The sequence below is a fragment of the Centruroides vittatus genome, unplaced genomic scaffold (genome assembly GCF_030686945.1).
Source record: "Centruroides vittatus isolate TY-2023 unplaced genomic scaffold, ASM3068694v2 contig_551, whole genome shotgun sequence".
Taxonomy (NCBI): Eukaryota; Metazoa; Arthropoda; class Arachnida; order Scorpiones; family Buthidae; genus Centruroides; species Centruroides vittatus.
The window spans coordinates 150,679-255,412 of record NW_027122328.1 but is presented as its reverse complement, the minus strand read 5'-3'; the positions used below and the strand labels follow the sequence as shown (position 1 = coordinate 255,412).

Below are 104,734 nucleotides of genomic sequence, written 5' to 3'. Positions count from 1 at the left end.
TAGTAACTTTTATAGTACACAGGTTATCATTTTTTTAAATCTTTTCATACTTAAAAAAGGAAAACGTGGATAAGTCTCTTATTATTAAAGTTAGTTAATTTACAAAGATTATACAATAACCAAAATAGTTTTGTTTTGTTAATCATTTATAAAGCAGCTAAAATAGAATTATGTTTCATTAAGAATTTTATTTTTGTTGAATTAAAAGTTGAACTAAAAACTCTAGTATAATAAAAATTGTAACAAAAAATGCTTTATTGGCAATCGGTAGATATAAATTGACAATAAGAAAGTATTTTTTATTACTAAAAGTTAAATAATTATTTATAACAGTGGCATGGTAAATGCATAGCCAATGTGACTCCATTCATAGGTGCCAGATGATTAAAGATAAAATAAAAAAATCTTGACACACACGCAAATACATAAAGGAGTATTTTACTTTTTTGCTATTTACCACTAATTTCTAATATACAATTATAATTTATTAAAAAGAAAATTAACAATCTCTATAAATATACATGCAAAATTTTAGATAAAAGTAAAATATACCTGAAAATGGCATCATCTTATCAAGTAACAAATCAAGAATGTTATTATCTTAATTACAGTATTAGTGTTGTTATTCTGTGGATGGAAGATAAAATTATACAAAAGATTAGTTATAAATAATAAATATTTCATAATATTAAAAAAATAATTTTAATAAAATCTTTAAAACGGAGAAGAAAGAGACGTAGCTTCGTTTCCACAATGAAAATGTAATTTTACTGTTTAAAACCCGTGTCAATTGATGAAACTTTTTAAACGAATGACAGTAACAACTATAGGTTACGTCTAGGTGACAAGCAGCCAAATAAGCAAGCCAATGACAAAGTTCGTTTCACATAAAACAAACTGTGTCATTGGCTTGCTTACTTAGCTGCTTGTCATCTAGATACATCCACAGTGTAGAATTAATTTTTAGAACTGAGATACGATTGTTATAAATCTAGAAAAACTACCAAACTTTTTTTCTGTAGCTTATTAATATATGGTGAAAATTACATATTAACATTTATATTCAGTACATTTCTATTAAAATAAATTATAACAAACTTTACGTTTCGAGCCTGTTCCAATGGAAACTCCCTTTAAAAATTATTTTGTATCTTAAAGTTAGCCCAAGCCATTCTTTTGTCAACGTTATTATACGTGAAGGGGTAAAGTCAATTGTCTCCAACGTCTCAATAGATAAAGGGCCTATATAAGAATAAATATTCTATTGCTTTTTCGGCTACGATCACAATATTTATATTTATTAAAATCCACTAATTGGATGCAGACTTCCATCAGTTTGATGTATTTAATAATAACTTATCTCTATATTGTATATTTTTCTATAAACTATTGTGGGTTCTATTTTTTTAAAATATATAAATATTTGTTATAATGAAATTAATTAGTTAGGTCTTAAGTACCGTACGTCTGTCCATAGAAACTATGGGGCAATACACAACAATTCAAAAGTGAAGCCAGTTTTACAGGGATTTGCTCATAGCAACTTTTTATGTTGTTCATAATAAAATTGGTTCGTTCATTCCTCCTAATTCTGTTATATTATATTTAAATGTGTAATTAAAATAAATTAAAAGCGAAATAAAATCGTTTATAATGCACATCCTCAAATAATTCTAAACATTTCTTAATTCTATTAAAAAAAATTCAGCAAAAAGTTGTGTAACTTTCGTGGCAACAATATTTAAAACTGTGTGTGGCACTGTTATGATATTTTATTTAAAAAACTTTTTATATTATTAATTATAAAACTAGCAGGTAAGCCTGACGTTGCCCGTAAAAAAAATAAGTACAAACACTAAGATTATTAGATTCTTTCGTACTTCTAACCCTTATATTATATTATGGTATTTGATGTATATAACTACAAAGGTTATCTTACGTAAAGGTTTAACACGCCGAATGACCAATCTAACACATTTTTAAAATTCTTTATTCCTCTATTGTACACAATTTAAAAAATTTTTAAAATGTGATAGAGTGGGCGCTCGGTGTGATAAACCTTTACGTAAGATAAGTAAAATAACCCTTCGTAGTTATATAAATCAAATATTATATAATATAACAAACATTAAACGAAAACCCTATAAAGAGTTTGGTTACTTCAGCCTACCATTTTCACGTTTATCGCGATACTCGAATAGAACGAAATGGCACAATTTCATTGGTCAAATAGACACCAATTAAAAATAACATATCTTAAATTTTTCTAATGTTAGCGCTAACAAACTGTTTCATTCACAGCCGAATATGAAATGGCGATCTGCCAATCAAATCTCGCAAAAAATGGACCAAATATTTAAATTCTGCACCCTGGAAAAACACTTAAATTATAATTTGTGCAGGCTGGTAAAGTCGGAAAGACTTCGTATAAATTGCTTAAATTTTAAAAAAATCTTGTAAAATTGCGAAAATAATTGGTCTTATGTGAGCCCGTAAAAAACTGTGAAGCCAGGTCGAGAAAAGTAAAGCTCAGCGAAAACATCCAAGTAAAGAAAACTTTTGAAACTTGTGGCATAAGAATAGAGGAAGCAGATTTGATAGTAAAACTCAACGTGTGAATAAAGTGCACATTACACAGACTACAACTACAGGAAATTTTGAATGAAACAATGTCGCCACGATCGTAAATATAAAAAAATAAACATCGGCACAGCAAAAGACTTCGAGCTGTACTTTGTGACTTAATTTTACTAAAATGCGTTTCGTGTACATCTGAGATAAAACGGTCATAATTTGAAAAATATTGATCTACGCGTGCTTGAGGACAGTTTCTGTACCTGTAAGGCTTACAGGTATGTCTTCTGGGAATATCATCGGTTTTATGAAAAGTTACAACATTGTATTTTAAGTTTATGTAAAGGAATACGGCTATTAACTTCTAGTAAGAACACAGAACGCGGTGATTTTGCTAGGACGTTGTCAAAATGGAAGAAAAAATGCAATCTTATATATTAGTTTCCTTATCTTAATTAGCAGTTGGCATACAGAGATGATTTGAGATTAGTTTGTCTCTAACGGCAGATGGAATACGCGGTGTTTTATATGTTTTAAACGTAGACACTCTGTAAGAGTTTAACCTATCATTCAAAGCGAGTGTCAAAGGTTAAATTATTCCAACATCACCTTTAAATGGTATCTGAGGAAAATTTTCTAATTTATACGAATTAAATATTTTCGATAAATGACAGCGCATTTGTCCGCGGTCATATCGAATCGTATTGTGTTTGATACCAAATGTTAACGAGACGGCAAATGCAATTACATATATACCGCATGTCGTCGTTGTTGTACTCTCGGAAAGCTCAAAGATCTGTCAATATTAATATCGGGATACAACGTCTGTTAAAATATTGTGTTCCGTAGATATTTCGTCATAATTCACAATACACGAATGTCTTTTGTGTGGTAATATGCATGAACAAATCCAATAATCATTGCTACACAAAATTTGTATATGATGAATATCGGGGCTTACAGGAAAAATAAGTGGTAACGTCGAATAGTAAGTGAACTTTTAGGGCGAAACAAGTCATGCGCGGATCCTCTAGTTTTCCGTTACCACCTGTGGTGTAATTGCCCTTTAAATATAAACACGTTGTGATTCTTCGTATGAAGAAATCAGTTATAGAACAATAGCTTTAGTCATTTTTCTATATATATATATATATTATTTAAAATACATTAATTAATATCTTACAGCATTAAGTGGATGCAAAATTTAAAGAAATAATTTCCCAATTCGTCTGTAAATACACACGCAATTTTTAACGTTATATATTAAAGTTTCTTAAAAACCTTTTAGACGCTTATTTGAGAAGATCTTAAAATAGCCGAAGAAATGTTTAATGTAGGATGAATATCATTTTGTCATTATTCTCGACTAGAGATAGAATGAAATTTTTGTGAGAAAAATCCAAAAACACATACAAAGTGTGGCGGCCGAATAATTGTAACCTGGCGCTGCATACGAAATCCAGGCGGCGCTTTCAGGAGAATATAAAAACTCGTGCTGGCCGCCCGCAGCAGGCTTTTCCCGCTCTTTTCTGGCTTGTTCACTTCTCCGCGGATGACTTGTACTGTTCTATCCTAAATCTTGTAGCCAAATCTCTTTACTCGACAAGTGTAGCGAGTATTGTAGATTACCGAAAATAAATCCATTTGGAAAAATACCTAGCTTCGGACGAGTATAAATACCACGATTGATTTGATACCACGAAAAATGGTGGTTAGAAAAATTGAAGAAAAAGTTGTGCATAGCTTCAGAAATGATATTGTTTACTACAAAAGATATGTTGACGATATCTTTATACTATGGAAAAGTAATCGAGGAATCAGTAATTATATAGAAAGAATTAATGATAACGAAGACGGCCTACATCTGAAGCTAGAGCAGAAAAGTTCCGTAGTGATACATTTCTTAGACATCAAATATCACCTTAAGAAAGGGCATCTATCCACTACAGTGTATACCAAACCAACGCATAGCCCACTCTACATTCCTCCATAGTTTAATGATTCATTTCGTTATAAATTGGCAGCGTTTCGTGCCTTAGTCAGAAGGGCTTTTCTTTATTGCGACAATGTTATGAACAGAGTTAAATCCACAGGATTATGCAAATAGCGGAAACCTTATGTTACAGGAGAAACATAATTGATGGTATCGTTAGAAAATTTGAGATAAGAGATAGAAAGGCCTCTAAACAAGGACCTAGTAAATACACAAAGTTTACATTTAACAAAAATGTAAGAGGCGTCATGCAGGAGATTGCGGACATTAAAAAATCAACGTTGATCTTAAAACGAGCTCCGAATCTTTACAAAATTCTAAGAAATGATAAAGGGGATATTAAGAAAGAAGATAAAGCATGAGTTTATAGGATCCCGTATGAGAACCAACAGTTAGGATTTAAAAAGGAGTACATAGGAGTTACAACGAGAAACCTGGGAGTAAGGGTCAGAAAACATAAAAATGATGTTAGGAAAAGTTCAAACGCAACTGTACTGGCCCAGATGGCTCAAGCCCAAGGATCCGTCGTTGGATGGAAAGAGGCGGAAATCGTCAGACAAGTGCAATCTCCAACTTTAGCGAAGACTGCCGAAAAAATGGAAATATACAAGAGTAAACTTGACGGTAGATGCATTAACGCCAGAGATGCAGAGGGCTTACCCTCAGCATGGAAGTTTGCCATCAAAAGACTTATAAATAGCTCATGATTTGTGCCATGTTCAACAATCACGTTATGAGAACCTTAGTAGTTTTTATTATCTGTTAACTGATGGTAACTTGTACTAATAATTTTGAAATATTTGTATTTATTTTATTTTTACATTTATGTATTTTTTACGCTTTAATTCTTATTTTAATTAGTTACCCCGTTGTCGGTATTTCTTGTATTTTTGAATTTGAATTTTGGTGTTCTATTCTATGGAAATTATTCCATATTCGTCGGTTTCAACCTGAAGATGATCTCTGGAGTAGATCGAAAACGTTCGTTTTCTTAATAAACTCCTTCGGCAACGAATTAAGGTGTTAGTTACTTGATTAATTAATTTGCTGAGTACGTTTTTGTTCTATGATATTTTATTTTAAAACTTTTTATATTTTTAACTACTATAAAACGGCAAAAAGCTTAATTTTCAGGGTATGGATTGGTTTTATAAAAAACTTATAAATGCTAATAACGAGTAAAATCGTCATTAAGTCCGACTCTATTGGAGATACACACGACCCTCTTTATCTCTCCATTCCTTCGATCTTTAATTAATCGCCAAAATTTAACTGCATCGATCCCCTTAATAAACAAACTGATTTATCGATAGAGAAATATTTATTGTCACTTTAAATTAAATGCATTTTGATTGGAAGTTAATCATTTGATGCAGCATTATATATTTACATTACACATTGATGTCATCCCCATCCTTGAACTTATCCATTAATAAGTTAAATGCAAAAATATTATAAACATGTAAAATTGAACAGAGATTTTTTTACTTTTAATATTAATCTCTTTATTAAAATATTTCTCGATAGTTATATTTTTGACTTTGAATAAGAAAGTGCCTCATTGAATAAGAATCATTCGCCTCATTAACGTGTATTTCTCGGCTATTGTTCATATCGAAAGTATGAACACCCACGTTCTCCATTCAGAATTTAAAAACTCTCCTCCCGCTATTATCTATTTACTGTCAAACACACTCGTAATATCAGTTAAGAACCTAATACCGTAAATGTTAATTAAATTACTTGTTAGATTTAATGAGAATCTATATATTTTATTATTTGCTTACGAAACTTTATTTTAATGCTAAAATATGTTTTACAGATATTTATATTAAAAATTTTATTTAATATATATTTAAAATGAAGAAAAATTTTAATCGGCTGTATTCAGATCTGACGTTTTTTAATACAAAACGGTTAATCCAAATTTCGCAAAAGTCCCGATCTGAAATAGAAAAATTTGTAAGCAATACAGTATTTAGCACACTAAAAACTAAAGTATAAATCTTAGAAAAAGATAGATATATTATTATTATTTTTTTCCTTGTGTGAGCCAAAAATTTCATTTCCTCTACGATATGTGTCGTAAGTAAACTCACTTAAAGGCACATATCCTAAATAAGTGCAAAGATCTTAAAACTAACCAACAGTCGTGCCATGTTAATGTGGCTATTCAATAGAACGTTTAGTGCATATTCTAATAAGTTGTTCTGGACCAGCGCCGGATAACGGGGCGGGCAAGCCGGGCGACTGCCCGGGGCGCCAAATTTTGAGGGGCGCCAATATAAAAATAAAATATTTTTTTACATTCATTATTTTTTAGATTTTATAAATTAAAATTGATCATTTTTCATGAGACATCGATTTTTTTAGCAAGCAATAAATTGTTTTTTCTTTAATAATACCAAATAAAGGTCACAACGCTAATTATTTTATTATTGTCAACAGATATAAATAATATTACAATTATTCAGAGAAAACTATTTGTATAGTCAGAATTCATAATAACTCAAAAAAAAGATTATTAGACAAAAACAAAAATTTACTAATTAAAATAATGAAACCAAAGAATTTTTATGGCTTTTATCACATAACATTGATGCAGATAAATGCTTTTTAATCTCTAAAAAGTTTATTTTTATTTATTTTGTAAAGATAATTTGTAATCAGTATCACGTATCACAACAATCTACTCAAAAAATGGACGAGATCAAATTTATAAATTACAAATATCAACATAATTATGAATAGTCAAAGTGATACTGGCGCCTGTCATACGCCTTAATGGTTAAATAAATTTGTCTTTCTGTAAACTTTGCATTAACAATACTTGCCGTGCTTTAAATAAATAAATTTTTTACACAGTTCTTTATTGTGTAATTTTGATTTTTTGCCCTTTTTTACTATTTTTTTTAAATTTGCAGTAAATTTGTATATTCTTGTATGAAAGGGAGCCAAATTTTGTTTTGCCCGGGGCGCTCAAAACCCTAGAACCGGCCCTGTTCTGGACGATCCGTTTATCTAAAATGTAATAGAATTCGACTTCGATCGAAAACCCCACTCTCGCAGTCTGGCTTGATGGAAGAAGGCAACGCAACACATGCGATTTGCCAAAGGGAGAGAAGTGTCTCCCAGGAGGATTTTCTATGGTATACTGGCACGTGAAGAAAACCAGAAAAACTTCACGTGGCTAGTCCGTTGGTGACACCCGAATCGGCGACATATTATCCGTGTTGACTGGTTTTATCCACTTGGCCACTGGTGGGCTTCCCTCTTGCAGAGCAATAGAGCTTTTGGACCACTAAATGTCCTGTACTTACAGGAAACTAGATAACTGATTTCATGATTGATATTTTTAGGAACGAGTTAGATAATAAATATCTATAGAGACTCTACGTATTACGTTATCAAAATTTGCTTTTTTTAGTTTCTTCCTCCTCTCCTAATTATATCATCAGATCAGAAGTTTAAACCCTTCGCAAATACGCAGGAATTATTTTCCAACAATGATTTTATAATTATTGAAAAAATGCAGTGAACAATCTGTTGGAAAAATGGCCACTCATCTCAACCAAGCTAGAAAGCGTCCTCGCGGGATGCCCAGGAAACGCTGGATGGACAGGATAAGGGAAGATATGCGGTAGTGAGTGTCACCCCGGGGAACGCCTTAGATCGAAAGACGTGGACCCTGCACCATAGCGGGACTAACGCTAAGAGAGAGAGAGAATGATTTTATAATGAGATAAAAATAATCGGCGGGTGCAATCCGAAGTCATCAAAGACTCAATCTCTTTTCGCCTATCGTCACATACAAACGAATACCCTTCCCATAAACTAGTGACGTAATACTTGAATAGACACACATACGATATTCGTAATTAATTAAAATATTCTACCATTTTGTTTATTCCATTGGTCCAATTGTTATCTTGTCCAAGCATTTCACCACGTTCTCGGTACTGACGGCCTTCAATAAAAATTGTAATTAATTCACTTTCATATAAAATCAACACATCAGCGCATCATCTGTACTTACATGTTTTGTAAACATCTCTTCATTGTAACATTTGTTTAAATTTTTTAAAACGTCAGAATATTTCTAAAATTAAAGAATTATTTTATTAATTAAATTGGTAAATTTTGATTATATTGAAAGGAAAATTCATTTATTCTTTACTTCTTCTCCGTTAGAAATCGAACAAACTCCTTCTAAAAAGTCCAGTGACGAAGTAAAACCCATACAGTCCAAAAACTCATCTGCCTACAAATAATTTAAACTTATTGATGTATATTTAATTATAATTAAAATTACATTTAACTTACAGCATCGATGGCTTCTTCACTCATGAAACCTTCCATGCAGTTTAAATATTCGATTTTCATTTCCGTATCCAATTCTGTTAATAATTAATTAATTAAAGTCAAACCTCGATATAGCGTCACCCTCGTAGATCGCTAGTGAGTACTCGTGAACGTATCTCATAACATTAAATAACAGTATCCTTTGTTACCAGAGTTCTAGTGCCAATTTTGGGGGCTAACAAAATGGTAGCTCTATATCGAGGTTTTACTGTATATTTTGTTTATATTTTTATTATAAATAATTAAAAATAATATATTTCTGTGCTTTTAGACTAACAATCTTTATAAAATTATCTATATAATAATTATGTGTATGAATTTAAATTCAGGTTGTTGTTGATAGATTGAGTGAGATTATCTTCGTAATTAGTTCATCAGTGTTTAATGTTGATGCTGAGAAAAATTACGCCTGCAATCGAATGTTTATTATTATATAATATTTATATAATTTAAATTCTTTGTAATAAACAAATCACAATACTTCCTTCCTCTTTCTATATAATGTTGATTAGTTAAGTGATGAAAGTAAGCATAGATCTATTCTAAATAACAATGTATACAGCATTTACTACAGTGGAAGTTCGTTAATTCGTCATCTACTGGACCGAAATGCTGCCGGATTAACGATAATTTTTTTGTACTTTCTTAAAATTCCGTTTTTTGTATAAAGCTTCCACTTTGTTTTACACACGCAAACACACACGTACAATACGAGATAATGTATCGTGTATAATGCGTTATACAACAACATACCTGTCTAAATTGGCGAATTATTAGCGTGAATTTATAGGAATATATGATATAATTTTTTCCCAATAAAATTCAAAATAATTTTGATTTCACAAGATACGAATAGGCTAGTCACGTGAATTTTAAATTTTTTACTCTCCAAGTTACAAAATTGAGAAAAAGTTGTTCTTACCGCAAATTCTTTCGTTTAATTTCGCTCTTTTTTCCAAGGAATTAACCGAAAAGCAAGTAATATAAATAAAAATGAAGATGGAAATTACTGTCTTCATGTTCACTCAGTAGTCAAAGAAACTAACTTTTCTTAATGATGAAAAGTAAATGTAATCACATATAAAATTCCACTAAATTTCTTTAATGAATTAAGGAAATTGATAAGCGAATAACGTGTTTCCTCTCATTAATTTGCTTTGCAGGAAATTTAAAAACTGCTGTTTTTATAGAAAATTTACAATACACGTCATAAAAATATTTTTAAATTTTAAGTTAATTCTGTTAATCCGATAAAAATTTATATTCTCGTTTTACGACCTAACCGGTCGTTAAACGAGCCGCAATTTTCCCTAAGCCGAGTGTCATAAATTAAAAATGCGTTCTTGTTTTAAAGCAGGTTTTCCTCTAAAAGGGCATCTACAATTTTACTAAATCAATTAATAAATTTCAATTTACAATGTAGTTATGTCTAATTTCAAGTTTTAAAATATTAACTTCCTGAAAGATAAATACCTTCCTGTAAATACCGTTAATTAATTTAATACTTTCCTTCAGAAATTACGGCGAATGAAGTGATTGTAAAAGAGATAAATTCAATTTTTTTATAAACACAAAAATATATTAGAGCCATACTTTTATATTCGGCATAATGTACTTTGAAGTCATTCTTGAATTAATTATGATACGTACACGAAAAATGCTAAATATAAAGTATACATATTGATATTTTAATTAATTAATTATAACCGCAATTATCTGTCGAAATGCATCAAATTATTACGAACAATCAAATGAAAACCAATCGCCAGGCATAGGAGGCGGAGCACTCAAAAGTTGACAACAATGCTGTATACGAATAATAATACCATCTGTTTGAAAGGAGGGCGATATAATACGTAAACGACAGTGTTGCCAACTTTTGCAGCTCTTCAATTTGCGTGGTAACCCATTTTCATTTGACTGCCTGCAATATGCAGGGATTCGTTTTTATCTGACGATGGAGGGCGGGTCCTTGAAGACGTGAGTTTGCACCCGTCGACGCAAAATAATTGAAAACAACTACTGTGTTTTTGCGAACAGTTTAGACTTCTGGCCTGGTGGCGTAATTACGGGAAGGGGGTACTTTGATTTATGACCAGTGGAAATGACGGTGGAGGTGAAAAGAAAGGGAAATTTTCGGTTAGAAAGTATCTGTAGTAGAATTTAATGGTCTGATGTATTAGTCATATTGAACATTATAACTTTTGACGTGAAAACACCTGACTTCCGGTCTAAAACGGAAGTTCGTATATATAGTAGTTAGTCCGGGTGTCTGGTCCCTAAGAGTTCCAAATCTAATCTCGATTTTCATCTATCTAATTCCGTTCTCGACATTCACGAAGAACGGACAGACGAAATGCAATGGGAATGTGCAGGTTTGTAATGTCCAAATTGCAGTCCAATGAACGTTTATCAAGCGCAAAGAAAATCTGTATACGTTTTAACTAACGACGAAAAGATGAGACGAACATTAAAATGAGGTATAGGATGCGAATAACGATCATATTGCTAACTCGTTGTCAATATAAAAAATTACGGAAAACTTAGGCCTCGGGACGAATCGTTGCAAATGAGGATGCAATTCCCAAAAAATGTTTATTTTTAACGTTACATTTTATTCATGAAACTATTTTCGATAAATAAAGTCCATTAATTGCATCCGGATTCGATCATTTAAGTGATTAAGATAAAAACTTCCTTTGCTCGTTATCGATATTAATACACTCGTGTATATATATATAATTGCTTTAGTCTTTTTTCCGTAAAGAAAGGAGTTTTCATCGCTTCGAATTCGTCTTCACTTATTAAAATAGTTTTTCTGTGTTATTACGTGAAAAATCATGAGGAAAATCGCAATATCCATTCTTCTTATGACGTATGTTAGTTGCACTTTGGCTAATTCCTTTGTGAAAAGATCATTTCGTGACGTTTGCGGTAAGTATAATTTATACTTTTCTACTTTTTTCTCTTAACTCTTTGTTAGTATTAATTACCAGGGCTTGTTTGTTTAGTCATACTCATCGCGTGCTCGTGCACATCTACGATGGGTGGCGACCGGGTGGTGAAGGAGAGGGCTTGACCACTCCTGAAAATTTCCTGGAGATTTTCGATCGCCCGGATTTCCACAGCGGTAGGAATTAAATCAGAATTTCGAAAATGGGGTCGACAAGCAAAAACGACTAGGAACACGTAATTTATTAAAACCCCTTACGCAAAAATCATTCATACGACTTATAAAAATGGTTCGACCTATCTTTTTGCTTAAATATTTAGGTCATGCCACACATCGATGATCAGGATTTTAAATTATTAAAGATAATAGAATAAAACTTCAAAATATAGCATTAAGAAGCAAATTAAATAGACGAAATAAAATTAAAATATATAAATATAAAAATAGTACGGAACGAGCAAATAAGTTCTCGAATGATAATCAATTAAAAATTAATTAAAGCTGATAAAACTAAATAATAGCGATAAAGATTGAAAATATAATTCGAAAATACACACATATCGCAAATAAATTGAACTAACTCATTTTCCACATCTGTACAGCCACACGAGCCCACAGTTCACATTTGAGGCACATAATCCACTTTTCCTGGGTAGTTCTATATTGTTTATTGCAATATATGCAATAAGTATTTTAATCGTTATTTTCCGGTTCTTTAGGACTTTTCTGCCTCTTTTCTTTACTGAACTTCCAATCCGATTTCTCCAAATCCCTTCTGCAAGTTCCAGATTTTTTAACTTTAGCAATGGCTTCTAGTGTGGCTTTGAATGGGGATCCAGTTATTTCTTCCGCTTGTCGTTTGCGGCCAAAATAAACCGTAGCAAAACACAATCAGAAACAAGATCGGCAACACTGCCGAAGATGCCCCAATGTCATGATTTAGAAACTTTAAGTGGAACCCTGAGAATAGGGCACCAAGCCATGATCTGGTCACGGGAATAAGTTAATGTTTTATCCTTCTAACAGGAAAAATAACTTATAACAAAACATGCCAATTCTATATAAATGGAAGCAAAATATTATAAGAAATTGAATGAAACAGACAACTTATTTGATATTTCAACTACGCTTGTCGGAGAACAACACAGACACCACACTCAACAAGCCGTCATTAAAACTCAACTGTCTAGCCTCTAAAGAGAGTCTCCTTTTATTTTGTTTCGAAGAGAATTTAATTGACGAACTTGCCCGTCCTCCCCTAATAACATTGCAATTTAAAAGCCTTATCATTAGTGTATGATGAGTCCTAAATATTTAAGCGAGGTGAGCTAAAAGAATTGTTATAAAAGAACAAAAAGCTTAAAGGGAGGGAAAATACGAGCGATCCAATGTCCGAAATAAGGCCGAAGCTCTTTCCAATTGTTTTCTTTTTTTTTTTTTTTTTAATGTTTACTGTCGATCGTCTTTTTCCACTTTTTTCGAAAAATTGGCTCTATATACCTTAACCTGTATAAATTAGTGTTTTATATTATACACAACGTTTATTACGGAAGATTTCGAAGGTAAGAATTAACTGCTTATGCAGTAACGAGTCACTTTAATTTAGCACCTCTAACGACGTTGCAAGCCGTTCTAGGGTGCAGTTCTAGGTTTATTATGGCGTAAACGATAAGAAATAATATTTATAGAATTTTGATTAATTTATAATTTATTGAATAACTTAATCTTTTAAATGTGAATACTGCAGCATTATCTAGAGATCAGTTGTCCGTGTTCGCCGATTGCCTGGACGATTCCATGAGTGACGAAAGCAGAGATGTGGTGAGTTGTCTCTCATTAAATCATGTAAAACTATTTCATGTAAATCTTGTATCATGTATCACATAATCACGTAAATTTAATTATAATAATTATCGTAATTTCGTTCGTCCGATGGCTATTTTATGTTTAATAATTTGAAGACAGTTCGCTCAAACAGAGATCACCATTTTTAATTCCGTGTTTAAGACAATACAGTTTCGGCGACCGACCTTTCCTTAGAGGCTACTAGCCGCCGTAATCGCTAAAAAAGTCTTTTTTAAAACACAAATTTTCCAATTAAAAATATAAATTTTTAAAAAATAGGAATTGGTGACATACGAACATCTTGTTTAATCCATCTAACCTCCTTGGGAAGTTTTCAGCTTTATATCCACTAAGTAGTAAGCGCTGGAAAATGTAGATGCTGGAAAACCTCCCTCTGGTGACGATATTTTACATTTTCTTTCGTAATTTCGTTCGTCCGATGGCTATTTTATGTTTAATAATTTGAAGACAGTTCGCTCAAACAGAGATCACCATTTTTAATTCCGTGTTTAAGACAATACAGTTTCGGCGACCGACCTTTCCTTAGAGGCTACTAGCCGCCGTAATCGCTAAAAAAATCTTTTTTAAAACACAAATTTTCCAATTAAAAATATAAATTTTTAAAAAATAGGAATTGGTGACATACGAACATCTTGTTTAATCCATCTAACCTTCTTGGGAAGTTTTCAGCTTTATATCCACTAAGTAGTAAGCGCTGGAAAATGTAGATGCTGGAAAACCTCCCTCTGGTGACGATATTTTACATTTTCTTTCGTAATTTCGTTCGTCCGATGGCTATTTTATGTTTAATAATTTGAAGACAGTTCGCTCAAACAGAGATCACCATTTTTAATTCCGTGTTTAAGACAATACAGTTTCGGCGACCGACCTTTCCTTAGAGGCTACTAGCCGCCGTAATCGCTAAAAAAATCTTTTTTAAAACACAAATTTTCCAATTAAAAATATAAATTTTTAAAAAATAGGAATTGGTGACATACGAACATCTTGTTTAATCCATCTAACCTCCTTGGGAAGTTTTCAGCTTTATATCCACTAAGTAGTAAGCGCTGGAAAATGTAGATGCTGGAAAACCTCCCTCTGGTGACGATATTTTACATTTTCTTTCGTAATTTCGTTCGTCCGATGGCTATTTTATGTTTAATAATTTGAAGACAGTTCGCTCAAACAGAGATCACCATTTTTAATTCCGTGTTTAAGACAATACAGTTTCGGCGACCGACCTTTCCTTAGAGGCTACTAGCCGCCGTAATCGCTAAAAAAATCTTTTTTAAAACACAAATTTTCCAATTAAAAATATAAATTTTTAAAAAATAGGAATTGGTGACATACGAACATCTTGTTTAATCCATCTAACCTCCTTGGGAAGTTTTCAGCTTTATATCCACTAAGTAGTAAGCGCTGGAAAATGTAGATGCTGGAAAACCCCCTCTGGTGACGATATTTTACATTTTCTTTCGTAATTTCGTTCGTCCGATGGCTATTTTATGTTTAATAATTTGAAGACAGTTCGCTCAAACAGAGATCACCATTTTTAATTCCGTGTTTAAGACAATACAGTTTCGGCGACCGACCTTTCCTTAGAGGCTACTAGCCGCCGTAATCGCTAAAAAAATCTTTTTTAAAACACAAATTTTCCAATTAAAAATATAAATTTTTAAAAAATAGGAATTGGTGACATACGAACATCTTGTTTAATCCATCTAACCTCCTTGGGAAGTTTTCAGCTTTATATCCACTAAGTAGTAAGCGCTGGAAAATGTAGATGCTGGAAAACCCCCTCTGGTGACGATATTTTACATTTTCTTTCGTAATTTCGTTCGTCCGATGGCTATTTTATGTTTAATAATTTGAAGACAGTTCGCTCAAACAGAGATCACCATTTTTAATTCCGTGTTTAAGACAATACAGTTTCGGCGACCGACCTTTCCTTAGAGGCTACTAGCCGCCGTAATCGCTAAAAAAATCTTTTTTAAAACACAAATTTTCCAATTAAAAATATAAATTTTTAAAAAATAGGAATTGGTGACATACGAACATCTTGTTTAATCCATCTAACCTTCTTGGGAAGTTTTCAGCTTTATATCCACTAAGTAGTAAGCGCTGGAAAATGTAGATGCTGGAAAACCCCCTCTGGTGACGATATTTTACATTTTCTTTCGTAATTTCGTTCGTCCGATGGCTATTTTATGTTTAATAATTTGAAGACAGTTCGCTCAAACAGAGATCACCATTTTTAATTCCGTGTTTAAGACAATACAGTTTCGGCGACCGACCTTTCCTTAGAGGCTACTAGCCGCCGTAATCGCTAAAAAAATCTTTTTTAAAACACAAATTTTCCAATTAAAAATATAAATTTTTAAAAAATAGGAATTGGTGACATACGAACATCTTGTTTAATCCATCTAACCTCCTTGGGAAGTTTTCAGCTTTATATCCACTAAGTAGTAAGCGCTGGAAAATGTAGATGCTGGAAAACCCCCTCTGGTGACGATATTTTACATTTTCTTTCGTAATTTCGTTCGTCCGATGGCTATTTTATGTTTAATAATTTGAAGACAGTTCGCTCAAACAGAGATCACCATTTTTAATTCCGTGTTTAAGACAATACAGTTTCGGCGACCGACCTTTCCTTAGAGGCTTAAACACGGAATTAAAAATGGTGATCTCTGTTTGAGCGAACTGTCTTCAAATTATTAAACATAAAATAGCCATCGGACGAACGAAATTACGAAAGAAAATGTAAAATATCGTCACCAGAGGGGGTTTTCCAGCATCTACATTTTCCAGCGCTTACTACTTAGTGGATATAAAGCTGAAAACTTCCCAAGAAGGTTAGATGGATTAAACAAGATGTTCGTATGTCACCAATTCCTATTTTTTAAAAATTTATATTTTTAATTGGAAAATTTGTGTTTTAAAAAAGATTTTTTTAGCGATTACGGCGGCTAGTAGCCTCTAAGGAAAGGTCGGTCGCCGAAACTGTATTGTCTTAAACACGGAATTAAAAATGGTGATCTCTGTTTGAGCGAACTGTCTTCAAATTATTAAACATAAAAATAGCCATCGGACGAACGAAATTACGAAAGAAAATGTAAAATATCGTCACCAGAGGGAGGTTTTCCAGCATCTACATTTTCCAGCGCTTACTACTTAGTGGATATAAAGCTGAAAACTTCCCAAGGAGGTTAGATGGATTAAACAAGATGTTCGTATGTCACCAATTCCTATTTTTTAAAAATTTATATTTTTAATTGGAAAATTTGTGTTTTAAAAAAGATTTTTTTAGCGATTACGGCGGCTAGTAGCCTCTAAGGAAAGGTCGGTCGCCGAAACTGTATTGTCTTAAACACGGAATTAAAAATGGTGATCTCTGTTTGAGCGAACTGTCTTCAAATTATTAAACATAAAATAGCCATCGGACGAACGAAATTACGAAAGAAAATGTAAAATATCGTCACCAGAGGGGGTTTTCCAGCATCTACATTTTCCAGCGCTTACTACTTAGTGGATATAAAGCTGAAAACTTCCCAAGGAGGTTAGATGGATTAAACAAGATGTTCGTATGTCACCAATTCCTATTTTTTAAAAATTTATATTTTTAATTGGAAAATTTGTGTTTTAAAAAAGATTTTTTTAGCGATTACGGCGGCTAGTAGCCTCTAAGGAAAGGTCGGTCGCCGAAACTGTATTGTCTTAAACACGGAATTAAAAATGGTGATCTCTGTTTGAGCGAACTGTCTTCAAATTATTAAACATAAAAATAGCCATCGGACGAACGAAATTACGAAAGAAAATGTAAAATATCGTCACCAGAGGGAGGTTTTCCAGCATCTACATTTTCCAGCGCTTACTACTTAGTGGATATAAAGCTGAAAACTTCCCAAGAAGGTTAGATGGATTAAACAAGATGTTCGTATGTCACCAATTCCTATTTTTTAAAAATTTATATTTTTAATTGGAAAATTTGTGTTTTAAAAAAGACTTTTTTAGCGATTACGGCGGCTAGTAGCCTCTAAGGAAAGGTCGGTCGCCGAAACTGTATTGTCTTAAACACGGAATTAAAAATGGTGATCTCTGTTTGAGCGAACTGTCTTCAAATTATTAAACATAAAAATAGCCATCGGACGAACGAAATTACGAAAGAAAATGTAAAATATCGTCACCAGAGGGAGGTTTTCCAGCATCTACATTTTCCAGCGCTTACTACTTAGTGGATATAAAGCTGAAAACTTCCCAAGAAGGTTAGATGGATTAAACAAGATGTTCGTATGTCACCAATTCCTATTTTTTAAAAATTTATATTTTTAATTGGAAAATTTGTGTTTTAAAAAAGACTTTTTTAGCGATTACGGCGGCTAGTAGCCTCTAAGGAAAGGTCGGTCGCCGAAACTGTATTGTCTTAAACACGGAATTAAAAATGGTGATCTCTGTTTGAGCGAACTGTCTTCAAATTATTAAACATAAAAATAGCCATCGGACGAACGAAATTAGTAGGTACATGGTTATATGGAATGCCTCGGTTTCTCTTCCATCTTCGATTATCTTGAAGGCACGTGCGCGTTTGAAAACCTGGATCCTGTAAAGAAGTTTTTAAAAAGGCTATATATATATATACTTTTAATTTATTAAATTTTTATATTTTTTTTTTTTTAATCTTAGGTAGTTGAAACCCTCGAAAAAGTCTTTTCTTGTCATAAGCAATACGCAGAACGTTTAAAAACTGTAAGTATTAACGATGTATAATGCAGTAATATAGTAAGATATACATAAATAATACAAGAAATACGTAATTTTACATTTCTTAAAGGTTACAAAGAAAGAAGACGAAGGCAGATGTTTGGAGGACGCAACAGCCGGAATAGTGCAATAATCAAGGACTTTCACAACCTCTACAAGTAAATATAATTGTTTTCATTATATTTACGGCACAATATTTAATGTAATCTTTTATGTTTACAGGCCCAAGGTTTTTCGACATTAGAATGTTACACGGAATCGAACGGAAAATCGATTGGTCTGAATATTTTAAACTACATTTATGAAAAATTAATGAATTTTTTACAATCTCTTGTAATTGGCTTTTTGAATTAAAATTGTTTCTGCATTAATTTCACTATGAATTTCTTTATAATTGATAAAAACGACACAAGATAATTTAGTTTGTTCTGAGATTGATTTCTAGTTCTGTGCTGTACTGTACATTATGTGTACATTATGTGTATGTGTACGTATGTCCGATCGGGATCGGAGGTAGCTGACAATGGAAACTTTACAACCTTAACTACATCACACGTTAATTGTTTTTCGCAATTTTTAATAAATTCTATTTTAACTTTTTGTTTTAAAATTACTCTAGAAACATTTCACAACAAAAACTTCGTTCTCTCTTGCTTTTATTCTTCTCAGAGGTAGAAAATGTGGTAACGGTAGCCAACTACAGCTTTCCGCACTCAATGCCCTATTAACCTCAATCTGGTTTGGATGCCATTCTAAGACCATTTGGATGTCTATCACAAGAAAGAGTTTCAAAGTTCGGAGGAATACTATCCGACCGGGTTGAGCGTCGATGGCGACGTCTCTCGCGCTCCGAAAAGTTCCGAATTGTTGCCTGAAGACAAGGGTAGACCAATCGGTATTTAGTATTTTATGTCGTTTCTTCTTGTGTTTCTTGTGTGAGGTGTTCGTAATCCGATCATGTATTCGTTGTCCGAACATAAAAATCTTTTGCGAAAGTGTTCGTTATCCGATTTGTTCGTTAACCGATCACTCACTGTACTATGAAATTGTTGGAATTATTTTTGTTAATAAAATAATTAATAACATTACAATTTAAAAGCCGTGTATGAAACCGTCGAAAAAAATCTTTTCTCGTTATATGCAATATGCAGAATATTTAAAAACTGTAAGTGTTAACGATGTATAATGCAGTAATATAGTAAGATATACATAAATAATACAGGAAATATGGTATTACATTTCTTAAAGGTTATAAAGAAAGAAGGTGAAAATCATTGTCTGGAGAAAACAACAGCCGGTATTGTGAAATAACCTCAAGAGAATAACTTTCAAGACTTCCACAAGCAAATATAATTCTGTTTTCATTATATTTACGTGATTATACCGGCTTCAAAGTGATTAGATCACAAGCCGGTGTCATACGTCGATGTCGTCCGCTCAAAAAAAGTGTCCAACCAGATAGTATGACGTTGTAAGTACCGTCCGGGATTTCTCCAAGATGTTCGGGCAAGAATAAGTTTAAAGAAAGACATTTTCTATATTATTTCGATTACATTCGTTCGATTTTCTTATACAGCTGGTTCTTCTAGATGTGGACAAAGGAAAATAATTGCAAATTAATATTAAAGGGTCATTTAGAAATTTCGAAACACAGAAACCAATTTAATTGTATGAATGAAATTGATTGTTTACAGTTAAATACTAATTGGTCGTCTTTCATGTGCATTAGGGGCGAAACTAATTCTGAATTTCCATCGTTTAGATGTTCAGATGTTCACTTCTGTACACCATTCGTTGATATTTATTCTATGCCATATTGTGCGTAAACTCTTGCGTTTTTAAGAAATACATTTTATCCCTGTTATAATATAAAATAGTAGAAACATTTTCCTTGTGATAGCATTTTATTCTAACTGAAGACCAACTTTAAGTCCAAAGTGTACATTTTGAAGGGGGAAAAGTAGAATGAAGAATATCGCTGTGTCAATCTATCACGTGTGATGTCCTTTAAACATAAACACGTTGCTATTGTTCATAAGAAGAAATCAATTGTAAAACAAAAACTTTACTATGTCATTTTTCTAGATGATACATATTAAATAAAATACTTAACGTACGCGAGGGGAGATAGAACGCCTTCCGGGAGGACTTTTATAGAGAGCTGGCCCCTATTTAGGCGTTATCTACTAGGAGAAAACCCGGAAAACTCCTAGCTGTCAGCCTGTCCGACCGGGGCGCGAACCCACGCACTTCCAGTGTTTAGGGTCTGGTTACCGCCGCTATGAGCGGCAATTGAGTCCACTCGGCCACTGGTGGGCATCTTGCCTTCTCGGGCGTGTTTCGTCCTTTTATCCACAGAGGGGAGAACGCTGGAAAATGTAGATTGAAAAGGTTTCCCTGGCGATGATACTTTACAGTCATAATTTGTTATTTTTTCGTCCGACGGTTCTTTTTTTAATTTTTAATATTTAATTAGAAAAAAATTGTAAAAATACTAGAATATATGCTTTTATGTGATAATAAATTTTTAAAAATTTTGGAAACAGATTGTATAAACTATGCGGGAAGTGTGTTCTCGTAAATACTGCGTTTATAGAAAAATTATTGGGCTGCAATTTGAAAACATTGTAGACCCGCTGTCGTCACCTATCTACCTGTCCTTCCTTAATCGCGAGAAAGCAGTTAGATGGATGAAAGTCGATACCAGAAGTGAAAAGCTTAGGGCAGAAGACTTAGATATACGAATATCCAGTTTAGAACGGAAGTAACGTTACTTTTCTCCCGAACGGAGTTAGATGGATGACCGACACGACTTTATTGCTAACAGGAAAAGTATGATGTACAGTACAGGGGCAAGACCACCACTAAAAGAATTGACGAAAAGTTGCAGCTCGGCATTATGACCATTTCAAAATAAGTAATGACTTGTTACAATTAGTTTGGTTTATCTGGTTAAGGCAACGCAACACGTGAGCGATCTGCTGAGGGGATGCATCTAGGGAAGACTTTTATGAGAAGTTGGACCCTATTTAGGTGTTACTAAATCGGAAAACTGCTCTTGGCTGGCCCGTTGGCCATGCCCGAATTCACGACAAACTACAAACTAACTACCGGTATTCAGTGGTTTTGTCTACTCGGCTACACTTATTAAGAAAATATCGTTCGAAAAGCAAAAATACGTGTGGAAAGTGCTATGTGCTACCTGTCACAGTAATTGAGCGAATGTAATATATATTTTTGTTTTGTTTGGTAAGAATTATATTTAGTTTATGATTTTGTTAAATTTTTTACCAATATATGGCGCTACGTGTAAATCAGAAAATTGAATGTAGATAGAAATTAATTGATTTACAGAAATTCAATAGATATTTTGGGGTGGGATGTACGACATGATCTAAGTTAGAAGTATTTAAGCGGAACCACCGAGTTTCGTAGCAATTGCTCAAACGGCCTAGGAGTGTATAGCGAAACAAAAAAACAAACAAACAAACATCCTCATATTTATATATAAATTACATGATTCCTTTATACTTATGAAACAGTTTAAACACAGCATCCGTGCTCTTCAATGAAAATATCTTTAGAAAGTTTTAGCATTTTGCAAATATCCCTTACATCTGTGTTGACAGTTTCACAGAGAAGATTAATTAAGACAACTGTAGTGTTTGTACCAGAGCCCCTTTAGCCGCCACTCGAAAACATCGAGTGACGTTTCCACTTCCCAGGACGAGGACCTAGGGGTTGGATTTCGGGAAGCAGTGTTGGTGTTATGTGACGGTGTCGTTTACTGTAACGAAGCGTGATATGTAAATGATTGGATGCGACGAAAAACTAAATAATGGTTCAATTGTGAATGTTACGGCGAGGGGTGTTTGTAAGGATGTGTTGTAATGAAACCGTCGAAATCGTTTAAATAACGAAATTCACGCTTCTTCATCCTCCGCATAGTGCAGTCGTGCACCGAAGACCTCGATGTCTTTCTATCTTTTTTCCGCTCCTCTGCCAACACCAGCGTTACGTCGTCGGTCCTTTTTCTTAGGTCGTCGTCTAGCTTGTCCATCAATTTGTTTCCGGATTCTAAAATTCGTTCCGATTGATAAACTAATACCCACCTGGCGCCGAGGACAGCTTATCGCGGTCCAAACTGGGTCAGATGGAGCGTGTAATTTGTGGTATACCTGGCGTTATCTTGTAATAAAAAATATCGTAACTATATTACGATATTTTTTATTACAGGATTTTTAATTAACTATATTAATTAAAAATCCTCACATTCGAGCTCCCGGGTTGCACGTCAAACGAAAGCGTGCTCGCTTCCGTTTAACGTGCAACCCGGGCACTCGAAATTCTAAACAATAAATGGCGAAATAAACGGTTTTACAATACAATGATTGTTTCTGTAATAATAGCATCGAAACAATTATTACATTTTCAAGTCAACTATATGATTTATTAATTCTGTTTTTCTATTTAGTATTTGAATATTAGTTTGTCTTCCTACAGTTTCAAATACCTGTCGGCAACTTATATAACATAATGTTTGGTGTGGAAAGCCAGATGAAAGGTGAAAGGAGAGAAAAGAAAGACCGCCGATATGGTTGAGTCTGAGGAGGGTATTAATAATAAGGATGGGTAAAATAAAGCATAAGTGTGCACTCTTGTATTATTTCAAATTTCAGAAAGAAACTTTTACCGCATTTACATATTTATTTATATTGTGTTATCATTATTTTTACATATAAGAAATATGAATTTGAAATCTTAATAAATAAATATAAAATGTACTCTAAAGCGTATCGAATCACTTTTTGATATTTTAAAATACGACACCGACAAAGGCGATTTTGAAAGTCATCGATGAACTTTTCATTTCATTTTCGGTATCTGGAAATTAGGTTCCAGTCTAAAAAGTCTTGTAATTTATACTTATTAATTTAACGTTTTACTACTTTAGTAGGCGTTCAAGTAAATACTGTATTTTCTATTTGTTATCTAATAAAATTTTACCCCTGTCAACAAAGGAACCTACTGTGCAAACTGCTTTTTATTCCGATAATTTTTCTATTTGAAATAGATTTTTCTATTTTCTATTAAAAAGATTTTACAAACTTTTTGTTCTTCCCGTACTGCACTTTTCTTTGATGATTAAACCCCCAGTTAAAAAGCAAGGGAAAGAGCAATGTAAAAGCAAACCAGTGGCTGAGTGGGTAAAGCATTACCGCTAAACAGATGCCTAATACATCCCTGGACCTCATGCCATGTGGTATTTCTTTCTGTCGGGGTATGTAAAGGACACGGTTTATGGTCGCACTGTCTTCGGAAGAGCGCCGGAATTGCATTAACGCTTCAATTTTGACAACCCAGAAAATCATCCTTAAAATGCATGAAGTTAATTAAACAAATGTTGTGAATTAAAAACGTATTATTATGTATTATACTGTATCTTAAGCTCAGCTGTGCTCAGCGATGCTGGCATTGTACAGTACATTGTACAGACTGAATAAAAGTATTGACAGTGGTGATCTTCGAAATATTTAACAAAGGGTTCGCTAGCAGAAAATTTTTCCCTAACAATCACCGACAAACAAAATGGAAGTTTTGGCTAGAAATAAATACAATACCTTTTCTTGCGATATATCTAATAATCAGTGGCGTATTTGGAACGTAACGAACCCTGGGCGAGGATCAGGTAACAATAGTATATTAGTGCTGTCGACCTTTTTTTTTATTTTTTTTTTAGGCAGAGAAATTTTTCACCCCGAATGGCACTGCTGATAATAGACAGATGTCATCATCTCTCGAAATACAATATCCTTTTTATTTCGCTGTCCATAGCCCGACACGTGTCACACAGCCATCTTGTATTATCTCGCGCGCGTGAGATTGTGGGATCTCTCTTATGACTGGATCTAGTTTCAAGAACTCTCTTCAATCGATGGCGATTAAACCTCGTTTCGGTCGAGATTGAAACGGTCGAGAAAGATCGTACCAAGACATAGTCCCCGACCTTGCTCACAATCTAGATTGAAATGCTCGGTGCGAACGGGGTATAAGGCTCTAGTTTAGTAGTGTTACAGAGTATAATACGTATATTTTAATATATTTTTTAAAAGAAACAAAACTACTGAGAAATATTACGTGTGTTTAACAAGGTTCGGGAAAGTGAAAATTTTACCAACGGGTTCGGCCGAACCTGTGGGAACCCGCTGAATATCACCACTGAGTATTGAGAATTGTATAAAAATGAATTTGAAAAAGCTGAATCTAAAAAGATGAATTTGTCAATTTCTCGAAATGTCTTCGAGTGTTGATTCGTTTATTCGAATCTTTTAGTATCAACCGCGTTAGTTTGGCGGTTTTTAGCAAGGAACGACTAAAAGTGGCAATCGGCAAAGAAACTTCAGCAAACTCTGCCAACAAGTTCGTCTTTCCTAGAAAAAGTAAAAGTATTTTTATCAACGAAAAATAATATTTTTAAATTTATGTGATCAAATATTACACAGAATATTAACATAATTTCAATTTTAAAACAATAATCAAATTAGTAAAAGGTGTTCAATGTAAGTTTTTTAATTGGGATGCAATTTGAAAAACTTGTAGAACTATAAATAGCCACTGTCGTCCGTCGACGTGTCTGACTGTCCTTCCTTGATCTCGAGAACGCGTCAGATAGATAAAAGCCGAGACCAGGTATGCAACGTTTGCGGAAAGCTGGCCGGATTAACTATAAACAAGGCTTACGGTCAAAAATGAGAGTAACGTGCTTTCAATTCGAAATTTTTCCCACAATGGAGTTACATAGATGACCGGGATGATTACCTCATTACAAGGAAAAGTATAAGGTACAGGGGCAAGACACTACTAATTTGAAGATCGAGAAAATAATTTTTAAATCAAATAAATTCTAATAAGATCAAAAGCAGATGGCAACACTGTGAATAAGTCGCGATAATTTTTGCTCGTTTTGAAAAAGATTTCTTCCAGAATAAAGACGTATGAATGACGACAAATAATAAATGACATGAATCAAGGAAATATTAATTTAATATATTTACGAATCGCACGAGTAGAAATGGTGTATTTAAACGAAAATTTAAAAATTTTCGATTAAAAAGAAATTAAACTGTCATCTTCAATTGCCTTTAACACGTTCACCTCTCACAATAAATTCACAGTTAATTTAATAAAATGAATAAGCAATATTAAAACATTTGCAACTTTACAAATAAAATTAAAATATTTACAACCCGATCAACTGTATTATTAATGCTTACATTAAAACTAGAAATTCGTTTTGCTAATTTGAAACATTATTTTCGTCCATAGTATAGAAAGTGTAAATATTGGCGTCAGAATATAATTGCGAGTGAAAGTTTAGGACGAAATATCAATTATAAATCTAAACTAAGGAAAAAATATAAAATATTTTCTAACCTCTTTTTCATATTCTGAGGTGATTTCGTCTGCAGATGAACATTCGTAATCACCGTTTTTCCTATCTTCCGATTCGGTCAATTCAATTATGAATTCTATTTTCTCGGTTTTCTTGTTGTTTTCTAAAAATAATAATTTCATAATTTAAGTTCTACTTTTCTAACTAAAAATATAATAAATACGCCATTAACTACAAGTAAAAACTAAAAATATAGCGGGTTGTAAATATTCAATTATATTTCCTCTCACAAATTAATACAATAACAAATAATTGATGTATTTCAAACAGTAATTAGATCAATAAAGATTAAAACTGCGATGGGTTATTCAATTTAAACTATACAATTATCATTTTATGCAATTATATCAAAACTAAACCTGTAAAGAATATCACAGAGCAGTACAGATGTGTAAAGAGTAAGAAATTATAACATAACCGCTACAAAACTACTTAGAACACTGATTCCTGTCCACAGCGACCGGATTAAAGAGTCACAAGTATAATTCACTTGCTATTAATATAAAAATGAATACTAATTTCCTGATATATTTCACGGATTGTCTGCTTTCAACCATAGTTTGAATTTCGATGCAGAAAATCCGTTCTATTAATACTTTGCGAATCATGTACCAGACATTAGTAATACACTGTTGAGCAAATGTTAAACCGAAAGATCGAGTTCGCCATTTAGTATTTTATATATTACGTTTACTACAAACCGATTCGAGTTGGATAGTTTGTTCTCTGTATTTCTGTAAGTTTCATACTAGACAATGTGTATTTATTTATTTCGGACTTGTATTTTTGGATTTTCTATCTTTGAAACCTTCTACGGATGGATGACAAACCAAAAATGCATTTCGGAAATACAAAAACATTCTTCCTATCGAATACTGACCAATGTAATCAACTTTATTATATACATATTTTTAACTCAATTATCTTTAACAAAATTTTTATAAATTAAAAAATATAATAGATGTACTAATATAAGTGATGACAAGTTTCAAAAATGTTCTAAAAGCATTATGAAAATTAATAAGGTTTTTGTTTTGATTTAGTTTTGAAATTATTTTTCTTCCTAATTTGTTTGTAATTTTTATTATTCTAATTTACTATTCTAATCTAACAGTTATTTATAAGTGCTACTAAACAATCTGCTGAATTATTATTGGGCTGTTACGACTACTTAATGATTAGAAACAAAGTGTGGGTACCGATGAGGTACGACTGAGTCGGACCTCCGTCTAATTTCGGTTAACAAGTCAGAGGAACTTGCCCACGAGTCAGGGGTGGATTATTTATCTATAGGGTTTCCCGCAGGGACGGGACTACTTTTTCATCCGGTCGAGTGTAGGAGGGAAGGTGGAGTCGTGGTAAGGCGATAGGTGAATATCCGAGCAAGCAAGACACCATTTAACAAGATAACAACGACAACTTGAACACAAACTATATGGTGTATTTTCTCGGACACATGGCAAATTTCATCACTAAGTTTTCTTCAGTTGATACGTGTATTAAGTTTTGTACACGTTTCGGGCTGTTGACGCCCCTCTTCAGCCAACTTTAATTCACAGACGGCGGATGCCGAGCGTAAAGGTGGCAGCCTACCGCTCTGGGGACCCGGGATCGAATCCGAACGGGTCGAATAATCCCAGGAATTTTTCGGGGGGTGGTCCGTCGGATATGTCGGCCCCGTCCCTCACCACCCGGTCGCCCCATTGTGGGCCTGGCCGAACCCATAATGGGCCTACTAAAAGAGGCCCTCTTAGTGCCCACAGGGCGGAAAGAGTTAAAAAAAAAAAAAAAAAAAAAAAAAAAAAAAAAAAAAAAAAAAAAAAAAAAAAAGAACTTTAATTCACAGATTTTGCAAACATAAAATTGTTTTAAAACCTCTCTGTACATTAATTAATTTTTATCATCTAGTCGATCTTTTCTCATCGAGGCCAGAGATTCTGTTGTACAAACGAATTCTTATTGGTTTTGTTGCGTATGACTATTCATTTACATAGTGATGTGGTAGATGGGCCACCTCGTGGCAATCTTCTGTTTATAGGCATTAATTTTTATTTTATTATTTTACATAAAAATAATAATTTACTTTTTAGTTTATATAGAAATAATTTACTTAGTTCCAATTTATAATATGCTGAGCCAATTTTCGTTTATTTTTATACTAAAGTTTTTATTTATACATTCCTTGCTTTTTATAATTTCAATGCTTTCTTTAAACTTTCTTTTATATGTTTCTTTTTCTTTATGAAGGATTTCTACATTATCTTTATCTATTTTGCAACCGTTTAGAGTACAATGGTCATGAAAAACGGAATTTATTCTATGATATTTTAAGTCGGCTATATGTTCTTTTAATCTGACTCCCAGTTTTCTTTTTGTTTCTCCTATATAGTGCTTATTATTATTACAAGTACAAGGGATCTTATATACTACGTTTTTAGCTTCAGTTATTGCTTGTTGGTTTTTTAATGGGTTGAGGTGTTTTAATCTGTTAGACAGTTTTTGGTATGACGGTGCAAGTTTAAAGTCTAGTTTTTTGATTTTTTTGTTAATTTCTTCGTATAGGCCTTTGATATATGGGAAAGCAGTATACTTCGTATTATTTGCTTGTTCATTGTTATGTGGTATTTTTGGAGTATTTAATTTAATTTCCCATTTATTTAATAGTCGTTGCGGGTAGCCCGCTAAAAGAAATTTCTTTTTTAATTCAGCTATGTCCTTATGTATATATAACTTTTGACTTGTTCTATGTTTAATCTTAGAGTATTCCATTTTAAATATATTATATTTGATATGCAGTGGTATATTAGATTGATATCTGATTGTTATGTTTCCCGAACTTGGCTTCTTGAATGTTCGAAATTCTAAACTCTGTTTTAATCTTTTTATTGTGATATCCAAATAGTTAATTTCTTGACTGGTTTCTTCTTCTACTTCTAAGTAGAAGTAGAAGAAGAAACCAGTCAAGAAATTAACTATTTGGATATCACAATAAAAAGATTAAAACAGAGTTTAGAATTTCGAACATTCAAGAAGCCAAGTTCGGGAAACATAACAATCAGATATCAATCTAATATACCACTGCATATCAAATATAATATATTTAAAATGGAATACTCTAAGATTAAACATAGAACAAGTCAAAAGTTATATATACATAAGGACATAGCTGAATTAAAAAAGAAATTTCTTTTAGCGGGCTACCCGCAACGACTATTAAATAAATGGGAAATTAAATTAAATACTCCAAAAATACCACATAACAATGAACAAGCAAATAATACGAAGTATACTGCTTTCCCATATATCAAAGGCCTATACGAAGAAATTAACAAAAAAATCAAAAAACTAGACTTTAAACTTGCACCGTCATACCAAAAACTGTCTAACAGATTAAAACACCTCAACCCATTAAAAAACCAACAAGCAATAACTGAAGCTAAAAACGTAGTATATAAGATCCCTTGTACTTGTAATAATAATAAGCACTATATAGGAGAAACAAAAAGAAAACTGGGAGTCAGATTAAAAGAACATATAGCCGACTTAAAATATCATAGAATAAATTCCGTTTTTCATGACCATTGTACTCTAAACGGTTGCAAAATAGATAAAGATAATGTAGAAATCCTTCATAAAGAAAAAGAAACATATAAAAGAAAGTTTAAAGAAAGCATTGAAATTATAAAAAGCAAGGAATGTATAAATAAAAACTTTAGTATAAAAATAAACGAAAATTGGCTCAGCATATTATAAATTGGAACTAAGTAAATTATTTCTATATAAACTAAAAAGTAAATTATTATTTTTATGTAAAATAATAAAATAAAAATTAATGCCTATAAACAGAAGATTGCCACGAGGTGGCCCATCTACCACATCACTATGTAAATGAATAGAGTCATACGCAACAAAACCAATAAGAATTCGTTTGTACAACAGAATCTCTGGCCTCGATGAGAAAAGATCGACTAGATGATAAAAATTAATTAATGTACAGAGAGGTTTTAAAACAATTTTATGTTTGCAAAATCTGTGAATTAAAGTTGGCTGAAGAGGGGCGTCAACAGCCCGAAACGTGTACAAAACTTAATACACGTATCAACTGAAGAAAACTTAGTGATGAAATTTGCCATGTGTCCGAGAAAATACACCATATAGTTTGTGTTCAAGTTGCAGAATAAGCACCGGCACGGTTTCATAAACACTAAGATAACAACGATTTATTGGAATCAAAAACGTTACAAACGTCTAATAAAAAAAGGGGTAACCTATTCACACAAAATACACAACGGTCCGTAGGAAATTATTCCTGCTTATTCGCGACCCGAACTGGTCTCGGTTTTCATCCAGACACAATGAAAGAACCAATTAGGAAGCGAGAGAAGGAACCGAGGACCAATCGGAATTGATAATTTGTCGCGAAAAAGTATAAGGAACTGTAATTTCAAGGTCGGAAGACTCAACTGTGAAACTGTTACCTGGGCGCTACTCTTGGACGCCGTCCCCCCCGCTTCGCTCCAACTCTCTGTGAACACTAAGTACCGTTTGACGCCACCCACTTTAGTTTGTGGGATTGCAACTTTCTCACACCTGCCTCGGGGCTAAGGATCTTCTACATCGACAGCATCCGGAACCCAGCGACGATCCTTCGGACTACATCCGTTACGGACTTAACTTCTTGGATTACTTGTATCTGTAACTCCAAAATATAACTGCATTCTTACAGTACAAAGAATCAAGACGGCCGGATGGCCGAGCGGTAAAGGTGGCAGCCTACCGCTCTGGGGACCCGGGATCGAATCCGAACGGGTCGATTAATCCCCAGGAATTTTTCGGGGGGTGGTCCGTTCGGATATGTCGGGCCCCGTCCCTCACCACCCGGTCGCCCCATTGTGGGCCTGGCCGAACCCATAATGGGCCTACTAAAAGAGGCCCTCTTAGTGCCCACAGGGCGAAAAGAGTTAAAAAAAAAAAAAAGTACAAAGAATCAAACGATTAGAACAACAAAGAGAGGTTCAAAGTAAAGACCTTGCGGACTTATTACATACTTGACAACTATTAATTAATAATAACAGACGAAATTTCATCCAATAAACGAGTGTCTTATATCAGGAGTCACGGTAGTGACTCCTCGGGAAGTAAAAATGACACTGACTAACTATGACTACATATACAGGAATCGAAGTTTCCAATTTTCGGGGATCGATTTCTCCGTCTCCCAAATACCTGTAGTAACTTTCAATATCTCGTCTCGTTCGAAGGAAAATTGTATTCTTAGTGTGCAAAATTTCAAGATTTTGTATAAAGCGGTTGCCGAAACACAAGCAATCGAAAAGCGCTAAGATCGGCAAAAAAGCTTATTTTCTTCTCATTTTTCTTCATCCGGCACGCAGAGAAAAACTACTGGGTCTAGAAAGCTCAGATTTTAAACTTAATCCTTTCCCGTTATCGGTGAGGTACTGGCGAAACTTCTGGGTCGATAGGTCAAAGTTCCCATAGAGCTAATGATAATTATTTAGATAAATATATACGACTTATTTGGGCGTTCCTTAAAATCGAAAGTGCTAATTAAATGTCTTTTCCTGAATGTAAATAGGATTTTAAAAATAATATGCGAAGATGTTTATTGATCAAAGAAATTACTCATAGAAACTTTTCGGTTTCTTTTTAAATTTTAATTCATAATTATGCGGTTATATCAGGATATTAATTAATTAAACATATATAGTATACTCAGTATACGTCTAATATATACTTTATACAATGTATATATATATAGTACATTTATCTCACCGGTGGTAGGAAATGTATAGGAAATTTAATTTAAAAAACACGAAATGGTACAGTCGAAAGACGATGACAAATGTATTAGAAAAATCAAAAATTTCCACAACTCACAGAACAAAACTCTACGCCAACAGTCGAATTAAAGTAGTATTTACCTATTTTGAAATGTTTATTATTATTAATTTTTTCTACATTATTTTAAATGACAACTTTTTCTTCTGTCTTACTATCGATTACTTCTTACTACACGTCACAGTTAACAACTGTTTTATTAATAAATAAGTTTATAAAACAGAATTATAGATTACAATTAAAATTCGTATAAAACGACAGATTTAACTATAAACTAGAAGGAGGAAAGGAAACGTATTATTAAGATAAAAACTTCCTCTACTCGTTATCGGCTTTAATATTCTCGTATATATTTAATTGCTTTACTTTTTTTCTGTAAAGAGGTGAGTTTTCATCGCTTTGAATTCGTCTCCAATTATTAAAATAGTTTTCTGTGTTATTACGTCGAAAAATCATGTGGAAAATCGCAATATTCATCCTTCTTATGACGTATGTTAGTTGCACTTTGGCTCATTCCTTTGATGAAATTTGCGGTAAGTATAATTTACACTTTTCTACCTTTTTCTCTTTCCTCCCTTGGAGTATTAACAGGACATGTTTGCGTAGTCATACTCATGCAGAAGTATAATGGGTGGTGACCGGGTGGTGAGGAGAGGACTTGATTATCCCTGAAATTTTCTTGGAATTTTCGATCTACCGGATCCCGACATCGATAGAAATTAAATGCGAATTTAATTCCTACCGCTGACGGTCGATAAGCAAGACCGACTGAAAACACGTAATTTATTGAACACCTTACATACAAATCATTCATGATTTTATAAAAATGGTTCGACTTCGTGTAAAATATTTTAAAAATAATAATTGGTGTTAGATATATGTATAGAGTTATAAGAGACGAGGACATTTGTCGTTCTTTTTTCTACTTTCATTAGACTGAACCAAAACGAGTAAAGAATTATTGTCGAAGGCGACGACTTAAATTTTCAAATCGCCGAAACAAGGTGGCGAAGTAACGACTCGATCGATTTGAGCGAAATTTTGCACATTGATAATATTAATAAAATGGCGTGTGGTGGCGAAAAGCCGAATTTAAAAATTCCACCTGGAACGAGAGATATCGGGGAGTAAAAGGTTTACCGCACGTTAAGTCAATGAGAACATTTTGATTTATAATCTTATCTTTTTGCTTAAATATTTAGGTCATGCCACACATCAATAATTAGTATTTTAAATTGTTAAAGATAATAGAATAAAACTTCAAAATATAGCATTAAGAAGCAAATTAAATAGACGAAATAAAATTAAAATATATAAATATAAAAATAGTACGGAACGAGCAAATAAGTTATCGAATGATAATCAATTAAAAATTAATTAAAGCTAATGAAACTAAATAATAGCGATGAAGATTGAAAATATAATTCGATAGTAGACGAGAGGTTGAATAATAATACGCATAAAAAACTTAATAATAACTCGTTACAAAAGTTAAAAATTAAGGTAAAGTAATAGAAAAAATTTATTACAACTTTTCTAAACCAGATCCTAATTTTACATGGTGGGCTAAAACATAAAAAAACCCATTAAATATAGACCCTTAATCGACATAAAATATTGTCTTCTGTAACTTAGAATTATTTGTTAAAAATACATTGAATTTCTATGACAATTCTAAGTATAATATCGACAGAACAGATATATTGTGTCAGAGATTGAAGGCAATGAAAATATTAGCACGACGTCATTAGACACGAAAATACGAACCTATAATAAAATTAACGATTCCTCGGTACTTTATTCTCGCAGTACTGATGATTCCCGCAATACTATGAAATTGTTGGAATTATTTTTGTTAATAAAATAATTAATAACATTACAATTTAAAAGCCTTATCATTAGTGTATGATGAGTCCTAAATATTTAAGCGAGGTGGGCTAAAAGAATTGTCATAAAAGAACAAAAAGCTTAAAGGGAGGGAAAATACGAGCGATCCAACATTCGAAATAAGTCCGAAGCTCTTTCCAATTGTTTTTTTCTTTTTCTTTTTCTTTTTTATGTTTACTACCGATCTTCTTTTTCCACTTTCCTGGAAAAATTGAAAGTATATAACTTAACCTATATAATTTAACGTATTATATTATGCACGTTTAGTTACGTAAGATTTTCAAGGTAAGAATTAACAGCTTATGCTGTAACGAGTCACTTTCATTTAGCACCCCTAAACATGTTGCAAGCCGTTCTAGGGAGCAGTTCTACGTTTATTATGGCGTAAACGATAAGAAATAGCATTTATAGAACTTTGATTAATTTATAATTTATTGAATAACTTAATCTTTAAAATGTGAATACTCCAGCATTATCTAGAGATCAGTTGTCCCAGTTCACTGATTGCCTGGACGATTTCTTGAGTGACGAAAGCAGAGATGTTGTGAGTTGTCTCTCATTAAATCATATAAATTTATTTCTAAATTTAATTATAATAATGATCTTTAACATTTATTTGTAGGTACGTGGTTTTCTAGAATGCCTTGGTTTCTCTTCCATCTTCGATTATTTAGAAAACGAGTGCGCATTTCAAGGCCAAGGCCTCGATCCTGTAAAGAAGTTTTTAAAAAGCCTATAAATATATATATATATATATTTAATTTATTAAACTTTTTTTAAATATTAGACAGATGACATGGTCAAAAAATTCTTTTCTTGTTATATGCAATATGCAGAAAATTTAAATACTGTAAGTGTTAACGATGTATAATGCAGTAATATAGTAAGATATACATAAATAATACAAATGAACGTAATTACATTTCTTAAAGGTTCTAACGAAAGAAAATGAAAATTATTGTCTGGAGAAAGCAACAGCCGAAATTGTGGAATAATCTAGAGAGGGACTTTCACGACTTCTATAAGTAAATATAATTTTTGTTTTCATTATATTTACGTGATTATACCGGCTTCAAAGTGATTCGATCACAAAACGGTGTCATATATCAGTGTTGTCCCCTCAAAAAAGTTACCAACCAAATACTATGAGGTTGCACACTGTACACCTATGTCCTGTCCGTCCGGGATTACTTCAAGATGTCCGGGGCAAGAATCAGTTTAAAGAAAGACATTCTCCATATTATTTTGACTATATTCGTTCGATTTTCTTATGCAGCTGGTTTTTCTAACTGTTTGATACATTTGTAAACATTAAAGTTTTCGGAAATGACAGAAATTGGTGCTGAGCGGGTCTTTTGGAAACAAGTATTTAGACAAATCTAATATTTCCTGTCTTCTATTTATTTCAATCGAATCTTTTTCGGCAAAACATCTTCCCAGAATCTTACGCAAAACATCTTACACAAAAGAAAAACTAAAAATAATTATTTACTTCTTTACATAAATTATAAATTTCTCCGTGTTGCAAGCATCATAATAGAGTTATAAGTTATTTAATGTAATTTTTTATGTTTACAGACTCAAGATTTTTGGAAGTTCGAATGTTACGTCGCACGGAAAATCGATCCATCTAAATATTTTAAAGCACATTTATGAAAAATTAATGACTTGTTTTAAAATCTCTTGTAAAAGACTTTTTGAATTAGAATTTTTTTGCATTCATTTCATTATGAATTTTTTATAACTGATTAAAATGATACGAGACTATTTAGTTTGTTCTACGAGATTGATTACGTACTGTACATTATGTGTATGCATGGGGAAATATTTATGCCCTTTACAGGTAGTTTAGATCCACAATGGGACCGAGCAGCGTGAGTGGAAAATGAAAAACCATGCTTCGATCCGAACTGCTAGCCAAAACTTATGTGGGAGGGCTGGATGAGGTTCGAATTCCAACCCGACCTTAATGATATTTACTCCACAGAAAATACGTTAGTTATCATTAACCGTGACTGTAATATATTTCGAACGTCGTCTTCGTTTACGAATTCTGCACGTTTTTGATGTCTTCTATTCAAATTTTAAGAAACTAGCACTCTCTTTCTCTCTCTCTACCGTTAACTCTCCGTCATAATAAAGATTTTTCGTGTTTTTGAATTATTTAATTTGTAAAACAATCGAAAAGAAAATTAATTTGCTACTAGAACACAGAGCCAGAAATTTTGGTCTCTTTACAATTTGTACTTTACGTACCACAGAAACGCAAGACTACACCAAAGAACTAGACTTTGTTCAACGGGATTCCGGCTGTATTTTAATCCTGGAAATTCTCATCCATTTTGACACGAGTTGATAGTTGCGTCCAGTGGTGATATTCGAAATATTTAACAAAGGGTTCGCTAGCAAAAAAATTTTTCCCTGACAATCACTGACAAACAAAATGGAAGTTTTGGGTAGAAATAAATACAATACCTTTTCTTGCGATCTTGCGATATATCTAATAATCAGTGGCGTATTTGGAACGTAACGAGCCTGTCGCCCCATTGTGGGGCCTGGCCGAACCCATAATGGGCCTACTAAAAGAGGCCCTCTTAGTGCCCACAGGGCTGAAAGAGTTAAAAAAAAAAAAAGCTTTACACGTCTTCCACAGCCATCTTGTATTATCTCGCGCGCGTGAGATTGTGGGATCTCTCTTATGACTGGATCTAGTTTCAAGAACTCTCTTCAATCGATCGCGATTAAACCCCATTTCGGTCGAGATTGAAACGGTCGAGAAAGATCGCACCAAGACATAGTCCCCGACCTTGCTCACAATCTAGATTGAAATGCTCGGTGCGAACGGGGTATAAGGCTCTAGTTTAGTAGTATTACAGAGTATAATACGTATATTTTAATATATTTAAAAAAAAAAACAAAACCACTGAGAAATGTTCCGTGTGTTTAACAAGGCTCGGAAAACTGAAAATTTTAACAACGGGTTCGGCCGAACCTGTGCGAACCCGCTGAATATCAAGAAAGAAAAAGTCAAAGATAACCGAGAATCATGTTTAGCTTGAAATGGCGGTTGCCGGAATGAATGTAGATGTAGAGCTGCTGACACTCTAGATGGCGAAAAGTTTGTTATTTTTGTATTTCGTTTTTTCCCTCTTTCTTTCATGATTTTTCACGTGCAAAACACGTAAATCGGATCATGCTTTAACAGTACAATTATAATAGAAAACATAACATTTTTAGTAAAAATTAAATTCAGTTTGTATCAATGTGGGAATAATAATTTAAAATGAATAAAAGTTTTAAATCTTTCGCGGACCATATTTTAGCTCTTGCGGACCACTGGTGATCCGCGGACCACTGGTTGGGAACCGCTGCTTTAAATGAACCAATAGAAATCAAATATATTGTTGAGAACGAATGATTCTTTGTTTCTTTTTTCCCTCATAATCTAGAAAATAGAGGTGCGAGCAGCTTCGTTACAACTACACGCTGATACAGCGTTACTTAACTAGTTTAATTAATGTCGTATAAAACTGACTGCTGGTACAAGTTTGTTTTAAACATGCGACTCAAAAAGTCCCGAAATGGCGGCTCCAGTTCGCGTGTCCTGACCTTATATAGACGGGAGCGGTCTGTGGTAAACGAGGGGGGGGGAGAATTGGCAGTTCAAGGTCTGGATGGTCTGTGGTAAGACTCGAAGATTGTAAAATGTTCGAGGTTCGGATTTAGCCGGAAGTTCTAGTACCATCTGTTTTCTATTTGCCCGCTGCAATCAATGCGAGTGAGTCAGTTCAGTGAGTTGAGTCATTTGAGTTTGTTCAGAACATACCGCGAGCGAGGTTTATTTGAAGCGTTGTTGCGTCCATTTGCAATACTGGATATCTTACATCGTTTTAAATTAATAAGTGCTGTATTTACTTCTATTGTATGTTGTAAGTGTTTTAATAAATCCGTTAACTATCAACAGACGGTAACAATGCAACAAGAGAAACTGCTTTTCAAATGCATTGAGCTGCTACAAAATCAGAATTCGTTGTTAGTGTTTGTCTCATAGCAAAATATTCAGCGCTCCTGCAACCGGTGGGAAATGCTCTTCTGTCAAAAAGTGTGGACTTACTGCAATGTGCAAATCACATAAAATCATAGACACCGTGGAAATGCGGTTGTTGAAAGTCAAAAGTGTTATAGCAGAAGGTGAAACAATCACCTGGCATCTTGGAACCTAGTATTTGATTGTTATTTGGTGTATTTTGCCTTAAAATCTCTCTAAGGCCGCGACTCCACTAGCCGTAAAAGGGCCGTAAAACCCCTCACCGTAAAAGCTTTTAATCACGTGACCATGATATTTTACGCCTGAGCAGGTCGTAAAACCAACGTAAAAGCGAGTTGAACACTGCTCAACTCGCTTTTACGTTGGTTTTACGACCTGCTCAGGCGTAAAATATCATGGTCACGTGATTAAAAGCTTTTACGGTGAGGGGTTTTACGGCTTTTTTACGGCTAGTGGAGTCGCGGCCTAAATCGGATAGAACAAGTATTATATTACTTACTAATTTTTCTAAAGATATTTTATTTTTAGATTTGCATTACGAGATTAAATGAATTGAAACCGGGTCTGCACTGTAATATAGATTCACAAGAAGGTCCACCTCATAATCCTACATTCATTGTTTCTGTTGAAATTAGTGGCCAAAAATTTACAGGATGAGGCCATTCAAAACAGATGGCAAAATGCGCAGCAGCTGAATTGGCTTTAGCTACTTTTGATCAGTTTCAGAATACTCAAAAAGCTGCTGTACCTGTTGGAAAAAATAGTTGTGATTTTACTACTGATGATGTTGAAAATGAAACCAGTGGCGTAGCGTAGTGGGGGCGGCAGGGGCGGCCCGCCCCGGGAGGCACTTTTAGGGGGCGGCAACATTTCACAATAAATAATAATATCTTGTAAAAATACCTAAATAAGGGGGCGGCGAAATTTTCCTCCGCCCCGGGCGGCTGACACCCACGCTACGCTACTGAATGAAAAATTAAATTTTAATCAGTTTGGAGGAGAAAAGCAAAATCTTATTTCTCCAACAGAAGATACGAAAATAACAGAAAAACAGAATCAAACACGGAAAATATTGGAAAAAGAAGAAAAGAATACTTAATGAATTATCAAACACCTGATGCTGAGAAATGTTTATTTAATAAACATTTCTCAGCATCAGGTGTTTGATGATTCAAAGTATTTGAAAGAGCTGATTATGATATTTATTTAGTTAGAAAAGAATCCTGTTATGTTATTAAATGAAGTGCATCGTAAAAGTGAATTTAATTGAATTAGAGAGAATGCATCAGTGCCATCAGAAAGATTTACTATGAGTGTTTGTATTAATGGTATAACATTTAAAGGTTCTGGTCAAGCGGCCGGATGACCGAGTGGTCAAGGTTAGCAGCCTACCGCCCTGGAGGACCCGGGATCGAATCCGGACGGGTCGAGAAATCCCCAGGAATTTTTCGGGGGGTGGTCCGTCCGGATATGTCGATCCCCGTCCCTCACCACCCGGCCGCCCCATTGTGGGCCTGGCCGAACCCATAATGGACTTGCTATAAGAGGCCCTCTTAGTGCCCACTGGGCGGAAAGAGTTACAAAAAAAAAAAAAAAAAAAAAAGGTTCTGGTCAAAATAAAAAGTTAGCAAAGGCTGCAGGTGCAAGATCTGCTTTGAGCAGTTTATATGGAATCACCTCTTCAGAAACACCTACAAATAAAGCATCTATTCCAGAAGCATATGTGTTTCCTGAAGCAAATAGCAGATAAAATATCTGATATCAGTATCGTGTAAAATGATTATATCACGTAAATATCCCTATGTTTAGCTTCGTACTAAAATAATTTATATTTATGTTAGTTCTTGGCCAAAGTTTATAATAAATTATTTTTTATTGAATATCTAATATTATTATTATTAACTAAATACTACAAAGAAAAAGAAATAATAAAATAAAGGAGGTAAAATTTTTTTTATTTGTCTGGCAACACTATTTTTATTTCTTTGTTTGCGCACGTGTAGAAGATTTTGGCGGTCGCTGTCAACATTTCGCAAATATAGGTTACAAATTGGTGTATACGGTAAACAAATATCTCAATCGAGAATACAGGAGTCAGAATAGTCGCTTTTGAACCGGTCTGTCAATCAGGTAAAATTTACACAAGTTTTATTATAATCAAAATGAGTTGGTAATGTCTCCTGTTTATATTTTCAAAGTTTTTAGGCTTAGCAACATAATAACATAAATATACTTATTAAGCGGATAATTGGGAGAATGGCGATACTGGTGCATACGTTGGAAGATTAAAATGCAATTGTCAGTTATAAAAATGATTCGAGATGTTTATACTCTTGGAATTAAAGGGGTGGGAGAAGCAATAAGCCGGCGCCATTTTCCTAATGCAGAATTAATGCTTACGGATAAAACTTAAATGTTCGCTCTTGTATGTGATTCTAATCTGTTTTATTCGTTAATTACGTTAGTAAATAGGGTGGTAATTGCTTACGCGTGCAAATATTTTTTAAATTATTGCCATCGAATTCGTAATTTCTTACAACTACAAATACCAACTTTGTTTTTATTTCTATGATTGTCAAATGTAGTATAAATTGTAGTAATATGATTAACGTTTGTCTAAAATGTCTTAAGAGAGCTAAACGGAGATTTTTGATTTTCGGTTGTAAATACGTTTAAACTAAAAATTTTATTACAATTTTAAAAATGGGAATTGGTTAATTTAATTGGATTTTTGAGATATATATATATATCTCAAAAATCCAGTAGTTTGCTAATGTCTTTTGCCTCTTCATGTGACACATGATTTTTCTTTCCTGGAGGAATTGCGTGGGAAAATGGAAGAAACTTTTTCATTTTATACAGGACTAACACTTGTGTACTATCCCAGTTGTATGAAGAACTGACATAAATCTGCTTTTTCTGCATGCTTTACAAATTGTGATTGTCTGTTTGGTGAATTTGAGTTTAAATTCACTAAAAATGAAATTTTCAACAACTGAAGCACCCACGACTCTTTCTAACTATCTTTGCAGTATATTTATACTTCGTTCGTCCCGGCAAGAAATAGAAGTTCAACTTTAAATCTTGCTCGTTTCACAATCACGATGCATGCATGAGGACTAAATGAGTTTTGAGAATCTCCTCACATGTGGGTCACGAGTTTGTGATATACATGCATGATGTGTGGTCTGACTGGCTTTTCACAATACACTGCAGATCAATGGCACCAAACAATATTTCAAATGCACCATTCATACCCATGGAGAAGCTCCTCATGGGGAGGAAACTGCAACAATTTTCTTGTTAGTGGTTGGAAATGGATTGAACCACTTTGGGAATACAACCATTCAATTAGATTTCTTGGGTCCATGCACCAGTTAAATAATCAGTATTTTACTAAAAACTTTAATCTTGCTAAATAAATGAATTTTAAGTTGTAGTGAAATATCTTGAACTTTAATTACTTTCCTGGCTGTTATATATAACATGGAAAGTATGGTGATCTGTCAAAAAATGACTTCCTCCAATATTTTTACATTTTTGGACCCAGGACACCTTGAAATGTCAAGAAATCAAGAAAAAAAATTTGGGAGTTTTTCTTCTTGTCGAAAATTTCTAAAATTTTGCAGGGAGGTTTGTTTGTTAGGGGAATTCATGCCATTAAATTTTGGTGGTTAAAGGTTGAAGGGGTATGAGATAAAGGGGGTCATGTGTATCTCCAGTTGGGTCAGACTTAATAATAATTTTTACTTGTTAATAGTACTTATAATTTTTACTTGTTAATAGTACTTATAATTTTTTATTAAACCCATCACTAACCTGAAAAGTAAACTTTTCGCCATTTTATAATAGTTAAAAATATAAAAAGTTTTTAAAATAAAACATGATAACAACAGATGGTGCTGAGAAAGCTAAGCAACTCATTGCTGGAATTTTTTTTGTTGTTGTTAATTAGTATTTCAGTGAAGTTTTTTATATATTACTTTTATTTTTTTAATATCAAATTAGGAATCATCTTTTATAGGTAAAGTAAATGATAAGAAAAATAATTATATAATAATATATATATATATAGCACATCAGCAAGAAACGTGACACAACTCAAAAATGCAATATTCGAGAAAAATCTACTTAAAGAATACTATAAAACTTATAGTATAAGCTGCTTTTAAATTTCAGGTAAGTATTTATGGTGGTAAATTCTATTATATTCTATAGTATAGTAATTATGGATCTGTAGCTCTGCTCTCGTCGAATATGAGGTGTTATCAGTTAAATATAGGTGAGATCTTTGAGTTATGTCACATTTCTAAAAACTTTGTTATTTTGCAACATAGAGATGTGACGCTTGTTGTGAATGTTGGGGACTTCATACATATTTTTCAATAACACAGTCTTAAATTGCCATATTTTGAGTTGTGTCACTTTTCTTGCTGGGTGCAATATATATATATATATATATACTAAAATATATTTATCTTCAGTCTTGAAATAATATAAGATTTGAATTTGTTATTTGCATTCTGTTTTTATATTAAATATATTTTATCTAGCTGCATTTTAAAATATTTTAGTTTTTTACTTCTTGGAAAAGTTTGGATTAGGTAACAAAGCAAAGTAATTTTTATTTAATTCAAATTAATTTCTCAAATTTGCATTTAGGATAAAAATAAGCAATATAATAGTTGGGTTTTTGTATTTAACATCAACTTTCTCCCTTCTTGTTTTTGGCCGTGTGCCAGTGTTGAGGGAGGGCATATATACTGGTTCAGTCAGTCCTGATCCTGTGCAAGCAACCACTTCCTCTCAGCATTGACAACATCTTCATCTGACAAACTTTATCCCAAGTGCATTTTTCAAAGGACCAAAAAAAGGTAAATTACGACTGTACAGTGGATATGGCAATATTGTAAAACTCAGTTTTGTGATTGCCTTAGACTTGTGTGTGGCCTCACATTATCATGCTGAAAGAACACAGGTCCTTCTCATGTCTGACACATTGGTAATGCATCTTTATCCTTTTCAGCATGGCAACATACGCCTCTGATTTAATAATGGATTCTTTATTCATGACATCCATCAAAATGATACCATGAACATCCCAAAACACAATGATCATAAACTTTCTTGTTGATGGAATGACTGTTTTCCCCTCCCTTCTGTAGTGAATGTGAGTGGTGTCATTCCAGCAATTGTCGCTTTGTTTCAGTTTGAAGTGGTGTACTCGTGTATCATCTCCAATGTTGACGTGAGCCAAGAACTCATTGCCATCATACTCGTAGCGTTCCAAGAGTTTGATGTGGTGGTTTTCCTTGCTGCTTTGGGACCCATCAAGAACACACTTTGGCATACCTAAGTTCACAAATGATTTGGTGAATGCTCCTGGCTAATGCAAAAGCATTCTTTCAGCTATTAGACTGTAATGTGTCATTCCTCCAAAATTGTTTTCATCAAATCTCTGCGTTGCGGCTGCTGTGACATCTGTGGCTGGACGACCTCTTCACACAAAACTGCAGAAATCTGTCATTCCTCTTCTTGTTGACTTCACGTGTTCCACCCAATGACTGACAGTGCTTTGGTTGACAGCTGCAGTACCATAAACATCACACAATTGCTTATGAATGTTTCCAACAGCTTCTCTTTCAGTAATGAGGAATTCTATCACTGCACACTGCTTGGAACATGCATCACTGACATTTGCCATTTTTCAACAAAGCTGCAGTGGTCCTGCCTGGTGTGGACCAGGTGGGACCACTGCAGCTTTGTTGAAATTGTTGTTGGCAGGACTTGGAAATTTTCCATGCTAGCAAATGCTTCCAGGTACAACTCCTCAAAAACAGAGCCATGTTGCAATCTTCATTTTCCAGATATAAATTATGATGCATTAATTTTTGAAAAACCCTTGTAACAAGGCTCATTTGTATATTGTATTTGAATAGTGTCGATTTTGCTTTTATATTGTTGATATGTAATTCAAATTTTACAAAATATTAGTTTTTTTATAACAAATTTCTCTGAAATTAATTATTGAAAAATTATATTCTGTGTTTAATTAATTTATATTAGTTTTACAATAAATGCTAACAGAACTCCTAATATTTAAACTGTGTGAGTCATATTTTGCATTTAAACCATGCAATACAAGGTTTGTCCAATAAGTATCCGGACTGAAATCAAAAAAAAAAAATTATTGAAGATATATGTACAGTGAGCTAATAATCTTCAAAATATATCCTGCATCATAACACTGCTGCCAATGCTTTTTCCAGTCTTTATTCCCTTCCTGGAGGGCAGCAACCGCAAGGCTGTTCAGGAACCCCGTCAAAGCTGCTTGGATCACCTCAATCATCCCAAAACAATGTCCTTTTGTTACGAAAGAACAAAAAGAAGTCAGAGGAAGCCACACTGGACTGTAGGGTGCCAATCATCCTACAGTCCAGACAGCTTTGACACGTTGTGTTTCCCTCACAGTTAGTGACGTGTGACTGGGCACATTTTTGTGATGGAGCATCCAGCTTTCAGTGATCTCCTTTTGGACACGGTGGGCCCTAATCCTGAAAAGTTCTTGCACTTTGGCTGCATTTTCATTGGTTCGGGTCACTGTCAGACATCCAACATGTTATTCGTCTTCAACGTCTGCTGGCCATCTTTGAATTTTTTATGCCACTCAAAAACACACATTTTGGGCATGGCTTTGTCCTTGTAAGCCTTGCGGATCATATCCAAAGTCTCAGTAGCAGATTTGTTCAATTAAGCGCAAAATTTGATGGCAAAATGCTACTCGATGGTTTGCTGCATTTTGACTCTCAACATGAGCACTAAACACACTTTCACTTCTGGCACGATCTACACACTCCAAAGGCTCAGAAACAACTGAGTTGGGTCTCGTAGCTTAAGTGACATCCCCACCACCGATCCTGCCCATAAAACCATCCTCCACCCTTTCCCATTAACAGGAAACAATCGGTCTGGATACTTATTGGACAAACCTTGTATATTCAATAATTCTATGAGACGTATGAATAAGAATAATTTATTTATTTATTAATATAGAGAAAATACTTTACTTATTCATTGTTTTTTAATTCATAAAAAATGCTTGGTTAATATTTTATCATTATAAATTAGTTAAAATAGGAAAATGAATTATCAGTTTATTTCAATAAGTTATGTATATATTCTTAGATTCTTTTTTATAAAGAGCATTCATTATTCTATCTTTTTTACTTGCTGACTTTTAAGATCTCTAGGTACTTATAATTTTGTGATAATGATTGAGAGAAATAAATTCCTGATTGGTAAGTTGGTATGAAATTTTTTAAGCTTTGATTATTTTGATGTGTTATTTTCAGAGAATAATCAATGCTGATTTGATTTGTGTAAATGAAGAATAAACATTTTTATCAGATAGTTTTTTAAATAAGATGAAACTGTTATAATGTTTTAACAAGAGATAACCGTGTTCTTGCTATTTTTAAGTGAATATATATCTATCAAAGGATTATTATATATTTAATGGTTTTGTAGAAATCATTTATAGATAGTTATTTGATTAACGATGTTGCTTGACTGTATAAATTTGTATTATATTTTAAACATTTTTTCAATTTAATGTGTATATGTAAGTTAATCTAAACCAGAGCTTCCTAGTGGAGTTGATGAAAATTTGAAAGGTATATGCAATTATTTAGTAAGTGCAATCATTTAAAAATACTTAAATGTATTTTCAAAACTTTCCAAATATAAATGTCTTAAAACTCATGTAAAGTAAAACTTATAATTTTGAATCCCTCCTTAGCTTGAACTAGTGAACAGACTGTATAATACTACTGGTTTTGTACTCCTTAAGTCAAACCAGTTAAACTCAGTTGATGCCAACTAATATAACTGAATAAAGTTTCACAAATCTTTCTGGTGCATTGTTTGGTAAAGTAGCTTTAATACAGCTGGATAAGCAAGCCAATGACGTCAGAGTTTCCAGTTTAGTGGAAAATTTGTTAAAATGTAGCTTTCCTGTAGCATTGTCCTATTAAGTCATATTATTACTGAACATTTTCACTTTTTCTAGCAAATTTTTAAATTAAATGAACTAATGTTTTCAACTATCTTAAATAGCCTCTTATTTAAGATAAATTAAACAAACTAACATTTTAAGCTAATTTAAAAATTTGCTAGAAAAAGTGAAATACGTGTTTGGTAATAATATATAGAAGTTCTAGCTTACTGTGCCTAGAATTATTAAGTCTTATTTCCACCGGACAGGAATATTAGCAGGATTTTTTTTGTTTGTTTGTTTTTTTTCTTCAATGGATGGAGAAGGTATTAATGTTTGTGTTTTAATTTCTGTTAAAGAATACTGATTTTCTCATAATTCATATTTCTGTTTGGAAAATAATTCATCAGAAGTCAATATATGAAAAGAGTTTAGAACCCCTGATCTAGATTTTCAAAAATTAGCTGGATAGTGGATTTTTTTTTTTTTTTTTTTTTTGTGGTTTTAGGCCCTTTTCCGCTCAAAAGAGAGCATAAAAAGGCCCCTATGGATAGTGGATTGTTAAAAGTTTCTCAGTAAATTCAAACATCAATCAATATATTTAGTTATGAATTAATCTAGTTAAGAAGTGTTCTAATAAAATAATTTTGTATTAAATTGAATTAAAATTACTTCTACATATTGTATTTATGAATTTTTATTATATTGATCATCTAAAGTTTTATTACAAATACAAATAATCTAATTTTGAAAGTAATTTTGCTTGAAAAGAATTGGGAAACATTATATTCTTGAGTCACTATACAGGTATACCTCGAGGTATGTCGTTTGTCAAAAAAGTATATGGAAAAAATAAAAATCAAGTTTAAGTCATTTTATTCGACTTTACATCTGTCCACCACAAATATTGAAGTCGTAATATCACTAGAAAAGCATTAAAAGCACATAAAACCATATTAAAATATGTACATTTACAGTAAATGTTAATATAATCATCATAAATCCTATAGAACGAAACATGAAAACATCTGTGTTTGTGTTGTCGTATTATTTAGCGGTCTCTAAGTACTCATTATTGGCATTTTCCACGGTAGTTCCAAATATCTACCATTTGGCATCGTTGTTAGCGCTACTCGATATTGGTAAATTTAACATAAATTAGTTTATTTTTCTACTATCGCAAAATAATTTTAATAACTGTATTTGTTATTTAACTTTAAAAAATCATCTTATTTTATAATGTCTTAGAGAAACCACATTCACAAATAAAGAGTCCATGATGTACTGTAAACATCACCAAATTGTAAACATGTACATTTACAAGCATGTACTGTACATGTATTCGTAAATTTAGATTACTTTTTTTCTGTACTATATTAAAAACTGAAATTTATTTGTTTGCAAGCTTAAAATAGATTCTTATTAACCATATATTATTAAAAATGCATTTATAAATAAAATACAGAAGTGGGGATGGTAATTTGTGGTTTAGCTTAGTGACAAGTAAATTCGACTTACTTCATTTTTTGACTTACATTGCCTCTCCTGGAACCAATTACCGACGTAAGGTGAGGTATACCTGTATTCACTGAGAAAGATAATTTGACTTTGTGTAATTTTTACTATGATTATATTAATATATCACTATTTTCAAATAAAACAATTGATATTTATTATTAATAAATAATATATTATACAAAATATATAATTTTAGATAAAAATTCCATTCCATTATTTTGAAAAACTGTACAATATTTACTGCATACTTTTATTAGCAAAGGCCATGTAGTAGACTTAATAATTATTATTGGGCTGCAATTTGAAAAAATTGTAGACATAAATTCCCACTGTTGTCTGTCCACTGTTTCTTAATCTCGAGTGGTGTTAGATGAAAGTTGAGATCAGGTATGGAAAGCTTAGAGGGAGGAGTACCCAATTAACTTTATACAAACTTTGGTCTACACCAAGGGTTGGAAAGTGCGGCTCTTTGCATAGACGTTTATGGCTCTTCGGACATAAACTCCAATTTTACCTCATCTCAAGCAGCCTTATAACTCCAGTTTATGAGATAGAGCTGCTGAACAAACTTCGACTCGTACGACATACTCTCTACCACTCTTTAGCCCATCCGCACATGATGACACTCACGTTGATCAATATGAATCACATGCGAGTGGTAGTATTTGAAGCATTTCTATATATACTGTAAAGTACTACATCAACACCGAATAACTAAATCACGTAGTTCAAGACCCAACGGGTACTTTACGCGGGTTCGCATACGAAGTTGAAGCCAGGCCTGGACTTCGCGGATACGGAACTTATATCTAAAATTTATTAGTCAAACCAAGTAATATAAAGTCAAGTTTTAATCTGAACAAATACTATACAACTAATTAAATTCCAAAACAATTTTATTCTATAAAGGACATTCCATTGAACCGACAAGCAAAAGAAAACTTATCAATTATTACTTAGGACTAGTCCCCCGAGACTTCCGACAACAAAAGATCAAAATTTAAACTATTTACAATGAAAAACTAGAACCAAAATCTATCCGTCACCTCCACTATCCGAATCCTTTCTTCAATTTCTTTTATTAGAAACTTTCTTATCCTTTCCACTCTGGAATCAGCTGTTCGATCCTCTCTCGATAGTACACCTCTCGTAGTCAGGGAAAGCTCACCTCGCTGTTTTTTCCGGAATTCGTTGGCTTTATAGTGGTACGGTGACGTTACACTTTGTTGCTGGAACCACCCCCTCATTTACATACTTACTGTCTAACAAATGCTTTTTTTTTTTTTTCTGGGCAGCGGGTGTTACAATTTACTAAAGACTTTTACAAAATATTTAATAGTAAGTAGGTAGTTCCATACTTGAGATGTCTGTTAAGTCGTTTAGTATTCTTACTTTCTATGTGTATGTGGGGACTCCCCCTTTTCCAATCGGATCGTCCGTCAGACTTCCGATGTCGGGCGCGCAATGGCGCGTTCGTTTTGCTTTACGGCGCTTCGTCGGGGACTGCAAGTTGGTTCTTTTAATTTTGTTTATCCGTTCCAGAGGGTGAGTGGGGAACTTTTGCCCTAACTAAACATAAGCCCCAAAACAAAATACACATAACGAAAACAAAATAAAAATAAAATTACAGCTCGGAATCAGTTCCTTACAATACAACCCATTGAACATGTGTCTGTCCGTCCGACGTCTGTCCATGTAACATGCCAAAAAGGCCACTAGAGGTGCCTCTGTCGTGTGTCATATTTCGCACATTTAAATTAACAATATAAATTATTATTTACATTAACAGTATAAATTATTATTATTCATTTGGTCAATAGCCAATAACAGTATAAATAATTCAATATATTTGTAATACGAATTTATTATTGTCACGGAATACCTGTAACGCTCAGTCTTTCAACACAGTTGGTCGGCAATTGGTCAAGCATTTAAGCCTCGATGCGGCTCTCTGGTACTTTTGTTATCCTGTTTCCATGCCAAATTGGGTCTTCTCACTTGACAAACTGCCGACCCTTGGTCTACACCAAAAGTCATGTGATTTCAGTTCAAAAATTTTCTCCAGAACAGAGTTACATAGATGACTGGCAGGACTCTGTTGTTATCAGGAAAAGTATGAAATACAGGGGCAAAACACTACTAATTTGAGATCAAGAGCATCAAAGTTGCTGTCTGGCATTGTAATGTCACAAAAAATTTTTTCTTGTTTATTATAAATTATTATTATTATGTGATTCATTCAAAATGTTCTAAGAATGAAATAGAAGAATGATTTATATGATTTTGAAATAATTTTTATTTTTTAATATAGCCTCTCCTAATATCAGTATGTTTTGTCTAATATCACTCCAAAGCCATTATGCCATCCCTGAGGTCTGATTCCAGGAGCTCTTCAAAATAAACAACTACTGCTGTTATCACTTTTTCATTTGAAAAAAATTTCTTTCCAGAAATAAATTTTTTCAGGTTTGGAAATAGAAATTGGACAGAACTAAATCAGATGAATAAGGCAATGTGGCAGCAAATTGTACTTCAGTTTGTTGATTTTCCCAATTGAGAGAAAACTTCTATGAGCAGGGGCATTGTTCTAGTGAAAGATGACCTTTTTCTTTTCTTGGATATTTTTGTTTAATTGGTACAAAAGGTTAGCATAGTACTCTCCCATTACTGTTTTAGTCTTTGGAAGATAATTTATTAGTATAATTACTTTTGCATCCCAAAAAATTGATGCCAAGGCCTCTCCTTCAGAGGGAACTGCCTTTGTCTTCTTCTTTGACACTAAGCATCCAGATTCTTCCATTGTTTTGACTGCCCTTTGTTTCTGATGTTTAGTGGTGGACTTAAATCTCATCTGTGGAACAAATTGCACACAAAATTGATTGTATTTTTCTTGAAATGGTCCAGACACTATTAAGAAATTTGAACAAGGATACATTTTTTGTTTACTTATTAACAAACATGACACTTGCCTTGTGGCTAATTCTCTCATATTTAATTCTTCAGTCAAAAATATGAAAAGCCAATGTGTCTGAGATGAATACAACTTTAACAATATTTGATATCTTTAATTATCAAACTTGCTGCAAAATCATATTATGAATGTTGTTAGTGATTTCTGGTGTTGTTGAACTCTTTTGATGCCCACCTCATGAATTGTCACCTAGGCTTTCATAACTGCATTTAAATTCATTAGTCCAGTTGGGTTACTCTTGAAAATGGAGCAGAGATCCCTATAGAATTATTCATATTGTAAAGTACTATTTTAATTTTCGACTATTATCGACTCTACCGTGTACCGGAAACAATCGTTAACCTACCGGGTACTTTACTCGGATTCGCGTTAGCGTGCCAGGCCTGGACTTTAAGCGTGCACCGAATTAAATAATGACAAGATTTGTCAATAGAAAAAAATCAAAGATTTAATTAGTCGTTTGGCAATAACTATGTACAATATTTAGTAAAAAAAGCAAACAATAATTTATTCAATGAAATTCAACAAAATCAACCCGACAATACTCAATTCAAATCTATGTCTAACTTAACTCTATTCCCCTTGGGAATCCGACAAAACCAAAAGTTTAACTTATAACAATCATTCTTATAAACTAGAGATCCTAATCGTCACCTCAATATACTCAGAACCTATTTTCTCAAACTCTCAAGACTTTCTCTGACTGTCGATCCACAATTCGAATCACTTCTAAATCACCTTGGAACTATTCGAGATCCTATCGGACACCTCTCTCGTTTACTGCTACGAAGCTCACCAAGCTCGTTGCTATCCAGAATTCACCTCTCCGTCTTCACTTGAGATTCGGGATTTATAGTGTGAGGTGACGTCACAAGTCTGAATGCGATCACTCTTCTCATTTACATACTTAATGCTAACAATACTTGTTTCGTCGTCTGGCAGCTTCTTTTTCCGACAATTACTCACTAACCTTTTACATTATTTGTTTGTACAATTTTTCCGGGACGTTTTTATCACTTAAGGTCTAGCGAGTCTTTTTCGTACTTGTGGGGTCTCCCCCCCCCTCTTTCTCGGTGCGGACTTATACTTTTTGCCGCTCGGGAAGCGCAAATGTGCGCGAGTCCTATGGCGCTTTTCTTTCGTTGGTGAGTTGGGTTTTATTTCTTCTCTTTTTAAATACTTAAGGTGATTGGTGAGGAAACCTTCGTCCTAACAAAACATAAGCCCCAAACAAAAATAGAATAATAAGCAAAATAAAAGTAAAATAAAAATAACGCTCGGACTTGGTTTCTTACAATATGTGCACGAATTTCTGTTCTTGATAAACCTTATGTAAAATATTTAATAATTGTATGACATTCACTTTTTCCATTTTGTAAACAACATGAAAGAAACATGTCTTATTTAAATAGATGTCAACAATAAAGTAATTGCAAGAATGACTTCAAATTTAGTAGGCCTACATGTTCATATGACAGATTAAACATTCCACTACACGAAGCTTCACATCTCTAGTTTATTCTAAGAATGTTTTAAATGACCCTTGTATAATAATTAAAATTATTATATTAAGAGTTTAAGCTTCTTAAATTTCAAATTATTTGTTTACATTCAACTGTTCAAGAATTTTCATTGGAAAAAATTTCTTTACAGGTAGTGACAATAAAATCAAATGAAAATTGCTGTATTTATAAATAAGTTCTGGCATATAAACAGTTATGATTTGTGGAAGATGTAGTACTTAAATAAACTTATGATAAAAGCTGATTTTGTAAAGAGTCGATATTTACCTGTTCTATTTTGTTTTGGGATTATTTTTAGTTTGTTGTTCTATTTATTTTGGGGCATTTTATTTTATTAAAGATAGACTACTGTACCTCACCTGGGGCAAAATTCAAAAGTTACTTATTATGACAACTGCTGGCAGCAACTTATGACATCATCAAATCCAGAAATGACAAGAAGTTAAAAGAATGATCTCCGCCCCAAATTGTCATCGGAAATGCAATAAAAAATTATAAAATCACTTGTAAGAGAGATGACATGAATTAACAAGACTGATAACTAGAATGAATGAAATTTTAACAATTAAGTGTGTAAATGGGATCAAGTGTGCATATGCTTATAACATCACTCCAACCATGTTATAGGAAGGAGTTCAGTTAAGGATCAAGTGCGATTGACAAAAGGCTTTCCAGTTTCAGTGATGACAGTTTTTGGTGATGAATTAGTAAGATTTGTTGTGATTTTTCAATATCTTTTCATATTTTGATTGTCAGTTTTGTAGAGATAGTTCTAAGATAGTTATAGTTTAATTTGTATGTCTCCAATTGTCAAGACAGTTTTGTATATATTTGTTTTTTGGATTTTTGATAAATTATCTTTATTATATTTTACAACTTTTTCTCTAATGTTATTTCTTGACTGTACATATTTGGGCTTTTACTAATAAATAGACTTTTTCTTGCATTATATATAGCAGGGGTGGCCAACAAGTCGATCGTGATCGACCGGTCGATCGCCAAGCCAATTTTGATCGATCGCTAGCGATGTCTTGACTTAATGCATTATATTTGTAACCGAACGCAACTGTGTGCATGCAGTTATGACTCGACTCACAAGCAGTGAGTGCACTTCGTACTGAAACAGTGTATAAACATAGTATGTATTTCACACTTCCCCCTCCCCACTTAGACTATGCCTATGACAACAAGTCGATCGCGACACATTTTTACGATAAAAGGTAGATCTTATGTGCACAAAAGTTGGCCACCCCTGATATATAGTAATTATTTTAGATTTTTGATTTAATAATGATTTTTATTTATATTTATTACCCGTGAAAAGTCCAGGCCTGGCACTTTCAAATCCTTCGTTTATGTAATGTATCCTTTGATTATTATTCAGGCTTTTGGTTAGATCAAATAAGATGTTACAGTTTAGTATATGTTAAGTTTTACCAATTTTTTGGCAAAAAGCTTTTACATTAAACATTTGTATATCTGAGACATGTTTGTAAAGATTATTATACATGGATATAATTATATTTAAAGCTTACAGATTGTATATATATGCAAACTATATTTACTAATTAACATTGCAAATTTTTATTTTTTGTTTAAAGCAGGCTACTTCACTAAATCATTTATTTGAATTATCCTACACATGCTTTAGTAGAATTTAAAACAAGGAGTACTTGAAGACATGGAAAATGTTCAACTTTATCAATGAAATGAAAATGAACTCGTCTGTTTCTTATGGTGAAGAGTTTTATTTATTAGAACTTGCAGCAGATATATTCAGTTCATAGTTTGTTCTGTATAAATTGAGAAGAATGTAAATGCACATGAAATTATAATTTGGTTATATTGAAAAGCTTTGTGACATTAAAATTTATTAAACCTTCTGAGAACATTTGTATTTAAATTTTCTTAAATAAGAATATATTAATTCATAAAAATTTTCTGGTTTAATCATGTTGTAGTTTAGAAAAATTTAGCAAACTTTATATATATTTATTTTATAGGTGATACTGAAGTGAAAATGAAAGAAGAAAATGGTTTAAAAGCTAATGCAAATGAGTCATTGAAAAGGAAAAGTGAAGATGCAGATATTTTACCATCAAAACAGAAGAAAAAGATACCAAAATATACTCAACCAAAGAATGCATTAATGAGATTAAATGAATTGAAACCAGGTCTACACTATAATATAGATTCACAGGAAGGTCCACCTCATAATCCTACATTCATTGTTTCTGTTGAAGTTAATGGCCAAAAATTTACAGGACGAGGCCATTCAAAACAGATGGCAAAATGCGCAGCAGCTGAATTGGCTTTAGCTACTTTTGATCAGTTTCAGAATACTCAAAAAGCTGCTGTACCTGTTGGAAAAAATAGTTGTGATTTTACTACTGATGATGTTGAAAATGAAACATCAAATTTTAATCAGTTTGGAGGAGAAAAGCAAAATCTTATTTCTCCAACAGAAGATACAAACATAACAGAAGAACAGAATCAGACACAGAAAATATTGGAAAAAGAAGAAAAGAATCCTGTTATGTTATTAAATGAAGTACATCCTGGAAGTGAATTTAATTTAATTAGAGAGAATGCATTAGTACCATCAGAAAGATTTACTATGAGTGTTTGTATTAATGGTATAACATTTGAAGGTTCTGGTCAAAATAAAAAGTTAGCAAAGGCTGCAGCTGCAAGATCTGCTTTGAGCAGTTTATATGGAATCACGTCTTCAGAAACTCCTACAAATAAAGTATCTATTCCAGAAGCATATGTGTTTCCTCAAGCAATAGCAGATAAAATATCTGATGTTATTCATAAAACATTTCAAGAAATCATGGTTGGTAATACTGATTATGCAAAATGGAAAGTATTAGCAGGAATTGTAATGACATCTGATCCTGAAATGAATAAAATAAAAATTGTAGGCATTAGTACTGGTACCAAAGGTATTAATGGGAAAAATATCAGTATGAATGGTGCTTGTTTGAATGACTGTCATGCAGAAATACTTGCAAGACGATGCTTAAAGAACTTTTTATATTATAATTTAGAATTGATTGCTGTTGGACAAAAAGAGGATTCAATTTTAATTGCTGAAAAAACAGGGGGTTATCGTTTGAAGCCAAATATAAAGTTTCATCTTTATATTAGTACATCTCCCTGTGGTGATGCAAGAATAATTTTGCCAGACGAAGCGCGATTGGCTGCTGCCAAAGAACGCCAACCACGTCGCCCATTTCGTAGAGCTAGGGGCGTTTTAAGAATGAAGCTTGAAAACAGAGAAGGAACCATGCCTATTAAGATTGAAGATGAGGTTCAAACATGGGATGCAATTAGTCTAGGACATCAAAAATTAACAACAATGTCCTGTTCTGATAAAATTGCTTCTTGGAATGTATTAGGAATTCAGGGAGCACTGCTCAGTTGTTTTGTCGAGCCAATATATCTCGAAAGTATTATTTTTGGAAGTATAGTTCATCCTGGACATGTATTTCGAGCCATGTGGGGTCGATTTGAAAATTCACTTGAAGGATTGCCAAAACATTATTATTTGAAAAAGCCTAAAATGTGCTGTGTATCAAATCCTGAAAAACCACAGTTTGCCAAAGCTCCAAATTTTAGTGTTAATTGGACTGTTGGATTTGGAAGACCAGAAATTATTAATGCAACAACAGGAAAATTAGAAAGTGGAGAAGTTTCAAGATTAAGTAAAAGATCATTCTTTGATCACTTTATTAAATTATATGGTAAAATTTCATCTGTTACAAATCAAAAAATTAATGTAAAGCCAAATTTATATTCAGAAGCAAAAAATTCTGTGGTTAGTTATCAAGCTGCAAAAGAAAAATTAAGAAATGCATTTAAGAAAGCAGGTTTAGGAACCTGGGTGAGAAAACCAGTGGAACAAGATGATTTTGAATTAGTATTTTAAAATTTTTACATTTATTCCATATATAAATAGTGTATTGTGAATTCATGTTTAAAGCTTTCTCCCAAACATTGAGATGATTGACACTGTGAAAATATGTCATTAGAAAGTTTCTAGAAACTATCTCATTTGTGTAAAGCACTGCATATTATTTTTATTAGTTTGATAATTTAAGACGTAGTATTTTTTGTTTGTTAATTTACAATAGCAATTTTGATGCAGCCAGTTACATTTATGGGACAATTTAAGTTTATGATACTTTTAATTGTTTTCTAGTAGTCATAACTACAGATAATGATTTGAATAAAGACATATTCATCAGACTGTATTACAAAAAATAAATGTTTACATATTCAATTATGGCCAGAATTTAATTAAAATTTTAAAAACCACAGACTTGTAAACATTTTCTGTTGAGATTTTGTAATTATTTCAACTTTATTTCTATATTTTAATCAAATATCTTTTTCAATATAATGAATGTTATGCTGTTGTTTCAACATTTTAATATTGTCTTTTTCTTTAAATCTTATTTTTTTTTAATTCAGTTAGGATAAGGACCTGATACATTGTACATGATGCAGCAATTAGCTGTAATTGTCAAATGTTTCATATGATATCATCATAGATAACTGTTTACGTAGAAGTTGCATTTCATAGTATGGAATAGAATGATAAAAGTGTATAAGTTCTAAGTTTGCAAAATAAAATTGTTCAAGTGATTTTTTTCCCCAACTGTTCATTTAGTAAAATTAATATTTCTCAGATGAATACATTAAATTAATTATATACATATAAGATCATTTAATTCTGACAGACATTTGACTAAAAGTGTGTGTTTAGTTTTAAGGTGAATAGATTTTTAGGAATTATTTGGCTTAAAAGATGCAAATTCTTGTTTTTTAAATCTTATATACAAATAGTTTTTATTAAATCATGGCTATTTTCCATTATTCTGCCAATTCTAAAATTAAATTTATATCTATGCAGTTAAATGTCTCCCATTATTAAATGAGCTATATAATATACTAATAAAATCAGTAAGAAAAAGAATGAAATTTGTAATAATTTCTAAAATATTTTATTCTCACTGTTTATAGGTTTTTCAAATTAAAAACTATAAATGTTTCTAATATTAGCATGCCATTTAAGAGAATAATAAATTAATAACAGATTAAAAATAACTTATTTTTTATAGTAGATATAATTTTTTCATTGTGTTGGTGATATTCAGAATTTATGTTCGTTTAATAAAATTAAATAAGTAATTTGAATTCATTTAACATAACATTTTAAAATGAGCATTTCTGAAAATAGTTTCAGTATTCAAAATATATTATATTAATTTGATGAATAGACTTATCAAATTATACTTTTGAAAGTATTTTTCAAATAAGATGTAGACATTTATTTAAAGGACATTTAAATTGTAATTGAAAGAATTATAGTGGTAAAATTAACAATAAAAACTTACTGGAAAATTATCTTAACTAATTATTTTAGTTAGTTAATTCTTGAATCATATCTTTATTACATTAATAATAATATATTATGTCATAAGCATAATGGATGAGCAAATTGAAAAGTAACATGATTGGTAAAGTATATTATAGACTATATTAATTTGATTTAGTATATTTGGCATTCACACAAAGATTTTAACTAATTAGTGTAAATGTTATACGTGTTTAAATTTAATTTAAAAAATTATTCTAATTTTACTTATAGCTCAAGTTTAATGATTCTTTTTATAATAATTAATTACATATGATTGACATATTTTTCAGCTCATGTTAAATTTACAAAGACAACTATGCAAAAAATCAATTTTTTAGATACTGATTGTATTTCAAAACTTTATGGAAATATGTAAAAATTTAATTCTTCTTTTTTCTAATAGAATTTAATTAATTGTATTTGAAGAATTATGTAATTTTATTGTATTACATAATTTTTCATAATGTATAATCATAAGTATAAAATTACTTTGCTCTGTATCATTTAATATCTATTTTTGTTGAATTCATACTATTTATTTAACAAAAGTAAATTTAAGAGTAAACTGACTGATAATAAAAATTTACTTCATATTTGAAATATATTTATTAAAATTAATAGAGTTTTGATAAGTATCTGAATCATGATTACTCTAATTATGAAATAAATTTTATTAATGCAATTTATACAAATATTTTTCATAAGATTTTAATCAGTCCATTATTAGACCTTTCATATGATTGTTAAATTGCTACATATTAATTTTATTTAAAAGTGAAGAAAATTATAGTTTCATTATCTATTATAAGATTCAATGTATGATGCATTTTTAGTATGTAATTAATAAAACTGTTTCTCCTGCAGCAAATATAAAATACTGATAACATGCTGATGATTTCAGGTTGGAATAAACTCTGACATCTATAAGCGACATTACTGAATGTTATATTTTACAAAGTAGTAATTTTAAATAAAATAGTACAATTAAATATAGATTAATTTATTATGCTTTCGGATTTAAAAAGAATGCTAAGACAAATTGAAACTATAGATGATTTTATCATTTTTTCAGCAATAAACGTTTTGGTACATTTTACTAGTGATTTACTAAATTGACGCGTGCTTAACCCTTGTCTCTCTTGGTTTGTGTATTAATAATTTGCATAGGAAATGCGGTACATCGCAAAAGTCCTTTGCATTTAAACAAACCACCGGGGGACACGAGCTAAATACGATTCAAAGGAACGGTAGATCATCAGTAAGATGTATTTATTTGGACCACTACTGACTACTGCCAAAAAATTGTCTGCTATCATCTCAGTGGAAATACCCTTTCAAGATGAAGAGATTGGAACTATTGCAGCTTTGCTCTTGTGAGTCAAAAATTTTCCTTGAACCATAATCTGCATGAAAAACAATTCTGGTTTGTTTTAGTTATAAATCTATTCCTATTTATTCATATTTAGTTCGTTAATATAATTAATTACTGATGACATACTTTAACAAATTTCATTTAAGTAAACTTAAAAGAATTATTTCAATATTTACTAAAGTATTATAATTGTTTGGAATGGAAATATTAAAAAACATTAGTATTACATAATTGGAGCCAACAAGAGATGATATAATTTTTAAAAAATGTACAACTTGTTCATAAATCATTTTAATAGATACATTCATATAGTTTACTTAACCTATTGCTATGTTTGAATTAACATATTTGAGTTTCTTTGAAATTATGATTAATTCTTTGTCCATATTTGGTTAATTTTTAATAGTAGTGAATTGTGAAAAAATAGAAAATTATGATGAAAAGAATTACAATCAAAATTTTTTAATTGATACCATTAGATGTTAGATTCAGTCAGAATTTCTATTTATATGGTAATGATAATGATATTTCAAGTATTTTAGATTCATCTAAGAATAAGCATATGTTATATATATATATACATATACAGTGGTTTCTCGTTAGCATTAATCCGTTAGACTGCCTGAAGGATTGACATTTAATCTATAGTTAGTTGATCTTGTTAAAATTTCAGTATAATCGTTATCAAAGTTATAGCTTACTGTTTACACATGCTAATGTTTTACTATACATAACATTGTAAGACTGCAGTTTCTGTTTTCAGAGTTTTTTTTTATTTAAAGAATCAAGGGAAAAATCCAAAGATATATGTATCTTTCTAGCTCGAGAGTCTTCTTATATTTATATATTATAATTATTTTTCAACTCTCATGACACTCTTGCTTGATCATACAACTAGGGACTTAGCTGAGTTAAAAAAATTATATAAAGCAAAGCAAAATAAGTGACTATTTTCAAAATAAATGCTGTAACAATTAATTTTTACATGAGTATTATACTTTATTTGATATTCATTTTAATATTATGTAAATTTTACTCTGAATTCAGTTTCATCAGTATGTTGAGATTGCAATGAAAGTTAATGCTTATTTTTAATAACAATTTTTTTGTTATCTCTTATCGTTTATATGTATTAAATTTCTCTGCTTTAACTTTGACTGTTGTACTAGATAAATACATAACATTAATATTTTTACTTTATTTAATGAAATCTTTTAATTCTTTCTCTAGCAAGTGTTATCAGTTGTCTAAAATTGTCCTGCTCCTGATTATTTTAGATATTGATGCTGTATTGCACTTCGGACTAAAAGAAAGAATCACCTTAATCATAAACTTTGCTTAAGGTAACCCCATTAAGCATAAACTATAGGATGGGTTAGTAACCTTTTTAGGTATGTGTACTAAAACTAACAAATACAGTCAAACCTGTTTTTATGCGGTAGATAGGAACCGCATTAAAAAAACGCATTAAAAAAATCACACGAAACTTCACGAATGGCTGTAAAAAATAGTTTTCGCAACACAATTAAAAAAATATTTTTTTATGCGGTCAATAGGGACCGCATAAAAAAAGTCTCACATAGAAAATAACTCAAAACTGTACGAAATAGAATTTATTGACAACAGATGTCAGCACTTGACTGCATCGTCTGGTCTATCGTCTGTTTTACATATTTTTGTCCAGGTGGTGTTTTGTTGACTTAAAAAGTAAATTATTTCATTTTTCGCATATTCATGCAATAATATTACTATAATAAGTGCATTTATGCTATAATAAGTCAACGTGAGACATGACGAATCGCACGAGAATAGTCGCCAACTATACCGCACAAATAAAAAATTGCACAAAAAAAACCGCATAAATAAAAATCGCACAAATAAAAATCGCACATAAAAAGAGCGCATAAAAACAGGTTTGACTGTATATAATGCAAAATTTTTCACGTGCCAACCAAAATTTTTAGGACTATATTATTATTTGATCTTGCAGCTTGACCAGTGGTTCTTAATCAGGGGTTTGTGGGAATGGGCTTGAAGAGTAAAAATCAACTTTAACTTTCGTATATTTTAAATGTATTTTATTGATAATTATTCTTACAAAAGAAACATGTATAAGGTATATTACTTTATTGTATTTTTTTATTTAATAAATGTATTTGTATATTAATTCCTTTTACCTATATCCTTACTCTCAAATTTCTGTGTATATTCTGTCTACTAGGTCCTTGTTTATTAATAGGACTTATTATACTGGTGTAGTTTCTGATTAGCAAATAGGGGAGATCTTAGTCAAAAGTCAAAACAAAATAGCTTTATTTTCACCAGTACACTCTGTTTCTGTGTTTCAAACCCAAAGGCCCTGACAGTCTCAAAGTATTTGTATATAACTGGTTTCTTTTGTAATTTTATTTTATGTATTTAAAAACATTATTCTGAGGAGTCTGTGACCTTCACCTGACTGGAAAAGAGATCCATGAAACAAAAATCATTAAGAACCCCAGTCTAGACTATGCTATGAGAATGCTAGATATAACAGAAAATCCACTCAATTTACAACCCTGCTTGTAAGTCAGTGTATAGCAGAGATAGATGCATGGAAATGGGTTGTTTCATTTTATTATTATTTATTATTGCTAAAGCAGTTGATGGTGGTTTCTTTTTTCTTTATTGCATTTTTTTATTTAATATTGCTTTACTCAGTAAAATTTTATTATATTAAATTAAAATATACAAGTCAGCAAAGACAACGATCAACTACTGCCAAATTATCGGGCTAGCAAATGGCTATAGTAATATTAATAATTATTAATATTACTATAGCCATTTGCTAGCCCGATAATTCGGCAGTAGTTGATCGTTATCTATAACGGGCTAGTAGTTGTTTATTTGTCAGCAAAGACATTGGATATTCATTTTTTAAGGTTAGCCTTGGGTTGCATTCTGGTAAAAAGTTGCTGGCGTGTGCTATGTTTGGTATGTTTGCCAAGGGTTGCCCACCTCTGATATATGGTTTCTTCCAGGACATCAAAATTTCATATTAATGGTTAGTTAAAGCTAACGAGAGTCCACTGTGTCTTGATGATGATACAGTACAGATGCAATTTTCATGATTTTGACATAATATTTCCAATTCTTTTTTATAAATAACAGGATATGTCATTGACAAAATCATACTCATAAAAATTAAAATAATGCTTTGTATGATCATACAGGATATTAAAAAGTTTTACAAAATTATAACTTAAAAGAGGGAAAAGATTATTGGAAGAAGAGGAAAAGTGTGAATTATTTTGGTTTTTCTTCAAATTACAATTATCACACACACTTTTTTCTTCAAACTCTATTGTACAGGTAACTGTTAAATCTAAATAATATGTTCTGAAAGTTTTTATAATATACTGTACAATAAGATAAAATTTGTAACTGGTTATAAATTGTATTTTAGTTCTACATTAATTTTAAAAAGTTTTGTTTATATTAAAAATCTCTTATATATAAAAAAATGAACTGGGAGGAGTTGTTAACAAATTGATGTATTCAGGAAACTGCATTCTTTTGAATTGCGATTTGTTTCTATTGGATAATTGTCATAATTTCACACTTCAAGAATGCAACTCCCATGTAAACTGTGATAGCAATGTATTTGATTTGCCAATACATATTACTTACTGTGTATTAAAAATTAAAGTTTGAAATAATTAATATTAAACAAAAGAAAAATATAATAAGATGATTTTAAACAATTTGAAAAAAACTAAGAAATCTCAATAACTAAAATTCTTTTTGTAAAATCAAAAAGAATTTTAATTATTTAATTTCAAAAAAATATAAATACATAATCTATTAAAACAGATATAGATTTAATTTAATAAGATAAAATAAATAAATGAAAATGTTAATTATAAATAAAATTAAATGTATTAATTTTACTACATAATGTCAATTTTATTAAAAAATTATAATTAAATAACAGATTTTTAATAATAATAATTATTGTTGACAAAACTGCGTCAAACAGCTGGTTAGCTCGGGGATGCCTCTTTGGGGAGACAGAAGGATTCATGATCGCCATACAGGATCAGGTCATAAATACTAAAAACTACAGAAAACACATACTCAAAGATGCAACACTCACAAATGACACATGCAGAAAATGTCACATCATGCCAGAAACTATACAACACATCACCTCTGGTTGCAAGCTCTTGGCACAGACAGATTATTTACACAGACATAATCAAGTAGCAAATATAATACACCAAGAGCTTGCAAAAAAACACAAATTAGTAGACATGCACGAACCATACTACAAATACATTCCACAGACAGTATTGGAAAACAACACACACAAAATGTACTACGACAGAGCCATAATCACAGATAAAACAATTTACCACAACAGACCAGACATCACACTCATTGACAAACACAATAAAATTACATACATTATAGACATATCCATTTCAAACACTCACAATATACAAAACACATGCACTGAAAAAATTAGCAAGTACACAGAACTCACCCAGGAAATAAGGCATCAATGGAGGATGGATAAGGTGCTTATTGTACCTGTTGTTCTCTCCTCTACAGGTGTCATACTACACACGCTACACAAAAGCCTGGGCACATTACAATTGAATAGAAACACATACATCACACTACAGAAGGCCACTATAATGAATACATGTCATATTGTGAGAAAATTCCTGAATACAGACACACACACTGATACACTTCTTTAATTTCTGTTTTGGTTACTATGCCTTGACTTTGGTTTGGCATAATACACAGCCACCGGTGTTAACCGAGTATATCTCACTTAACCCAACACAATAATAATAACAACACTTATTAAGCATAAACAGCATCATCTTAAATCTCCCATAGAAAGAATAACCCTTCCACGTAAAGATGGCAGATATGGTCTGATTGACATAGTAAACCTTCACTACAAATACAGACACTGAGAGTGTTTTTCTACAAAAAAAAAAAACAAGAAACATCACAGTTACATAAAGCAGTAACTCTAGCAGATTCTCACCATTAAATTTACACTCACAACATATAAATAGCATAGACACCATTAAGCAGTCGTGGATTCAAAAGGCACTTCATGGCTAGCAGGCATCCCTATGACCTGGCCCAGGATTTTGCTGACTCAAACAGCTGATTAGATCAGGAATGTTTCTTTGGGGAGACAGAAGGATTCATGATTGCCATACAGGATCAGGTCATAAATACTACAGAAAACACATACTCAAAGATACAACACTCACAAATGACACATGCAGAAAATGTCACATCATGCCAGAAAGTATATAACACATCACTTCTGGTTGTAAGCTCCTGGCACAGACAGATTATTTACATAGACACAATCAAGTAGCAAATATAATACACTAAGAGCTTGCAAAGAAACACAAATTATTAGACATCCATGAACCATACTACAAATACGTCCCACAGACAGTATTGGAAAAACAACATGCACAAAATGTATGACAACAGAGCCATAATCACAGATAAAACAATTTACCATAACAGACCAGACATCAAACTCATTGACAAACACAGTAAAATCAAATATATTATAGACATAGCCATTTCAAACACTCACAATGTACAAAACACATTCACTGGAAAAATCAGCAAGTACACAGAACTTGCCCAGGAAAGAAGACATCTGTGGAGGATGATAGGGTGCTTATTGTATCTGTTGTTCTCTCCTCTACAGGCATCATACCATACACTACACAAAAGCCTGGAAACATTACAATTGAACAGAAACACATACATCACACTACAGAAGGCCACTATATTGAATACATTTCATATTGTTAGGAAATTCCTGAATACAGACACACTTATTTTTGTCTTGTTTTGGTTACTATACCTTGACTCTGGTCTGGCATAGTAAACACCCACCGGTGTCAATCAAGTATAATTCACAAAATCCATAATAATAATAATAATAATAATAATGGTTTCAGGAAAGTTCAGTGTTAATTATTAATGTAAAAAAAAGATGTTTGCTTATGATGAAAATTTTCAAGATACTATTGTGTTATTGTATTAATCTAGAGAATGTAAATTTTGTATTATGTGTAATGTGATGCCTTATATTCACTCATTGTGATATTTTTAAAATGTTTATTTTATATTTCTGGTAGTTTGCGGCATCACACATACTATTTACCTTTTTGTATAAGTTATTGAATAAAGAATGAATAAATGCTATGTATTCTAGTTATTCGTTTTAAAATCAAAATAAATTGATTAAACATAAAATCAGCTTGATAACTATTTTTTAAACATCATTATGAATGCAGTTAGAACCATACAAAAGTAAATTAAAATCATTTTAAATACATAAAAGAATTATGCACGACAAAAACATAAAATAGTCGACAGTAAAAACGAACTTGTATCATTTAAAATAATTCTGGTATACTTACTGCTGTTAATGGTTGAATTATTATTAAAATAATAAATAAATATATTTTACTTTGTTCAAAAATTTTTCTCGTTCTGTTAATATAAATATTTATTCAACCAATAAATTCATATATAAACTTATTTGTTGAACAATTTTTGACTATCCTTTTCAACCCAATTAAAATGTTTTAGTTCTGTGGGAATTGAACATCAATATGAGAAATATTTTTATAATTTGAATAAGATATTTTGACATATTACAGCGCAATTAAGTCCTTTCCACAAAATATTTGAAATGCGCTAGTTTTTGAATGAAAGAGGAAATTTATATATAAATATTTTATTTTAAGAAATTTTTAGTAATAGAAAGTTGAACGAAAACGAGTTTTACATATATTGTTATATAATATGTATGCCTTATAGGACATTTCATAACATGCTTTGTGTACGTGGTCCGAATCCACTTCATTTTTCATTGTAATCGCAGGAAATAAACTAGGACTAGGAAAATTGATTCCTGTGTTCTTTTACTAAGGAACTGCCATAATTTTTATATTAATTTGAATTTTATCATATATGCAAAATAGCGTCAAAGTACAGAATTAACCATAATGGTAAAATATAATTGCTATGTCATAGGCCATGCTGTAACGTGTCTTCCATTATGCAGGTTCGAGATACGAATCCGGTCTGAATTTGTTCTTAATCCTTCAATTATACAACATGTCAGCTAATTGTAAGTTCGAAAAGACGAAAATGAGTTTGGCCATATTTAGTGTCGGGTGTCAAATTAACAGTAGTCAGATCACGGAAAACTTCGAATTTTGCGGAAAAACTTACAATAACTCCACCGTGGAGATAGCCTGTTTAATAAATCAATCCCATTAAGGATTCGGTATGATGGTGGAGACTGCTCGAAATATCTGGAACAGACTACTACCCGAAAAATTCCTGGAGTTTTTCGATTTCGGGTCTCCCATAGTGGTAGGTTGTCATCTTTTCCGCTCAGTTATCCTGCCGTCTTTGCGGAAGTACTGAAATTCTGGTAATTTGATATCACTGGTCCCATAGATACCGGAAACAAACTAATACTATATATATTTTTCAATTCAAAAGAATTTTATTGAGTTTAATAAGATGTATCAACTAGATATTTAACTGTAGTTTTTTATTTTCGGTTAAGAGAGTATTAGTGCCTGATTTTAGTTTTTGATATAACTCTACCGATTCCATTGAAGAAATTAAATTTAGAAGTTTTCAAATAACTTACTTAGCAATTGTAATACAAAATAATCATTATGTGATATTTACTACATAAACTATTAATTACTACGTTTCATATTTAATAAAGTAACGGAAATTGTCTGAGGCCCGGAAATAGCGCTAAAAAGAGAAAAATGTAAAATTTGTTAAGGTCGACCGTAAAAGGAAACACGTTATATAAGTGTCGAGTCGACGACACCGGACTCGACACTTATATAACGTCAACGCTCATAAAGATTAGCGGGGAAAAGAAAATTTTAGATGATGAAGATTAAAAAAGGTTAATATTTAAAACTTAAGACGCAGTTTAGAAAGTAAAAAGAAACTAGAAAAATAATAGAATGCACGTAGGTGTCAGTCATCGATTAAACGCGGTCAGAGTAAAAGATGGTGTCGGGTAGACCCAGGGCCAGATTTAAATAAGGGAATTTGGGGCCGGTGCCCAGGGCTCCCACGAAATTATGGTTAAACATAATTTTTTTTTTATATTACCGCAACTGCCTAGTGTGGCCTAATCACGAGGGCCGCAGGCAGAGAAAACCAAACCGGGGGAAAAACTTGTGTAACATCGGAAAATTTCGGGAAAAAAATTTTACATAGGTATTTTTCAATTAAATTAAAATAATTAGTTTTACACAATAAAATATAAGTATATTTACAATAACCTTATTTTTAAATGAAATTTACAACTTACTAGTTGAAAGTACAGTATTTTGTGTACATTTTCTAAATCATCAAATTTGCCTACTCTTAAAGGGTATTTGTGCTCACGGGCCTCTGATTGTTAAATCCGGCCCTGGGTAGACCATCTCTAGCGACCTTCTCCGCGCCCTAAACGGAGCTCCATTTACACCTGGAGACCAATTGGGAAGCGAGGAGCAAAAGGGTTAGCCAATTAGCGATGAACCGTGTCATAAGAACTTGGTCGTCGAAGACAGGAGAGCTTCATCCTCTCCAGTCCATCGAGTGCGCACATCGTCCTCAGTCCCTTGTGACATCCGTGTGTATCTTGTGCTGCGACGTCTAATATCAACGAAGGCCGACTCGCCAACGCTCCGGGACATCCAACCGCCGACACAAAGAAAAAGGAAAGAACTCCTGAAGATTTGTGAACCCAACTTCGGACTTCCGGACATCAACTTAATTGTGTAAGCATTGTCACCTAAATAAACAGTTTTTTTGTGAAACGCTTGTCTTTTTCTGCCTCCTCAAAACTGCCACCCACATACGCATTGACCTTAGTCCATCTCGACGGTAGGGAAAAATCCCTCCCCCTTTCGGCGAGTTTACAATTGGAAAATGTGATGAAACTACAAAACATTGAGAGCGGTACAGTTTTCTAGTGGATTCGTGTGAGTTGCGGCATAACTATTTGTTTAGCAATACATATTTTGATGAAAATTTTTATGTAAAAATAAACCACCTATTTAATGTAAACATGATATGATTAAGATAAATTGGAATGGTTACGTTTAAGATATTTTTCGTGCAAATAATTTTGCCCACAGTGTGATGTAAGTAGTAGCAGCGAATTTTGAATAGCTTTTGATTCTGCAGGAACGTATGGGCAGAAAATTTTCCAGAGGACAATGCTCATTCATCAAACTTTATTTTTTAACTGTCGATGGCCGTAACCAGTCAATCTGTAATAAAATCTCAAGACACAAAAGTCGCTTGGTCGAGGGTGTAAGGTTACATATTTCATTCACTTAAGATTTAATTTGTATAATTTTTGTTGAGATTAGAAAATCTTTATCATAGATTTTGGATGTTGTATGATGACGTCGCGACATTTGTCCATCTTATTGATGGTATAACGAGAAAATACGAAAAATTTAAACATCTTGTACAGCTTTTTTGTTTCATTCTTTCACCTCGTCTTGTGTAAGATGTACTGATTTTATGTTAAATTGTATTAAAGCTCTTCTTTGTCCGTTAATTTTCGTATGTCCATTCTTGAAAAAACTCAAGAAAGATACCAACTCAACAATTTACGCGATTCCGAGGAGGGAGTAAATGCCCCATTTTCTCCCCCTGAGGATGATATCAAAAGTATTTTTGTTTTCCCATGATATCAAAAGTATTTTTGTTTTCTAGCTACACATCAGAAGAGGCTTTTTTTTTTTTTTTTTTTTTTTTGTAGAAGTTACGTCGTTCATAAAGTCAAAGTGCGAACGGAAGTGGCCAAGCGGTCTTCGTTCCCTGAACACTGGGAGTTCGGTTGTGAGTTCGCGCCTCGCTGGGACGGGCTGGCCACGTGGCGTTTTTCGGATTTTCCCCACGTCTGTAATGCCTAAATAGGGGCCAGTTTCCCTTAAAAAGACCTCCCAGAAGGCGATCGCCCAAGTGTCGTGTTGTCACAACTTAACTAAGCGAACATAAGTTGAAAAGTGTTGGAATTTCAGGTCCTCTTCCCGTTCTTAAGACACTTCTAATTTCTTTTAATAGATCAAAGTTTGTTTCAATACGCAGTATCGTCACATGCTTTGGGATTGTGTAGAAATCGCTCTCATAAAGTACAGTATATCCAATGTCGTTTCATCGACGGCCGGATGGCCGAGCGGTCAAGGTGGCAGCCTACCGCTCTGGGGGACCCGGGATCGAATCCGAACTGGTCGAATAATCCTTAGGAATTTTTCGGGGGTAGTCCGTTCGAATATGTCGGGCCCCGTCCCTCACCACCCGGTCGCCCCATTGTGGTCCTGGCCGAACCCATAATGGGCCTTCTATAAGAGGCCCTCTTAGTGTCCACAGGGCGGAAAGAGTTAAAAACAAAAATAAAAATGTCGTTTATAACGTTCGACTCTATTGACAGTACTGTATCATTATGTATTTCGAGTACAGTGGATTCTCGAGCTATCGTTTTCCCGCATCTATCGGTTGTTTTCTCAGTCCAAATAAGGCAGTGGCGTGCGTCATTGGAAGCGGTGGAAGCGCCGATTCCACCTTCCAATGACCTTCCCTTGTATTTTATAAAATATAAATTTTCATATTTTAACGTGTACTTTGAATTAATTAAAATTAATATTTTATTATAACTGCATTATGTATCTTATTTAAAAAATTCTATACTATATGTGAAAAAAAACGATAAGATGCTATTGTATATTCGAATGTCAGTGGCGGAATGAAAGCGCTTCCGTAACAGCTTTCACGGAGAGAATAACTGAATGGTGTAAAGCAGCCAGAGGGCATTGGCGCATGCGCTTTACAGAGCACCAACCTCAGCCGGTTTAGCTGGTGGAAACTACACACGTGTAACGCTTCCAACGATTCTATCCCTTAGCCACTGGTAGGGAGCTGTCTGACTAAGTGAATTGTTTAAGATTTAAAAAGTAAAGAGTATTCAATGTTATTTTTATGTACGTTTTTTTTTGCAAAGTTATATTTAATTACAGTATAATTAAAAGAAAATTATAATTATATTGACAGATTTTCAGACATAAAATCTTTAGAATTTTTATCACTTTTAGATGGTTTTTTTCCAAGCGTGTTTTAATTCTTTAAATTAAGTAAATTTTATGGGAAATTTTTTTATTTATCTAAATTACGTAGTGAATCGCAATATTTATATTCGTATCCGGACTATATTGACAAGTAACTCTTAGACATAAAACATATTATAACTAATGTCGATCCGAACAAAGACGTACTAAAAGAATTATATGATTTAATATCATTAATTTTTACGGTACCATCTACCGGTGGGTCTGCTGAGCGCAGTTTTTCGACCACGGAGCGAATTCATACATTGGCCAGGAACACTCGGTCGGAGGAAAGATTGTCGTCGCTAGCGTTGCTTTCGATATAAAAAGTGCTTTTAAATACGTTGATGGAGTCGACGACCAGCGACTTTTATGATAAAGTAATTAACGACTTTGCGGAAAAAATCGAAGAATAGAATTAGTTTATAAAAAATTTAAATAACAAGTTTTTCTATCATTGTTTGTATCGTATCAATTTGTATTATGTATGTATTATTCGTATTTTAGAACTAAAATACATAAATTGTTTATTTTTGTCATTTCCAGTATTTGTTTAAAACTTTTATGGAAATGTGAGGTTCCAGACAGGTCTGACCCGTCACGAAAGACGCGAAAAAACGGTTAATTTAGAGAAAAATTTATTAGTTAAAAAAACACAGGTAAAAGTCGTTTGTAATCGGACACCCATTGTTTATATCAAACTGCCAGGCAGAAACCATAAATCGCGGAAGGAAGTCGTCCTATGATCGGTGGAAGATCGAATTCATCTTCGATTTTGACTTTTCTCCCGCTCCAGGTAAGAGTCTCGTTACGTTTAATAACCAGGGACCAACCACTCGGGAAGCGTGATTGAGGGAGAACGACCAATTAAAATGGATGAAAGAAAGAACGGAGATTGATATAATCTCTCCGACAATCGAGGACACCTGGCACTCGGTTGACTTAGACCGTGTTCCCGACTTCAACGGACGAAGTCTCCCCGTGCCTTACAGACTCGTCAACGCCACTGTCCCGGGGCCACCTTCGATCGACCATCGAAGAACCACATTGACGCTCAGGACGTCCGAACGGCTGATTGTTCTAAAGCAAACTATTTTGTACATAGTATATGTTTATTTTATGTTAAAATAAACGGCTTTTGTCAGATACTTGTCGTCTTTGTCTCTACAGCCACCACCCATGTACGAATGGACCTTAGACCATTACTGACGCGCAATTAACTGATTGCCCCTGGAAGTCGGCTTCTTACAGAAACACAGCTTCCCTATTATCAAATGTCACGGCACGCCACTGAAATAAGGACTCATATAAATAATGTTAATTTTTTCTTTTATTCTTCATTCTCAAAATTTTGTTCTGTATTTTAACTGAAAGAAAAATGTTATCCCGCATCAATCGTTTTACTCGAGTGAGTCGGCCAAAGTTAAATGAAATTTTATTTTTATATTTAATTAATTTAAATTTTATTGAGTACAATTACAAAATATAACACACTCTAAAATAACAATTATCAACCAAATCCCAAAAAAATAGATATCCATACCTAAAATAATTCAAACCAATAACTTTTATTAAGGCATTGCTCTCAGTTTACATTCTATAACAAAATTAGCATAAATATTCTTACAGTTCTAAAAATTACATATATATTTAATTAAAGATTATTTAATTTATATCTGTTGTTTATTAATATGAATAAGGAACGAATTGAGTTTTATTTTAAATAAAGTAGAATGAACTTGCTTCAAGTTTAATGATTACAGATTAAATAAATTTCACCCAAAAATAAAATGAAAAACAATTACATTATAATATTTGAAAAACTGAACAAATTCAAAGATATTTATACAAGTTTATAAATACTTACTTATTCTTTACTGATTAAAATTTAATATGAGGTTAATTTTTAATCTTAATTCAGTACAATTCATTGATATAAAAATGATTAAAGTAAGAAATTCATGGGTATTGGTATTATTATTTAATCAGATAGTTTTTAATGCATATATGTGTCTCCCCATAGAATCATACATTTTCATAACCTCAGAACAGTGTTTTATTTTGCTACAAAGAGAAACTCTTTTTCATATAATTTATATGATGTATGTATATACAGTACAGTATTAAGCTTTGTTTCTATCAATATTCTATTAATCTAATTCTGAATAGTATTGCATAAATATTAATATTAAAGTATTGTAAAGATTTTCTCATTAATATTGTCTTAATTTTCTTTATATTTAATTTCACAATGTATAATTTGTTTTGTATTCATAAGAATATTGTCTCCACACTAAAATTAATGTATTTGTGAATTACAACCTAAAATTTAAACAAAATTTTAAAAATAAAATAAATAATTTTTTCTTTTAAATATAACTAATACTTGGTATCCATATTATCATTTCTAAACAAACATGATTATTTTTCATAAAAGATTACAAAAATTATTTATAAATCTTAAAAAGGAATAGAGAAAATAATAATGGAAATATCCTTCTTTCTCAAAGCATTTAGCACAGTATTTTTCAACCTTTTTCATTGAGTGGCACCCCTGATTCAAAAATAAAAAATCGCGGCACCCTTGACCGGCTGCGGATCTAGAATCTGAAAAAGGGGGCTTTAATGGGGGGAGGTGAATCTTTTGCGAAAACGAATATTATGCACAGTGCTGGGGTGGGGTCCGGGGAGAGGACTACCTCCCCGGGAAGAAAAATTTTAAAAATTGAGTTTTAACTAGCATTTTAATGCAAAAGTAGTGTTTCTACGTGTTCAAAATCAAAATTTAAGTCCATTGAATTTTGTCGAAATACTGACAATGAGTTATCTTAAACTACACTTAAGTAAATTTCCAAGAAAATCCCTAAAGGTTTTAAACTTTGCGACACTCCAATCGTGGCGCCGTAGCACCCTAAGGTGCCGCGGCACCCCAATTGAAAAACACTGATTTAGCATCTCATGAACTTTAATAAAATTTATTATTTATTACTATTCTAAAATATAAAAATATACTAAAACTTTTAAGTCTAATATAGAATTTAATATATAATTTTCATATAATATAATAATAATTTAATAAATAATTACGTTTATATAGAAAACATGACCTAAACTGTATTTAGACATTAATATATATCTTTTAATTTGAATTTGTATAGACTTAGTTTCAAATATACAATATACAGTATATATTTATCTATTTATTTATTTAAAGAATTTGTTTAAATCCACAGTTTATTTACATTCCATATTAATTTTTTAATAGTACAATAGTCTTGTTTATAAATTATAAACAGATAATTATTCATAATGTATCCAAATTCATTCTTTTTCAAATATTCAGTATAAAAAATTATAAATGCATAAATATTAGATATTAAATACATTAATAAATAGTTTTTTTTAAATAAAAATGACTGATATATTTTAATTTATAATATATATTATATGTTATGTGTAACATATTCATAATTGTTAGTTAATTAGAAAATCAATCTTTGTAGCTATAATAATTTTGTTTTAATTAATTTAAAATAAATTTACAAGACAAAAATTTAATTAAAGCCAATTATTAATTAAGCTAATTGACAATTTAATTTTCACATGTGTACAATAATTAATTAACATTTAAAGAAGTTAATTTAAATTTTAAATAATAAATATTAATAGAAGTAACAAGCTTTATTTCGTATAATAATTTTTAAATGTAATTTTTAAAATACAGTTTAAAATATTTAAAAAATAAAAATCTGTAAACAATTTAAATTATTTTATTTTCAAATACTGTATTATGATTATTGTATATTTCGACCGTAAGAGGGCGCTGATAGTGATGTATCGATCATCGTTTTAACGTAGGATATTTAAAAGGTTTGTTTCTTTCAATAACTTTTTAATATTTTCATTAAATTATATATTCAAAATACGTCACGCATGTACTAAACTGCAGTTAAAAATTTATCCGTTTCGGCCATGTAAAAGTTAATCAAATTTATTATTTTGATTTATGTATCTGCCATTTGTTACCTGCGTACGTTCGAAAAAGCAGTTTAAAGAAAAAAGAAGAAAATTTTATTAATTTTTCGCTTAATTTTCTCGTATAAAATGCCTAAATTGAACGGCATTGATTTTATTATCGATTTTGCTTTCGTATTGTTAAAATGTCAATAGTTTGATTGGAAGCACGTGACTTTTCGGTTCCGTCCTGGTATGACGTCATAACTTGATCGATGATCGAGTGTTTCACGCTTATTTTTGGATTAAACCGTTCTTATTTTAGCTTTAGAAATGAAGATGAAAACGTCTATAAATGCATAATGCGATAATTAAAAATTGATATAAGCATATGAATTTTTTATTGAGGGGAAGAAGTATGGAAACGGCGTGTTACCATGTTTTAAAGGCTCCACAAAGATGTATTGTCGTCGTATTAATGCTAAAATTCAAAAATCTTTCCTCTGAAATTAGTAATAAGTGTTATAGATTGTTCTCATTCCGTAAATGGAATTAATCGTAGTATAATTTGCGTCAAATGAATATTTTTCAACGAATCTCTTGCTTTCTAACTAAAAACCGTTTTAAAGAATATATTTTTTCATTTTACATAATGGGGATATGTATTTAGGTATATTTAATTATAATAATTAAATATACGGGAGCCAGTTTGGCCAACATGGCTCTATACAATTATTCTAAGTGTTGAAAATATATTCTATATAATATATTACTATAAAGTATAAATTTAAATGTATCAAATGCCAATTTACTATATATTTTTCGGCGAATCTTTTAGATTTTAAAATTCATAGTAACATCGTTTCCAGCCACATGCCTTTCATATAATAAAGTGAGCCTTTATTTTTTATAAATTTTTTACTTGATATCTTACGAGAAAACAGAGTAGACTCTTCTCATAAAAAAAGCACGTAAGAACTTTCACAATTGCACATCTTATTTTAATTGAATTTTTGCGTGTTCTTTTATATTTAAAAACGAATTAAGAAATTGGGAATAATGATAAATGATTTTCCTATTGATTTTCTTTGTCGTATTTTATTCATACGTTATATTCGATCGTTAGCATATGGAAATTCATAACTGTTATTATATTCGATTTTTAATTTAACGTCGAACTTTTTAATAGTTGATTCAGCTTGCATTTTACAGTTATTACATGCATTATGCGATTAAATATATAGAAAAGAGTATAATTAAATAAATTACCCTCTAAATTATTAATTTATCAGTTTAAATTAGTTTCTACTTTTAATATAAATTACATTTTGTACATTTTATTACAACTATATCATAAATAACAATTTTATTGTGTATTTTCCTCGATACATATACAGTGATATCTCAGTTTTCGTCGATAATTCGTCAGAAAACAATCGACGAAATCCGAAACCGACAAAAACCGAGGCAATTATTTCCATATGAATTAATGTAAATCTAATTAATTCGTTCTAGACAGTCCAAAATACATACCAAAAACACATTTTATAGATAATTAATATAGCGTTAAATACTAAAAGCAATAAGAAATTAATATAAAAATACTAATCTAAAAGAAAGCAATGGAATTACTTGGCTAGACGCGGGGGGTAATGTTGTAGAAGTTAGTTGGACTTGAGCTTCTAGCCTATATCGCCCCGTGGTAAAGTATGACGTAATTGTCATGTAACAGTATTTGTATGCGTTTACGATGGTCGTATCGAGGGGAATAATGTCTTCCGGGAAGTCCGTTTAAGGGTAACTGGCCCCTATTCAGGCCTTACAGACGTGGAGAAAACCCGGAAAAATCCACGTGACCAGCCCGTCCTGGCGAAGCGCGAAACCACGACCGAACTCCCAGTGTTCAGGGAACGGAAACGTTGGCCAATGGTGGACCGTCGCCGGGTAATGCTCACAGAACGAGAAATAACGCCTCACTGAGTCGGAAAACGCGTGGGTCGCCCTTTGTTTTCGCAAAATTAACAGCGATGTTATTTGGGCACGCCGACGAAATCCGAGGTATTACTGTATATTACGTTTGCATTCGTGTTTCAGTTTAACGTTGATACATTTAATTAATATTCAGGAAGATCGTGTCGCTAATATGATCAATTAAACGAATTAGCGGATATTTTTTCCCTTTCGTTCCTTTTTTAATTTAAACGTTTTGCATTTAAATTGAGTATAAATTGATTAGCCTAATGAATACGGCTATAATAAGTTGAAGAGCTTATCATATCAGGAAATGACTGGAACAAAATTACTAAGTTTCGTGTTTAAATAAAAACATTATTAAACAAATTCGTTTCGTTCTTATTTCATTGTAGATCGACTTCCGAATATTTTATCTCGTACAAGACTTGCCAGTATTCGTGTTGTCATATGTATGAAATTCCAGTTTTGTAGAGTCTTCCCATAAGTATACTTCCATAAATATATTCACCTAAATTCCATATCTAAATACGAAAAGGCGGACATAAAGATGATAGTGTTCAAAAAGTCACTACAGGCTACACTACGTTGTATCGTTTGTTTGGGATAGTTGTATTTTTACATCAGAGTGACGCCTTTTCTGTACTTAAACATTAAAAATTTTTTAAAGAATGTGCTTATTTTCACGTAAATTTGACGTCAGTCTTAACGAATCGATTCCTGTTGATGCACAGTGAACGTTTGATCATTCTGCAACTACACTTTATAAGATTGATTCTATCCACTTAGCATCTGACTTTTGTGGGGAAGACAGAATGATTTTATATAATTTGTAATATAAGATAATATTTTTTACTATTATCACAAAATGTTTTACTTTTTTAACAATATTTTACAAACATTTTACTTTTATTTCAAAGGAAATAGCCTATATACTTTTGTGTAGCGCTATTACGTGAATTTCCAACAGGATTTTCATTGCATCTTAGTTCGTGATTAATAAGAATGGTTTTTTTTACAGTACCAGACAAGTTTTACAACAGCAAATTCTTGTAATAAAATGCCTATAAAATTTAATAATACATGATGAATTATCCTGAATGAAATTATGAGGAATTATTATTGCAATAAATCAATGGCAGCTCACGTAAAATTAGAATTTAAAAAAGAAAACCGAAATATAGGAGTTGAATTGAAAGGTAGACAAATTATAATATTAGAAAAATTACAAAATTGAAAGCTAAATACAAAAAAAAACAAGAAATATTGTGAAGTCTTCTGACGTTCATTCGCAACCGTCGGAACAACACAAAGGAAACTTTTAATTTTATTCTCATCTTTTTACTGGTCAAGTTTTCCTCGTCGCGAAGCATATTAATTACATCTTAATTAAAATTGCATAATGGCACGAGGCAGAAAACGGGAAAATAAAATAAAAGTGCCACAGCCTCGAGGCGCGCATATGACTGCTTTAGGGGCCCTTCTCCACCTACACTTAAACTGTTAAACTTGGCATATCAATAGTGTATATTGTTATGGAGTTGTAGTCTTACAGAGTTGCAGGCTTTATCTACAACTTCGTAACAGAAAGATGTTTGCGGTTGGCATCTTGAAAACGTTGTTCATCACTGCTCTAAAGATAGATCGACTCTGCTATTATTAATTGTGTTCTGACAGTTGTAGAAGACTTGAAATGTCTTCAATTTTGTAATTTTTCTAATATATTTCGTCCTGGATTTTCTGATATTTTTATTTTTACAAATTATCAGATGTCCACTTTATTGGTCATAACAACAGTTTTGTTTATTTGTTACTCCTTTTTGACACTTTCATTAAGATTAGTTCACTATAAGTATATTATTAAAACCAGAATAATGTAAATATAATGTGAATAATTCTAGATTAACTGATTCTGGATTGGTATAAAACATATTATTAGATCTCTGATCAATAGTAGGGCTATATATTTAATTAATAAATGTTCAGAAAATTAAGTATTCTTTCATTTTTCTCCCTCCTTTTATTATAGAAAATTGTTATTCATAATTTCATTTAGAAATTACGAACAAAACAACACTAATATATTTCTGAATATATAACAATAATAGAAAATAAATAAGTTTACATTAAAAATCAAACTTTTATACTCTCATTAGCTAATATACTATGCAATGCTCAAGTTATCTTAAAGTATCGAATGGATTCAAAAAACTGCTCGTAATGTTGCTAGACGTGGCCAGTCACGGATCCAGAAGTGCCCAAATGGAGGGGGCTAACTCAAAAATTTTAAATATTTGGATAATTAAAGACTTTATTAATACGTAACCTACACGACGAGTGTATTGTGAATAATCTGATAACAACATGATTGCCATCAAAAATGTTTTTAAAAACAACGCTTTGAACTTCAAACAAATAAATTTTAATTTATTTTAATGGGGAGACTCCTGTAGTCCTCTCCTTATATCCGCCATCCTGTAGTCCTCCAATTTAAAATGATATGTATTAACTATATTAATGATAGATATTAATTATATTTTAGAAACATTGAACGTAGATTGGGAAATCATATTAATAAGGTTTAAGTAAATACTTTTAAAATATTCACGCATCGTTAGGTTTTAGGTGGAAGCGATAGCGCTGATGTCACGGATTCGTTTGATAAAATGAACTTTTATGGTCATTCTAAATAAATTTGTGGGCTTTCGCGAATTTTACTATTAAATACGATGAAACGGCTTCGTAGGAAAGCACTGCGTATAAATAAAAAGAAAGATAAATTTCCAGAAAAGTTGAGGAAAAAAGACGAAATACAAAGGTACCGCCATCCAAGCACAAACGGTGTCTACAAAGGCATAGCATCGGGCGAATGCTACCACAAACATACATACATACATATGTATAGGACCGTCGAGAGCGGGTTCCTTTAGCCTTTTGTTTTTTGAACAAATAAAATATGTAGAATGTTTATTAAATTAATAAAAACCAGTTAAAGATTTTATTTTCTGTTCATAAAAGTAACATTAAGGTTATAGATTTAGGGATTACTACGGGTCTCTAAGTTCTCTCTGGTCCAGGAGAAAACTCCCCTCCTCTTGACAGCCCTGCACACATATTTACAAAAAATTTTATCTATTTATTTAACTAACAAATTTATTAAATTGAAAGAATTATTTATTCTATTTTAATCTATTTTTTGTAACAAAAACAATATCTAATTTAAAAATATATATATTTATTTTTTCGGGTTATTGAGATATATTTATGATAAAAATATTATTATTTAATGTTCAAATGCTATATTCAATTGCAAACGCATAGCGAAGTAACCTCTAGCTAAATTTAATGTTTCAAAATGTACAAAACGTATATAACTCTATAAACTGGAATTTTTTATTTATATGCGAATTTATATACCAACAGGTTATTTTAAAGGACTAGTAGCTCTGCCCGGCGCTGTCTGGCTGAAAAGTAATAAACATTAAAATGAAAACCATATTAAAAGTTTGGTTGATGGGCTACCATTGTTATGTTTATCGCGAAACAACAAGGGAATAAAATCAGAGGGAATGGTATATACAAGTTTCGTGGTAACATCTATTTTCCGGAAGGCCTTGAGAATAACTATGAAAAATTTGGTTCAGATCGGTCAAACGGTTTAGAAGTGTATGGAGAACAGATAGACGGGCAACAGACATTATATTTCATATTATAATGTATATACAGGTATACCTCGAGTTACGTCGTTCCCGATTATACGTCGTTTGTCAAAAAAGTATATGGAAAAATAAAAATCAAGTTTAAGTCAGTTTATTTGACTTTAAATCCGTCCGCCACAAACATTGAAGTCGTAATATCACTAGAAAAGCGTTGAAAGCACATAAAATCATATTAAAATATGTACATTTACAGTAAATGTTAATATAATCATCATAAATCCTAGAGAACGAAACATGAAAACATGTGTTTCTGTGTTGTCGTCTTATTTAGCGGTTTTTAAGTGCTCATTATTGGCGTTTAGTTACGACGTAAGTCGAAACTACGACTTACGTCGTAACTACACAAGTAAATCCCACTTACGTCGTTTTTCGACTTACGTCGCCTCTCCTGGAACCAATTACCAACGTAAGACGAGGTATACCTGTATACATAACATATATCATATTTTATAGCATAAACATAACCTGGATTTGAGGTTATAAAGTTGGATTTTCTTTAAATTTTATGAAATTTAGAATAATTTTAAAGAAGTTTTTATGAATATAATTTATGAAAAACGGAAGGTGTGAAGAAAGCTGCTGAGTGGATGAGTTGTAGGGGATTTAGTATCCTTTTCCTTTTGCCTGCTGCCTACTTTTTCTGAATCACGGGCTTGAAGACCATGCTTATCTGTATATTTGTGAATAGATGTAACCCTCGTATAACGCGGTAGTTACGTTCCAAAAAAGTGCTCCGTTATAAAAATCGCATTATACGAGATTCACATTACACAAAAAGTGGGTTTATGTTCCAAAATGAGTTTTTTTAAATATAAATTTTATCTTTGGTGTAAAAAGCAGTTTTATTTAATTTGGAAAATTTCTTTTTACAAAACATGAATTTTTACAAACAAACCAAAATAAAAAACTTATTAAAATTCGTAAAATAAAGAACTGTATTATATATTTTCATTGTATACAAAAAAATAAATTTTAATCGTCTACTGCTATCTTCCAAAACAACATTTCGCCGATAATATTTTATTTGCCAATGATCGGAGCCCACCATTTGCCGACTGCATAAAACCATTGAACGAACCACTGTTAATTGGTCGTGGGTTTGTGCCCCACCAACGGACTGGCTAGGCCGGATGGCCGAGCGGTCAAGGTGGCAGCCTACGGCTCTGAGGGGCCCGGAATCGTATCCGAACGGGTCGAGAAATCCCTAGAAATTTTTCGGGGTGGTCCGTTCGGATACGTCGGACCCCGTCCCTCACCACCCAGTCGCTCCATTCTGGGCCTGGCCAAACCCATAATTGGCCTAGTAAAAGAGGCCTCTTAGTGCCCACAGGGCGGAAAGAGTTTTAAAAAAAATACCAACGGACTGGCCACGTGGAGTTTTCGGGTTTTCCTAATGTTAGTAACCAAACACGAACGAAATCCGAAATAGGGTCAGTTTCACATAAAAGACCTTCCGGAAGACATTCTCGACAGATCGCCCATGTGTATACGAATAAAACGAAACCAATCAATGACCGGATGTCTTCATCGTTTGAAACCTTTTGGACATTGCAATGACTTTCGATTTCTTCGGATTCTTCTGCTGGTTTAATTTTCAAGAAGTCGGTTATGAAAGTCTGCCGAACTTCAGAAATAATTGAAACATAAACTGTTTTGTTTCAATTATTTTTGAAGTTCGTTGTATGGTGCTAAACAAATTTCCAATTGTCTTTGAAATTTACTGGAGCGCTGGATAGAAAATCAATATCCGCAGAAATATTTTCTAACTTACTTTTCAAGTCTAATTCTCTTAATTTTTTTTTTTTTTTAAATTGAATTCCTTAATAGATTTACCAAAATTTTCGGCTTAACTGTTTCCATTGGTATTATCTACATATTTTGGTCCATGTCATCTCTTAACTGTACAAATTCATTATCATTTAAATCTTCCACCTCAGTATTAACTGAATGAACTTTAGCTAAAAATAGAAGAATATAAACATGATTTCGTACGAATTGTTGTATCGAAACCACGTTGTGTAAGTACCGTTTACAAAGTTAGCTACAATTTGTGGATCCTGTAACATAAAAGTACTGCGTTAGTACTTTTATGTTACACGATCGTATAACGTAAGTACATGTTACTATAATTCATTCTAAAATACACGTTCAATATTTAAAATCAAATGAATTAAATTTAATTTTAAGAACCCTACAAATATAATTAGCAATGTGATTACAAATTTTGAGAATTTATTTATAATTTATATAATTACTATTATTATTTTTTAATTAAATTATACAAAATTCTTTAATTATAATATTGAAAATAATTTCTTTATACTTAAAATACGTCTTCAGATATATGTATTAATTGATATAAATTAAATAAATTAACGAAAATTAGCGGCGAAATTTTAGGAATCGGCTTACTGCTCTGGGGGGGCCGAGATTTAATCCGTGAGAGCGACTCTTCGAGAATTTTTCGTAGATAATCCGTCCCGGATATGTGCCCTTCTCTCATTCGTTATCCTCTTTGTGGACCTAGCAAAACCCGTGATAAGTGTGGATAAAAGACCGTTTTAATGCCCACAGGATGGAAAGATAAAAAATAAAAACAAATATATTAAATTATAGTTCAAATGCTATATTATTTATCATCGACAACGTTACAAAAGCAAAAATGATTTAGAAATCATTGTAGATTTTCGTCCGATGGCGATAATTATCCTTCCCAAAAAAGTTACAAGAATACACCCAATTAAAAATACAAACATTTTTAAAACAGGAACTGTTGATATACGGACGTCTTCTTTTTTTAGAGTATCGTCACCAGGGGGCAGCTTTTCTAATTTACATTAGAGTACCTATAGTATCTAGGTGCTCGAATTTACATTTTACCAGCGCTTATTTCGTTGTAGATAGAAGCCGAAACAACCCCCAGAAGGTATGATAGGGAACAGAAGACGTCCGTGTATTGCCAGTTCCTGTTTTAAAAATGTTTGTATTTTTAATTGGATGTATTCCTGTGTTTTTAAAGGACTTTTTGGCGGCCAGTAGCCGAGAAAGAAAGGTCAGTCGCCAAGAATGTATTGTCTGGAACACAGAGTTTTCTACTCTGTGTTCCAGACAGAGCTTATCATTTATTAGCCAATGATCGGAGCCCATCATTTGCCGAGTGCGTAATGGTTCCTTAATGCCGAGTCCATAATAATTAGTTCCTTTTTTGGGAAGGACTATGTCTTCAAATAATTAATTAGAAATTATAATAATGATATACATTACACTTACATTAATTGATATGTAAATAAATAAATAAAATTAAATCCAACGGTCGACAACCGGTGGTCTGTGGAGAAATTTTGACATTGATCAACTGAAGGTTACGCGAAGGATTACGAAAGAAATGCAAAATGCTTAGTTGCTTTTTTCACTCATTGAGGGTTTTTTCGAATCTAAAACCAAATACGAAGTGATTGTTATCAATAAATAATGAACAATAAACAATGTTGTGAGTGCAATTGTCGTCCTTCGTGGAAATGCGCTAAGAATCCATTTCAAACAAGCAGCAATAAACTTTAGTCTTGCATTAATCTATCTTCTATATCTATATATATAATCGAGACGAGTTGATGATAATAATAATAATAATAATAATAATCAGCGCAGAGCCCAAACGGTTAAGAGTAAAAAGTTGAAATTTGGTACATAGTTACGGTACGTCACAAAAACGCACACTAAGAAGGGATTTTTCGAAATTTCTCCCCACGGGGAGAGGGACAGGATTAAGGCTTAACACTTCCATCAACAATGGAAGTTTTAAGTATCAATAGAAGTGTTAACTAACAATGGAGAACAAGAGAAGGCGACGTTCAAGATTTACGGGCGCTGGAGGGGGGGAAAAAAAAAGTAATATGTTAGAACATATTCGATTTTCAAATTTAAACAGATTAATTCGGTTTTTCTCGACTTTTCTTCTTTAGAACATTCGATGAAAATCGAACGATATAATCAGAACACGTCGTGAAAATCGAACAATATTACAATATTCGATTTTCAAATTCGACCTTTCTTTAGAAGTACTTTGTTGATGAAATTACTCTTTTTCTTTTGTGACTATAAAGTAATAATTTTAATCTTCGCTATCGTCACTTTTGCCCGAGCAACGCCGGGCCTACCTGCTAGTTTGTTATAATTAAACATCCGAATTTCACATTAATATAGTAAAATTGAACTTTTATGATCATTATTCTACAGATTTTGTATGGTTTAAAAAAATTTATGGTAGTGGGCCGCGGAATTCAAAATTGTGAGTTGAGTGGTCCATGAGGTGAGAGAGGTTACCGACCGCTGCTTTAGATCACTCGCTCTCATAGTTGTTCGTTTTAATTATCTATATTATATATCTGTTTTCTTTTTATATTTAATTATCTGTATTATATATTTTATATTTATGTGTATAGCATTATATATGAATTTATTTTAATGTTAGGGTTATATTGACATTACGTAATTTTTTTCATATTTATTAAACATTAAAATAGTAATGTCCATGTTCATTATAAAAAGTTTATAAACATCGAATTGTCCTATAATGTTGTTACTATTATCATTATATTATCGGATTTTATTTATTTTGTTTCATTTGTTTTTAATGAATTTGCACAAAATAAAAACACATCAATAAAGTTCTCTTTGTTTTAATCCATAAAAATGAATTTGATTTTGGGTCTTTCAGATCTCGAGACAGTTTCGTCACTTGCGCTCCGTTATATCATATCTGTCTGGGAGAAGTGTTTTCTTTTTGTTTTGTTTTTTAAAACTCCACTCTGGTCATTTAAGAGGGATTTTCCTAGCAAACCCATTATGGGTTCTACCAAGCCCACAATGGAGCAACCAGATAGTAAGAAACCGGGCCCGACATATTCAGATGGACAAACTCTTCCCCGAAAAAAGCTTGGAGTTTTTTCGATCCGTTCGGATTTGATTGGATTCCGGATCCCCAGAGCCGTAGACTATCGCCTTAACTATTCGACCATCCGGAAGTCCTTTCTTCCCTTTTTTATTATATTCTTCGTCTTCGTGCTCCGATATAGAAAGGAATGACAAGAAAACGTATAAAAGTGCTTTAAATGGCCGTTCAAGCGTTGAAGCGTACCATAATGCTCACATTTCTCACGCATACTATACAATAACATAAAAACTCCGAAAGTTGCTAGAACAACGCGGAAGACGATGAAAACGCGACATTAACAGACTAATAATTTTAGTTTTATTTTTCAATTTTGGACTTATATGCGGCTCCATTATCTTCCCTGTCGGCTAGCAAAATTGCTTTCTGTTACCGGCGGTTAATTCAAAAACATCGGAGTAACATTTCTGGATATTTAACAATTATGTATGGGAAGATCATGTAAGAATTGACAACCGAAACTTCCATCGAAAGTTAAAAGGGAAGTTCGAAAATCCGATATCTAAACACGTTTTCTTGCAAGAAAAATTTGGACTTAAATATTTTCAACAAGATTGTAACCTGGGAAACCACTATACAAAAACACTGTATATTACGATAAATGATTATTTCCGATTTCATTATACGTATATATATTGTACCGATAATCGAGAAATGATATTTTAATGCAAATTAGTATTTAAAAATATCACGAAAGTAATAATTTATTATTTTATATAGGAGATTTCCGTTTAAAATTTGATTCTTCACCATGTTCATCATAAAATAAAAATAAAACGTTACGAACTGGCAACACTTCCGCTTTTGCTTCTTTGTGCGAAGGTGAAGAATTTTGGCGGTTCCCGTAAACATTTCCATAAGGTCGAGAGGTTTCTACAGGAAAAAACGTGAAGTAGCGTGGAAATAATAAGGTAAAAATAGTTTAAATCAATTTTATTTGTTAGATTTTTAATACGAGCGTGATATAAGTACACGTCCGCTAGCCAGCTTAACACTGACGTATAGGATGTTTGTTTATGCGATTAACGCGTAGCGATTGCATAATGTAATGAATATAACAGCTTATTTCTGTTAGACAAGTAATAATTGCTTATAAAAGAGTTAAATTAGAATTTATGAGTCCTGCTTCAAGTGGTGAATCACATTGATGTGGCGCCATGTTAGTTTCAACGTTGGGAAAATCCGATTCGAAACCTTTGATTATAGGGCGATCGAGATGTTATTTAAATTGAATTTTATTACGCTAGTTTTATTCATTTGGATCTATTCTAAGCTGATAAAGCGTATATTTCTTGATTTAATTTATATAAATTCATTAGAAGAGTAAAATGGCGTCGATTTGTAGCAGAAAACGATCTGTAGATGGCGCTTTAATATAATCATGTTTTCATATGACAACAACTGTATACAGTATAGGTTTTTATTGATTTTGATGCTTTGCAAATCATTTTTAATTGGTTTTTTTTATACACAAATGATGTAATATATCCATTCTATAACTCTAATTAAAATAAACAAATATTTACTATTTTTAATTCTTTTTATCTATTATTTCAATCTACAGAAAAAAAGGGAAATATTCAAAGCTTGAATTATGTTTCTTAAAAATTTTTAATTAATTAGTCTTAATGTAGTCCAAAAGAATCTGGCTGCTCATTTGATTAGTAAAATGTATTGAGTTGTATGTGTAATTTTATTATGGATATTATCACTCATCAGAATTAGCATGTTCCAAAGCATATAAGTTAAGGTGACCAGACATCCCCGATTGTGCGGGACTGTCCCAGATTTGGGTTGTTAGTCCCGCATTGAACACCATCCCGGAAAGTGTCCCACATTTGGTCGTGTAACATTTTCAACATGTTCGCAAGTCGTCAAGAGCACAAAGTTGTCGTTTCTTTTTACTATTAGTAGCCCGGCATGCCCCCTAGTGGGCGTTCTAGCAGCAACAGTGTCATTCTGTAGTATAAATAATAAACTCATATCAATAATTCAATAATAAATTCCTATTGCAATAATAATATACTGAATTTATTGTTAATTTAAATAATATCTAGGGTTGCCCCTAATGGCTGTTCTAGGCATACCGTGACAGACCATCAATGCAAACAGCACCATCAATGGCTTATATATAGAGAGGTTTCATGTCAACATCACGAGTGACGTCATGAGCATGCGCAATTGTCCAGAGCCATCTTTGTGACTTGTTTACGTTTTGTGTGTGTTCACGTGCTCTTTAACTGGAGTTCTTGTGTTGTTTTTTTCGTCGCGAATATCACTATTGGTGATTTGTTGTGTAATTGGGTGTAATGCTAGTTCACTCAAGAACAAAGGAACATCATTTTTTAAAATTCCCGGCATTATTTGTCATCAAGGATCCCAAACTGAGGAGCTTTCACGGCGAAGGCAAACTGCATGGCACTCGAAAATTAACGGGAAAAATTTCGTTACGAATAAAGTGAATATCAATACAAGAGTTTGTCAGAAACATTTCATTTCAATATTTACGTTAATAAACACTAAGTTATATTTTAAAACCTAAAAGAGTTTACTGATTTGCTTATATTAATTTAGTTAGGTATAGTGCATTTATAAACGAATAACTAATGTAATTTCAGGCTTTAGCTAGTGCAAACTTATAAACATTACACGTTAAAACTAAAAGCAAGTAGGCTTATTATATGCTAGTTTCAACTAGAAAATAAAGGTAGTGAACAATTTGAATTAAAAAATTTCCACAGCTGTGTTTAATTAGATTTTTACTTTCAGACAAAAATTCTTAGTTAAGAAATACGTAAAAACACGAGTTTAAACAAACAAAAGAAAACATTTTTCCAAGCAATATTACTTCGCTGTTATTCATTGCTTTTACTTTTATATCAGGAGAAACCCAGCCACTTGTTAAATAGTTATGGGCCTCTAAAGATTTATAAGCTTTCATTTGTGACAGGGTGTAGAAATTTGTTGTCAAAACCAAATAGTTTATAATGTCACCAAATTCTACTTTCGGCCACAACTCTTGATCTACGACGAAGTCTGATAAACTGGCTTCGTATGGATCGCCTTGACATAACGAAATTTTCTCTTCGTGCAGAGCTGCATCTCGTCCTGTTAGACTGCTAGAATAGCTCGCAAGAAAAGAATCTTTTTTAACTTAATCCAAGATAATAGAACTGCAGTATTTTTGTACGTTTAAACTAAAAAAAGACGTCGAATAACAGACCATGTGCAAGCTAAGCAAGCGAAAACTACCACAAAAATGGCGAATGGGCGGAGCAAACGTGTGTTTTATCACGTGACATGCGACCTTGAAACCTCTCTATATAGATAATATGCATGACAAGTTTAGCACAAACTTGTCATGTCATGGTTTTAGCTCTCACAACATAGAAGTGTCCGGCATTTCAACTTAACATACTGGTCACTTTAATATAAGTTGAAATGCACTCATGAAATTTAGCTTATTATAGAGTTTAATTATTGTTATTGTTTGGTGTTTGAGCAAATAGGCATTTTTAAGTTCTGATGTTTTTAGCCTGAACATGTGGTTGAAAACATTAATTATTGTTATTAATGCTTTTAAACATTAAATGTGAATTGTTTTAATCTTTATTTGTTCTCAGCACATGTGTTTAAATTGCTAGAATTTCTTTTAGTTATATGTTAGTTGCTATTAAAGGCACAATAATGGATGAACTGTTATTAATTAATAATAATTAATGAATTTTCAAGTAATAGAATTTTTAATTGTTTTAACATGTCCTTTAATATCAAAGCAAATGCAACTAGAATTTTCACTAATTTTAGATTTGTTTATTTACCTTTTTTAATAGTATGAGTCAGTTACCATTGTAATATCTCAAAGTGATAAGCAGATTCTGTTGTAACTATCAATAATTGTGATTTTTTTGAGTATTATATGATTACACCATCAATATTTATTTACTGTTTCATAAGGCTGTTGTAACTGATTATAAAAATTATTAGATTAAAAAAATAATTTAATGATGGCTAACAAGTGTTTTTGAACTAATGTATAGCTACTTTTATGGTCTAACTTTTTCTGGAAAAATGTTTTTAAACAAGTTGTAAATCAAACCAATTTTTTCATAAATGTCAGTTTAATGTAAATAGATACTGCATCCCTGAAAATACTACTGTATAATATCAGATAAAACAGCTAATAAAAATAAATTCATAAAATATAAATAGAAAATTTATATCTGTGATAAAAGTGTGAAGTCATAACAGTCTACTTTATATTCTCTTTTGATTGTTTTATGCTTTATTTATGTCGACATGAATATGGAAATTTAGTCACAGAAGCATTGAAAATATTAATTCCTTTTGCCACGTCTTATCTCTGTGAAAAGAGTTTTTCTTCTATGGTTGTGCTAAAAACTAAATATGGGAATCATCTTTTATCACTCAAAAACAGTTTGCCTTTGTTTCTAATGTAGATCCGCGTATGGAGAAAATTTTAAATGAAAAACAAATGCAACCATCACATTAATTTCTTTTCTTTACATGTGTACTTATTGTAAGTAAAATGTTTATAAGTTTATAATAAATGATTTTTTCTCATAAAATGATTTCTTTATTATTTTACAACCCCCTCCCCTTTAATATCACCGCGACCCCCAGGTTGAGAAACACTGCTCTTCTGTATTTATCATTTTTCATTTTAATAATTTTGATTGAGTAACAAAACAATTTCTGATTTTTTCCCAGTTTATTAATATTTTATGAAGTTCAGGAAACATATTAAGAGAGAAATTAAATAAATATATACTTTTGTACATGAATTATATAGAATTTGTTAATGAATACTAAAAAATAATCGTTTTTTCAAAGCCCATGTAGATTTATGGTTGATTAATAACAGAATTTTAATAAAACATTTTATTTTTAATTTTAATAATTTGGCAATTATAAAAAAATATATAACTGTTAATTAGAAAAAATAAGTAATTGTAGAAGCAAAACATATGTGCATAGGAAGTCAAATGCTGTTTCATTTTGTCAATATGCCATACTGTGAGGGACGTGAGGGTCAGGGAGTCATGGAAATTAAACAAAAATTTGAGTAGGAACTCTGTATATATAAATTTCTTTCATATTAGTACTTGCAAGTGAGAGCCAATTTGGTCTGGCAGGGGACTTCCCTTGGACACAAATCTCTTTGTCCCTTCTGTCTCACATCTGCAGTTTTGTGTCACACCCTCATGTGGGACCTGTCTGTTGAATTTGCATTATTCTTGTTTTAGTTTTTAGAATAAAAGTTGTCTCAGTTACAGATGTTCATCAACATTAAAATATAACAGAATCTACAATAAAATCTGTATAAAAACAGAAACCTGCCTAAATGGAAAAACTTCTTTGGAACAGAGCACTTTTCCATGTTAAATTTTACTATTTACATTTTTCATCAGATGATTGGCTCTAGTGTTTAAAAGCAAAACTATTTTATCTGGGTCGTTTGAATCATTCTTCTGCTATTCGTCTTTACTGCTGATAATATCAGCAAAGCTTTCTGTTGTGTTCCAAATTGCAATTTCAAAGCCATACGGGAGCTCAATATAAGTTTTTGTCTATTCCCACATGAAAAACAAATAATATTTTGGAAATCAGAATTTGGAGAAGTTCATAAATATAATGGATGGAAAGAGTGGATTAGACTATTAAGAATTTGCAAAAGTTTCCCAATTATTCAGCTTTACGTGAACAAGTTATGCTGTCAATTTTAAAGGATTTTTCCTTCAAGTTTAAAATTCCAGTAATTTTGTCTGGGACACAGGGCCAAATTTAAGCATTTCAAAGCCATAAGCTGAACTTTGTAAAGTCCCTTACCAATCCTTCACAATTTTAGAAGTCAATCATAAAAAGAAAAGAATTAAATCAGAAACTATGTCTCTGATTTAATACGGATATTGGAAGAAAAAGACACAAGGTTTCAACTAGTCTTATGTTTTATAATTGAATTTAATTAAATTTTTATATCCATTTCATTAAAAACAAATTTTTTAATTGGTTTTACCAATTTTTTTAAAAAAGAGTTTATGTTAATTCTTTAAAAAAAACATATTAATGAAATACAACACAAAAGAAAATGTAAAGTATATTTTGTTGGTTAGTAAAAAAAAATTTATTACAAAATTTGACTTCACCTTTCTTTTTTGTAGAAATTTTTGAGGCCCCTTGGAACTCAAAGACCTAAGCAACAGCTTACATAGCTTACTTGTAAATCCGGCTCTGATGGAACATATGTCAAAGCTGATATTTTTTTAACACAGGACACAAACATATATATATATATAATGATCTCGCTTGTTTGTTTCGATACCACATAATGACGTGCCCCGCTAGCAAGAATTGTTGTTGTCCTATAAAATTTCTTGATAAACAGCAACAAGCAGTATATATCATTATATCGGACAGTAATATATAATTAATTTTACATTACTAGTTACAAGCACAGGGCAGCAGCAGTAGCCTACTTTCCCTTACAGTAGGGCTGTCTGACCTAATAAGGCCTGTAGGTCTGTAGGCCCAATAAATATGTAAACAAAACCGACAATTTTTTTTATTTTTATTTATTTATTTCAACAGCATAAACTCAAAAAAGAAGTTTCACAAAGCCGTAAACTTTTATACATATTTTATTTTTGAGTGGAAAGGAAATATTTTTAAATACTTGGAAATGTCTGAATGAAGAAGGAATACTAAATATAGCTGGAATTGTGACTAGAGGATTGATCCCGGGATCCCAACCATTTTTTAGTCCCAAAATTTTCGGGATTAAGTTTTCCTGATCCCGAGATTTTCGAATTGACATCAATTCCAAGTCAAATCAGATATTTCTGTATGATAAAAGTCAGCATGCTGATTAAAGTGTGAGGTTATACATCCATCTCAAGAGGGCACATTAAAAACAAAACGAACAAATTTTTATTTTAAAACAACTGAAACTGTCAGCCTTACAACAAATACTATGATTATATGTTTAATTTCTTTATTTTGTCTTGCTTCTAACAATGTAAAATACTTGTGGAATTCCAAAAGTGCTTTTTTTTTTATATGTATTTTATTGTTATTTGATTCAAAATCCAAAAATAAACTTATTAAATTTAAGAAACTCACTGTAAATTATCTCAGCTTACACCATTAACATGGGTTTTGTGTGAAATTTGAGAGGGTGTTATATTTAAGCTCAGGGTAGATGGTTAGTGTAGCCCACACTGACTACAACTACTAATGTCAATAAGTCGTTAATTGCTTTGTCGTCTTGGACTTGAATGACTTAAAATCAGGAAGTGAGTTTTCCTTCCTGATTTTAAGTCCGTCAAATTACAATGTTGTTATTTTATTGTACTCAGAAGAACATTTAATTAACAACTAGTTTTATTAGATCTGATTAATTTTATAGTTTAGTCGCAGTTTAACCGGCATACTAGTCTCCCCCATTTTTACGCAGCATGCCAGTCATTCTGCAAAAGTACGGTACTATTCTTTGTTGAGTAAATTAACCAGGGACCAGATAAATAACTTCCAATAATTAAATGAGTTTATGAGAAAAGCAATGAATTCCTTGAAAGCAAGAATAAATTAACATACTGCAGCCAATTTGCCTTGTACCTAATAGTTAGTAATTAACTACAGGATGAGAAATAATATGTCAAAAAGTAAACATTAACTTTTTAATGAACAAATGGATTTTAATCAGACCAAAAGCACATTATACAGTATTAAATTCATTTTAATGGTAGACATTTTCAAAGTGCCCCCATCTGATTCAGTAAAAAATTCAACCCTTTTTTCAAACCCTTAGAAAACTGTTTCTAGCATGTCACTTTTGATAGTCTTAACAACCGTTTTAATTGCAGTCTTTAATTGTTCTGCTTTGACACTTATAACAATTAACTTTGATATAACCCGAGAAAAAATTCACAAGGATTTAAGTCAAGGCTGTAAGGAAGCCACTCAACCCCACTACTCACAAATTTTTGATAACCTAATCCAATATTATGATGCTGATAGGTGTTGAAAATACTTTCAAATGCATCTTGGGTGTGGTGGGGAGTAGCACCATCTAGCATAAAGTGATATTTCTGGACAAAATTTTTCCTTGCCAAAGGGAAAAATTTGGTCTCCAAGAAACTTTTATGTCAGGTGGGCAAGCAAGAGTTCAGTGGGAGCCGAAATGTAGGTTTTGCAAAATGCATGGGAGCCGCAGTTCTGTACTGTCTTGGTGGATAGTATGGTAAGGCGTGCAATTTTATTATATAATATAAATATAATATAAAACAAATATTGAATTTTTTTAATAAACATATTTTCACAAAATTATAAATATAAAATTGTAAAAATAATAATAAAAAAACAGAAATTAACACTTTCAGCAAGAGTCGCATGTAACTCAAAAAGATCCGCATTTGCCCGTGTCTGTTTTACATAATGAACATTTGAACTTTTCAACTCAAAAATGGTTGGAAAATTTCAATTTAGTTTGAACAGTGACTAGTATTTGTTAGGACAACTTCAGCTTTCTGACAAATACCAGTTATTGTTCAAAACTGAAGCTGTCCTAATACAGGATGAAAACATTTCTTCATTGCAAATTTAAATAGTTGGCTATCTGAAATAAGCATTTAATATAGATAATAAAATGGAGCCAGAATCCATGAAGTAATATGGAATTTATAGGTTTGCAATTTGAAAATTGCAGCCCAATAATGCAAATATTTATATATATAAACATCTCAAAGCCTGATAATTATATTAAAGCCAAGTGATTACCAGATTAAATCAGGCTACATTACTGCTAATAATTATTAAATACTGAGTAATTTGGCATTAGAAGCTAGAGGTAAGCATTAGGCCGCGACTCCACTAGCCGTAAAACCCCTCGCCGTAAAAGCTTTTAATCCTGTGACCTATTTGCGTTTGCGCTCGGATTGCGGTGGAGGTCCGGCTAGTGAAGCTTTTTACGGCGACAGTACTATTACGGTGTATACATGATATATCGATATAAAGACAATAATTATATTCTACGAGTTTTTTCTGTACTATAATTACAAATGTAGTAAAAGTAATATCTTTACTTTCATATATTGACTTTTATTATTATATTATTAAGATAATATACAGCACTTATAAGCTTAGCTTTTTTATTATATACTCCTCTAAATTGAAGGATTTTCCTTTGGCCATTCATATCGCGTGTTTTAGGCATCCATTATTATAATCAGGATACCTCTTGTTGTAGATACATGAATACTTTCGGATGTTTTCGATAAATCTTTTCAGATCTTCTAGAGTAGCCACGAGAGAACGTACACAAAAGCTCGTTTTCCGCCATTTTCACACCGTGTCATGATGACCTAGATTTCACTGACTTCTGATTGGTGGATGGTACCGGTTTACGGTTATATTCACTTCGAAAGTTGAACACTGCTCAACTCGCTTTTATGTTGGTTTTACGACCTGCTGAGGCGTAAAATATCATGGTCACGTGATTAAAAGCTTTTACGGCGAGGGGTTTTACGGCCCTTTTATGGCTAGTGGAGTCGCGGCCTTAGGCACCATCTCTTATTAAATTAAATAATTTAGAAATTTCTTGAATAAAAGAATTGCATTTGCCTCATGTGACACTTGCAGGTTTGAGTCTCACTCCAGGTCAATTCTTATATTCCAGAATTTTTAAAATTATTTAATAAATATTAATTCATTTTTAATTATTAAATCTAATAAGAGATGGTACCTAACACCTACCTCCAGTGGTGAATTATTCAGTATTCAATAATTGTTAGTAGTGGTAATGTAGTCCAATTTAATCTTGTAATCATTTGGCAAATATTTACTTATTAAATCATGAAATTTATTCAATGTTCATAACTTGTTATCAATATTGATTGTATTAATAGAATGTACTGATTATTCAACAATTAAATAGCATTTCAAACTTCCACTTTTTGATTATTGAGTAGTTATAGTTAGTTACGGATAATGTGCAGGATTATAAAAATTCATGTACATAAAATACAAAACCTTGTTATAATTATCTGTTCATGTTCCATTCTCCATCAGTCTGCTTTACCAGAATGATATGCTTCTTCCAGCTGGTTGGTATCACCTATTAATTTTGTGACTTAGTGTGGTCTGATAAAATATAATGCACTTGTGTTTCTCACTTGGTGGGAATTTTGCTGTTAGAACTCAATTTCTTTTTTTCTTTAATTTGTAATTTATACATTTTTAATGTGAGGAAGACCTCTGTACAGAGTCAAAAATATTTGTTTTAATTAAAATACAGGTAGGCCTCCTACAACGCGGTACCTTTACAACACGTTTTTGCTCCAATGCGATTGGAAAAATGCGGAAATTTTCTTACAATGCGGTTTAGGGTATTTAGAAACGAATTATCTTTCACATAACTGCAGTGGAACTTGATGAAACAAGCTCAGATCTTGAAATAAGGCCAGTCAAACGTTCTCGAACAACTATAATAAGTGACGATGAGGGCTGAATTTGTGAGCATAACATTTTGTTTCTATTTGCTTTTGACTTGAAATCATAATCTTAGATTTTATATGATGTTGAATTTTATTTAAGCTTTTTATGTACATAAATTTAAAAAATGATGAAAATGTTACACCATAAAAGGCAGTTTTTCTCTTCTTAGAACTGAATCCCAGTTTTTGTATTAAGTTGGTGTCTCCTGTAACGCAATTTCCCACAACACGGTATTTTCAAGGAATGTATCTACCGCGTTGTAGGAGGCCTACCTCTTTTGTAATTAAAGTATGTAAGCTGTAGTGTTATTGGTATAATGGTTGTATAAGAATATGCTAGTCATAATCACACATATTTTTATCACTTGCTAATTATGATGTAAAAAAGTTTTATAAGAGTTTTGTTTATCATTTTCTTTAGATAAATGAGGCATTTTTAAGCTACCTTTTTGTGCTATCAGTTTCAACACGTGGCTTATAATTCACAGTCATTATTAGTCTTAACCAGTAGTTTAAATGTTAAATAATAATAATTTTAATAATTGCTTTCACAAGAAGAGCTTACAATGTAATCCTTAGGGATTTCTATCATACTGTTTGTGTGGATATGCCTTTCTTCATTAAAATTTTATTGGTGGGCCTGTTGTTGTAGTTGACTGTGGCCTTGGTATGAACCTTTATCATTCAAAGGGAGAAAGTGTGTTGCTTAACTGTTTTGAAGAAAATTGAATGTAAAAAATTTGAGAATAAGATGTGTAGAACCTTTCAGCAAAGGTCTTACTGCTGGTTCAGCAGCAGTGTGTGCCTTACTCATATTTGCAAACTCACTGATTTGTCTCAATGAGTGAATTTTTCAAATCAATGCAATTTTTACAAAAAGTAATTGTGAATTTTGTGGATTTATACATTTTGTCTATTTATTTTCTATTTAATAAGTGCATTTTTGACTTCTTTGAAAATTTATTTTCAGAATTGCTGTCTATTAAAAATAAAGTTTTTACATTTGGAATGTAAGATTATGAATAATTTAACATTTTGAGTAGTTAAATAAATTCAAAAAATTGTTATTGGGCTGCAATTTGAAAAAATAGTAGACCTATAAATTCCCACTGTTGTCCATCTGTGTTTCCTTAATCTCAAGAACGGAGTTAGATAGATATTGTTCTCGGATTTTATCTATAGGGGCTGTAAGGTACAACCTTAGGAGCTGGAGGCCCCAACTAGCTATATATGAACTTCCAATACAAATTGGAAGTTCATATATAGCTAGTTGGGGCCTCCAGCTCCTAAGTTCATATATAGCTATGTTATTTCAATTCAAAAATTTTTTTCCTGAAAAGTGTTAGATAGATGACCAGCACTATTGTTAAAGGAAAAGTATGGGGTACTGTACAGGGGCAAGTCACTACTAATTTGAGGTTGAGGGGAATATATTTTAAATAAAATAAATTTAAAATATGAATGTCACAATAAATAATTTCTTGTTTATAACTAATTTCCCAAAATCAGATTGTGTGTGACAGTAAACACTCATTTTTGAATGTCATTTCTCTGGTTTCTTATTGTTTATATTGTAAGTACTTTTTCCTTTTCATAGCTAATAAAGCAAGCAGACAATAAAAATATATTAAAGTTATAAAGTAAGAATAATAAAATTTTAAACTATAAATAATTAATTATTTTGAGTTTTAAAAACAAACTTTGACAGATAACAATTCTGAAAACAAATTTTCAAAGAGAAATTGCACACTTTTTAATAAAAAAATAAATAAAAGACAAAATGTATTTTTTACAACAAATTAGTCAAATTGCTAAAGAATGGCAGTGGGTAACTGAATGGAATTGATTATTATCAGTATAGATCAGCGGTTCCCAACCAGTGGTCCATAAGAGCTAAAATATGGTCCATGAAAGATTTAAAACTTTTATTCATTTTAAATTATTATTCCCACATTGATACAAACTGAATTTAATTTTTACTAAAATGTTTTCTATTATAATAGTACTGTTAAAGCGTGTTACTCTTGAGTTTAACGATTATGTATGTTAAAAGTTTTGATTAAAGTTTATTTTTAGATTGACACAGTTTATTTTTCTTAAACCTTGTGGTCCCTGCTAACAACAATGAAATCAAAGTGGTCCCTGGTCAAAAAAAGGTTGGGAACCGCTAGTATAGATGAATCTCAAAGTGATGGAAATAGGCGGATTCTGCTGTGATTTGAAATACTATTGTGAGCATGCAAGAGAATGCTGTCATCATTTTTTTGCCATTTGGTATGACTTAAAACAACATCTAGCAGCAATCCATGTGTCATCATCTGCTTTCATTTGCAAATAGACACTTGTTTTGTGTGTAAAACACTTTTGTGCTGGCAATTTTTCAAGTGTAATTGAGCAAAGAATGTTCATTAAATTTTGTTTTTGTAATGAAATACTGCCACAAGAATATTGGAAATGTTGCAAAAAAAATCAGTTATCAAAATCAAGAGTTTTCGAGTGGTACAAGATGTTCAAGAAAGGCAGAGAATATGTTGAAGATGAACAACACATCACTCAAGTCAGAGATTTGGTACTCAGTGATTGTTGTTTAACAGTTAGGGACATTATTGAACATGTACCAGTGGCACATTGCTTCTAGAATCATCCCAAAAATGCTAAATTTTTCTAAAAAATGTGTTCAAGTGGCCAAGGAAATGCTCTCTTGGGGTGAATTGTTTTTAAATGCATCATTATGAGTGATGAAACATGGATCTATGCTTTTGACACTGAAGCAGCTCAACAACTGAGTGAATGGCATTTGAAAGGTAAAGCAAGACTGAAAAGACCACATCAAAGTAAGTCAAAAATCAAGGACATGTTGACCATTTTCTTTGATTGTCATGGTATTATTCATTATGAATTCCTTTGACTGACCAAACTGTTAACAATGAATATTATTTGAGCATTTTCCATAGTTTGTGTGAAGAAATTCATAGAAAATGGTCTAATTTGTGGGGAGAAAACTCACGGATTTTGCACCACAATAATGAACCTGCTCAAAATCTTCTTGTTCCTGAATTTTTTGGCCAAAAATTCAACAAATATGGTTCTACAAGCTTTGTATTTGCCTTATAAGGCACTGTGTGACTTTTTCCTGTTTCTTCAACGAAAATTTCTGCTTTGTGGTCACTATTTTGAGTCAATTGTGATGCCATAAAACAAAATTCACTGAGAGTCCCAAAGGGGATTTCACAAAAATTACTTTTAAAGCATGTTTCGAGAATTGGGGAAAAATGTTGGCGTAAGTGCATTACAGTGGGGAGATTAATTTGAAGGGAACAAAACAAATTTTGAAGAATAAATTCAAATCTTGCATTTTATTGGACCATTTCCAATACTTTTTGATCACAGGGGTATATTTAATTTATTATTAATTTTTCTATAACTATAACTTTGGTTTTAAACATTTTTGTATTTAAAATGATGCAAATGAAACTCTGTTAGAATTTATTAACTTCAAAAATGTTAAGTACACTTGGAAAAATTTGAGTTTAATAAATGTAATTTAATTTTCTTTTCTTTTTTTTAATAGGTAATTTCACAAAGATGAAGGAAGAAAATGGACTAGATTCTACTCCAAATGTATCCATTAAAAGAAAAGCTGAGGATGAACAAGAGTCTCCTCCAAAACGTCAGAAGAGGAAGAAACAAAAAACTACAAGACCAAAAAATGCTTTAATGAGGTTAAATGAATTGAAACCAGGTTTGCAGTATATTATAGAATCACGAGAAGGTCCGCCTCATAATCCTACATTTGTTGTTTCAGTGGAAGTTTGTGGACAAAAGTTTACAGGTCGAGGCCAATCCAAGCAATTAGCCAAATGTGCAGCTGCTCAATGTGCTTTGGATGATGTTTGTGGAAGTGATTTAACAGGTGATAATATAGAAAATGAAACTGGTGCTTTTAATCAGTCTGAAGGAGGAAAAAAAATTAAAATGGATTTAAGTAAAGAAGAAGCAGAAAAAAGATTAGAAAAAATTAAAACAGAAGCCGAGGATAAGAATCCAGTTATGGTATTAAATGAATTACATCCAGGAATTGAATTTATCTTAGTAAAAGAGAATGTAGCTCTACCCGCACAAAGATTCACAATGAGTGTTGAAATTAATGGAACAACATTTGAAGGGTCTGGTCCAAATAAAAAATTAGCGAAAGCTGCAGTATCAAGAGTTGCTTTAAGCAGTTTATATAATATTAATTATAATGTAACTTCAACAACAAGCCAAGGAATTTTACCAGAAGAATTTATTTTCCCACAGTCAATAGCAGATAAAATATCTGATGTAATTCACAAAACATTTCAAGAAGTGATGGTCGACAATGTTGAGTATGCAAAATGGAAAGTGTTGGCAGGAATTGCCATGACTTCAGACCCTGAAATGAATAAAATAAAAATCATTGGTATCAGTACTGGCACAAAATGTATTAATGGTGAACATATCAGCATGAATGGTGTTTGTTTAAATGATTGTCATGCAGAAATCATTTCACGGAGATGTTTGAAAAATTTCTTGTATTATAATCTAGAAATGATTTCAGCTGGCTTGAAAGAAGATTCCATATTTATGCCAAATGAAAATGGTGCCGGTTATTGTCTTAAACCAAATATAAAATTTCATCTTTATATCAGTACTTCACCTTGTGGTGATGCCAGAATATTTTCACCACACGAGGAGGCAACTTCTAAGAATCCTGTTGATCATCATCCAAATCGCAAAACTAGGGGTCTTTTGAGAACAAAAATAGAGTCTGGAGAGGGAACCATTCCTGTCAAAAGTGGGGATGCTATCCAAACTTGGGATGGCATTATTCAAGGTCAGCAACGATTGTTAACTATGTCATGTTCAGACAAAGTTGCTGCTTGGAATGTTGTTGGCATTCAAGGAGCATTACTAAGTTATTTTATTGAGCCTATTTATCTGGAAAGTATTATTCTGGGAAGCTTATTCCATCCTGGTCATATGCTTCGTGCCATGTGGGGCAGATTTGAAAATTCTCTGGGTGAGTTGTCCAAACCTTTTAGTTTAAACAAACCTAAGATGTGTTGCATAACAAATCCCGAAACACGTCAGCTTTCAAAATCACCAAATTTTAGTGTTAATTGGATTGTTGGATTTGGAAAACCCGAAGTTATCAATGCGACTACAGGAAAATTAGAAAATGGCGAATTTTCAAGATTAAGTAAAAGATCCTTCTTTGAACGTTACAGTGTGTTATTTAGTAAAATTTCATCCGTCACAAAGAAAAAGACTAAGAAACCACCACAGTTATATTCTGAAGCCAAAAACTCTGCTCCCCATTATCAAGCGGCAAAAACAGAACTGCGAAAAGCATTTATGAAAGCAGGTTTAGGAACTTGGGTACAGAAACCAGAAGAACAAGATGATTTTGATTTAAGTTAAACTTCTCCATACATTTCAAGATATATAAATATATATATATATATATATATATAAATACATAATATTGTATATTTTAAATCAGTCATCTTTGAGTCTCAGTTGTTAAACTTTGTGAAAGTCATCACAAGAAATAGTTTTATGGTATTACTTCTTCACTTAAATTGCTTTTTATATGCTGTAACACTTAATTTTATCAACAACACATCACATTAACCCGATAAATATAAATTAATACACAACCAACCATCGACCATAATAATCTTATTGTATTAACTTACTTTGATCATTACAAAGATTGATTTTAATGTACTTCGTTACAGTTAACTGTTGTAGCTGCAAAGATACGAAGACACGATCACGACAACTGAAAGTTAAATGATATTTGTAAGAACTTTTAAATGAACTTTTCACTGCACATAAAAATTTAAGAAATATCTTTTAGTGGCTGCATAAAAAATTATTGTTGAAAAAACAATATCAATCAATGTTAAGAGATTTCACGTAATAAACGGTTGATTTTTATTAAGATAAATATTTGTATTATTGTATTCCATATTGTGATTATTTCATCATTGATCTTTAAGTACATTTTTCAGTGTAGAGGATTCAATGTGTTATCCTTGCTGTTGTGTAATATTTCAAAAATGTGCCTTTCTGTCATTCCATTTGAAATCATTTAGAATGTGGAAACTATAGTGATTACAGTGATTTAGAATTGTAGAAAAATATAAAATGAATATCATTGTAATAATTAAGAAAAATCATTTTATAATAATTCATTTAATTCTTCCTAAATCCTTCAATGATCATCTGAATATTTCCATTTTATAGAATGGAATAGAAAGAAGAATTTAAGTTTTCAGAATAAAATTGTTGAAATCATTTGTGCATTTAATTTTGTAATATTCTATCCTGTTTAACATTAATTCTATGAAAATTTTGATTTCTATTCTTAAGAAATTTTTGCATATAAGATCTCATTTTTAACTAGATTTGGAGAGGGAAAATGTTTATTAATTTGTACTTACAAATTAACAAAATTGTTTAGTAGTATAAGAAAGCCATGACAAATTTATTAAAAATTCTACTGTTGTCACAAAAAATACATAAAAAGTTGCAAATATGTATTTGCAGTGTAAAATGAAAGAATTGAGTGAGATGATGCAGATACTAATGAGCAATGAAACATTGTATAGAAGAAAAACATTTTATTGACTCTAAGAAATAAGATACTGAAAATTAGCACCATTCACTTCAATATATAGACTAGTTTCAAATTCAGTTATAACAAGAATTAACATACTGCTGTTTGCTACCAATGTTAATGAAATGAATGGTACTCAGTTGAGCATCTTATTTAATCTGTAATAACTTAGTAGTCAATAAAACTTTTCTTATTTGCCATATTTTGTTGCTTTTTGGCATTTTGTCTTGTGTTCTTTGTGAATATTAAAATAATCTCTCAAAGGTTTATTTCTTATTCTTAAGTAGAAAAATTTTAAGTAAGTATATGACCATATTTTGTGAAAAATATTGGTTATTTAGAACATTATTGCTGTAATTTCACACACACACGCACACACTTTGGGTTTCAATTCTATAATATTTCACTGTACTCATTTAAGATTATCATTTTTAATGAGTTACTTGAATTATAAATATATTTTTATTATATAATCTAAGAAAAACAGTCTGAAGAATAAAGTAATTTAAATATTTCTGAGAATTATTGCAAAATAATAATTTAGCACAAAGTGATGAGTGAATATTATATCACAGAAATATATTTCTGTGTAATATAAAAAGTGACAATTCCACTAATACAAAAAAAATTAGACACTTATTTCAGTTGTTTTATTCTGAAGTTTTTAAACTATTATTAATATTTCATTTATTTTTTTAAGAAAAGATATTAGAAAATAATTAACAGTTGAAGTTTTCAGTTGTCAATAAATTGAATAGCAGCAGTATCTCTGAATCCTTCAAAACACTTGGTAGTAGAATTGAAATCAAAATATGGAAGATTCGAGAAATTTATATACCATTGGTAAATTCGGGAGACCAATTAAAAGATATTTTTAAATATTGTTATTTTTGATTGTTCTTATAAAAATCAAATCAAGAAAACAAAAAAAAACTAGCTACAATTAAAGTAAGATTATTGCTAATTGCTGGTTAGATTTTTTCTCATAGGGATTTGATCAGGTGTATGTGCCACCCTTGCCTGCAAACGTGGCCAAACTCCAAACTTAACTTACCACTGCAGTTCAAGGTGCAGTGGCAAGTTGCTACATTGCATTTAGGAAAAAATTGACTCCAGTGGGATATCTGCTGCATAACATGGAAGTCATATTGAACCATAAAAATCCAATGGGTATAAAACTTGGACTATATTTCAATGTTCTAAAATTGTTTCTTCTATCAGTTCACCCTCCAATTGTAAAGGTACTGTACCCTGTATTAATTGAAAGCGATAGATACAAGAATGTTAGTTGAAATGGGTAAAATTATCAATTTTGAATGCTAAAAATAGAGATCCAAGTGTAGGAAATTAATACTGGTGAATTACCTAATTGGGTGATTACACTAAGAAGTTTTTATATATCATTACAGGAAAAACATTTCAAAAACCTTTATGAAAGCAAGAGAGAAATATATACAAAACAAGGAAAATAGTAGATGCAATTGAAGAATATTTGTAATGCTACATAGATATTCTCAAAGAAGGAATAAAGGAAATGTTTTATTTTTATAAGGCTTCTAAAATTATAAAAATAACTAGTAGTCGATCATCCGAAAGAGTACAGATAATACTTTTTTATGAAGTAAACTTTTAAATTCTGTTAGAATAAACACTTAGGGCACGTTGTCTAATAAAATGGCTTTAATTAATACAGCTATCAAAAGCCCCGCCATCATCATCGACAACAATAGTACAGATATGATGATTAATTAAAGTTGAAAGTTGAGGTGCTTTCCCTTTTTGTTACTAGTACAGTGGACAGTTTCAAAATATCACAGGATTTATTAGACTACAATTTCCAAATTGCAGACACGCATTCCTACTATCGTCCGTCCTTTGTTAATTGAGCCGTTTATTTTCAAAGTGGCGTAAGTCCATTTATGTTAAAATCGAGATATTTAAGGGTTTGCATTTTAATAAATTTAAAAATATTGATAACTAATAAAGTGGTAATATAATGTTTTTGTGTTTCTAAGGGTGTATAATTTATCAACCCAATTAGCATTATTAACATTGTTTAAAAAATAATATGTTTTTGATGGCTATAAATGGACTTAAGCCACTTTCAAAATTAATGAAATAACTTTTCTAATTCTTAAAAAAGCATAAGTCCATGGCAAAAATAAATTTTCCTTGAAATAAAAAGAAATAATACTATTTTATGTTATAAAATTTAAAAATATTCAACTTTTATTCACTATTTTAAAAATGTTACATTAAAATTAATAATATTTTGCAACTAATTATTCATTCTTCTCCTCATTATGTTCGGCAGATTGGACAATTTTTAACTATGTCAAAGCTACTTTTATATTCCTGTTTTGTCCTGAACACATGTCTCTGTAAGCTATAATGTGCTTTTCATTCCTAAGATTTTTTAGATGTTTCAGGATACATGATGTTTGTTTGCATTGATATATTATATTAAAAGTATATATTGAATGGAATTATTATTATTTAATAAATCATTATCTGAGTTAATCCAGCAATACTACATTAATAATAAAATATAAAGCTCTTATCTCATAAAATTTTACTGCATAATCGAGTCATGACGGCAGCTGGCCGTCATGACTCGATTGTTATCGGGAGAAGTATGATGTACAGGAGCGAGAACGACTAAAATCCAGATTGAATAGGGGGGACGGAGACCGTTAATTATAAACTTGGACCGGAAGACACTTGGTTTTTTAAACTAAAAACTGATCAGTAGTAGTAGCCCAGAATTTCTAACTCTCCGATCGTTTAGAGAACATGTTAGTTTCTGGTTTGTCCCGTTGAGCATTTTTTTGATATTTTCTCTCTTTTTTATGAACAGAAAAATACACAAAATGCCCAATATATTTCTATTTATAAATTGTTATTAATAAAAATAGTTTGTAATATATTTTGATATTTAAATATCATGCAGAACGAATGACCATGGAGAATACAAAACAACTGTGTTTGCAAAAACAATGCTTTTCTGCTTTAAGCTATGAAACATGGATCGGATTCTGAAAGGGACTAACTGAATTGAATTTTCTTCAGTATTACGTGTTCTGTGTATACGTTTACGTGCAATAAAATGATGATTTTATTTTTATACGTTTTTATAAGCACTTTTTTCGCGAAAATTTATCGCTTTTTTAGCTCTTTTCTTTATTATGTATACGTAATAAGGGAAAGTATTGAAATATGATCAAATTTTGAATTTTTTTTTTTTTGTTTTGTTTTTGGAAAA

The 104,734-nt window shown here is 31.8% G+C and overlaps 4 protein-coding genes and 1 pseudogene across 4 annotated transcripts; 4 read left to right on the top strand and 1 right to left on the bottom strand.

Moving 5' to 3' along the window:
- Nucleotides 1-6,337: 6,337 nt before the first annotated feature.
- On the bottom strand, nucleotides 6,338-9,996 carry LOC136978816 (uncharacterized). The gene is made up of 6 exons (XM_067274635.1): nucleotides 9,852-9,996; nucleotides 8,891-8,964; nucleotides 8,745-8,828; nucleotides 8,604-8,666; nucleotides 8,464-8,534; nucleotides 6,338-6,512 (listed from the first exon to the last, which is right to left on the bottom strand). The coding sequence occupies exons 1-5, from the start codon at nucleotides 9,946-9,948 to the stop codon at nucleotides 8,472-8,474; spliced, it is 381 nt and encodes a 126-aa protein (XP_067130736.1). The 5' UTR covers nucleotides 9,949-9,996; the 3' UTR covers nucleotides 6,338-6,512; nucleotides 8,464-8,471.
- A 1,690-nt stretch (nucleotides 9,997-11,686) lies between these two features.
- LOC136978831 (uncharacterized) lies at nucleotides 11,687-18,856 on the top strand. The gene is made up of 6 exons (XM_067274652.1): nucleotides 11,687-11,863; nucleotides 13,630-13,703; nucleotides 18,243-18,326; nucleotides 18,408-18,470; nucleotides 18,556-18,643; nucleotides 18,708-18,856. Exons 1-5 carry the CDS (start codon nucleotides 11,770-11,772, stop codon nucleotides 18,616-18,618), a joined length of 378 nt encoding a protein of 125 aa, XP_067130753.1. The 5' UTR covers nucleotides 11,687-11,769; the 3' UTR covers nucleotides 18,619-18,643; nucleotides 18,708-18,856.
- Nucleotides 18,857-32,180: 13,324 nt separating this feature from the next.
- Nucleotides 32,181-35,451, top strand: LOC136978832 (uncharacterized). Its single transcript, XM_067274653.1, has 6 exons — nucleotides 32,181-32,330; nucleotides 34,155-34,228; nucleotides 34,307-34,396; nucleotides 34,472-34,534; nucleotides 34,617-34,709; nucleotides 35,263-35,451. Exons 1-5 carry the CDS (start codon nucleotides 32,252-32,254, stop codon nucleotides 34,677-34,679), a joined length of 369 nt encoding a protein of 122 aa, XP_067130754.1. The 5' UTR covers nucleotides 32,181-32,251; the 3' UTR covers nucleotides 34,680-34,709; nucleotides 35,263-35,451.
- Nucleotides 35,452-39,726: 4,275 nt separating this feature from the next.
- Nucleotides 39,727-56,387, top strand: LOC136978821 (double-stranded RNA-specific editase 1 pseudogene; annotated as a pseudogene).
- Nucleotides 56,388-73,502: 17,115 nt separating this feature from the next.
- Nucleotides 73,503-101,150, top strand: LOC136978828 (double-stranded RNA-specific editase 1-like). Its single transcript, XM_067274647.1, has 3 exons — nucleotides 73,503-73,590; nucleotides 85,036-85,226; nucleotides 98,398-101,150. Exon 3 carries the CDS (start codon nucleotides 98,412-98,414, stop codon nucleotides 100,266-100,268), a length of 1,857 nt encoding a protein of 618 aa, XP_067130748.1. The 5' UTR covers nucleotides 73,503-73,590; nucleotides 85,036-85,226; nucleotides 98,398-98,411; the 3' UTR covers nucleotides 100,269-101,150.
- The last annotated feature ends 3,584 nt before the right edge of the window (nucleotides 101,151-104,734 follow it).

Bases quoted from the DNA above. Each gene is read 5' to 3' on its own strand.
- LOC136978816 (XM_067274635.1), bottom strand. From the start codon at position 9,948: ATGAAGACAGTAATTTCCATCTTCATTTTTATTTATATTACTTGCTTT. The intron at 8,965-9,851 runs GTAAGAACAACT...AATTATTAACAG, and splicing joins ATTAAACGAAAGAATTTGCG to AATTGGATACGGAAATGAAA. The intron at 8,535-8,603 runs GTAAGTACAGAT...TTTTTATTGAAG, and splicing joins AAGAGATGTTTACAAAACAT to GCCGTCAGTACCGAGAACGT.
- LOC136978831 (XM_067274652.1), top strand. From the start codon at position 11,770: ATGAGGAAAATCGCAATATCCATTCTTCTTATGACGTATGTTAGTTGC. The intron at 11,864-13,629 runs GTAAGTATAATT...TGAATACTGCAG, and splicing joins ATCATTTCGTGACGTTTGCG to CATTATCTAGAGATCAGTTG. The intron at 18,471-18,555 runs GTAAGTATTAAC...CATTTCTTAAAG, and splicing joins ACGCAGAACGTTTAAAAACT to GTTACAAAGAAAGAAGACGA.
- LOC136978832 (XM_067274653.1), top strand. From the start codon at position 32,252: ATGTGGAAAATCGCAATATTCATCCTTCTTATGACGTATGTTAGTTGC. The intron at 34,229-34,306 runs GTGAGTTGTCTC...ATTTATTTGTAG, and splicing joins GTGACGAAAGCAGAGATGTT to GTACGTGGTTTTCTAGAATG. The intron at 34,535-34,616 runs GTAAGTGTTAAC...CATTTCTTAAAG, and splicing joins ATGCAGAAAATTTAAATACT to GTTCTAACGAAAGAAAATGA.
- LOC136978828 (XM_067274647.1), top strand. From the start codon at position 98,412: ATGAAGGAAGAAAATGGACTAGATTCTACTCCAAATGTATCCATTAAA.